At 32.2% G+C, this 122,127-nt stretch overlaps 15 protein-coding genes and 2 pseudogenes across 40 annotated transcripts; 5 read left to right on the top strand and 12 right to left on the bottom strand.

Annotated features, from left to right (window-relative positions):
* Nucleotides 1-1,854: 1,854 nt before the first annotated feature.
* On the bottom strand, nt 1,855-3,423 carry LOC146884903 (uncharacterized). Its single transcript, XM_085675437.1, has 3 exons — nt 3,103-3,423; nt 2,620-2,680; nt 1,855-2,441 (listed from the first exon to the last, which is right to left on the bottom strand). The coding sequence occupies exons 1-3, from the start codon at nt 3,184-3,186 to the stop codon at nt 2,203-2,205; spliced, it is 384 nt and encodes a 127-aa protein (XP_085531563.1). The 5' UTR covers nt 3,187-3,423; the 3' UTR covers nt 1,855-2,202.
* A 3,227-nt stretch (nt 3,424-6,650) lies between these two features.
* Nucleotides 6,651-10,280, bottom strand: LOC114191126 (ATP synthase subunit beta, mitochondrial). Its single transcript, XM_028080311.2, has 9 exons — nt 9,750-10,280; nt 9,144-9,219; nt 8,939-9,027; nt 8,711-8,828; nt 8,528-8,631; nt 8,270-8,428; nt 7,947-8,171; nt 7,544-7,855; nt 6,651-7,080 (listed from the first exon to the last, which is right to left on the bottom strand). The coding sequence occupies exons 1-9, from the start codon at nt 10,224-10,226 to the stop codon at nt 6,964-6,966; spliced, it is 1,677 nt and encodes a 558-aa protein (XP_027936112.1). The 5' UTR covers nt 10,227-10,280; the 3' UTR covers nt 6,651-6,963.
* A 7,546-nt stretch (nt 10,281-17,826) lies between these two features.
* Nucleotides 17,827-20,958, top strand: LOC114191049 (fruit protein pKIWI502-like). Its single transcript, XM_028080203.2, has 5 exons — nt 17,827-18,433; nt 19,148-19,247; nt 19,341-19,436; nt 19,522-19,602; nt 20,768-20,958. The coding sequence occupies exons 1-5, from the start codon at nt 17,898-17,900 to the stop codon at nt 20,828-20,830; spliced, it is 876 nt and encodes a 291-aa protein (XP_027936004.1). The 5' UTR covers nt 17,827-17,897; the 3' UTR covers nt 20,831-20,958.
* Nucleotides 20,959-23,559: 2,601 nt separating this feature from the next.
* Nucleotides 23,560-26,654, top strand: LOC114191048 (FAD/NAD(P)-binding oxidoreductase). Its single transcript, XM_028080201.2, has 5 exons — nt 23,560-24,155; nt 24,453-24,552; nt 24,645-24,740; nt 24,824-24,904; nt 26,301-26,654. Exons 1-5 carry the CDS (start codon nt 23,686-23,688, stop codon nt 26,361-26,363), a joined length of 810 nt encoding a protein of 269 aa, XP_027936002.1. The 5' UTR covers nt 23,560-23,685; the 3' UTR covers nt 26,364-26,654.
* Nucleotides 26,655-27,589: 935 nt separating this feature from the next.
* On the bottom strand, nt 27,590-30,608 carry LOC114191046 (FAM133-like protein). Of its 6 annotated transcripts, none has more exons than XM_028080195.2 (3): nt 30,458-30,608; nt 30,240-30,309; nt 27,590-28,766 (listed from the first exon to the last, which is right to left on the bottom strand). In XM_028080195.2, exon 3 carries the CDS (start codon nt 28,705-28,707, stop codon nt 27,793-27,795), a length of 915 nt encoding a protein of 304 aa, XP_027935996.1. In that variant the 5' UTR covers nt 28,708-28,766; nt 30,240-30,309; nt 30,458-30,608; the 3' UTR covers nt 27,590-27,792. The 6 variants fall into 6 exon arrangements, with proteins under 6 accessions (XP_027935996.1, XP_027935997.1, XP_027936000.1 ...); XM_028080196.2 differs by having other exon boundaries at nt 27,590-28,732; nt 30,458-30,603; XM_028080199.2 differs by having other exon boundaries at nt 27,590-28,732; nt 30,240-30,337; nt 30,458-30,597.
* A 5,102-nt stretch (nt 30,609-35,710) lies between these two features.
* On the top strand, nt 35,711-43,803 carry LOC114190577 (Endosomal targeting BRO1-like domain-containing protein). The gene is made up of 8 exons (XM_028079522.2): nt 35,711-36,611; nt 37,861-38,811; nt 38,902-38,991; nt 39,622-39,690; nt 40,896-41,036; nt 41,415-41,463; nt 41,723-41,826; nt 42,997-43,803. The coding sequence occupies exons 1-8, from the start codon at nt 35,940-35,942 to the stop codon at nt 43,528-43,530; spliced, it is 2,610 nt and encodes an 869-aa protein (XP_027935323.1). The 5' UTR covers nt 35,711-35,939; the 3' UTR covers nt 43,531-43,803.
* Nucleotides 43,804-44,409: 606 nt separating this feature from the next.
* Nucleotides 44,410-46,707, bottom strand: LOC114190281 (UPF0481 protein At3g47200-like). 8 transcript variants are annotated; one of them, XM_028079101.2, is made up of 4 exons: nt 46,555-46,707; nt 46,411-46,452; nt 46,021-46,114; nt 44,410-45,947 (listed from the first exon to the last, which is right to left on the bottom strand). In XM_028079101.2, the coding sequence occupies exon 4, from the start codon at nt 45,925-45,927 to the stop codon at nt 44,488-44,490; it is 1,440 nt and encodes a 479-aa protein (XP_027934902.1). In that variant the 5' UTR covers nt 45,928-45,947; nt 46,021-46,114; nt 46,411-46,452; nt 46,555-46,707; the 3' UTR covers nt 44,410-44,487. The 8 variants fall into 8 exon arrangements, with proteins under 8 accessions (XP_027934902.1, XP_027934903.1, XP_027934904.1 ...); XM_028079102.2 differs by having other exon boundaries at nt 46,549-46,692; XM_028079103.2 differs by having other exon boundaries at nt 46,568-46,687.
* A 1,051-nt stretch (nt 46,708-47,758) lies between these two features.
* LOC114190063 (uncharacterized) lies at nt 47,759-56,707 on the bottom strand. 2 transcript variants are annotated; one of them, XM_028078828.2, is made up of 13 exons: nt 56,374-56,696; nt 54,207-54,316; nt 54,011-54,121; nt 52,429-52,486; nt 51,142-51,231; nt 50,378-50,472; nt 50,118-50,171; nt 49,735-49,872; nt 49,423-49,480; nt 49,172-49,286; nt 48,685-48,754; nt 48,277-48,348; nt 47,759-48,188 (listed from the first exon to the last, which is right to left on the bottom strand). In XM_028078828.2, the coding sequence occupies exons 1-13, from the start codon at nt 56,537-56,539 to the stop codon at nt 48,072-48,074; spliced, it is 1,254 nt and encodes a 417-aa protein (XP_027934629.1). In that variant the 5' UTR covers nt 56,540-56,696; the 3' UTR covers nt 47,759-48,071. The 2 variants fall into 2 exon arrangements, with proteins under 2 accessions (XP_027934629.1, XP_085531528.1); XM_085675402.1 differs by lacking the exon at nt 47,759-48,188 and having other exon boundaries at nt 48,320-48,382; nt 56,374-56,707.
* A 5,561-nt stretch (nt 56,708-62,268) lies between these two features.
* LOC114189945 (uncharacterized) lies at nt 62,269-63,092 on the top strand. The gene has a single exon (XM_028078674.2). The coding sequence runs from the start codon at nt 62,395-62,397 to the stop codon at nt 62,914-62,916; it is 522 nt and encodes a 173-aa protein (XP_027934475.1). The 5' UTR covers nt 62,269-62,394; the 3' UTR covers nt 62,917-63,092.
* Nucleotides 63,093-71,589: 8,497 nt separating this feature from the next.
* LOC114191673 (transcription regulator) lies at nt 71,590-76,330 on the bottom strand. Of its 3 annotated transcripts, none has more exons than XM_028081009.2 (11): nt 76,135-76,330; nt 75,823-75,931; nt 75,662-75,732; nt 75,534-75,583; nt 75,021-75,094; nt 74,867-74,929; nt 74,451-74,538; nt 72,400-72,462; nt 72,250-72,329; nt 72,063-72,134; nt 71,590-71,975 (listed from the first exon to the last, which is right to left on the bottom strand). In XM_028081009.2, the coding sequence occupies exons 2-11, from the start codon at nt 75,852-75,854 to the stop codon at nt 71,894-71,896; spliced, it is 675 nt and encodes a 224-aa protein (XP_027936810.1). In that variant the 5' UTR covers nt 75,855-75,931; nt 76,135-76,330; the 3' UTR covers nt 71,590-71,893. The 3 variants fall into 3 exon arrangements, with proteins under 3 accessions (XP_027936810.1, XP_027936808.1, XP_085532406.1); XM_028081007.2 differs by having other exon boundaries at nt 75,823-75,965; nt 76,135-76,321; XM_085676280.1 differs by lacking the exon at nt 72,063-72,134 and having other exon boundaries at nt 71,590-72,062; nt 75,823-75,965; nt 76,135-76,326.
* Nucleotides 76,331-78,797: 2,467 nt separating this feature from the next.
* On the top strand, nt 78,798-85,560 carry QSOX2 (quiescin-sulfhydryl oxidase 2). 4 transcript variants are annotated; one of them, XR_003605821.2, is made up of 12 exons: nt 78,798-79,378; nt 80,424-80,448; nt 80,538-80,630; nt 80,744-80,925; nt 81,226-81,295; nt 81,384-81,452; nt 81,532-81,605; nt 81,693-81,834; nt 82,967-83,007; nt 84,305-84,451; nt 84,531-85,069; nt 85,164-85,560. XR_003605821.2 is itself a non-coding variant. In XM_028079468.2 (12 exons), the coding sequence occupies exons 1-12, from the start codon at nt 79,155-79,157 to the stop codon at nt 85,183-85,185; spliced, it is 1,524 nt and encodes a 507-aa protein (XP_027935269.1). In that variant the 5' UTR covers nt 78,798-79,154; the 3' UTR covers nt 85,186-85,560. The 4 variants fall into 4 exon arrangements, 3 of the variants coding, with proteins under 3 accessions (XP_027935269.1, XP_027935268.1, XP_027935267.1); XM_028079468.2 differs by having other exon boundaries at nt 84,531-84,965; XM_028079467.2 differs by having other exon boundaries at nt 84,531-85,013.
* Nucleotides 85,561-86,244: 684 nt separating this feature from the next.
* LOC114190540 (RING/FYVE/PHD zinc finger superfamily protein) lies at nt 86,245-89,488 on the bottom strand. Of its 4 annotated transcripts, none has more exons than XM_028079473.2 (8): nt 89,077-89,488; nt 88,092-88,439; nt 87,741-87,812; nt 87,451-87,518; nt 87,194-87,344; nt 87,021-87,101; nt 86,835-86,935; nt 86,245-86,746 (listed from the first exon to the last, which is right to left on the bottom strand). In XM_028079473.2, the coding sequence occupies exons 2-7, from the start codon at nt 88,344-88,346 to the stop codon at nt 86,861-86,863; spliced, it is 702 nt and encodes a 233-aa protein (XP_027935274.1). In that variant the 5' UTR covers nt 88,347-88,439; nt 89,077-89,488; the 3' UTR covers nt 86,245-86,746; nt 86,835-86,860. The 4 variants fall into 4 exon arrangements, with proteins under 4 accessions (XP_027935274.1, XP_027935273.1, XP_085532042.1 ...); XM_028079472.2 differs by having other exon boundaries at nt 86,835-86,927; nt 89,077-89,482; XM_085675916.1 differs by having other exon boundaries at nt 86,835-86,927; nt 88,952-89,087.
* A 10,118-nt stretch (nt 89,489-99,606) lies between these two features.
* LOC114192699 (putative fasciclin-like arabinogalactan protein 20) lies at nt 99,607-100,889 on the bottom strand. Its single transcript, XM_028082484.2, has one exon. It carries the CDS (start codon nt 100,729-100,731, stop codon nt 99,745-99,747), a length of 987 nt encoding a protein of 328 aa, XP_027938285.1. The 5' UTR covers nt 100,732-100,889; the 3' UTR covers nt 99,607-99,744.
* A 2,121-nt stretch (nt 100,890-103,010) lies between these two features.
* LOC114191034 (transmembrane 9 superfamily member 12 pseudogene) lies at nt 103,011-106,184 on the bottom strand (annotated as a pseudogene). 2 transcript variants are annotated; one of them, XR_014996841.1, is made up of 4 exons: nt 106,039-106,184; nt 105,673-105,784; nt 105,464-105,582; nt 103,011-105,354 (listed from the first exon to the last, which is right to left on the bottom strand). The product of XR_014996841.1 is annotated as a transmembrane 9 superfamily member 12 pseudogene, transcript variant X1 (transcript). The 2 variants fall into 2 exon arrangements; XR_014996842.1 differs by having other exon boundaries at nt 105,873-106,162.
* A 2,234-nt stretch (nt 106,185-108,418) lies between these two features.
* Nucleotides 108,419-109,626, bottom strand: LOC114191036 (putative fasciclin-like arabinogalactan protein 20). The gene has a single exon (XM_028080183.2). It carries the CDS (start codon nt 109,522-109,524, stop codon nt 108,538-108,540), a length of 987 nt encoding a protein of 328 aa, XP_027935984.1. The 5' UTR covers nt 109,525-109,626; the 3' UTR covers nt 108,419-108,537.
* A 389-nt stretch (nt 109,627-110,015) lies between these two features.
* Nucleotides 110,016-114,066, bottom strand: LOC114191035 (uncharacterized). Its single transcript, XM_028080181.2, has 9 exons — nt 113,650-114,066; nt 113,175-113,356; nt 112,186-112,364; nt 111,557-111,841; nt 111,423-111,481; nt 111,294-111,330; nt 111,114-111,185; nt 110,682-111,003; nt 110,016-110,564 (listed from the first exon to the last, which is right to left on the bottom strand). Exons 1-9 carry the CDS (start codon nt 113,759-113,761, stop codon nt 110,175-110,177), a joined length of 1,638 nt encoding a protein of 545 aa, XP_027935982.1. The 5' UTR covers nt 113,762-114,066; the 3' UTR covers nt 110,016-110,174.
* Nucleotides 114,067-117,001: 2,935 nt separating this feature from the next.
* On the bottom strand, nt 117,002-121,712 carry LOC114191472 (putative ribose-5-phosphate isomerase 2 pseudogene; annotated as a pseudogene). Of its 2 annotated transcripts, none has more exons than XR_014996726.1 (2): nt 120,656-121,712; nt 117,002-119,112 (listed from the first exon to the last, which is right to left on the bottom strand). The product of XR_014996726.1 is annotated as a putative ribose-5-phosphate isomerase 2 pseudogene, transcript variant X2 (transcript). The 2 variants fall into 2 exon arrangements; XR_014996725.1 differs by lacking the exon at nt 117,002-119,112 and adding an exon at nt 120,307-120,478 and having other exon boundaries at nt 120,656-121,711.
* Nucleotides 121,713-122,127: the final 415 nt, after the last annotated feature.

The following is a 122,127-nucleotide window of genomic DNA, read 5'->3' as shown; positions in this document are numbered from 1 at the left end:
TAAATAAAAAATACAATACAAATGTAAAAATGAAAAGAAGAAAACAAGTGAGAGTCTAAATAAATATATATATATATATATATATATATATATATATATATATATATATATATAGTTATAATTAATTGTAAAAAAAAAGTCAAAAGTTGCCTGTCTTATACTAGTAGGTTTAGTGAATTAATTAGCCTGACCTGCAAATATAATAACTCATTAAATGGAGTAATATTGATGCAAGTCTATTTTGTGAATGTAATTAAGATTTGGTTAGATTGTAGTTGGGAAAAAGAACGGATGTAAAATCCGAATGCATTCTACTTAAATAAAAATACGGAATAGATCAGATATGTCGGACAACAACCCAACACGTGCATTTTATGCAGCGTCACATGTAAAAGATATTTCTATGCGAGTTTTCGCAGAACCTATTCTGGGTCTTCTTCTTTTGTTTCTTATTTTAGAGTTAAGACGAAGCTGTTAAGACTCAAGAGGACATTAGATCCTTATAAGTGTGGTTAATTTTTTTCGCAATTAAGACCTAATCATAACTCATTCACGAGTTCACTTCAGTATTTATTTTTTAAATAACTTTTTTGTAAGCGTTTCAGTTCTGTGTTTTTATTTGTTATTTTTTTACGCCTAGAAATTATATATATATTTTTTATTTTAGTTGATTGTTAGAATAAATTAACATAATTATTTGGTAAAATTTAGTAAATTATAGATAAAGTTAGTTAGACTTAATGATATTTTCATCAAACTAAAAATATTAAAATCATTACGTTAGATAATAAATAATTACATAATAAAGTATATTGGAAAATTAGATAAAGCAAAAACTACTGACATTAAGGACAATTGTTCCTATGATGTCCTTCAATTAACCTGTATCAGATTCACAAGAACAATTTGAGGGGGAGAAATGACATACATTATTCGCTATATATCTCCATCTACACATTATTCTGACGATGAGGTTAGTTTTACTTCAATATTGTACATATGTTTATCATGCATACTTATTCATGACAATAACCCTATTATTTATGTTACAGTATGTCAGAAGAACTTCTCCAACCACCTTCACAACCCTACATTGGTTGTATCGGATCTTCTCCAGATTTTATACATCATCCGCACCAATCTTTTGGACAATCATCTATGGATCACGGTGAAATGTTTGGACATTCCAACTCTTGCATGACAACCCATCAAACACCTCATTCCAAAACGTGCCTTTGTCATATGCATTCTTTTTGTCTTAATCAAGTTATGGTGCAAGTCCATCACACATGTTTGGCACCTCATTTTTGACACCAATTGTATATCCATTATCCAGGATCTTCATCATCATTGTCATTCTATCATCCGGCAATGCCTTTTCAAACACTCCAAACAACAATTCATCATTCCCAATTTCATCAAACTCATCAAGATGAAGATGATGATGAATCACACCAACAACAACCACCCATAGGACCTTCATGTGGCAGTAGAGGCCACAAATAAATGTATTATTAATTTCCACAAACTTTATTGTTATTATTTAATTTTTAATGAATATTAATATATATTAATGTCTATCTTTATTCCAACAATATTTTAGTTTATTATTATTTATTGTACCAATCAACTCAAATTAAAAAAATAAAAAAGTATTTAATTATACTTAAAAAAATTATTAAAAAAATATTGAAATGAAATCATCATGAGTCGTAATAATTTCATTTTTTTTAACCGTCAGGGACCATGAAAAGAGAAATCAGCCTTCGATCTAAATGTAGTCATGAATCATCACGGCTTCATCCTATTTTAAAAAAAAAAAAAAAAAAAAAAAAGAAGCTATTTTGTGTTCACAATCCTGCAGAATCTGTCACTCGCAAATTTATACATACTTCCGAAAAACAAGAGGTAGGGCGTGACTTCCATATATCTTTCAGTCTTTCAAGCAATGAACAATACGTTCGGCCATTAAGAAACAACCAGATTAATGAGATGGAAAATAAACCAAATTTTTGCAGAATGCATGCATGCTCTCTAGTATAAGAAAAGACAACCTTGGTACAACAAGTAACCTGATTAACAACAACATGTTTATGACTCTTTTGCACACACAAAAGGATACGATTTCAAATATCGGAGGCGATGATGGGTCGGGACACTTTTTCTTAATCTTGAATGGCGGCAACTATCAGCAACTGACAACTACTCACTCTGCCTCCTTTGTGTTTCTGGAGAACGTGATCTTCCTCGCTGGTCACTTGAATATTGATACCTATCCTCCTCTTGTATAGGTGTCTGACTACGAGATCGGTCACTTGAATAACGATATCTATCCTCCTTTCGTACAGGGGACAGGCTACGAGATCGGTCCCATGAATAACGATCTTCATCCCACTGTTGCGTAGGTGAGTGACTAAGTGTTTGTCTCCTTCTCTGCTGTTCTGCGTATGTTTATCACAACAAGAAAATCACTAACACCACAAATGTCAACATTGTTCTGATTCAAAAATAAGTGCACAATTTAATGTAGAAATGAAAATCTGTCCAAAAAAGTTAAAAAATCGACAACAGATGATGGTAGAATTGCAAAAGTCGAGGGAAGATAACCCTCCAAGTTACCCTGCTCGTATCTTCTAACCCTGTACTTGCCACGAGGAGTCCTGGGACGCTTTCTCCTTGCCTGCAAAGATATGCAAATAAGATAATGACACATTTGGAACATACTGATACAAGATTACAACATACTCATATACTACTGTTTGAAGCATTTGGCAGTTCAATAAATCAACTTCACACAAATAAAGACATAACATAACCAACCACAGGAAGAAACAGTAGTAAGAGCAATTTACTATTTGTGTGGCTTAACGGATAAACAATAAGAAGCCATTACGTGATGTCATTTGCTGGTAGAAAGCAGAAGATCTCAACCCCATTAATTTAATCATAAACGAGTTTACTTTGATCTTTGTGTGTTTAATTAAACTAATGACAGGGTAAAACCAACAGAGAAGACCTGCTGCCAAAACTTATCAGGGAATGTTTATCGGAAAGTAGAAATTTTTGGTTAGACTCATTCTGAAACCAGTAGCTAAATATTACCACTTCCACAACTATCACTCGACCAAAATGAACAGAGTGATGGAAATACTGGATACAGCGCTCAGCATCAGCTTTAGTTGCCATAGTGACAAAAGCATATCCACAAGATTCATTGGTCGAATAATTTCTTATCAAGTGACAGTCAATAACCTGAAAAGCAAAAGCGATGATTTAATCAATATTAAGCATCGACTTTGCCACAAGTAACAAAGGATATATATATCTTAAAACACTATAGACACACATAATCTGATATGTTAAAACAAATATCAATGCAACACGCAACAAAATCATCACATAACCAGTCACAGAAAGTGTTCAACTTCATATATAGTTCTAGAAATCAGACTATTGTAATTAAGGTAGCATGGATCATATATAGCTCTTTATTCCGCAATTTACTTAATATTCTACCCATCTAAGGAAAAAATCAAGGCTTTATTATGCATAACAATACTATCATATCTATCATTAATTACAAATTAAACCATAAAATTTAAGTCAATATCAAAATAGGAAATGTAAGTTTACACATATGCATAGCCACTTTTTTTATTTGTTGCCAATTGAAAATGAGTTAAAATTACATTTCAGCATTCCTTGGTCCACAAGCATCGTTTAAACTCAATTAAACTTTAGAAATCAATATTTCTTTAGTTACACACTATGCAAAAAGAAAATACTTAAATTTAAGCCCACTCCATACCCACTTATGAAAAATGTAAAAATGAGAAGGAAAAATAAAGAAACTTCACTCCTAAATTGAGACATACCTCTCCCTGTGTTCTGAAAAGCTCCCGAAGATTCCTCTCAGTTGCCCAACCGGGAAGGCCTGTAACATACAAAGTATTTCCAGGATTCCTCCAGTCACCAGTCTCGTGACTCCTATAGAAGGAACAAAACTATCATCACTGTAAAGAACGTGTTTGGATCATATAACTCTTATCTTTCATGTGTGCATGTCTAATATACGATAACAGATTCATGAGAAAGGATGTGCGTTTCTGCAAAGCTACACCTGGAACGGCGCCGTCTCCATGACCTTGATCTTGATCGTCGCCTTCGGCTTCTAACATTCGAATCAGACCTCGGAAAGCTATAAAATGACGCTTCGTTTAAACAAGATTTGAAGATTTTAAGCAAGATTTTCTGAATTGAACCTCAGTGAATGAATGTTACTAACTTCCCACTTCCAGCAGAGTGCAGCATTGAATGCAAGAAAGCAACCAAAGGGGTTGGTGAGATATCGGTACCTCCAAAACTGAAGACCAGTGGTGAACTCTGCGTGACCGTTATAGAGGAATTTCTTCACCTTTTCTTTATGTGTTAATGAACTGAATATTAATTCGTAGTTAACTACCATTGTTGCAAAAAGCTTGTCTTAGATTTTAATTTTATAATTAATTATACTAATATCTTTTAAAGTTTTTTCTTATTATATTTAATTTTCAACCTCTTGAAACCCTACACATTTTGTCATGTGTTTTAAAAACATTAAAATGATAATTCTTTTACATAATATTTACTTCTCACAATTTAAATATATATATATATATATATATATATATATATATATATATATATGTGTGTGTGTTATATTTATACTTCTAACATACATGTTTTTACATAATTGATCGTATATATTGTATTTTCAAATACAATTACATTGTATATATCGTTTATGTAAGTAGAATAATGTCACAATAACCTTTGCTAATAGAAATTACTATTTACATCTTAGATGAATTGCTTTGTCTAAAGACGTAGTTGAACTTTACAATCTCAAGAATTAGTTCTTGTGTCTGAAGGAAGGTTTTTAATAGATAAAAATAAATGAGATGGAAACATAGAGAGGATAAGGGAGAAGAGAGTAAAAATGTATTGACATTATACTAATAAAATAAAATAAAATAACAAACTTGGTAAATTGACTAAAACATAAATTCGTGAATGCATAGGAACTCAAATATAAATAGGGTGTGAGGATGAGGATTAAAACATTTTGCACCATAAATTATATTAAATGATAAGACTAAAACAAAAAAGATTTTATTTGTATTAAAACTAAAATAATAGTTTGTATGTAAGAAGTAAAACATATAAAATATGCAAACATAATGATTAAATAAATAATTTAATATTTTTAAAATATTATAAATTTGATTATCTTAAATAATGATAATTTTATTATTAGATCAGGCTATAGAATTACTAATTTAAGCATAATTAAACTTGTAGAATAATTATTTAGTTTATAATTATTCTCAATCAATTACAAATTACTCTAGATTTAGTTAAAAAATTACAATTATCCTATGAATATGTGTGTGCTTTTTTAATACTTTTAAAAAAATTCTAAAAATATGTATGTTTATACAAGTTTTCATTTCAATGCTTTTAAAAATGTTATTATCTTATACTTTTTTTAATATAATAACCAAAATTAATAAAATAATAAAAAATAGTAATTATAACTAATAAAAATAAATGTAAATATTTTAAAAAAAATATTTTTTATTTATTTTGTAGATAATTATTTGTTATAAATAATTATTTTAGTTTCAAAAATAGTTAAATTTTAAAAAAATCAAATTCAAAAAATATTACTTACAAAAATTAGTACATGAATTATTTTAGTTTCAGAAAATAGTTATTTAATAGAAAGTAAAATTTGAAAGCAAAATTTGAAAGCAAAAATAGATAAAAAAAATGAATATAAATAACTAGTTAGTCCTATTTTAATAATATTAATAAATTAAAATATCTATATGTACTGATAAAAAGAATTGGTTTTAAAAAATCACTTCATAATAATTTTTTTGCATGGATTCAATTCAAACTAGTTGCATGGATTCAATTCAAACTAGTTAACCGTAACAAATGTTCTACCCTAATTTTAATAAAAATAAAGCTGAAAAAGAAAGCAAAAAACATAATAAATGATTTAAAATATATAGAAAATTATATAAAAAAATATACAAGTATAAGAAACAATAATTATAAGTAGATTATACAAATTGCTAAATGACACTCCGTTTCTTATAATTAAATAAATTGTTTCGGAACTAAATTAGTTTACTTTAAAAAAATAATTAAAGGAAAGCAAAGAACAAATGAAAATGTAAAAGTAGACAATTATTTTGGTATATTAGACAAGTGAGAACAAATACAAAAGATAAAATTCAATATTATATACTATTTTATCCTTCTCCCCTTAAAGAATTATGTCCTTTTATAATATTACAATAGTATTAGAAGCAACTATAGTTTAAAAAATTTTTATAAATAATCATCCAAATATATTCAAACATCAGGTTAATGCATAACTAATTCTTAACAGCATCTCAAACCCAGACACCTCACTTGATTATGAATTAATAATGACAGAAACAAGTACCCTAAAATGAATTTTGAAAGTATAACATTGTAGTAATTATATATTTAAAAACAATTGAGACTTAAACGAGGTAAAAAATCAAGGGAAACAATTATAAAATTGGTTTTGAAAAGATTGATATAAAAAACTCACATTTAGCTGCGCAAGCAAGTACCAGAATGGAACAGTTGCAAAGTTTTAACATTGATGCATCCATGTTCTGAACCAGAAAGTAAAAATATACATCCTCTTGCCCTTTCCCCTTATTAAATAACACAACTTCAAAAGAAGGGGGGCAGTTGGCCACAGACCCTGACCTTAGTTCATCTCACAGTGGCAGCATTAAAATGAAGGAAATAACCTGACACATTTTCATACCCAAAAAATGGAAAATTTTGTCGTTTGGCATTGCCAATAGTTCCTAAATTATTAAATTTAGCAATTACAAAAAAAGGACTAAAATGATAGCAGGGTTGTGTATGTGATTAAGACGCTGCAGACTCCTTAGCAATTTTCTCTGCCTTGGCAATGACCTCTTCAATGCCACCAACCATGTAAAACGATTGCTCTGGGAGGTCATCGTACTTGCCATCCAACACACCCTGTCATACAGAATAACAAAGGAATCAATAACCAACCACACAAGTGACAACTGCAACCTTAATCACTGCAACAAGAATACAAAAAAAAAAACAAGACAAGGGTATAACCGATTATGCTGTGCAAGCTAAAGTCAAACGGAACAGTACAGGTACGCAACAAAGCCCACAGCTATTAAAAAACAATAAACTAAACTAAATAACCGAAAAGTGGAATACGAACAGCTCAAGTCAAGAGGTGCGTGTAGATCATAGAGCTCAGTGCATGAACGAGCACGTACAATATTTTAGAAGACCAATGCAATTCAACATTCAGAAGAAACTGAATATTAGAATTCAAATGACCTTCAAGCATGCCGATATTCAAGAAACAAATAAAATAGATGATGAAATACACGCATATATACACAAGTAATATCAGAGAGAATATGACCAAAGCCTCAGATTAAATGGCAAAAAATAATACCTGGAAGCTGGTAATGTTCTCCTTCAACTCAACATATTTTCCTGGAGCACCAGTGAAGACTTCAGCAACATGGAAAGGCTGGCTTAGGAATCGCTGAATCTTGCGGGCACGGGCAACAGTCAATTTATCATCTTCACTAAGCTCGTCCATTCCCAAAATAGCAATGATATCTTGAAGATTCTTGTAGTTCTGAAGAACCTTCTGTACACCACGAGCAGTTTCATAGTGATCCGTACCCAAAATAAGGGGTGACAGCATACGAGATGTAGAATCCAAGGGGTCAACAGCAGGATAGATACCAAGCTCGGAGATCTATTCAGTATCATGAAAATCAAACTATTTAGTACACGATAACATAAACCTCAATGCAACAGCTACTTCAAAAAATGCAATGAAATCAAACCTGTCGTGACAACACTGTTGTTGCATCCAGATGAGCAAAGGTGGTTGCAGGAGCAGGATCTGTCAAGTCATCAGCAGGCACATAGATAGCTTGGACAGAGGTGATTGAACCCTTTTTGGTTGTTGTAATACGCTCTTGAAGACCTCCAAGATCTGTAGACAAGGTTGGTTGGTAACCGACAGCAGATGGGATACGACCAAGCAAAGCAGACACCTCTGAGTTAGCCTACATGATACATCATAATGTAAAAGAAACAGTTAGAATACAAGGTATATCCCCAAGAAAATAAAAGATACACTCAACAAGCAGGCCAAAAGACATACTTGGGTAAAACGGAAAATGTTGTCTACAAAAAGAAGCACATCTTGCCCTTCAGCATCACGGAAGTGTTCAGCCACAGTAAGCCCGGTAAGACCAACACGAGCACGAGCACCAGGGGGCTCATTCATTTGACCGTACACAAGAGCACATTTGCTTTCACTCTGATATAATGATGCAACCATAGTTGACAAGTTAGTAAGATAATCAAATAAAAGTATTACAGAGGCAGCTGAAAGTGTCATGAACAGCATTCAACTCACCTGCTTCTCACCAAGCTTGATGACACCACTCTCGATCATTTCTCTATACAAGTCATTACCCTCACGGGTTCGTTCTCCAACACCAGCAAACACAGAGAAACCACCTAATCAATGCAATCAGTCAGCATTCAGCATAAAAAAGATAAAAGAAAACGTTAAAAAGATTAAATTAAAAGCACATACCATGAGCTTTTGCAACATTGTTAATAAGTTCCATAATAAGCACAGTTTTTCCTACACCAGCACCACCAAACAGCCCAATCTTTCCTCCTCTTTGATACGGTGCAAGCAGATCAACAACCTGTAATTAAAATTCATGCAAAAATCAGTACATAGGCATACACACAAGGAGACAGGTAACCCAAACAACGAAAGGGAAGAGATAATATGAAAGAGAAAAAAGGATATTACCTTGATCCCAGTAACAAGAATCTGCTGCTCAGTTTCTTGCTCAACAAAAGAAGGAGCTTCTCTATGAATAGGCAAATAATGTTCGGTTGCTGAGGAAATTAACAATGTTTCCTATCAGTAAAAACATTTCACGGGAATAACAGGGAAAGCCCTTATCTACTGATCAGCTAATTCATATAAAAGAAAAGGATTTATGTGTTCTTACTTAGGTCACCCTTCTGGTCAATAGGCTCACCAATGACATTAATGATACGGCCAAGGGTAGCCCTACCCACAGGAACCTAAACACAAACCATAATGTATATTAGAAGACAAAGTAACATAACAACATATAATAAAATATCAAAATGAGCTTAATCAGCGTGCGTATTGTATGTCCACAGAGTTTCACCTCAAAAACAACTCAAATCTACAAAGAGATACCGTTCCAAATGAATTAAATCAAAAGTGCAAGGAATCAAAAGGGCAATGACCATAGATTGATGTATGTATAATAACAAAAGGAGTATATCTGATAACATGATTTCTATACATTATCGTGCTAAATAACCCAAAGTAAAACATCAAATCAATCCAAGAAATAATAAGCTACCCAAAAAAATCATTAATTTAAAATGTATGCATCTTTTCAGATCCAGGACGTAACCCTACGTCCTTAATGAAAAAACATATAATCAAATCCATATGCATAAATAAAATTCAAGATTTCGCAGAATCCCCAAATCGGGTACTAAATCAAAATTAAAAAGTTAGCAGAAAAAAATGAGAAACAAATTTGAAGAATTCAAGCGAAGAAAGATTCAGTGTTTACAGTGATAGGGGAGCCAGTGTTGAGGACGCGCCACCCTCTAACGACCCCTTCAGTGGCATCCATAGCAATGGTTCGAACAACACCCTCGCCCAAATGCTGAGCGACTTCCAACACCAGTCTGGAGGAGTGATCCAGAACCTCGAGCGCAGTCAGGATCGGAGGCAAACCCTCGTCAAATCTGACATCAACGACGGCACCAATAACCTGGCAAACCTGCCCGATCGCGCCCTTCCCAGTGAACTCATCGGTGATCTTCCCACCACCGCCAACTTCCTTCTTCTGCGGAGGCGCAGAAGGAGGAGCGGCAGCAGCAGCAGCCGCGGTGGCGTACTCCGCGACACGGTTGAGCAAGAATCCGTGCGGCGAAGCACGCTTGGTGGAAGAGAGTCTGGATGCAGATGCAGCAATTGAGGGCTTGGATTGAGATCTGCGGAGGGAAGATCGAAGCAGAGACGAAGCGAGTCTGCGTGAAGCCATCTTCGCAGAGGGAGAGAGAGGAACAGAAGAGGGTTAGGGTTTGTGGAGTGAGGGAGTGACACTATATGCACATCGCCCTGGGATCAATTTATTAGTGTTTCATTTTCGCCCCGATGCTTTTAGTTTTCTTATTTTTAGCCCAGTGTTTTCGTTTTTCAGAATTGGGTGTACACGTGGACGACGTCGTTCTAAATGTGTGGAAGTGATTTGTTGTCCTCTCGCTATTCTGTCGTTTAAAGCTTTTGACTATACAAAATTCTGTGACGTGGCACCATTCCTCATTCTATTTACTATCTTCCAATATATTTTCTTTTACTCATTGTCTCTGACTTTCTCAACTCCATTCAAATTGGCGAAAATTTCTCTTGGACTAAAATTCTATATTAAAAAATTAAAAATTATTTTTAAGTATAGACAATAAATATAACTTTTTAAAATTTAAGAAACTAAAATAATGCCTTTAATTTAAAAATTTTGATCATTTGATTTTATTTGTTTTTTACCCATTTTAATAAATAAAAAACACTTTTATACTTTTTAAATTAATTTAATATTTTGTAATTTATTATTTTTTAAAGTTTTTATGTTTTTTTCTTATTTAAAAGTTCATTCTTTTATTATAAAAAATATGATAAATTATCTGGGAGAGTCGTTAGCATAATTATCAGAGAAATATTATTATGTTAAAAATCATAACATAATTATGCCACCTGAAAATAAGCTGTTTGCTTTATAAATGATAGAAAGTATTATTTTTAATATTTTGTTATTAAAAACTGATTTTATAATATTTATATTACTTTGGAAATAAAAAAGAATAACATATTATTTTTACTTAAATATTTAGTTCTTTTATTAGTGCACAAATATATGCTAGCTTATTTTTATTAGTGCAAAATCAAATATTCAATGTCAAACATTCAATTTATAGAATTTCTTATTAGATTTCGATATTTGCTACTTAAATAAATCGTAAGAGATCATCTTTAATATATATTTTTTAATCTATGCATATTTAATGTGTTTGAAATACTTTTTAATTATTTTGACTTACAATTTGCCCAACCATGTAAACATGTGATATTGTTGATAATCTTTGACCATTTAATATTTCACTCATCTAGTTTATAAAATTTCTAAATTTATGAATTTTTTTTATTTACAAAATATAATCTACATATTTCTCTTTTTCAATTTTATTAAATAAAACGTAAAATATTAAACAAAATCAAAACATAAAAAACAATAAAATATAAAAATAAGTAAAATAAAAATATGATAATGTAAATTATTAAAAATATAATTTATATTATTTTCAATTTAAGTTAAATTATTTTTATGTACAAAAAGTAAAATAATAATCTTATTCTTTTATCAAATAAATAATATTTGTAATCTATCATTTTATCACATTATCCGGTCATTTTTATAAAAAAAATAAATTCATCTTCCTTTAAATTTATCTCCTTTAGTCTAAATATCCAAATTTTTGTTTTTTTTTTTTTCTATCTAAGATTAATACAGATGACAAACAATAACACAAGCTAAATAATGACCAAAATTAACTCATTTATGATATGTTAGTATCACATCCTCAAACAAAATATAATGACCAAAATTAACTCATTTATGATATGTTAGTATCACATCCTCAAACAAAATACTCTTACGTACAAAATTATAAATTATCGTACAAAATTTAACTACACACAATCTAAATATATAAAATTTCACCATACAATATTTGATAAATAAAAATTTTTACTTAATTCAAAGGTATAAAATTATAAAATTACAAAATTTAAATTTTAAAATTATAAAATTTAAAAAGTGTAAAAAACATTTGACTAAAAATTATGTGATATAATAAAATAAAAATACATCAAACATCTAATCGTCATACCATTGTGTTAACATGAAAATCTAATTAAAAAACTAAATTTTAAAATATAAATATATTGAGTAGTCAGAATACTGGGTAAAAAACTATTTTTTAAAATATAAATATATTGAGTAGTCAGAATATTGGATATACTATAACAATTTATCAAAGACTTAATTAAAACTTTTCAATTGTACAATAAATTTAACACGTAATTAAGTATGGTTAGGTATAGAATATGAAAAATAAATTTTTATTTCCAATAGGTGTATCTTATCTATGTATAAGTATTGATGTCAAATAATTTAAAATAATAATACGATTTTTTAAGTATTTTCTTAAAAAATAATGTTATATTTTCATACTGAGTTGGGAATTTTATTAAAACTACTATCTAAAGTATATTTTGTTGTTATAACGATATTTTTTAAAATAATACTGTATTTGTTCATATGTTTGTTTACTTGTGTTTATGGGTTACTTTAAAATAAAGTTGGATGATAAGAAACTCAAACAGAATATTTAATGTTTAATAATTGAACAATATAGCAAATTCATCTAATTAGTAAAACTATTATTAGAAAACAAATATTAATATTTTATATTTAAATTTTCTTATTGTTACAGTCTCATTAAATCTTATAATAATTATATGGTTGAATTTAGAAAAAAAAATTAAAGACTTTGTTCAAATGTTATTAAAAAAATAACTGAATTGAGATAAAAAAATACATGTATAATTAAATTTGTTTCTTTTAAGATAAAAAGAAAATAAATAATATATATATATATATATATATATATATATATATATTAATATTAGGTGTGGTATTATTGGGAAACTGGAAATTTATCTTCTAGGCATCTTCCTCAATCTATTTCTAAATTAAACTTTTAAACTAATATTTTATCAAATAGAATTAATAACAATATTAATTTCTAATTAAAACATGATTGCTTTACTACTTATATTATATCTCAATTTGTAATTTAAAAACTCGTCACCATTTAATGTGAAATGATTTTATAAAAATAAATAAATAAAAGCAGGGTCTGCTACCATCAAAGCATTTATATTATCATTAACAAGAAAAAATTATCATTAATATAATTATTCTCAAATATTAAAGTACTTATCATTAAACATTAATATAAACTTACATGGTATGGTAGAGTACATAATCTTTGTGATATTACGAAAGAAAATATCATTTACACTACTTTTAAGACAATTGTCACAAATGATTAAAAATATAGATGGCTAATTAATTACATTACTCAATTAATTTAATTTTTCTATTCAAAAAATATCTACCAAATCAAATCCAAATCTTTTATTTGATTCTTTCTCTTTTTTATTCTCTCTTACCTTAAACATAAACAGTAGTACTGTTTACTGATCTTATAAGACGCTAGTGATATATTTAAATTGTTATCCCTTTAATAATAAATGATGGCATTACAAGAAGAAAACACTATCATTTAAATAATATATCGTTAATAACATAAAAAAACAAGCATTAATAATTTAGTTAGAATTTTTTTTACTTGTTATCTGGTTTAATTTATTTCTGAAAACTGGAATATTACCATTCATGAATAACATAGATAAATATAATATTTTTTATATATGACTTATTTATTTAATTGTGCTATACGATAATGTTAAATAATCAATTTGAAGTTTTACATTATAAATATCATCCTAATTATTATTTTAGTTTATATAATTATTATTTTAACCAATTAATAACTGTAAAACATTTTACATAATAATAATATTTTTTTATAAATATCATTTATAAATAACGTTATCATTATTATTAAATATAGCATTAAAGTTATAAAAATATTGACCAAATTAACTAAACTGTTTACTATATGATATAAAATAAAATAAAATATAATTTAATTGTTTAACTGAATAATTTGGTCACAATATGATTTATTATAGTCACATTGGTTGTTACAGTTTTGAACTATAATTCAGATAATTAAAATCACAACAAAAAATTATGACATTTAAATGAAAGTAATATATATATATATATATATATATATATCATCACATACAATTATATATCATACTCTTATATTTCGTACTTTATGAATCAATATTTTATGAAAATTAATATAAAAAATAAATGATATGTTAATGTGTCTCATGTAATAAACGAAGTTTTATATTTATGTCTCATCTTGTATTGACTTTCATAAATAGAAGAATTACATAATTTATAACTTAATATAGACATATAATACAACCTTTTATAGTAGTTTAAAAACAAAAAATATATTTAACTTTTTATATTTTATACTATGATACATGATTGTATATTATATATTTGTTTGGTGGAGAAAAATTTCACAACATTTTGGAAAGTTTGCTATTACAAAAGTCATCTCTTATTTTGGAATAATGATTCTTGGAAATTATAAATTTTAGGTATAACTCAAGTTTTTGAGGTTGATAAAAAATATTGTTTAAAACATTGATATATCTTTTTAAATAAGAATGATGTATAGTTAATAAAATTTTTAGTTTGTTATTAATAAAAGTAGTATCATTTTTCAATATTTTGTTATCCTAATATAAGAAAAATATATTTCTGTGTAAATGTTTTTATGAGAAAACTAAAAATCGTGTTTAGAGAACATAGCGTCAAAGGAATGTACCTTTCAAAAGGTATATCAACTGTAAAAAGCACTTCTTCAATATTAAATTAATAGAAATCTAAAAAAGAAGATTAAACATTTCATTATAAAAAGAAAGAAAATAAAAAAAGGTTTTTTTTTTCACAAATTAGGCCAAATGCTTCACTTCACACTTCTTTGTTTTATATTTTTTCTTTGGAAAGGATGTCACTATCTCTCTATTTATTTTCCTCTCTTATTATATTTTTTAATTTTTAGCCTCAAATTTTCTTTCCAAAATTAGATCTTACACCAAGTAGTTCAATATATTGTGATATTTTGTTCACATTTATCTTTAACAATCGTTCGAAATGCAAGTAATTTTCAAGTAAACAAAACTATTGCATATTGAATTTAGTTTATATGACAATCAAATTCACATGTATGGTTAAATTTGGTAATATATTAGAAGATTCAAATTAAGTATTGTTAAATATCATAGATAGTGTGTCTTCTCCGATGTTATAGTTGAATTCCAAACTTCTGAATACGATCACATAGATTTAATTTGGTCTTTGGATTAATAGATTTAATTTAAATATGATTTGCATAACACATGGTTGATTGTAATGAGTAGGAAAGAAAAACATGAAAGAGAAAATATGTTAGTATTAAGAAAAGAAAGAGAGAAGCATAAATTTAGTGGGAATAGTTTGGGTGAAGAAATGAAAAGAGGGGTTCACAGAGCAAGGCCCATGATGTAGTGAACGAGAGCGTTGGTCCACCAACAATCAGAGGGTACCATTTGTATTTTCAAACCCATTATTTTCTCTTTCGGTAATTGCTTAGATCATAATCAGCGAAGTGGAATCTGAGGTTCGCTTCACACAAGAGGACGTGAAATTCAGGTCCCAGTTTCTCATAACCAAGTATAATTATGAAAAAAACCCAAGATAATTCCAAATTAAAAAGCTGATAATATGCAAGATTTATACTATTTCTCAATTATAAATCATAATAAAAATAAGAAATGCCAAAAAGTTAATAATATGAAAATCATATTATCTCTTAACCATACACGTGTGTCACTGAACCAGTGTGGGGTAGGAAGAGTGAGTAGTGTAAGTGAGAGTACATCGTGCTTGTTTGTGAATGTGAAATGCACCGGTTAAATGGTACGGTGATATGTGTTTAACATCGATTAAGTGACACCTAATTAGCGTTGTGGATGTGCATGATGATTTTTTTTAATTTTATAATTTTTTTCCCATTCATACAAAATTATTTTTATTTACTTTAACATTTTATTTAATTTTTATTTTTTTAATCTCGTATTATTTAATTTTAATTATTTTTATAATATCAAATAACAAAATCATTATTTTTCTTATCAAAGATATTTTAGTAACATTAAAATTTTATCTATTTTTATAATTTTCTTATTTATTAAATTAATCAAATTTTTCATTAATTTTCACAAAATTTATCTTAAAATTCACTTAGGCAGTATTCGCTTTAAGGAGACTATATTTATGAAGATGAAAATTAGAGCTGGTGTGTTGTTCGTTTAAGAGTATCTGAACAGATGGCATAGCGACGATGATAGGAATCCATGAAATTAGTAATCTCGGGCATTAAGCGATGATTTGGTATGATTGAGTTGCAATATTACAAATTTACCCCTCTCGTCTCTCTCACATGCCTTGCATGGTGTGGGATGGTAGGTGTAATGGCCAAGCGCACCCGAGTCCAACCCGATCTATGGGCCCAAGTGAATCGGCCCAATTAGGGATATCAAACGACCCATTTCCTGTACATTCCAGAAGTCAAAACCGTGGTAGCACGACCTCGGGGTACTCGGAGAGAGGCCATCACGATAGGTGATCCCCCATGTCGCGAAACCAACTCGAATTAGGGATATCAAACGACCAATTTCCTGTACATTCCAGAAGTCAAAACCGTGGTAGCACGACCCCGGGGTACTCGGGGAGAGGCCATCACGATAGGTGATCCCCCATGACGCGGAACCAACTCGAATTAGGGATATCAAACGACCCATTTCTTGTACATTCCAGAAGTCAAAATCGTGGTAGCGCGACCCCGGGATACTCGGGGAGAGGCCATCAGATAGGCGATCTCCCATGACGCGGAACCAACTCGGATAGTGGGCATGCTCTTTGGTACACGAAGGCAAGACAGTATAAGGGGGCGAGGAAAGAAGGAAAAAGGGATATACTTTTTTCTTGAGTGACTCTTGCTGTACTATTCTCGGTGCTAAATCGGAATTAGCGCGGCAAGAACAGTAGGTAACAGTCATTTTTTGAGCAGCGTTCAACAACCATGCACTGTGTGGAAGTTGAGTTTTTAACTGGTGTGCGTGTGTTACCGTTTGATTTGAGTTGTGAAATGGTGAGGAACCCATCTAGTGTATGCCCCATTTACCACCTCTCTGCTGCAACCACAGTGACGCTGCAACCATGAGAATCCCAGCTCAAAGCAACGACAGATCCGATCCCCATTTGCGAGGGATTCGATCCCATTTCTAGTGGATCGTATACGGTGTTGTTGGATTCGATCCTTTGTGGCTGGATCAGATACAGGGTGTGGTGAATCACATATGGTGTGGGCTGGATCGAAACGAGGTGTGGTGGATCGGATACATATTTTGAGATTCATTTGTTGTGTTTAAAATAATGAAGAAAATAAATATAGTCACACAAAGATTAATATACAATACTAATTAAACTAAGGGCAAAATGATAATTTCATTATTATTTCTACTAAAATATATTTTTTAATCTATCACATCATCACTCCTAAATGCATAAAAAAAAAAGCAACACAAATTTTACTCTTAAATCAACTCAAATTCATTCACTCACTCTCTCCTGATTACTCTCCCAAGTGACCACCGCATTATTTCGTCCCTCTGGAATCATCGAAAAAAACACACGTTTTTCATGCAAACAAAGAAAACTTGTCTTGGTTCCAACTCCATGGGACATGACACCACAAAAACATGACACGTGGAACTCTCATTATCCTTAATCCACCGGTGGCGCAATTTATAATACCCGCCCGATCCGCCACCTCTTTCAAGTCGGACCGAACTCTCCACGTAACCTCACCACAACAAAACTATAATCAAAAACACCATGTCACTAATTATTTCACCGTCCCCCTCGCTTACCCTCCATCCCCTTGCGCACGTTAGCCCCTCCCTGTCCATCCCACGCCGCCTCCATCTAAACCTTCGATCCAGCCGCCGCCGCCTTGCCACCGTTTCCGCCGCCGTTCGTCAGGACACTACCGTCTGGACCCCAGCCCCACTCTCCGAGGTCGAGCCCGCCGGCGAGTCGCTCTTTGAAGTCGCCATCGACGTGTCCGATGCGCCTGACCTCGCCGCGTCCCACACAATCGCCGGGCAGTACCTCCAGCTCCGCGTACCCGACTTGCCCAAGCCCTCGTTCCTCTCCATTGCATCGCCGCCGAAGCTGGCAGCGAAGCATGGCGTGTTCGAGTTCCTCGTGAAGAGCGTGCCGGGGTCCACCGCGGAAGCACTGTGCGCGTTGAAGAAAGGCGACGTGGTTGAACTAAGCCCAATCATGGGAAACGGATTCACCATCGATCTGATCGAGCCGCCCGAGAAATATGGAACCGTTGTCATCTTCGCCACTGGAACTGGAATTAGGTCAGTGCAAATTACTGTTTTACCCTCGATTTTTGTTATCTTTTTTAAATGTTTCCATTTCTTTCATTCCGTCTTAGAGCATTGAATTTATTTGGTTACAAACTCATGCTGCATGACATTGAAGTTTTAATTCTCGTAGTTTCCTCAAGATCCTTGATATCATGCAAAATTCTTCAGTAAATGCGATTAAGTCGATCCAAATTGCAGAGCATAGACCTCAAAAACCTTGATGTAAAAGTTGCAATTGTTGTTACCAGCTTTTATAATCTTGCATTGCATTTATTGACATTAATGCATTCTGTTCAGATAAAATTGTCTATGAACTATTGCAGAAGAAAATTATGCACCTCAATTTTTGGTGGAGCAAAATGAAAAAACTTCTAAAATGGTTATATGAATTAGGATTGTTCAGACAAGTTTCTTCACAGGGACTTTTAGTAGAAAAAATCAAGAAAAATGAAATAAAATGAGTTTTTCCTGATGTTAAAACTAGTTAATACATAAACTACTTTTTAGAAGATTTCTCTAATTTTATTTTTCTCTTAAAAAGTCTTTATAGAGAAGTTTGTTTGACACTTTTACTATATTTTTTGTGTGAAAGAAGCTCAATTTATACTATTTTTTTTTTCTCGAAATGCTTATAGGAAAGTTTAACATAATCTTAATCCTTGATTTTGCTTGTATTGCACTGACCGTTTACTTTGTTGTGTGCAGTCCAATTCGGTCTCTAATTGAGTCAGGGTTTGATGCGGGGAAAAGGTCTGATGTAAGACTATATTATGGGAACAGGAACCTACAGACAATGGGTTATCAGGTTATTTCAATTGTTTTTTTATCTTGATGAAAGGAAAGGTTGAGCTACTTTTAATCAGAACTGCTTTAATAGCAATTTTGTTTTATATTATAGGATAGATTTAAAGACTGGGAATCTTCTGGTGTGAAGATTATTCCTGTATTGTCTCAACCTGATGATAGTTGGACTGGGGAAACTGGCTATGTTCAGGTAAAGTGCTTGAGCTCTTAGGATGAAGTTTCACATTACTTCCTTTTAACAGACAATGATTGTTTGCACACGGTTGTATTCACAGGATGCGTATTCAAGGGCAAAGCAGATATCTGACCCACTGGCAACTGGTGCCATACTTGCTGGGTACAAAGACATGATCGAGGTGTGTTCTTAGAACCCAGCTTTACTTGTCAGTCGGCGTAGACGTGTTTGTTTAACTTTCCATTGGTGCAACCTTCGTGTCAATTACCACTGTCTTTCCTATTTAACTTATAGGGAGAGCCGGAGTTCTAATTTTTTTTTTAAATAAGTGAGACTATCAAAAAATTGTGATTTCCAATTAATTTTATCAGTCTAAGAAAGATTATTTGCATGTAGGGAAAGAGAGAAAGACACAATAACGGTTGCTTTGAGGAAACCAACCTCCACGGAATAGCACTCGATTAGGAAAAATTAGCATTTAGGTTGTTAAATGTTTCCTCCTTAGGTAGAACCAAATGGCTAAAGTTTAAATAATTACAGAAAATAAATTTAACACAATCAGGTAACTAAAAGCAAATGAATTACATTCTACTTGTTTTCATTCTCCTTGGATAAGAATGAAAACCTATGTGGAGAATAAGAGAAAGATCTCATTCTCCAAGATATATTGAAAAGACAAGGTAGTCTTCACTAGTCCTGCACCGTGTTGATTACGTTCTACTTGCTTTCATTCTCCTTACCCTACCCTATGATTTTTTATCTTCTAAAACTTAGTGAAAGGGTCGTGCAACTAATTAAAAATAAGGTTCGTTGGAGAAGTCGACAAACTGGCACTATTTAATAAGATGGCATTTGAGTACATTAGCATTTCACCAATCTATGTGCCTTTAAACTGGACTCCACAGGCCACAAGGTCATGTTTATATGGTGCAATTTTGGTCTTCTGTTGTATTTTGCCATCGGTCATTGACAACGCTGTATGTTATCAATGTTGCCGAGGATAGTAGCCCATGTTTTTACAGTAAGGTGTGTCTCTAGTATGGAGGGAAGACATAGGCGAGAAATAAGGTTAATAGAAATAAGAAACAAAAATATGAAGTCAGTGAAAATAAGTGAATTATTATAGATATAAAGATGTTTGGTAAGAGAAATAAATACTGAAAAAAAAAAATTCAGATGTTATTTTCCGAATCCATAAACTCTAAACCCACCTAGCTTGGGTCCATTAATTTGTTGGTCAATCCACACGGGATTTCAGAGTAACAGGGAGTGTCAAATATTTCGTTGCTCGTTTTCTCTGTCTTGGTTCCAATTCATAACACTTGAATACATTATCATTGTTACAGGCGGTGACGTCAATTCTTCTTGCTGATGGAATACCTGCAGATAAGATATTGAGGGACTACTGATAAAAGTGGAGTTTGGTTAGTGTTGTATCGTTTTTAAATCCTCGATAATTGTTCACTGCCTTTGCTGTGTATCAAGCATCTCAGCATGGCCTGTATAATAAAGAACAATTTTGGAATTGTCTTACATTTTTTTGGGGGTCCAATAGTCTCTAGTTTAGTTAGCCTAGCATAGTTTCCAGACATGAAGTCTTTTGTTGCGTAACTTCTTCATAAACTCAGATTTGGTTTAGCGACAGAATAGACCATTTTTACAATGGGACTGTTTTGTTGTTACATACAAACATAATAAATAGATAACATACTTAAATAACTAAACGTAAATATTAGACCAACTGTTAAACGAATGAATAGAACGTCTACGAGTTTGGTTCCTTTAACATGCAAATCAAATATCAGTACAGTGTGTTCAGGATTGGGAAAGGAAATTAGATGGCTAATATTATATTCAAACTAAACAAATTTAACTATTTTTCTATAATTAAAATGAACTCGTCATATTATCAAATAGAGACTATTTCAGATTATTAGAAACTAATGTGATAGAGATTATTAGAAAGACAATCATGTGCTGTGAATAAGAAAAGGGACCAAAACTGCCACCATCAATGCCAACGTCAATCACCATTCAAGCCACAAAAAGAGAGAAAGGTTTATGCCTATAAAGAGAAGAAAAGAAACCAAGCTTTTATCAAGAATAACAGGACTGGTCCAAACCTCATGGTTGCAATGTAAACATGTATCTTGGCTAAAGGATAATACCCATGGCATGGCTGCACCACTAACTAATTAAACTTGTGGTAAGAGAGAATAAAGTGACAAGAACTAGCCCTCAACCAACCATAAACGCACCAGCGAAAAGCTTAAAGAAGTAGCTCTTCACATTTGTAATTACTTAAAGAAGTAATATTGTGATACACCAGCAAATTAAAATTGAGATTTAATTAAATTTTTAATTATGAAAAAAAACAAGTATAATTCCAAATTAAAATAGTAAAATTAAAAAGCTGATAATATGCAAAATTTATATTATTTCTCAATTATAAATCATAATAAAATAAAGACTTAAATATACATTTTGTCCCTATTTTCGTTTTATGTTCAATTAGGTCCTCATTTTCGTTAAATTGTGGTCAATTTGGTCCTTTTCACTAACGGTGTTTAAATAGTTAACGTTTTTGAACAGTACATGCCACGTGTCAGCTCCTGGTTTTTTTAATTTTTTTTAATTTTTTTAAATTTTTTTAAAAAATTTTTAATTTCAAAAAAATGGTCCACGTGTCAAGTCACAATTGTGCCACGTGTCAATGCTAGTGTTACGTGTCAGCTTGTGGTAGTATTATTTTTTTTGTTCAATTTAGTCCATATATTCGTTATTTTTTTTCAATTTAGTCCCAATTTTTGTTCAAATAAATCAATTTTGTCCATTTGAAATTGACACTAAATTTAATATCTTTTACACAAATTATATTAATATCTTTTCTAAAATTGACATTTGAATTTATTATTTTTTAAATTTAATTATAAATTATTAAATTTAATTATAAATTACATAAATTCTTATATTTAACTGCTAAATAGAATATAATTATTTAAAATATTATAAGAATATAATTATTTTTTTTTCTAATATTTGTATTCTAAAATATTTTTAAAATTGATATATACAAATATTTTAAATATTCAAAATATTTTCGAAAAATAAACTAATATTTGTAAAAATAACATTTACATATAAAATATTTTAGATTTTAATATCTAAAATGCAATAAAAATATTAAATATTTTAAATTTAAATGTGAATTTTACAGATGTTAATATATATTTTTAAAATTTTAATAATTATATTTTAATAATATTTAAATAATTATATTCTATTTAACAATTGAATCTAAGAATTATATTCAATTAATAATTAAATATTATAATTTATAATTAAATTTAAAAAATAACTAATAATAATGTCAATTTTAAAAATTAAATGGTTTTATTTGAACAAATTTGAGGACTAAATTAAACAAAAATAACGAATATAGGGACTAAATTGAACAAAAATAACGAATATCGGGCCTAAATTGAACAAAAATAAATAATACAACTACAAACTGACACGTGGCATTAACATTGACACGTGGCACAATTATGACTTGACAGACACTTTTTTTGAAATTAAAAAAAAAACAAAAAAAAAACAGGAGCTGACACGTGGCATTACTGTTCAAAAATGTTAACTATTTAAACACCATTAGTGAAAATGACCAAATTGACTACAATTTGACGAAAATGAGGACCTAATTGAACATAAAACGAAAATAAGGACCAAATTGAATAAAATCAACAAAGGGACAAAATATATATTTAAGCCTAAAATAATACGAAAATCGCCAAAACGTTAATAATATGAAAATCATAATATCTCTTAATTCTAAATTATTATTTATGATAAATTTATTAATTTTTACAATAGTTATTTTAAAGTTATACTGAGAATATTTTTGTATTGATTTGATAATAACATGAAAGTTTATACTTGTTAAACTCAAATCAAAATCTGATTAATCATATTTTTACAAGATTAAAAGATGTTTTTATTTTGCAACAATTACTGTGTAACAACCATACTCATCTTCTTCCAACTCCATGGGACAGGACTCATAAACATGACACGTGGAACTCTCATAATCCTTAGGTGGCGCAATTTATCATTACCCGCCCGTTCCGCCGCCTCTTTCTACTCTGACCGAACCCTCCACGTAACCTCGCCACAATAAAACTATTATCAAAAACACAATGTTACTCTTTATCTCACCGTCCCCCTCGCTTAACCTGTCCATCCCCATGCGCACGTTAGCCCCTCCATGTCCATCCTACGCCACCTCCATCTAAATCTTCGATCCAGCCGCCGCCGCTTCGCCACCGTTTCCGCCGCCGTTCGTCAGGACACTACCGTCTGGACCCCAGCCCCACTCTCCGAGGTCCAGCCTGCCGCCGACTCGCTCTTTCACGTCGCCATCGACGTGTCCGACGCGCCTGACCTCGCCGCGTCCCACACAATCGCCGGGCAGTACCTCCAGCTCCGCGTGCCCTACTCGTCCAAGCCCTCGTTCCTCGCCATTGCATCGCCGCCGAAGCTGGCCGCGAAGCATGGCGTGTTCGAGTTCCTCGTGAAGAGCGTGCCGGGGTCCACCGCGGAAGCGCTGTGCGCGTTGAAGAGAGGCGACGTGGTTGAACTAAGCCCAATCATGGGAAACGGATTCAACATCGATATGATCGAGCCGCCCGAGAAATATGGAACCGTTATCGTCTTCGCCACTGGATCTGGAATTAGGTCAGTGCGCAAATTACCGTTTTACCCTCGATTTTTATTATGCAAATTACCGTTTTACCTTTTCCTGATGTTAAAACTAGTTAATACATAAACTACTTCTTAGAAGATTTCTCTAATTTCATATTTTTTTTTCTCTTAAAAAGTCTTTATGGAGAAGTTTGTCTATATTTTTTTTGTGAAAAAAGCTCAATTTATTCTAGATTTTTTTTTTCTCGAAATGCTTATAGGAAAGTTTAACATAATCTTAATCCTTGATTTTGCTTGTATTGGTCTGACCGTTTACTTTGTTGTGTACAGTCCAATTCGGTCTCTAATTGAGTCAGGGTTTGATGCGGGGAATAGGTCTGATGTAAGACTATATTATGGGGCCAGGAACCTACAGAGAATGGCTTATCAGGTTATTTCAATTGTTTTTTATCTTGATGAAAGGAAAGGTTGAACTACTTTTAATCAGAGCTGCTTTAATAGCAATTTTGTTTTATGTTATAGGATAGATTTAAAGACTGGGAATCTTCTGGTGTGAAGATTGTTCCTGTATTGTCTCGACCTGATGATAGTTGGACTGGGGAAACTGGCTATGTTCAGGTAAAGTGCTTGAGCTCTTAGGATGAATTTTCACATTACTTCCTTAACAGACAATGATTGTTTGCACATGGTTGTATTCACAGGCTGCATTTTCAAAGGCAAAGCAGATATCTAACCCACTAGCAACTGGTGCCGTACTTTGTGGGCACAAACAGATGACCGAGGTGTGTTCTTAGAACCCAGCTTTACTTGTCAGTCGGCATAGACATGTTTGTTATGTGTATTAACTTTCCATTGGTGCAACCTTCGTGTCAATTACCACTGTCTTTCCTATTTAACTTATAGGAAGAGCCGGAGTTCCAAATTTATTTTTAAATAAGAAGTGAGAGACTAACAAAATTTGTCATATTGGCATGTAGAGAAAGAGAAAGACACAATAACGGTTGCTTTGAGGAAGCCAACCTCCACGGAATAGCATTCGATTAGGAAAAATTAGCATTTAGGTTATTAAATGTTTCCTCCTTAGGTAGTACCAGATGACTAAAGTTTAAATAATTACAGAAAATAAATTTAAAACAATCAGGTAACTAAAAGCAAATGAATTACATTCTACTTGTTTTCATTCTCCTTGCATAAGAATGAAAACCTATGTGGAAAATAAGAGAAAGATCCTAATGTTTTCGTTCTCCAAGATATACTGAAAAGACAAGGTAATCTTTACTAGTCATGCACCATGTTGATTACATTCTACTTGCTTTCATTCTCCTTACCCTGCCGTATGATTTGTTTATCTTCTAAAACTTAGTGAAAGGGTCGTGCAACTAATAAAAAATAAGGTTCATTGGAGAAGTCGACAAACTGGCACTATTTAATAAGATGGCATTGAATACATTAGCATTTCACCAATCTATATGCCTTTAAATTTGACTCACTCAAATAGGATTTGGTTGCTATGCAAAGCAATGACTTCTATATATTGAACGGGCTATGGTGAGAGAGAGAGAGAGTCGATATGCAACATTGTTAATATTATTGTCTACAGTACAAATAACTATTAGATCTGTTATCCGTATTGTTAGATGTCAACTACAGTTGTAGAGTTGGTCGATTTTTTTGCCAGTCATTATAGGCAATTTGTGAGGGAGGCCTGCCATGGAAACACCGCAGGCCACAATGTCATGTTTATATGGTGCAATTTTGATCTTCTGTTGTATTCTGCCATCGGTCATTGACAACACTGTATGTTCTCAATGTTGCTAAAGAATAGTTCATGTCTTTACAGTAAGGTGTGTCTCTAGTATGGAGGGAAGACATAGGCGAGAAATAAGGTTAATAGAAAGGGGAAAGAAAAATATGAAGTCAGTGAAAATAAGTGAAAATTATTATAAGTATAAAAGATGTTTGGTAAGAGAAACAAATACTTAAAAAATCATTTTTAGATGTCCTTTCCCTGATCCCTAAACCCACCTATCTTGGGCCCATTAAATAATGCAGGTCCATTAATTTGTTGGTCAATCCACACGGGATTTCAGAGTAACGGGGAGTGTCAAATATTTCGTTGCTCGTTTTCTTTGTCTTGGTTCCAATCCATAACACTTGAATACATTATCATTGTTACAGGAGGTGACGTCAATTCTTGTTGCTGATGGAGTATCTGCAGATAAGATATTGAAGAACTTCTGATACAAGTGGAGTTTGGTTAGTGTTGTATCATTTTTGAATTGAATTATACTCGATATTTGTTCACTGCCTTTGCTGTGTATCAAGCATCTCAGCATGGAATGTATAATAAAGAACAATTTTGGAATAGTCTTACACTATTTTGGGGTCCAAATATATGACAGATATACCGGGCCTAGGAAAGTTGAGTAAAATTTCCTACGGTTTGATTTGTTGCACTATTACATTGTTGTATTAATGGCTGTATTATCACGTCGCAAGTAATTGATATAATGGCATTAAAGTTTGCCCTGAGCCAAGAGTCTCTAGTTAAGTTAGCCTAGTACAGCTTCCAAACATGAAGTTTTTTTGTTGTGTAACTTCTTCACAAACTCAGATTTGGTTTAGCGACAGAATAAAATTTTTACAATGCGACTGTTTTTTTTTTTTTTGTTACATACAAACTAAAATAAGTAGATAACATGCTTAAATAACTAAACGTAAATATTAGACCAACTGTTAAACTAATGAATAGAACGTCTAGTTTGGTTCCTTTAACATGCAAATCAAATGAGTAGTGTGTTCAGGATTGGGAAAGGAAATTAGATGGCTAATGTTATATTCAAACTAAACAAATTTAACTATTTTTCTATAATTAAATTGAACTCGTCATATTATAAGGATAGATTATTTCAAATGTCTTCTCTATCAACAACATTACCTGCCCGTTCAGCGAGTTCATGACTCTTTCTGAGATGACAATTTTTTGTAAGGTTAAGTATAAGTGTCTGCTGGGATTGAATTGAATTAAATTTAAACCTCCAAGATAAAAGATGCAACAATGTACACAGATTGAAATTTTTACTAGTACATTGTAACGATTTGGTGAAAAAATCAGGGTTCAACTTGGCGATAAGTTACTACTTAGTTTTATAAATGTAAGTCTCGTTTACTAGACCTTAGATTTAAACGTTCAAGATATGAAGTGAAACTTCATTACGCTTAAGAACTAATGAAGCCATCCAACAAAATCTGCCCACAACCGTTGGAGGTCCATCAATGGCACCTCCCAAAGCGTTATTCTGAAGGTCATTGACGACCCTGCAATGATTCACGAACAAGTATTCTTTCGCCCTTAAGATACTACTGTTGACAATTCGGTCACGACGCACAAATACTCAACTAAACAGCATACAACGTCTATATTGCGCAGTATTATAACCAACTACTAAAAAAAAACATAAACCCTCTTTGAAACCATCAAATATAGCTGTTAATAGCTGAAAATGGATCAAATTAATGTCATCAGCCAACAATGATCAAGTGCAAAGTTTCAACAATCAATAACTGTCAAATATTACAATCGACATTGGAATGAAATGTCATCTAACTTCAGTTTGAATGTCAATTCCAGTAATGAACGACGACACAGAACAGGATAGATTCCAAATAATCAAACAATTTGGTCATCATTATTCTCAGCCATAGCTCTGTTTTCATGATGATCACCATCCTTTTTCTCTGTTTCAGTTTTGTCAAATTGCTCGTCATGCTTGCTATTGGATTTCGGGAAGTGCTGCTGCCTGTGATTTCTCTCATCATCCAAGTGGTGCCTGTGTTTGTGGTGATGGTGGTGGTGATGGCGATGATGGCGACCAGGCTTCTTATGCATTGATCTTTTGTTTTGTTCTTCAGAATTTTCTTCTAATGACTTTGATCTGCTTCTTCGACCATTACTGTTATAATCGGAATCAGACGACCTCAGCTCCACATTATGTGATCGCTTATGATGTTTATGGTGCCTGCTGTGGCCTTTCTTTCGTAGAGCATCATCACTTTTATCACTTGACAAGTCAGATTCACTACATTCTGATCGTCGATGGCGTTTGCTATGCTTCCCATGATTTCTTTTCCGAACCGGACTTTCACCTTCGTCAGAGTCACTGGAATCTGATCTTGAACCTCGATCTCTCAGCCTCTTGCTCTGCTTCTTCTTTCTTCTCCTCTCCTCCTCAAAGCTACTCTCGGAGTCATCATCACTAAAATCACTAGACTCTGAAGACCATTTCTTTGTTTTCCTTTTCGAACCTTTTTCTTTCCTTTTCTCATGGTCACCAGAGTCATTGTGAGAATGCTTCCTGTGCTTCCTATAAGATCTTTTACTTGTCCTCCTACTCTCATCATCACTGTCATAATCACTTTCACTATCAGAAACTGACCTTTTTCTATGCTTTGCAACCTTCAGTTTTCTCTCTTTGGCTTCAGCAGCAGCTTCCAGCTTCTGCTCCCATTTCAAAGGGGCTTCCTTTCTCTCCATAATCTTCTTTTTCTTCTCCTCAACCATCTGGATGAATCGTTTGGTGTCCATTTATACTCCAAAACCAACTCAAAAACTGCATTTGGATCAAATGATGACCGGAAGTGCATCTCACAGAAGAGAAAAATCAAAGTTAGTTCGACAATCAAATCAAATAATTATATTGAATGCTTCAAGGGATTAGACAGACCACTAAAAAGATACTTTGCATTACTTATACGTTATCCATGCAAATACTTAGAGACTTGTTCTCAGCAATAAAAAAAGAAAAAGAACTTGCTATCAAAAGGACACTATGGTACCAAGATATCACATACAAAATACTCATGATGTTAAGACCTTGCCCTCTTTCAGAGAATTAATCAGAAGAACATGAAAGATGTTCCCCTTCATCCACCTAGCTAACCGGTTATAATGTCAGTTTAAATTTCAAAAAGCAAGTGAGAATATAAGGATTCAAGGCTTATTCCTACAAAAACAGACTCCAAAAATTTCTATTACCATAACTAGAAGCAGCACTAATAGACAAGCATTTCTCACTAACTACAGTGAAGACAGTGATGATGGGTGAAATTCAAGAATTCAAAAAAATGAGAGGAGACAGAATTCTCACTAAACAAGCATAACTACCATCAATGTTTTACAGAATTCTTAACTAGCAGAACCAACAAAGTCACGTGATCTGACTACTACATTTCTCCTCAACAAGGAAAGAGAATAACAGGTGGGTGTGGGTTAGAAAAGAGAGGCTGCGTTCAAACAAAAAAAGGTAAAAAGCCAAAAAACTAAAACCTGCTAATTAACAGCGAAAAGAATAAAACATTCAAAAAAAATTACAGAACAATGAAAAAACGGTGGGTAACAAAAAATATAGAACTTCGTCAAAGATTCTTGAGAAGCTGCCTTGCTCTTCGTTAAAGAGATTGAAGTCAACAAAGAAAAGCTTCAACCTCAATTTTAGAGCAATTACATTCTGACTAAAACTTCATGAGCAATAAGATCTGTTCAGAGGGATTAAAATTGTTAAATCACGCACTTCTACAATTGCAATCCCAATTCTAATAACCATGTTCACCGATTCTGCCATGGCCGGTGGAAGCACCGAAAAGGCAGTCACCGAATACCAACACAGTAAATCCACACTGTTCCACACCAACATCAAATAGTAATTGGAAATTCAATTACATGCATCTCCAGAAACTCAACGATTATAAAAAGAATAAAAGTCAAATAGCATCATCAAGATAACAACACCTCTCTCGCTCATATGCGAGAGAAAAGACAACTGTAACACATGGATCCTTCTGGCTAGACAAAGATTTACTAGGGGTTTTAGTTTTAAAACAAAAAATCATTTCTCTAAATCATTGGCGTAATATTGACAAACATTAAAAAAAACAACACAATTGAAGAAAAAAAGATAACAAATATTGATCGATAGTGTCATAGCAGTCAGTGGACGTTGCTTAAATGATAAACCACGGACAAAAAAAATCAATTTTTCAGTATCCCATTCACGATCAAATAATCAGTATTTCAAATACAAACAAATTTCCCTGGATATTCTCTCTTTCCTTTCTTACCTTATATGTGAAAGAAGAAACCCTGCAGCAGCAGCAGTCTACCCCGAATCGAGTACGGATAAATCTGCGTCTAATCAAAGAAAATCAACAGTTGATAACTGAAAAAATAAGAAACAAAAATCGCGACTAAGGAACCATAAAAACAAAAGGAAGATGGAAGAAACAAAAAAACATCGATGGAGCAGAGAGAACTGAAATTGAAAGAGAAGTGGCAGTACCTGAAGGAAGTAGCAGAGGAGGAGAATAAAGATGAAGATTGGGAGTTAGGGTTTGGGTTGGGGTAGGGCTTGCTGCGTGCTCCTTCCTTCCAGAAAGATCCAATACGGAGAAAAACAGCTATGTTTTGGACGATATATTATATATATAATAATTCGATTTATAAAAGGTTTTCTATCATCTTGAACCGGACCGGATTCTTTCACGCGCACAAACCCACTGGTCGGTGACCACGCGGACGCGGTTCAGGCCACAAGTAATGTAATTTTGTTTAGAATTGTAAAAAACAGATAACCGATCCGGCTCGATTTACCATAGGTTAATCATTTAGTGAGTTAATTTAACTCATCTCATTTATTAATAAATTAAATAATTTTGAACTCGTTCTGACCCACAACATCACGGGTTAGTGGATTAAACGAATTGGTTTACAAACTCATTTAATTAAAAAATACAATTTTTTTAATTTTTTTCACTTAAAACTAAATTATAATTTTAATTAAAATTTATATAAACTTTCATACAATTCAAATACAAACTAAAATCACAAAAAATACAAATTATATATGTGTTTGCTAAAAAAAAACAACATAATTTGATCTAAATACAAAACTTAACAAAAAACATTTATGTAACCTTTTATTATCGGGTTGGTGAGCCAATCCGGATCATCACGGATTCAACCCAGATTAGCCGGGTTCTACGTGAGCCGGGTCAAATATCAATTCGTATTGAAATTTATGAAAATTTTTCAATCCAACCTAATTCAAACCTATGGTGAACTTGATTGACTCACGGGTTCCTACCCATTTCTAATTTTATTTTGTTTTCCTGAAAAATAAACTTTAAATATATATATATATATATATATATATATATATATATATAAACCGATCCCATATCTATCTACAAGTTTTAAATAAAATAAAATCTTCATTTGAGGCGATGTAACCACGATCCGTGTACTTTAATTTAATTAGTATTAGTAATAAAGTTGAAGAACTTTTTCTTAAATATTTTAGTGTGTTTTTTAGATAAATAATGTATTTAAAATAATTAAATATCATTATTATGTTTGGACCGTAAAAAACGACTAAGGTGACGTTTGCTAATATTTTACTTTAAAAAAAATTACTCTAACAATTTTTACTTGGATAAGATGACAAAACGAGCCAACATGACATTTTTTAGTCCGACCCTATATTAACTCACAAATTGAAAACGTGTCGAAACTTAAAATCCAACATGCATGAATGTGGGCTGGCCCACCAGTTTTGATTTGTTGTTTTACTTCACAGTCCAATTTTAAGGAAGACTCAAATTCTCTTACTCTTCTCATTTTATTTTTTAAGGCTTAAATACTTTTTTGTCCTTATTTTTGTAGTGTTTATTGTGAAATGATGTTCATTTTGATAAAATGTTTAAAATAGTCATCATTTTTATCAAATGTTTAAAATGGTCCTCATTTTTACAATTTGTGTTTAATTTGGTCATTTTCTGTAACGCCGTTTAAATCATTAACGAAACATTGTATAAGTGGCACGGTTTGTATGTACAGTACACATAACACACCATAATAGAAATCATGCCACCTGTACAATGCTTCGTTAATGATTTAAATGACATTACAGAAAAAGACCAAATAAAACACGAATTGCGAAAATAATGATCATTTTAAACATTCGATAAAAATGATGACCATTTTAAACATTTTGTCAAAATGAAAATCATCTGCAACAAACACTACGAAAATGAGGACCAAAAATGTATTTAAGCCTATTTTTTATTTTCATTTCTCAGTGTCATCTCCTTTCCAAATCAACTCTTGTTTCTTCTCATCATCATCATCACCATCCTCTCCTTTACTTCTATCTTTTCCATCTTCAATCCATAAATCTATTTAGGGTTTCTTCTTTTTCATCCACGCGAGAGGGACTTATCCCTTATTCTTCATCAAGGTTTTTTCTTTTTCGGATGTCAAAATGTGAACCATAGCCTCATATTCGACGCAATAAACAAAAATATTATTTTTGACTGTGCAAATTATCAAAAAATGTACTTTTGAAAATTATAATCCTATTTCTATCCTTTTAATTGAAATCAATGACTCAATGTGATGTACGTGACACTTAATTTTATTCAATTAATTTTTGAATTCCAATCTGTACTAAGACACATTCCAAATTCTATTTACCACTCAATTATCATATATAAAATTTAGTTTTGTAATATTAAATTTGTAATACAATCTGGAATAAAAAATATTATCGTGATAATGGTTTATAGTAAAAGATAGATGTGATTTAATAAAAAAGCACTTTAAATAGAAAAGTTCTGACAACAGAATTTCATTATATGAAGGATATATAGAGAGAACGTTTTAAAAATCAAAAAATTAATAATGAAATAAAAACAATGAACGTCCCGTCTCTATTCATAGACTTTTGTTTTTTATTTTATTTAAATATACTATTTAAGATAATGTTATTATCTTACATGTAATATTGAGACAATTTAGAGTCTCTTTTAACATTATTATGTATATTTATATTTATTTATCTTGTATACTATTAGTAAAGGATATTATCTTTTTGTGGCGTAATTTTTTTTTTAACTTTAGGCTGTAAGTAACTATTTTTTTTAACTTAAAATAACTATTCATAAAAAAAATCACATCCATAATAAATTATAAAGATTGTTCAATCATTTAATGTTATTTTTTATTTTAATAATTATTACAATAATATTGTTTTAATGTAAGAAAAAACTAAAAACATATCATTAGTACTACTAATAAAAGAGATTAGTTGCATACACATAGATACATGTAAATAAGTCTAGTAATTACATTCTTGAACTTATATAATCACTCATAGATAAATAAAAATTAACTATACACTAAGCAAATATAAATTAAATTATAGTGTCACTGATTTTAGAATGGTTAAAGTCGGTAGCGGAACTTGGACTAAAATTGTAGGGGGGCCAAATTAGATTTGTTATATATAATTTTTTTTAGAAGAAAAACTATTCATTTTTTTCTCTTCATTTCCTCTTCTTATAACAAACACATATAATAGTAGAATTCAAAAAAATATTACTATCATTCGCTATTATATCATGATACCAATTCATGAATACCATTTTAGATAAGACATTCGTATATCATCAATTTGATTTGGTGGTATTGTCAAATTTGATGTCGTTTTTTCCATATCACGTTCTATTGAATTGTTAAATTTATTATATGTAACTCTGATAACTTTAGAGATTTGTTTTATATTGTCTTAAATTCTTGGTTCTTATTAAATTTCTCAAGCTTAGTTAACGTAAATGCATTTCTTTTTCATCTTCATCACAAACCTTTCTCTTTGAAAAAAAGGAATCAATTTTTTTACTTTTTATCATAATCTTTCTAATATAAATTTATCACCTCTTACCTATTTAGAAAAAATAAAATTTATATTCACAAATCACAATTATCACAATGCAAAATATAACAAAACTCATACTACTTTAATTAAATAAGCAATACTGTATAAATTCAAAACTTAAAAAAAAAATACCATAGGTAGCGAAAAACACAAAATCCCTAAATTTCATAATTAAGGATTATAATAATTTAGGAAGAATTATAATTAGGGTTCATACCAATTTCATAAAAGAATCCCTAAAATCATAATTAGGGGTTATATTAATTTAGGATAAACTTAATTTGGAATAAATATTCTAAAAAGAATCATAAACTAACATACATAAATCATAATAAGATACTAACCTTGATTTGTGATAGATCATGCAAGATGTATACATGAATCACAATCTATGTGTTTCCAACCTCTATTTCCCAACCTTTGTATTTATCTCTCTTCACAGACTTTCATGATAATTTACATGATGGAAAGATCTTACAGTCAACAAAAAATCCTAATCTCTTTTATAAATTAATGTCTCTATTAAAATTTTTTATTTTATCTTTTATTATAATTTTCCATAATATAATTTTAATATAAATAATATATAATATAATTTTAAAAAATATATAAATATATATAAAAAAAATTCAAAAAAAAAAAAATGGGGGAGCCGTGGCTCCCCTTGTCACGTCCTAGTTCCGCCAGTGGTTAAAGTGGATTGGAACTTGTAGGCCAATCTGATCCACTGCTTATTTGAATTGGGTTGGGTTGAATTTTTTTTTTTTACAAATTTTAATATTAGTTAACTTTTGACCCAACTCACCTCGGTTGGACTAGTGGAGAGCCGAGTTAGCTCACAAACCCATCCAGAAATAAAGGGTTGCACAATTTCTTTTTATTTGGGTTGAGTTGGGTTTTTTGTTTAGCCAACATATTGGTTGGAAAATACAAACATAATATTATTGTGATTTTAGTTTGTATTTAAATTGTATTGAAGTTTATTTAGATTGTAATCACAATTAAAATTTAGTTTATATTTTTTGGGATGAAAAAAATTGTATTTTTTGTAATTAAGTGAGTCAGTGAACCAATCTATTGAATTCACAAATTTATGGTGGGTCGAACCAGATTCATAATCTATTTTCATAGTTCTAACTGATTTTGTGTCTTCAATAACAATAGAATAACTGTTATTTAATTATGCGATGAACATTTGTTTTTTTTAGAAAGTTGTCTAAATGTACTAACAAAATCATTGCATAGTACATTATTTGTTGCAAATTCTGAAAATGATTTAATGAAGTTGAGAGTTTTCCAACATCTATTTGGTAATTCATATTCAGTGTCTAGTCTAGATATGTCATTTGGTTAAAATTGCATATAATAAAGAATATATAATAAAGATATATTTAAATTAGAAAAACAGTTACTAATGATAAAACTAATTTTTCTTATTTATGAATAATTATTTAAATTTAAAAATTAACACTTAACAGGATAACATTAAAAAAAAGTGTATTTCTTTATAAATAAATAAAAGAAGTGTATCCTCTCTTTCTCCCCTATACATATCATACCGTTTAAATGTATATTACTTTCTAGTAATTATTTATTTTTATAATTAATGGTTTGAAAAATGTATTTGCATGACATCATATTTAAAGTAGAGATATATTTATTATATATATATATATATTTACATTTAAAGTAGAAATATATGTTTGTTTCTAAAGTTGCCCTATAAATATTTTCGAAGAACAACGTGTCAAAGGTTGAAGTTGGAATGCCGGTCAGAGAAAGTCAAGGAAATAAACAAGAAATTCCATTTTTCTGCACAACCTTAATCGTTAAGAATTAATCCCGATTTTTAATATCTTTGAAAAAAGTACTTTCTGATTTCTCCGCGTTCCGAAATTCTAAACCCTCTCACGGGGCATGCAATTGATTGGTCATAGTATCACTCATCCACCTCCCAGAGAGGAAGAGGTAGTTGTTAGCTTATTAGCTTAAGCAAAGCAGAGCGGAGACTGTAATCAATCCAAACTTTCTCGAATCTTCTTCCCGACCCATGGCCGCGTCGCCGTCGTCCTCCGCTAACATCGTGCTCGCGATCTTCGAGAAGAAGACCAATACCGTTGATATGTATCGCCCCCTCCGCAATTACGTGGCGTATCACTACTCCGAGCGCGAAGCGCAGAACGTCGAAGACGATCTACAAACCCTAAAGCAACTTCGCTACGAAATCGAACGTCACCTCGATCCGTCCCTGCCGGCGCGCCGCGATGTCCTCCAAACCTACTTCAAATCTCTTTGCCTTGTCGAGACGCGCTTCCCAATCTCCTCCGACCCTGACCACGTCAACGCCCTCACCTTTGTATGGTTCGATGCCTTCAAGCCAAAGCAGAAGGCCTCGCAGCAGAACATCCACCTCGAGAAGGCCGCCGTGCTCTTCAATTTGGGCGCTGTTTACAGTCAGATTGGATGTTCCTACGATCGGAACACCGTTGACGGCCGCCGCCAGGCCTCGCATGCCTTCATTGCTGCTGCTGGTTCCTTTGCCTTCCTCCGTGACAACGCCTCTATGAAGGCATCCGTTGGGAATTCCACCACTGTTGATTTGTCCGTTGAGTGTGCTGGGATGCTGGAGAAGCTCATGCTCGCGCAGGCGCAAGAGTGCGTCTTCGAGAACACCATTGCTAAAGGGAGCACTCCCGGTGTCTGTGCCAAGATCTCCAGACAGGTCCGTTGCTAATCAGTTTTAGGTTTTCACTTATAATCATTCTTTCAATTGTGATGCTTGAAGGACTCTAGATCATCCAATAGGCCATGCTTGGCTACAATTTCGAGTCGGTGTTGTATGTTTGCTCTCGTGTTTGCTTATTAACGAATTGGTTTATCTTTATCCATGGGCAAGATGTACTATGTATTTATAGAAGCCATTATATCTGTGCTTTGCTTATCCTAATTGTTGGTTTAGTTTAAGTGTGGCGAACGGGTATTAGGACGGTCTTAAGTCTTAATTTGTAACTGTTTAGACAGTTAGAAGAAACTATCTGACATAATTAAGAGTTCCAATGAATTTACCTTGATCAAACAACCAAAAACTATGTTATTTCAACTAAATTCAATGATATTCCAAATTGGTCTAGTATGTTTGGTTTTCGGTCATTTCTCTAGTGGGCCTCTGATCCTTGGGTCCAATATAATGATTTCTGCGAGGGCTCTCGTAGAATAGGTGTGATCAATCCTTTCATACTGCCACGTCATGATTTTTTATTTATTTTTTAGTTCGTATCAAGCTTTGGGACTCTCCTGTTTTCTATTATGAACAATTTTAACTATGAATTGTCAATATGACATGTTTTATGCAAATGCTGCTAATTATTTGACAACTTTGAGTACGTATTTGTTGTGAACTGTCTGGTCGAGGATGGTTAGACATATAATCCCTTGGTTCCAGTATAATGAATTTTACAGGGCATGCTCATTGAACAGTCCTTTGCGTATTGTAGAAGCTCACTGGAGCTTCTTCAGTTCGTATCAAGTTTTAGGACTCTAGCAAGTGCACACTCTTTAGCATGAACAATTTTAATATGGATAAGTTGTGGGTACATTTTTTATGCTAATGCTGTTAATTGTTTAACATGTTTGATCACTGATTTTTGTGGATCATTTGGTTGAGAATTTGCTGGTGTTTATTATAGGCCAAATATTATGGTTTTAGAGGGCACACTCATTGAACTGGCATGATCACCTGTCATTTCAGGCCAGGTCATGAATGGTAGAAGCTCACTGTGGTTTTTTAAGTTTGTTTCACGCTTTAGGACTTTTTGGCAAGTATAATTTTAACTATGAATCATGAATATGATACTTTTTTTTTCCAAACGCTGATTGTTTGATTGCTCTGATCATTGATTTGCTGATATTGTGACAGTTGTTTTTGTTTTTTGAACGAGAGCTGACTTGTAGTTGATATGTTATACCTGTAGGTTGGGATATATTACGAGGAAGCTTTAGCTGCACTGAATGTTGCACCTTTGAGCCAGCATTTTGAAAAGTCCTGGATAGTTCATGTACAGTTAAAGGCTGCACTGTTCTATGCAGAAGCTTGTTATAGGTATGGATTGGAGCTGCATGATAAAGAGGAAATAGCAGAGGAGATTGCACGGCTACGGAGTGCTGTTAGTGTGTTGACTGAGGCGAAGAAGAGCTCTAAGGGTGCAGCGGTGCAAATTCTTGATGCAATTGGCAAGTTAGAGGCCAATATTAACCGGAACCTTGAAAGAGCTGTCAAGGAGAATGATAGGGTTTATCTCATGAGAATTCCTTCCCCTAGTTCGTTACCCCCCATTCCATCATTTTCTATGGTGAAGCCCATGGCAATGAATGAGGTTCTGGATGCAAGCAAAGAAAAGCTGTTTGCAAGTCTTGTTCCGGACAACAGTGCAAAGGCCCTCTCACGGTATACTGAAATGGTAGACGATGTTATAAGAACACAGGCTGAAAAGTTGCAGCAAGCTAGTGAGCTAACCCGAGTTAGGCTTAAGGAAATGGAGCTGCCGGATTCCATTCTTGCTTTGGAAGGAAATTTTACTCTTCCAACAAGTCTCAAAGAAGATGTGGAAGCTGTGCAGATCAGTGGGGGCCCTGCTGGTTTGGAAGCAGAGTTGCAGCAACTTAAGGACCTAAGGAGGGTGAATCAAGAGTTGCTGGTCCAGACTGAGGAATTGTTGCAGAAGGAAGCAAGAGAAGATTCTCAATTTAGAAGTCAATTTGGCACGAAATGGACCAGGCCCCAGTCAAGCACCTTGACTAAAAACTTGCAGGATAGGCTCAACAGGTTTGCAGGTAACTTGAAGCAGGCTGCTGAAAGTGATGGTAGGATAGAGCGATCAGTTAGAGAACATTCAGCACTCATGTCAATCCTTGATGCCCGTCCGGTAAATTGTTGTACTATTTGTAATTGGTTATCTGCTTGTCATGTCATCAGAAAACATTGTTAAGTTATTGAATCTCTGTTTTTTAAGCAGATTGAATCCGCACTTCCAAGCTTGGCAAGGCCTATTATGTCTTTTGATCAAAATGAAGATGCTATTGTGGGGTCTCTCAAGCAAAGTTTGGTACGCTGGTTTTGGTCTTGTTATTGTTCTATTACGATTTCTGACTTCTCAGAAATAAAATCTATGACATTTTCTTGCATCCAAATTGATGCAGCTGTTCTTTCATGTTATACCGTAGTTATCAATCTCAGTGGCCAACCCTACATTGCTATAATAGGATAGTTGATACTGGATAGCGGATGGGAAATTTTAGATACAAGTTAAATATCATGTATGTAACTTAGTGAGATCTTAGTGAAATTTTAAAATTTTAATCAGTACTTTATGATTAATTTCATATCATACAAGTGATCCTTTCATTTCACACCTTTTTTAGTTATAGCCTTTCATATTCCACTCCCTATATGTCGTGATTATAAAATTTACCAATGAACTGAGTGCTGGATGGTTTCTTTGTGGCTATACTCTTAGTGAGGAGTGCTTATTAAAGTTAAGAAATCCAATGTTTGAGAAGTGAATTTGAATGAGTATTGTTTAGTTAGAACTAGCAATAGAAGGCATTTTAATGTACATTCAGATTGTTGTGGTAAATATTTTAATTGTTTCGCAGGATGTAATGCTAAATGAAATTACAGTATTCCATTTGCTGTGTATGATTGATTCTTGTTGCAATTGTGTTAACTAATGCAGAGGCAACTAGAAACTCTTGGAGCTCAAAGGGCCGGTCTTGAAGATATGCTTAAAGATATGAAAAGAAAGGTATGCCTGATAAGCCAGATTCACTTAATTACGTTTTTGAGTTCTTCCTGTAGAGACTAAATTCCTGTCTTATTATCTAAAAGCGGGAGATATGCTTTTTGCTTTCCGTGAAATTTTATGCAGTGTTTATTCTTAACAAATTGGTTTTTTCATGACATTTAATGACATTGAAGTAGTATTACACCTGTTGCTTGCATATAATGTGTGCTTCTCCCTCCGCATTCTGAATTCAACAATAAATGTCCTTGGTCCAGTATGTTTTCTTGGATGTTAGGGGGATTATGCTTTTGTAACATACAAAAGTATATTAAACTAATCAGGTTTGGCTCTCTAAAGTGAATCTCAAATAAGGGAGAAAATTAATGAATCTCAACTTCATGAGATAACTCCGGGTTGATATTAAATACTCATGCATAACAAATCATATCCCTTGATTTTCTTATCAATGGTTGAGATATTTGTATCTTCGATGTGAATCACTCGGTCTAGATTAATTCAACTTATTCTATCTACTGCAATGTGAACTGCGCAAAATCAAGCAAGCACATCCCTGACTTGGGGAGACACTAGTCCAGTGTGTTTATATTTTGGTTCCATTTTTTATTGTAACTTCATGAGTTGCTTTAGGCTTTTATCCCAGGCTTTTATTCTTGGATACAGGATTCTTCATCCATAAATTATTTCTTTCTTCTCATACTAAGTAATTCAACTATGGATTTTTTTACATCTATGGTTAATGTGAGATTCCGCTCCATTTCACGATTCCCCATGTGTAACATGAAAAAAATGCTGACCCTTAATTAAGAATGATAAACATATAAGGTGGTGGTAAAAGTTGGAAGGGAGGGTGAGGTTATAGGTTCAACTCCTCCAAGAGTTATAAGGTTGGTTTGGTGGGTTTGGAAGGGAGGGTGAGAGAGGTTGTGAGTTCAATACCCCCATTAGCAAAATACTAACAACTAATATTTGTCGATAAAAAAGAAAAAAAAAAGAATGATAAAGAGAAGTATATAGGATTTTTCTGTTTTGAACTTGTGTTTTCTTAACTTATTGTGCTAGATGATTTAGTGGTTTGGATTTGTTTTCTTCACTTAGTTTCTAATGTTGTGGATGTGAAGAATTGTTAGGAATGTTTCCTCTTGTGTAGCTTACCATTCATGAATGCATTACACTATTTTGATTATATTTGTATAAATATCTTTCAGGATGATATATTACCAAAGTTGATGACTTCCACTGGTTCTTATGATGATCTCTTCAAGAAGGAGCTAGCAAAATATGACCATATTTGTGATGAAATAGCTCAAAATATTGAGGCTCAAGAGCAACTGTTGCTACAGATCCAGGTACTGTATGCCCGAAACTCATCTAAAGAGCATTTAAGAAAAGAAATGTTCCCCACTATTTGTTCAGTTTTTTGGACTTTCTTTTCCCATGCAGTGGCTATTCAGGGGGACTATACTTTATATTCTTGATTACCACTATAACTAGTTCCTGAGACTACTTTAGCAGCGAATAAAACTACCTTTTTAATTTTTCATGCTTCTTGAGAGGGCGGACCTTGCCGTGAAGGCAAAAGTGACAGATTTTATCTACCATTATACCTATTCACTGTAGAGTATTGGTTGTTGGATATTCTTTTCTTGGTGATTGTGTTTGTTCTAATAGACGAAGTGATAAACTTTAAGGATGTGATTCTGATGATTGCTTGCCCTTGTTCACAGGCTCAAAATGATGAGTTCTCTGTTATCTTCAATCTTGAAGATTACAAAGGTAGGCTCCGTTTGGTTGTTTTCTTGATTGAATCTGGTTTTTGTACCTTGGCATCATGTTGACAAGGCTGTCATGTCTGTTTTCAGTCTATGTTTATTACTGTACGTAAAATTTTATGACTAACCAGTGAACGGAAGTTTTCTCAACTGTTACTGTTCATTAAGCTCAGTTTTGTCTTTTTTGTACACAATGCTCCAATTTGAGTGCACCTTTACTGCATAAGAGATTATGTTCTGATGGTTTCTTAAATTTATTTCAGCTTCACGTGAAAAAGCCTACAAGCAGATTGAAGCCGCCATAGCAAAATTTCGAGAGATAAAGGACAACATCAATGAAGGGTTAAAATTCTATGTTACCCTGCAGGTAAGAACTTATCAACTATATATGGTTTTTATTCTGTTCCATAAATCTTTAATTTTGCTTTTGGATACGGAATTTTATAATTTTTAAGACAGTTAAATATGTTGCATTTGAATCGATTTCATTATTTTATTTTTCAAATATTTTGTTTGGATAAGATAATTTAATTTATTATGTTTTAATTTTATTTTTTTGATAAAATTTTTCAATTATCACCAAATGCAAAAAAATATTTAAGTGTTGAATAATTATTAATATTTCAAAAATATCAGTATTGTTGATGTTTTTTTGTCAATCTTGATTGATGTTAATTTTTGGTTAAAGTTCGTTAAGATATTCTTAACTGACATTTTATGATATTTTTTTCCTCACTTTAGCAAAGCTTTTTCTAGATTGATGTTGATCGAGATTGTTTAGTTGATGTCGACTACAATTATTTAAGATGACATTAGTCCAAGATTATTTTTATGATAATGGTGGTTGAGATTATTTTTTGTCTACTTTCTAGTCAATGTTGGTTGAAAAATTCTTTTTAACAGTAATTGGTAAAAAAAAAAATTATTTAATGTTACTGAAAGTTTCTTAACAAATTATTGATAAATAATAACATTATGTGTCATCAATAAAAAGAATGATAAAAAAATGAGCATTGATACTTTTGATACCAATATTTCCATTTGACACTAAAATAAATTAATATTTATAATATAATATTTTATTGAGAAAAACAGGTGTCAAATGGGTGTTATTTATGAACAACGGTGTCCAAATAGGTTTTTCATAAAAAACTATCACGACAAAATGTCAACAAAAAAAATCTTGCTCATATATGTAATAAAATGGCCTTTGGAGAAAACCTTAACTAATACTGAGTGACAAATAATAATGATCTACAACAATAAACATAATCAAGATAATCCTAACAATGTAAATAATAAAAAACACTCCTATTCAGATTAGTGAACAAATTCATGTTAACATCAATTGAAAAGTAATCCTCTCCAAACTGGTCAAGAAGATGTTGACTAATGCTGATATGAGAAATAACTTCGGCATGCGTCGTATAAAATCTAATGGATATCAGTTAAACTAAATTTGTACCATTAAAAATAATTTTAGTTGACATAAATTGAATATCGTCATGCAATAATACGCAATTTCTTTGTTTGATAGGATGCAATCACAAACGTAAAGCAGCAGAGCAACGACTTTGTAATGACAAGGAACATTCAGTGCAGGGAAATGATTGAAGATGTTCAGAGACAAGTGGCTGGACTGAGTTTCCAGGACAAAAACTCAGGTGCTTCTTTTAACAGCAACTACCCATCAGTTGGAAGCCAAAATCAAAGAGCCAGTCCACAAACAGATCCTCGTCCACAAGCACCTTATTATCAGCCAGTTGAGCAGCCACCAGTTGCTCCCTATGGCCATCATGCACCTTCCCCATATGGTGCTCCTGCACACCATCATCAGCCTCCACCTCCATACCACATTCCACCATCATCAACTGCTCCATACCCACCCCATCAGGTTCACCAGCAGCCACCACCGGGAAACCATGAGTATGGCCAGCCAGCATATCCAGGATGGCGTGGTCCGTACTATAATACACAAGCACAGCAACCTGGCTCTGTGCCACGACCTCCTTATACTATTCCCTCTCCATATCCTCCACCTCACCAAAGTGGCTACTATAAGCAGCAATAGTGTTTATCCGTACATCTTGTAGGATAAAGTTAATATTCTTTTTCTGATGTCATCCATTAAATAAATGAGATTCAGTCCTTTGTTTGAAGCCTTTGCATAGCGTGAATATTATGTTGTGTTTTTATGTCCTGTGTTGTTTTGCATCATCATTGGATTGTGCATAATTAAGCAGATACAACCTTGTGTATAGTTTGTTTACTTGTACTTTACTAGGGGGATTCTCCCACCTTTTTAAGTTCAATCTGAAGAGAAAATATAAAGCATTAGTACTCCTGTCGTGCCCACTTGACCCCTAATTTGTTCATTGTTCTTGGGACCTCTTGTATGTTCATTGCTTCTTTGACTTCAGCATCGATGCTGAGGAACAAAATTTTCTTGACTTCAGTTAATATTGATGGAATACTTTAGTGTTTCGAAGATGAATTCAGATTATATATAGTTATTGTAATCTAGTTCTAAGGACATTCTTTGAAAGTATGAATGAATTACTAATATAGTTTGTTGACTAAATATATACCATTTAATATTTAATATGATATAGTATTGTGATAAAATTTGGATAATTTTTTCATAAAGAATTTTAGGGAAAAATTAAAAAAAAAGCAAAATAAATTACACATAATTGAAAATTGAATATGTATAAACTAATTGTAAAAATTCTTTTATGTAATTAAGTTTTATAATTTTATAATTTTTAACTTGTATGTAAATTAATTAACTTATAAAATATATCTATATATCTATATTGATTATATATAATATTAAAATTGGTTTATTATATACTGTATTAGCAAAATTGAGTTGATTTAATGTTATTTATCTGTGCATAGAATGGTTAAAAAAGAAAGACTATTTTAAATTAAATATCAAATTTGCAAGTTAACACAAATACCTTAATGAAATAACAAACACCAACACATTCATAAAAGAATACTCCTTCTTTTGCATTGTCATCAATCATATAGGAATACTGAACCAGGTTTGGATGAAAGTGAGACTCAATGCTAGTAATGCAGCTAAAAAGGCAACCATAGTCCAAGGAGTATCAAAATGAGTATTGTAACCTTCAGCCAACCATGTCTTCCATTTATTTGCGCAGTGTTTTTCAATTTGCTGCTTAACGACTATATATTTCTTGCTGAAAGCCACAACATTAGTTGAGATGAAGACGTTCTCACAGAATACTTTAGTTGGTAAATCATAACCCAATTCATTGAAAAGATTGGCCAAGTCTTCGTCACTTCCAAGCAAATTTTGAAACACTCCACTTATTCTGAGCTCCTTCACATCTTCAGCAGTGTCAATAAGTGAATCCATAAAGGAAAAGAATGAGCAACATTCATATTTGTAACAAACATCAGGACACATCTCATATGCTACGAGGTTTCGAAACAGACATGGTGTGAAATTAGTGAACACAAACATTGGGAGTCTCAATTCCCCACTGAACCACTTAGAGGTGAAATGAATGTTATTCCATGCAAAAGGATTTTCACATGATAAATTTGGCAGCATTCGAATCCCTGCTATTTTTAGATCTCGTATGTTCTTACAAGTATGCCATCTAACCATATCAGCATCAATACTGTGTTCATCATCATAATCATCATAATCATCATCATCATCATTTTGTTGATTTGAGATTTCATTTATCTCTATTTGATTATTTTTGTCATGGTTGACAAACTTTTGGGGTGACAGAAAATATGAGCGACAAAAATCTAGTATATGAATTGGTTTAGGATTTTGAACTGAGAATCTTACAGAACCCTCCCTTTTGGATGTACACCAGCTAAGATGATTGTAATATAAATATTCCAAGTCTGTTCCTTCTGTTTTACTCAGCATCTCAAGCAATCTCCTTGGAAGTTGATTCTCCAACAAACATGAATCTCTCCACATATGTGTTAGTTGGTCAAGCTTAATGTTTAATGCTTCTGGATGATTTATGTCAACATATTCCATGAAATAGAGCAAAGAACATCCATCCACAAACAGCATCCAAGCAAGGTATTTGTCATCATACATTTCTCCCAATAATAAATCCTCAGAAAATTGGTTCTTCAGTTCTTCAATATTATCTTCTATCCGTTCTAGCAAAGCTTTAGCAATTGCTTGATCTGTAACCTGTTTTTCACTGTGTTCCGCAACAAATTTTGATGTCCATAGAAGCTTATAATCCTCTGCTTGCTTTAGATCTTCTTTGTTGTGATGGATGGGACCAAATGATATCATCTTTGGTGAACAGTACATAGCAAACCTTTCGTTTTGTCGCAACAAAACAGGTATCTTTTGGATCTTAGGAACTGAAACTTTATTCATTTTATCAAACTTTTGTTTTGCATTGTCCAGTTGAGCAAGCCTTTGATCCATAATATCATCTAATTTAATGGTCATTGTTGTGTAATAGTCCAGAACTACAGTACAAATAAATAAGTTATGAATTAAGCAGAATCAAATATAAAAGGTCAAATCAAAGAAAAATATTACCTTTTCTGTGCCCTGTATGTTGATCATGCTTATGTTAAATCCTTCCTACATGTTTTTCCTTTCTTTCATCCCAATTTGTCATGATAAACTTTAGCTGAAGAGTGTAATATCATTTTAAAAAGTTAGATTTCAATTTTTAAAATCAGTCGTACAGATTACAAAATGAAGTTTATATCTACTTATATACTAAAAAAATTTTCATTTTTAGTTTGTGAGAACTCTAACATTTTATGATAGATAAAGGGAGATACACATTTACACAAACTTATATATTCTATAAATTGGTTTTATTTTTATTCCATGTCTTAACTCTAACAATTTATGGATAGATAGAGCGAGGTACGCATGCCAGCTGGTAAATTAGCCTCAAACGTATGTATTGTAACCTACCTCAGATGGAATGGGATAACAATATTTGCGAGACTAAATCTTCTGCATAGCAATGAATATAATTCAGGCAAATAAATCCAGAACAATTTCACAAGAAAAGCTTCGCACAAAACCAATTCATTAATTGTAGAAACCAACCAGAACCTTGGTACGTAACTCAGAGAAAGCTTGGAGGGAGGAAGCAGCACCGGAGCTTCAAGAGGGTAAAGGGAAGAAACAAATTATAAAAAAAATTTCGATGCTGACAAAGAAAATGTCGAACTTCCATTTTCTAACACAGATCTGGCCACATAATATATTAAAAGAAATATTAAATTTAAGTATTTTGTGGAAGTTTTTATATATATATATATATATATATATATATATATATATATATATATGATTATGTAATAAGGATTATCCAGAAATTTATCCAAAGATTGGCCAAAAAAAAAAAAATCCTCTTTCACAGTTATTTATATATCTTACTTCTAAGAAATAATTATTCACATAAAATCAAAATTAATTTCTATTTCAAAACATAAAAAAAGAAAATTTAATGAAAACTTTTTCACTGAAAACAATTTTGTTTCAAATGATAAATAGAATAATCAGAAAAAGTCATCAAATTAAATAGCAATAATATTCAAGTTTAAATAGATAAATAGATATAGATAGATTTTCTTAACATCAATTTTAAGATAATCCTTTTTTTAGAATAAGATAATAATTAGTTATAACATGTAAAGTAATAGAAAACATACTAACTTATACTTTTGTTGTAACATTAGTGATTACGAGACTTTTTCAGCTGTAAGTATATGTTTATTCCACTCATTTTTGAATTTTGTTCACTTTGTAGCATGAAATGAAAATAGGTTGCAACTCGTAATTATAGCTTTGTTATGGTTCCTTCAGAGTGATTAAATTTTGTTGTTTTCCAATAACCTGATGAAGCTTAATAAATTCATTCAACTAATGCTGTAACATCTTAGTCAAATTGTTAATGAAAATGGTGGCAGAGGAGAATGTTTTAGAACTGCGAAATTGCCATTTCTAACATGAACATACTCAAACTCCTATATATATTCATTCAACTAATGTCTTTATTCTTTCATTTCACGTATTCTTCCTTAATGAAAGAGTACAAGAGTACCAAAAAAGAATGTTTTACACTTAAAATGTTTTTTCAGAAAAAAACAGTACAAATAAGTTATAAACTCTTGCTAAAGAATGTGAAACTATTACTCGTTCAGTATGCTAATTATCGCAAGCAAGATTGTTCTGATAAGAAGTTGTGAGTTTCTAAATCCCCTTCATTTTTCTTGCAAAGATAAAGAAATTAAAAAAAAAAAAAGATGAAGCATTTGCAAGATGGACTTTGATACAACAACAAACAAGATTTGTACATAAAGTTTCTGTTAAAAGCATCGAAAACAAACAGAAGAATCTTCAAGCTATCATATTCAGCAGATGTAAAAAGCTTGATGGACAAAATAGAAAGCCAAATATAACACTTTCCTCTCAAGTTTCTTCTTTTCCTATTATCAGATTGTGAGGCACCAGAATTCACATGTATAAATGTACCAACCAACCAATCTATTTACTCAATGAATATAGCATCCAACACCAACAACCAGAAGACAAGTAGAACTCAAATAATTTCTGTAGTGGCCTTTTCAGGGTTTATGTTGAGCATATATTGACGTACGAACAGCTTGTTGAGGAGTCAAAGCTTTTCCATTTACAAGTACTTGTTCGTAGAAATCCAGGCGTATAGACTTGAACTGGTAACGCTATTGTAAAATATACATAAAAACAAGGTAAATCCTTAATCAGAATGCATTGTTCTATATTACAAAGACATCTTTGAAGAAAACGTACCTTCTCATTCCACGACAAATCAACATCACGAAAATAAGGATCAAGCATTGTTAGTTGATCTCCTTCTTTAATCTGGATGATAAGGGATCAATTAACTCTAACATAACTAATCAATTGATGAAGCATGGCATTAGGAAAGAAAAAAAATCAACTAGACCAAACTATTATTCAGTAAATAAGCACTCACTTAAATAGAGAAGAGAGGAAGAATAAAACAATAATCAATAATTGGATGAAATCTATATCAGAACTAGTAAAGGTGCAGACTTCATTGCAAATGATCATGAGAAAGAAGGAAGCATGCAACTGGTTGCCACCCTTGAAATATATGGTAGAAAAATTAATTTCTACTTCATCAGAAAAAGAAAATAGGAGAAATCGAAATAAAAGTTCAGCAATAGTTCTTACCACATCAGTACGTACACCATAAATCGAGACAACAAAGCAGGAATGATTTGAATCACAAAGCAAATAGTATCTGTGCAATGACAAGAAGGAAAATTGTTAGCAGGAATGCGAATATGGGAATGTAACAGTCTTATGTTTGGTGCAAATTATAAGAAATTATTCTCCAGCTGACTCATTCCCAGGAATCTATATTACACATACTTTACTTTTTCGTAGTCCCATGTATAAATAAGGGTGGGAATCTTATATTTCCCTGTGAATGGAAGTTATCTTATAAAACAGAGTGACTCAAATAATCAACCCGTTTTCCAAGTAGGGTCTAGTGAAAGTTTCCCTCTTTGCCCCCATGGTATCATAAAATGATTTGTAAACCTTCATCTTATTTTACCTTTTCTAATATTTTTATTTGTAGCAAAATAAATTTTAAAACATTACAGTGAATGACAAATATTCACAGTTATATTAACCTCAGGAGTAGAAGACTTACAGGGGAGCAACACCTTCAGTCCTAATAAAGAAAAAAACTTTCCCCTCTACTGCAAGAGCTCTATTTGGACCCTCTGATAAAAGGTCAATGGTAACTCTTCGGTATGGCGATTTCACTTGCACCAAGAAGTAGGCATGAATCAAGTCAGTAGTTAGTATAGTGAAGAGAACTAAAGGTTTATTACAAGCACAGGCTCAGTAGAATCAAAGATGGACCACAAACTAAAGCCCAGATCACAGAAAAGTGCTTACAATCAACAGCAACCAATGAGGAAGCCAAAGATGTCATTCGCTTAGCTCTTACATGTCCCTGTGCATAATAAAACTATTTATAAACCAGAGCAGCTTCTAAGATGTTGACTACAACCCGTTAGAAAAATTGCTGGTATGTGGGGAGAGGAGTAGAATGGACTTTAATGTTTCTTGAAGTTACCAGCTTTTATCATGAAAAGAATCCTCCATGCATGAATATCAAGCCACAGAAAAAACCTATGAATAATGCTTCAACAAATTACTAGCTTAAATTACCACTACATAGCCAAAGGAAAATTTCCATTTCATTACCTTCAAAAGATTGTCCACCTTGTCAAGTAAACTGACTATCTTCTGAACCTCCTCTGCAGCATTCAGACCTGGATCCTTTAAAGCAGCAGCCTCAAATCCACTAAGGGCCCTCTGGTAGTTCTCAAGATATTTGTTAACCTGTAAGAAATTAAGACAAACAGGAAAAAGCACTACTCAATGCACTATTTATGCCCAGTAAATGTATCAGCCACTGTCGCTATTATATAACTGGGATCTAAATATTACTTTTTTGTATTAAGGTGGAACTGATAGACAGTAAAAATACAGGAGAAAAGTAAGCTGGCGTATTCAACGTCAAACTCCTCTTTAATGAGTACTTGAATACAATGAAACACAGAATAAGGATCAAAGATTCAACGTACTGTAGCACTATTAAAATATAAATCTGGATTGGACTTCATTCTTTCATCTTTCTCCTGGTACATATTAACCAAACATTAGGTCTTCGATTCCAACTTGTAAATGATAATACTACTCACCAATAAATATTAAATACAATAATGATCTCCAAGTAGAAATGAGTATAGCAAAAGTGACCAAAAAAGTAAGATATATTTCTACCGTATGCACATTATAAATTTCTATCATATGCACATTATAAATCTTCCCTCTTCATACTCACAGCATTTTGATATGCTTTTAAAGAATGTAAAAGTTTGGTATGATCCCAAGCTCCGGTGACAAAAAAACTTGTAAGGCAAGCATTTCCAAGATTATCTGCCAAGCAGAATAGATGATATTAAAAGATCAGAGATTGCATCTTAAGTCAGAACAAACAAGATTTGGACCAAAAAAAGAGAGATAGTGAAAATTTAAAGTTGCTCGATTTCCCACATGTATTCTATTAAGTTATAAACACTTCTTAACGACACCACTGATAGTATCTTAGGAACCCAAAGCCTAAACACTTAATAATATCTACATTTAAAAAAAAATATAGCTCACCAGATTAGGCGGGGTGGGTTAAGCCACCTAGCCTATTGGATCCAACCCTTTTTGCAATCTATAATAAATACAAATTGTATTTTTAAAATCTGCCATATAATAGAATCTGAGCATATCTCAACTCTAATATTCAATTTCAATTATCTCTTTTCATTTAAAGAAACAGTGTTAGAGAGAAACCGTGGGTATCTAATTTGCACACTGCTCCACTGTTTACAGTGTAGTTTATTTTCATCAATTAAAAATGAAGGGTTTACTCCGTAAATAACTTACAGCCTAATCACTAGCAACTTTACAGCAATCACCAATTCATCATAACTAGAGCTGACTGTATGTTTACAGATAAATCTACTGAGGAGTAGACCAAATAGTTTTCAGTAATCAGAGTTTTTTTTTTTTTTTTTTAAATAAGTCATGGTAATAGCTTATTTGAAAGCTTACACCAAGAGTTCCCATCCTTGACATCTAAAGTGATTGCTTCCTTGGCATGTTGAATGCTTTCCTCAACCAATTCTGCTTGATTCTCCACACCTGAGTTCATAGAAAGCACAATAATAAATCTCAGTGTTAGACAGTTTTCTATTAATAAATCTAGAACCATACTACAGAAACTAGTCATTCGTAGTTGGAAAGGCCGAAGCCATATAAGGCAAACAATATAATCATATGTTCCAATGTGGGACACAAGTCCTATAAATCTTGCAATGATTCTAAACATCCACCACATTTTGTAGCCTCAGGACCAATGCAGGCTGTTTGTGCACTAGCCCTGGACCCCAGCAAACATTGCAATGTGTTAGTGTCACCTCCCACGTTGCTCATTTGCAGCTGAGAGGCAAGGTGGAGTTTAAGTTTCGACACCAGTTTATCAGAAGCATTGGACAATCACACAATAAACGCCAACTGTAGTAGCTGCAGAATCCAAAGCCCCATAAACCACACGAAATAATCTCATACTTCAAATTCAAGAGATCGATTGGATCCCAACATTTACCATTCTTGTTTTTATCCACAAAAATACAGGAAGGCCCCTATGATATTCATTGACAAGAAATAAAAGAAATGAAAAGGTTAAACACATGACTATATAACTATTATACATAGCTCCTTTACAAATTACAATCCCCTTTCTCTCTGCACATTCCCCTATTTCCTTCATTCGTACCTGCCGCACTTTTCCTCTACCATTGCATTGTCATCCCCAAATTTTCATGTATATGTATCCAAGCATGTATACCAAACTTTTAGAGCTTCATAATACACAATAGGTTTGTTTCTGACTATTGTTTTTTGTTGAAATACGCAACATAGAACAACTCCAATGAAGTTGCTTATGTTCTTAAATTCAAGCAACTTGGGAATACCATTGGGGCAAATGAATTCTTACAGAAGTTGCTTATAAACAAAACTTATAGCTACTGTTTCTTAACCATAAAAAAAATTCCCAAGTTAAAATGGGGGTTCTTCTGCAAGTAGATTAAATAAAATGACAACCACTACAAATAAGTAGAGAAGTCAATGTTCTACCACTGGTGTAAATTTAGCGAGCATTCTTAAATCCCAGGTGGGGATAAGGTACTGACTAAAAGAGTTAAAAGTCCAAATTGAGCTCTTTCATTTTATATACACAAGTGCGAAAAATCAAGTTACAATGACTAAACAAATTAGGAGTTTGTAAAAAGGAAAAATGATCTTCAAAAAGAATAGAAATGTAAACGGATCCCTTACCTTGAGACATTTTTCTTTTAAGCATCGATAGTTGACAAAGAATATTTTTGTTAGGACCCTGCAGAGACAACAGATACCAATTGTCATTCATGATGTCTCTAGATGGAATCTGAACTACAGCAAATTAAAAATGAGAATTGGGCAAAAACGGTTATGGCCTATTGGCCTCCAGTAAATTTCCCTTATTTGTATTAAAAAATAATAGTCTTTCCCGATAAGCACATCAACTACAGATGCATATCTAATACCAGGAAAACAAGAACCAAACTATCACGTTAAGAAATTACCATAATTTCAAAGAGATGCATTGCTTTAACTCTTAAGGAACAGGCTAGCCACAGTGCAAGTGTGAAATGATTTTAAAGCATTTAAAAAAAGGGGCACAGAAAACAATTCAGCATGTTGCTAAACCATTATCCAAGTCATTCTAACAAAAAAAGTATTCATAGTTTAGTGTCACTGAAGCTCCAGTTATATCGAAAATTTAAAATCGGGTAACATGGTTAAAAACTTACAAATTGATATAGGTTCACTTAATTGAAACCCTCTTTGAAACATGTGCGTTCCATTCCTTAATTTATTAACAGGCATTAGTAAAATGTCCTAGTAATACATGGATGAACTTACGTTGGAAATTGACACACTCTATGTTAAGAATACTACACAGCCTCAAAGTATATTGAATTGGATTTACAGGAAAAAGAAAAATCTTCCATCATGTTTTTTAATTCACTCAAGTTTCAAACTTTGAACTTCTTCATTAGTACACGATCCAAATTTTTCATCAGTAACACTGTTAGCACTTTATTCTTCAGTTTTTCTATATAATTCTGAACATGTACTTTAATATTTCTGTTTAAAATATATTTATAAATTGTATACAATTGCTACCTGGGCAAATGAATACATGCTTGCTATCCCCACAAAAATTTACAGGATATATTGTTCATTAAATGAAATAAGCAGACTATAATTTGCACACTGGAATAGAGTGGAGATAAAATATATTCCTTGAAATAGATCAATATTCAGATTCAAGAATATTTCTTTTGCCACGTATTTGGAAATGGAAAATGCCTCACTATTTAGTTCCAACATTTCATAAAGGAGAAGGGAATATTGACTTTCATTATTTTCATTTCTTATAAGAAAAAAATTATTTCAAATTAGCGGAAAGAATACATAGGAGGAATAGGTAATATATAACATCCTCGGGAACAAGGAGACAAAGACAAAAAAACAGAGGAAATACACAAAAGCTTGTTAGTAAAACAATGCTATCTGCAATGCCAGTCAGAAAGACAACTTAAAGGAGAAGCCACAAAACAATCCTACGTACAACAAATTTAAATGGCAAAGTTTTAATTTTGAAAATCCAACCAAGCTAAGTTCGTATAAGAATTCCTTTCTTTTATAAACATAACGATTTGAAGGAAACTTATTCAATAATAATGAACAAGTTCCAAACCCGTGACTTATTATTAGGGTGTATGCAATGTCTAGCTCTGCAACTAATTGTAAATATTATAAAAAGGCTACAGTAGTACCAATCGTGGAAGTCAACAAAATATACTCTTGATACCTTGACTAATGCAAGACTGAGGCAGTTCTTTGCAGCAGTTAAATCTCCTTTTTTCCAAATGCAATTTCCTAAACATAGCCAAGCATCTGCAAGAGATGGATTTAACTTGACCTGGCCCATGTAAAAGTAGATTACAATCATTTAAACATCAACAAAAGACACTAAATCAAAGAAGATAAAATTCAATCTTGCTTACAGCTTTTGATAGATGATCCTCAGCTTCTTTCCTGTAGTCAGGAAATACATCCAACATCTTCCCCCTAAGATATTCAAATGTTGCACGTTGTGTAGGTGATTTTCTTTGTTCTGGGACATGCAACAAATTTTATTAACAAACTTTATCAGAAATAAGCAGAAGCATTGTTCTAAAGCAAAAAAGTGGAAGATGTCATCCTATCTTCTAAGTGAGTGAGTCTGGGCAGAAAGAAAAATGAAAAATAATATGAAAAATATTCAATATGAACACTCTAACAGTTTCTCTGCAAGCATATTTTTTCATATACTATAGAGCATCACAGCATTACCAACATTTAAGGAGAAATATGCGAGGAACAAAAAAGACCTACAAATGTTTTTTATTTATTTGGAGAAAAATGCGTAGAGAGATTCTATGGACAATATAACAAAAGAAAGGCATCAAGTCAAGATTGCTCAATTTAAGCCACTCAAAGCTATGTGAAGTTTCAACTAGTTGAAAAAGGTGAACATACAGAAGAGTTTCCTATAACCATAGTGTGCACCAACAACCTACTGAGTCCTTATCCTTTCATCTTTGCTTGGGGCGTGCTCACGGTACATATTCAAGAGTTAGTGACACGGTGCATGCTTTTGAAGTCTACCATGATAAAACTCAGTGGGAGAGTTGGGACAAGAAATAAATGGAAAGTTAGAGATATGCAAATTGGAGACAGGCTTGGCTGGAAACAAATGGATTTTCCAAAGTACAAGTATGACAAAGTGTAAGGAATTTATCAAGGGATACAACACAGTAACTCTAGTAATTGCTGAAAACATAGAGTACCACAAGTAGCATGGTTTAAGTACCTTCAGCCCATCCTACAAAATCAGACGGACAGAGAGTGACCTCTACCATGAGATCCAAGCAGGGTGGATGAAATGGAGGACTGTTTCATGGGTGATATGTGGTAAAAAGTAGCACTCTAAGCTTAAAGGAAAAAATTACCGCATAGAAGACCTGTAATGCTACATGGGATAGAATGTTGGGCTTTAAAGAGCCAACAAGAAAGTAAGATTACATTGCAAAAATAAGAATGTCACAATGGATACGTGGATAAACAAAAATAAGATAGCATTAGGAAATGGTGGGTAGCCCCTATTGCAAAAAAATTGGCATAGTGATATACCTTAGATGGTTTGGGCATGTGAGGAGAAGACCCACAAAAGAACCACTATGGAGGACTAACTAAATAGAAGATAATTCAATAGCCAAAGGAAGACAGAGACCAAAGAAAACTATAGTTCAAAATTTTTAAGAGGGATTCAGTGGTAAATAATTTTTATATACTCAACAATAAAAGACAGAAATTTATGGCATCATATGATCCTCCTAGCAAACCAACTTAAAGGGAAATGACTTAAATTGTTGTTATAAAGCATCAGACTACAGATATTTAGAAACACCTCCTGCCAGTAGAGGCTGATCAGTCTCAACTAGTTGAATATATGTTAGACACTGGGGCTTTCTTCACCTAAGACTATGTCATCCCCATGATGGTATCCTTTCTTTCGGTAGTGATAGCCTTTCATATAGAAGATCACTAAGGCTAATGGCATTACCATACCTTATAAAAATGAAAAACAATAAACAACACTAAATTATAATACAAGTCCTTTACATTAAAAAATAAAAGAAAAATGTTCTTGATTCCCAACCTCCGTTTAATATTACCCTTCTATTACAAGGTACCAGAAGTTTGTACACAAACTTATTTTCGAAAAATGTTTGGTTTAACACAACGTACAGGTAATTTGTGCATCTGATGACCCATAGAAAAAAAAAAAAAGTGTTAAACAATTGTCTACTAAGTAGACTTTGTCTACTTAATGCTTCTATTCACCATGTCTACCTAAAAGACTGGTTGCAATCATCCCCAAACGGGGAGAGAGGGAAGACTAATTTCATTTCACATATTATTAGCAAAGCAAAATAGAAGTCATGAAAAACCAGAATTTCAAATCTTCAACCAGAACCCCAGAAAAGAAAAAACAAAGCTCCCGCGTTATAACGGTTGAGCATGAAGTATAAACCAAACGGGTTGTTGAAGGAGCATGGGAGAAGAATACCCTTTGTTGAAAAGCGGTAAAAGAGAGCGTTTTTATGTGGGAATTTGAAAGAAACTGACCTGGGGGAATGGAATCGAGGAGATTAAGAGCGAGATCGGATTCGTGTTGCAACTTTGAGATTCTGTCATCGGGGTTGGGTGGAAAATAAGTGTCTCGAAGATGGTAAAGATCTTCTGCTGCTCTTGCAGCTCTAGAAAATGATTCTTCTTCCTTGGGATTGCTCATATTCACACACTCGTTCACTAACTCACTCGCTGTGGAAGAATAAGAAGAAGAAAGAAGAAGGTGACAAAGATGTCTGCAATTGCAAAATGCACCTCTGACTACTATTTTATTATTTATTACCTTTCATATCCCAAAAACTAACACAACAAATTCTGTTATCTTATCAAAATCGAACCAAAAATGTAATTTGCCAAAACCAAATATATCACTCATTTCCCCCTTTCCCTGCCCTAATGCCATTTTCCTATTTAATCATTTGAGTGACCGTTACATTTTGATTCTAACTAAATCCAGCGCACATGGCCAATTGTTTTAAATAGAACAGTGTGAATGAATTTTTGTAAAACGATTTCGACTGCTATGTTAAGTTTTATTAAAAAAATTATAAAACGTTAGTTTATTTAATAAAAAATTATTTAGTATTAGATTTATTTAAAATAGGATTAAATATGTTTTTAAACTTCGAACTTTAATTCAAAATTGAAATTCATTTTTGTATGAAATTTTGATACATTTTGATTTTTGAACTTTAAAAATAAATGAATATAATCATTTGAATCCAATTATGTTAATTTTGTTTTGTACGTAACGAACATTTCTCATGATAGTATTGAATTTTTTACTTGACACATTCATGATTCTGCTGAGAAATATGTTTGACATCTAAAAAAAATTAACCCAAATTAACGTAATTAAGTTTAAAAGAATATATTTATTTATTTTTAAAATTTAAAAATTAAAATATATTGAAATTTCAAACAATGAATTTTAATTTTAAATCAAATTCAGAGACTAAAAACATATTTAATCCCTTTTCTTTAAATATAAAGACATAAGTATTTTCATAATTTTTATCTTTTAGAACATTTTTTTTATAATATGTGTTTTAGTGTTGATTTGAAATATTATCTTGTTTGAGAATAAATAACATTAAAAAGGATGGTAGGATAATAAACGGAACCAGGCATTTCACTTCGTCTTAATTTAACACGTTAAGTTAGTATTTTTGATTTATCACTCTGTTTTAATTTAACACGTTAAGTACTAACACTTATCGTATTAAATTATATGTATTGCAATATATAGATGAGATCTCTTCAATTTTAAAAGAAAAAAACGTCTTTTTTTCATTTTTTGTTTTACAATAAAGGAGTAACCATTTATATAATTTCATCAAATAAAATTCGTTAAACAAATCGTTAAATTTAAAGATGATATCCTATTTTAAATTGTCAAGTTAAATTGTATTCGTTTAGATAGATGTTAGTATTTGTTAATGAAATAGTTGAATTCATAATGTTTCATCTCATTTTTTTCAAACTCATCAAATCAACTTTATATTTTTTTTAATTTCTATTTTATCGGCCAAATTCGCATTTTCACAATCAATGTGCTACACCATATTGTAAGTCTTATATTATGTTTGAATGCCGCAATTTAATAATGTAATTCATTTATTTAATAATGTAGTTCATTCATTTGAAAGATTTGTAATTCTTTGAACTAAAATGACTTGGATAACGAAATTAAAATTGTGAAATTTAAAAAATGTATTTTAAATAACTAAAATAGTAAAATTTGAAATTTATTTATAAAGAAAGGGAAATGAAATTTTATTCATTTTCACTCAATTATCAAGCTAAGTCAGTTTAGGTCGAAGTCGAGTTGAGTTTCGTCGAGACTAAAGTCGAGTCCGCTAAGACTGAAGTCGAGCCGAGTCGATCCAGAGCGAATATCAAATAGAGTTGACCAAATCCAAAGATCCAGCCAAGTTGGTCTGGGCCAAAGGTCGAGCCGAGTCAGTCTAGACCAAATATCAAGTCGAGTTGACCCGGACCGAAAGTCATGTTGAGTCAACCCAGGCCAAAAGTCGAATCGACTCATGCCAAAGGTTGGGCCTAATTGGTCCAGATTAAATTTACGTGAGTTGACCCGAACCGAAGGTCGAGACGAGTCATATCAAATAAAAGGTCGAGCAAACTCAATTCAAATTCAAGAATAGAATTGAGTTTGCCTTAAAATAGATATTAAATTGCTTTATCCAAAAAAAAAATTAAAATTTAAGATATTTAAGTTATTCTATCCAAACAAACTATTCCATAAATAAAGAAAATTTAATTATAAATAATTCAAATATAGTTTATTTATTATTTTTTTGAATTTTTAAAATTTCTCGTCTAAACACATGATTAAGTTTTCTCCCTTTTTTGAACGAAATTTAGTTTGCCCAACGAATTACACTGATCTGAAGACTTATTTTGCTTAGTAATTTGGTAGGTGGATTAAGATTTACTCAACGATTTTGTGGTTCAAGTGGCTGGGAGTTAACGATGGCAAACATGATTTATCTTTATTGTTGGCTTTAGCAAATATGTTTGGTGAGTGATTGTTCAGTGTGGGACTTATCAAAGTGAGACAAATACAGCTGACACACACTGGAACCACAAACCTTATCTTCCATTTACACCATGCACCTCAAAACTCTTGTTTCCATCTTTTCAAAAATTAAATAACCAGGAACACAGAAGTGTATAAAAGCACTCATTTATGCAGAAAAAGAAAAAAAAAACAGTGGATAAAAGCATCATGGAAACAATACAGATCATGGATTCTCTTTGATTATGACTATGCAAGTTACTATGACAGGACAACACAAACTATGGTAACCATGTGACAACACTAACCAACTTACTCATGCATCTTATTCTTTCTTTTCTATACATCATTAAATCAAAGATTTGTAAACCAAACCGAGTAAAAAAATAAAACTCACACTCATTATTTATAAATTTTATTTTATAAATTGATTTTGTGAGATTAAATTAAATTTAAATTTCATTAATATGTATATTTGAAGGCTGTATTTTTTATTTTTTATTTTTTTACACTTTAAGGCATTTTTATTCTGCATTCATTTATGGACCAATCTAGTGTAATTTGTAATAGGTTACGGTCACTACCTCTGAACCATACATAACGATAGTCCCATATTAAAAGTATGTAGCTAGTAGGTTATTTAAGTTAATTTTAACTTTATCAAACTACTCACCATTTAATTTTTTTCTTTTATTTATTTTATATTTTATTTTCCTCTAATTCTCGCATCAAAACTAAAAGTTTGTATGGATCACTTTTAAGGGTCATTTATTTATTTGTATAGAAAATTTAAAAGGGGTTATGATAAGATATATTATTTGAATATATAGTTTTAAAATACATTAAAATATAAAAATTTCATGAGAGTAACCTAATTATTTAAAACTATAGAATTTTAAATTTTAAATAAAAAGAAATTTAAAATTTTCCAGTTCCCCTTTTAAATCTAATTTTTCTTCAATTGAACCTGAACATGATTAGGGATGATATTGAAAATTTTACTTTGATTTGGACGTGGCTCAATTGTCATTGCTAACACAAGGTGGTTGTTAAAATGAACAATTTCAAGTTAAAGTTGGATTTTGTTATTCTTTTTATCATCATCATTGAGGTCATATTCGTATTGATTCATGTTAATGTTTTTATTAGATAGTGATAGTAAGTCTTTCCATAAGTCAAATAGTATCGTGTTGTTTTTAAGAGTCAGAATAAAAAATAATTAATTTCTTTTTTTATGTAAAATGCTTTTAAGTACAAAGATGCAAATGCAATTATTTTTAATTAAGATAATTTTTTCAAGTAAGTCATAGAAATGAAATATCAAAAAAATTAGTTCGTAAGATAGACTCTATCCTAACTTTGATATCATATTAAAAGTGAACATATCACTTATATATTATATATTATAAAATTATCTTATCTTTATTTTAAATCTTTATTTTGAATCGACGTGAAACTTTAAATATTTATTAACATTAATAAAGATTTTATTAATTAACATTAATAAGATTATTTTTTTATTAATGTCATTTAGAATCTTTTATCCGTACAAACGAGTGTTTTCTTTTCAAAATATAACTCAAGATTTTTACTTCAAAATTATTTTTTTATTGACAACATTATTGTTTTATTGTTAACACAAAACCGTTTCTCAATATAAAAGTTTTATTTATTAATGTTGGTAAAGTTATTCTTAGATGGATGAGAATTAAACTTCTTTATATTAAAGATTATAATAATTATTTTTTATTGATGTTTAGAGATATCTCTTGTCTTTTCAGTGGTATTTTTGTATATAGTAATAATTAAAGTTGAAATTAAAAAGATTGTTAAATCTAACCAGAATATTTAAAAAATAAATAGTTTAAAATATAAAATTAAGTTTAATATACATAATTTTTATGAAAATTAGAAAATTTCCATTTTAAACAAAAGTTTAAGTTATTTGAAGGTGATGTGATGTGTTGTTTGTTTTTGAAGGGAATGAGTTGATGACAAACTAACAATAACGAAACCTAGTTTGTTGATTGACGTCTTTTAACTAACTCCTTCATTACAAAAACAAATGTTTTATGTAACTTCAAATCTCTTTTGTTCCATCCAACCCTCATAAAAAAACAAGATTTAAATCAAATCTAACGAGTAAAAATTTCAACTAAAAGAAAAAATCAATTCTCACGTTAAATTTGAAAAACAAAATAAAATTATTAGATAAAATCTACACTCTTAATATTAAAATATTAGTTATGACGCGTACAATATTAAAGACTAAGTGAAGAAAAAACAAAGGAGTGTGAATTCCGCACTTTATGAAATTGTTTCACACTTGTTTACCTCATTTACTCATGTCGTCACATCTTTATAGAAAAATGTCGGCATATTCCTACCATTTTCAGTATCTCTATTTATATATATATATATATATATATATATATATATATAATCAATTATTGTAAATATCATTTTAATTAATTATACACATAGATGAAATTCATTTATATTTAAAAATAAATAGATATAATTTTTTAATAAAATTAAATCAAAATTTTTTAACCAGTTTAAATGTTAACAAAAAATATTATTTAATATGTAAAAATAATCAACACCATCAAACTAAAAGAATATATTCATTTATTTTTTAAATATATTTTTAAAGTTTAAAGACTGATATATATAAAATTTCGAAAAGAATTCTAATAGAATAATATTTAAATACATAATAGGTTTAATTAGTTAGATAGTACTTATTATTGTTCAGATGTGTCAGTTTGGTACCACTCTTAAAAATGTGTCAATCTAGTCTCAACTTTTGAAAAAGTGTCTAAATCATGTCACTTTCAGACAAAAATTACTAAAGTCGATAACTTAATTCATGATTTTTACCATTAAATTTTAATATAAATATAAATATTTAATTTTATAAGTTATTTTAAATATAAATACCGTTAACAATATTAATATTTTTTTTTTGTTAAAAAAAACCTAATTGAAACATATTTTTAAAAGTTTATAAACAAATATTAAACTAATATATGTAAATAAAAGAAGATATCATCCTATTATTAAAACGTACGTGATACTAAAAAAAATTGATAGTTTTGGAAAAGAAGACAAAGGTGGATCCCCCAGGCGTTTGTGAAAATCTCAGCCATTGAATTAAAGTATTATATCTCCCAATTTGGTGAACACCAAACAAACACTGCAAAATGTTCCTTCTCACTGCTTTCTTTGAAACCAACGCGCATTCTGAAGTCTCATCCAGCCAACGCCACACTCGTCAACACACCATATAATTCACAGCAACAACCACGTGAATATGTCATACTACTACTTTTATTCCTTCTTTGACTTTTCTCCCTCTCTATATATACCACAACACACTTCAAACCCACCCACAAAACAAAACCTCCATATCAAACATCATTCTTCGATTCTCTCCAACGTTAAACAAAAAACCTTCTCTTCTTCAACTCCACGTCATGGGCAACCACGTTTCATGCACCTTGGCGCCTCCTTTGATGAAGAACTCCAGAGCCACCAGAGTCATCATTCCCACCGGCGAAGTCAAACAATTCAGGGAGATTATCAAGGCGGCGGAACTCATGCTTGAACACCCCACTTACTTTCTCGTCAATTCTCGCTCTCTTCATATCGGTCGAAGGTTTTCTGCGCTCGCCGCTGACGAAGAATTGGAGTTTGGGAACATCTACATCTTCTTCCCCATGAGGAGACTCAACTCGGTTGTCACCGCCGCTGACATGGCGGTGCTTTTCTTGGCGGCTAACTCCGCCGCCAAAAAACTTTCCGGCGGAAAGAGGCGCGTTCTTCCGCACAACGCCGGTGGTGAAGTGGAAAAAAACTCAGATGCAGAAAGAGATGTTGAGATTCCAAGATTGAGTTTGGAAGGAGTGGATTCAGGGTTTCAGTATAGGTTAAATTATTGCAGATCAAGAAAACCTGTTTTGGAAACTATAACCGAGGAACCAGCTAGGTTAAGGTGATTGGTGAAACGTGGTTATGTTATGCATCAGAATTTTTAGATTATTCAACACTCGAAAAGAAAAACTAGCTGAGGTGGAGCAGCCATAGGATCAAGTTTGTACAAACGAATTTACATGTGATGAATTGACTATTCATTTATTTTTTTGTTACAATGAATAAATTCAGATTAATTTAATGGGGACTGATATTTAGTGACTTTGTATCTGATTTCAGTATTTTTTTTTTATTATAAAATATTCAAGCGAGTGAAAAATAGTGTTTGAACTGTGAAAAGTTCCACCATTTGTCGATTTGTGAGAAACGCGTGGACTAGCTGGTATAGGTCTGTGAATGTAATGAATTGGGCAAAGCAATACAAAGGCCAAATTCAAAACGTCTACGGTTTCTACCTTCTGGAAATACCTTTGTCCCTTTCCGAATAATTTTCTTGGCCTATGATTCTTCGATACACTTTCTTTTAATAACTTTTAATAAAGTTTATCGAAGTTTTTTCTTAAACAGACACCAAACATTTGTTTTTCTTTTCAAATCATATCAATTTTTTATTGTTAGAAGTCTCACGTCGACTAAAAATAAGATCAATTCTTAATATATAAGTGAGGTACAAAATTCACTTTAAAAATTGATTTTGTACGATTAAGTTAGGTTTAAAGTCTACTTCTAACATGTACTAGAGCTTATCCTAACCAACTCTTAAACATTCTGTTAAATCGATTTTGTGAGTTTAAGTTAAGTTTAAAATTCATTTCTAACATTGTCACGTATACTTGATCAAAAATTTATTAATAGATTTTTTAACACATATGTTTATGGCAACAGCTTAAGCATTTGATAAAATAAAACTACTTGTTTGGGTTTGATCCTCCATGCAGACCACTGAAGTATGCTCGAGGATTGCTCTCGAATGTTCCTCTGGAGATGTAACTTCCACCACCACCTGCTGATAAAAAAAAAAAAAAAAAAACTTCCACTTTATCAATTCAGTTTTATGCTAACAAGTGACATTGCTTCAACTTGTTTGATTTAAAACAAAATTCAAAACCTAATAGAATTATAAATATACCCACAATATTATTTTTTTTAACATAAATTTAAGATTATATAAAATCGAGAGACTGTAGTACTTGAAATACAAATTTCTTCTCTTTCCCTTTTTTTTTTTTTTACATTCCATTAACATACTATAGTTTCAACAGTTTAATGAAATAATATGTTAAAAATCTTACGATCAGAAATAATTTCTTTTAACGAAAATACATCACACAATCAAATTTAACATAGTTGTGCTTGTCAAGTCAATATCGACAAAAATACTTAACAAAATATATTTTATTACTCACATAAAACTTTTACAAGAAAAAAAAATTGTGAACCTTCCCAAAATATTGTTTATAAAATAAAATTAAAATTACAAAAACTTTCTACAACTTTTAAGTAAATAATAAAATCGCAAAGCATATCATAAGATAAAACTACAAACATTCTTAGGCCACACAATTACTTCTCTATACATCTAAAAGACTTATTAAATTACAATAATAATTCTTAAATTCAAATTCTTAAGAGACTTGGATAAATACTCATTTAAGAACAATCTAATTACATTAATTTGACAAATATTAGAATTGAAACGAACATTTTAAGACAATTTGTTTTTGTAAACTTTAGTTTTATGACAAATTAAAGAAAAAAAAATAAGAGCAAACTAACTAAAGCAGAAAGAAGCGAGAGAAAAGATTAAAAAAAAAGATAGAAAAGAACATGAACCTACTTGGAAGAAGATAAGACAGCAATATACAAAGAAGATGAAGAGAAGCTTAGTAACGATGAATGCTTCGAAAGAAAAAGAAAAAGCTTATATCATCTTTGAAAAGAAAATGAAGAAAATATAACACAAGGAATCAATATGAACATGAATTAGGATGGTACACAATTATACATATAACTGTTACTAATTATACTAACAACCATTGCCATAAGTTTTAGTGACAAGTTGTCAAATAACCACCGCCAAAAGGTCTCCATCTTTATTAATGGAAATGTCGATATCCTTATTTTGTATGACAATTTAGATTTGAAATCTAATAAATTAATATTCTATTAAAATTAAAAACACATATTATATTCATTAATTTCTTCATGGAAATCTAAAAAAAAAAGTCTGAGAAGGAAAACATAATAAACTAATATATATTTAATCATGATAGTATTTGAATTGTTTACACCGTTTGATACATTTTTACTTTAATGTTAACTGAAATATTATCATAAAATGCGTTTAAAATGTCAAATAAACTTAACAAAATTTGGTAAGAATGACTAAATTCACGCATTTCTAAAGATGAATGACTAAATTGATATAGAATTTCGAAGAGTGACTAATTCCAAAACTCACTGAAACTTGAGTAACTAAAATCATATTTAATCCAAAAAATTGTAATTGTCATTTTACCAATAATATTTAGTTTCAGTGTGCTCTGTTTACATATCCTTGTGCTGAAAAAAAAAACTTTATTTGCACTGAAAAATGCATTATTACATTGACGAAGTCAATTTTTTAAATGATGCTGTAATTATTTTGATTTTATTATTATATAAAAATATTAACATTTGTGAATGGCTTGTCTATTATGCAGATATATTTAGATGCATTCATTTTTTTTTTAATATTTTTTTCAGTTGACTCCTAAGAATTTGAAAATTCCAGTTGTTAGGATAAGTTTTGTTTAGTGGAGAAGATGACATGACATGTGGCATTTGAGTCACTTTTCCTTACATGGCTGCCTCATCGATCAACTTACAAATAATCGCAATTATTGAAGGAAGCAAAATCAAAGACTAATCATGATTTTATCTTAGTATTAGCACACAATAGTTTTAAATTTATTTTTTAGGTATAATTAAATATAAATAAGGTGATTAAGATGTAATTAAGTGAAAAATGAAGGAATCATTTTTCGCAAAGTGTCGAAAACTCATAAGCCAAAAATGACATGTACCCACCTTTGCTGGCAGATATGCCACACCCAATCCCATCATGCCAAATACATACCATACCATAATTTTATATATACAAAAGTTAAATTACTCACTTCAACAAGCTTTAATTAGTTCTAATAAATAAAATACACTTAAAACTTATCTCTATTCATCTTTATATACAGTACTTTAAATTCCAAAAACTTTACCTGATAAATTAACAATAATATTTAGAAATTGGCATATTGAATAATTGCAAATTGTTAAAGAAGTTAAATAAGATGTGTAAGTAAGTTCATGTATTTTTATTTTATTTTTAAAAATTTAACATGCACACTTCAGAAACCAAATCACAGTTTGGTAAGAATTCATGAACTAAAATTTCGCACTTTCTAATCCTGTCATGATTATGCAGACTGCTACTTTCACAGACAGCACCTATTTAGCACCTCATTGGTTTTTATTTATTTCACCTTTTTTTTTTTTAAAAAAGGAGAGGAATATTTGGTATATAGTTATTCGAAACAAATATGGAAAAATTGAGAAAATTTAATAGTTTGTTTCATAATTTGTGTTAACTGTGTATTATTTTACAATTGGTTCATTAGATATTCAACCAATTTTTATTTTTATTTAAGTTCAAGAGTTTTAGATTTTTTTATATGATAATTAAGTTCAACTTCTTTATAGACTTAACAGCTTAAAAGTGTATGAATAACTCACCTAATCAGTTTTAAATAAATAAGTACTTCTTTTAATATGAATTTTAAATTAATATATTTTATATTATCAGCATAACGTTATAGTTAAAAAAACCACAATTTTGAATTTAGTACTTTAGAAGTACTCATTATACTTTCTTAAGAATCTAAATTTAAATTCCAAATGTGTAGCTTTTATTTTTAACTCCGTTTATACTCTTCTCAAATCTCAAATCCTTTTCTCATTCGCACCCAAAAAAATCTTATACCTTCAACAAGTTATTAGGTAATATATATATATATATATATATATATATATATATATATATATATATATATGAAAAAAATTTAGCTAAAAATAATTGATCAAAGTCTCAAACAAAAGTCATCTACTATTCAAAAGAAAATCTCAATCTTGCTATCTCCATAAATAGAAAAAGGTTTCTTAGACCTAACCAATAACAAACACAATTTATATATAGAATACTTCAAACTATTTTACAAATCCATCAGCAGAAAACCTAAACCACATATATATAGTGCATCAAATACAGGTTTAATATGAACACATTATTATATGTGATTTTACCCCTAAATCCAAAGAAGTAGCTATAATCTATTCATAATGGTTTCTTAATGAGAGATATCATATGCACATATAAAGAAGGAGGGAGAGAAGGAAGATGGTAAGAGAACCAAGGAGAAAGACAAGAGCAATTGCACCACATGCCAAACCTATAACCTCTGCAGATTGTGTTATCATACAATCTTTCTTGTAGTTTTGGTCATAACCATGCTTGTAATTCCACCCAACTGTGTTTATCACTCTCTCTCTCTTTTGCACTTGTTCAATTCTTTCCCTTAGGATTCTCAGGTTTGCATCAACAATGTTTGCTCGATTCTCTGCCAACAAAAACAACAATATATACCACAAAATTAATCAAAACAACTGCAGTATATACATGATCTTGGACACTGAATAATGTTGTTAATCTGTATTACCATTGTCACTAAACCTTTGACATCTTATTTTGGGGTGTTTGATGGGTTTATGGCAGGTAAAAACATGGTTTAAGGTGCAGAAAGATGACAGAGAGTGAGTCATGAGGTTGAGCTGAGTTTTTGTTTTCATTCTTGTGATTTATAACAAATTATTTGAATATGTATGATTCTCTTTCAGCTACCAGCATGAGTTGCCTTTGATTAAATATTAAAATAAGAAATTAAGAAAGAAAAGATGAAAGTAGCAGGACATGTGTGTTGCTTAGAGGACTTACACTTGGCAACATGTTCATCAATGTTTTGCATTATATAGGCTAAGATCCTGCACAGAAACAGATCACTCAGATGAGATCTCATATATATTATATATGTTTATATATATATATATATATATATATATATGCAGCATCACATGATTACTCGTGTGTTTGATGCGTGCTACATGTCAATGTCGCTTTAGTTTAGGTAATAATAAATTAAGAACATGTGTCTGGGGCTCAAATATTTTATTTCATTGTTTGTTTGAAACTTTGATTCATTAGTAATTTAGTATCTAATTAATTGTCGCAGGTTTCCCTTTCTCTTGAAAATATATATGAATCACAAATGTCAGCATAACAAAAGGATGTGTTAAGATTTTTCTTACAAGTGTTTAATTTTGTCCTTTGTTGGAAGTCTCACGTTGACTAGAGATAATGTCAATTCACAATATATAAGTGGGTGCAATCTTCATCTTACAAACTGATTTTGTGGGGGTTGAGTTAGGTTTAAAACACACTTCTGATATAGTATCAGAGTCAAGTTCGAGCTTATCCTAGCGAACTTTCTTGTTATTAGAGATATGATGCAAGAGAAACGTGTTGTATGGCCGAAGGATAATGATATTTTGACTCACTTTTTTGACTGATTTTTAATCCACCACTTCAATCACCCTTAGATTATCACATCACACTATCAGGAAAAAAATCAAAATAATCTACAGCTTAAACAGGTTCGAACCGGTTGAAAGTGGGTTGACTTAACCCACTAATATTTTTTTACAATTTTTTTAATAATTATTTACTACTCCTAATTATATAAGTTCAAACTATATAATTATAATATAACCAGTTGACTTCACTACTATAATCAAATATTAGTATTACTACTTATGTATTAATTGTTCGTCAATAATAATAATAATAATAATAATAATATTGTTTGTTTATCTCCATAATAATAATAATATTGTCCGTTAATAATAATAATAATAATAATATTACTTACTATTTTTTTCTTTGGTGTAACTACTTTTGCTTATCTCAATAGATTAACACTGCGACCTCGTAACAAGTTTCAACCAGAAAATAATTTATTTGTGTGGAATCTTTTAAATATATTTTTAGTCTTTAAACTTGATTATGAATTATAAATTCATCTCTATTCTAAACTTTCGTACATTTCGATCTCTTAAGTTTAAAAATAATGGATATAGTCCTTAACTCGACGATATTAATATTTTTAAGCTTGTTAAATGACATCTCAAACGTGTTTGAAATGTCAAAAAAAATTAATGAAATTGAATTAAAATGACTATATTCATTCAATTCAAAAAAATTGAAAACTAAAATATATCAAAATTTGAAACAATAACGAATTCTATTTTACAATTCAAATTTAGAAAATAAACACATAATTAACCCAAATTTTAAAATATATATATATATATATATATATATATATATATATATATATATATATATATATTATAATTTATATGCACAATGTTAAACAATCCACCAAATTTCACAACAAAAATTACTAGTCCTTTCCCCTTTCTTTTTTTTCCTCTTTGGCATATAGATTACCTTGTGGCCATAGATTTGTGGGCCAACATGGCATGAGTGAAAGTTTCATTGCAACCAAAAAGAACATGATGGCGTGTAATAGTAAAAGTGAATATTTTATCGAAAGAATGTGGTTATTTTTAGTCCTAGTGTTCCACTTTTGCCATCTATTTTCAAAAAGAAAGATGTAATAATATTAAATATAACCCTAGTTTCACTCATACAATGAAGAAGATACACGTAGACACAAACCAATAACCATTTTTTTATATGTTCTTTATTTAATCATTACTTGTATTTAACAATGCATTAGTAGTATCAATTACATATCCTTGAATATTTTATTACAAGCTTCAATCTCGTTTCCATGTTTAGAAGAAAAAAGTATATATCACTCATTCTCTCTTATCCTTAATATAAAGTATAAAATAAATTATCTATCTTTTTTATGAGATATTATACAATTTTAGATTTCTCTTTCTTATTTATTCTCTTTTTCTATGTTTTTTTATTTTACTAAAATAGTCTCCCTCTCTCGATAATATTTGTGGTGGTTATCAAATTAACAGATACATTATACTAAAAATTTACTAAGACCGAGGTAATTAATTTATGTAAGGAAAAAAATAGAAAAAAATTATAACATATTGTAAATTAAAAATATCAGTTATTTTAAGATAAGTTACAAATGAACTAAAATAATTATGTACAGGAAAGAATTAAGTACATTCCAAGTTCACATACTTACTCGAGTTTAATAAATATAATAGTAACAATCATGTTTATAATCTCTTAACACTCTATTATCTATTAAATGGCTCGATGATTATGTTATTGTTTAGAGTTCAAAATCCACAAAAGAGCTTATCACAGGTTTGTTATCAAAGAAACTTTTAATTTCCATCAAAATGATGGCTAACTGGAAGCCATTTAAAAAGCGTAGGTGGGTCCCATGTAATCGGTGCCAGCAATGGTGGCAATTAATTGAGAAAATTTTCCAATAAAATTGGGAAAAAATTGCAACAGTCACACTAACCACTAACCATGCGAATTCCATTTAGAGGAAGGCACAATCCTCCAATAAGATTCGGTTTATGTCTGATTAGTTGGCACAAGAACACTCAACAACGTCCCTCTCCATCAGATTCCTTTACAAATTCACAATCCTCTCTTATTCTTTAAGTATCAAAGTGGTGGGGACTTCAAAAGAATGGGAGCAAAAGGAGAATGATCTTAAAAGCTCCCTTCTTATTTTCAAATGATTATGTAAAAGGTGACAGAAAAAATGTATCTTTTTTAAATATTCTTTGCTTTTTCCCCCTCCACTTAAGCTAATTAGTCTGATGGACACGTATACCTCCATTAATGGACCTTTTTGTCTCTCTCATAAACTAATGTAACTAAGCAAGTAAATCAATATTAAAATACACAGAATATAGAACTTTATGATTATTTTGTGGGATAATAGTTTCATAAACTGAGTTATTAATACAAGATTTCTAGTGCTGGTTATTTTATTTCTCACTTGACTATATCGAAGTGGTGTTTCGCTAGTTAGCATTATATGCATCTAAATTCGCATAAAAGAATACTGTTCTTCTTAAAGCAACAATTTATCCTTCCTCATGATGGAATTTCTTATTATTGATCAAAATTCAGAAATAGATTAAACCCTGAACCCTTATATGGGACAACAAATCTGTACATATTCCAATGTTAAAAACATCACTAGAAAATATATAATTCACAGATCATGTCATCATTTCTTTTTCATCCCTCACATCATGTCACTATTTTATAATGCTACAACTTCTCAAAATATACCCGGGTTTTAAATGCATTACGCAACTAACCCATAAATAAACTAAATGGAAAAACAAGGAAAAATTCACTTCAACAATTCTTTCCTCCCCACTTTGTACCTTTCACGGGTCAAGATACTAGTAGTTGATAATCTAAGAATGAGTCCCTGACCATTTAGTTGGTAAAGATTCTATTAATACAAAAATTTTCATCATATCAATGCAAAAATAGATGAAAATAGTTAATATAACCACACGGAACTATTGACCAACAAATTAATCTGCATCGCTCAAGCACCCGTGTGCCTTAACCCACCGAAAACAAATTGGGGAAGAGAAGAAGCATCATTTAGAGGAAAAACTAATGTCAAAGACAGTTTGATCCAATTTCAAATAAGTGTGTTTTTGCTAATATTACACCAGGGGTGTGTCCTAACAGTGGAGGATGATACAGATCTGAACCTACAATGTGCACTGGAGGAAGATACAGATGCTAAATCTACTATATGCATACGACAAGATACATATGTTATATCTACGACTCAAGCCCCACAGATACAATTTTCGATTTACAGAACTACACATCTGAAACCATCATATATTACAGAACTAAACATGGGAGGATCATAGGTCTTCATATACTAACTGATACAAGGTAGAAGTGACTCATATATCCATGTCAGTAAATATTTCTTCATCGTACTCGTTGTGTATTTCATCAACAAGAAATCCGTCAGCAATCAGGTTACTGCCAAAAAAAGGATTGCGTTGGGAATGAATGTAGATGCAACCAAAAGTAGATTAAGAAACAGGGATTGTGAAATTTCCAACTCACCTAAAACAATTGAATCGAAATGTTACTATCCGCTTAAGTTTTCTATTGTAAAACAAGAAATTGAAGGACCATCTGTGGAAAATGGAAAATGATAATTATTGGAATAACTTATAATAAAAAAAAATTATGGTAATAACAATTTTAATTTGTTATGCAATGTGGCAATATGTGGCAAACTTAAATTTACATTGCTCGACTCTCTTGTAATGGGTCTGCCTCAGAATCAGGGACGTAGCCATAAATTTCACAATCCGCTAACATCACCACCTGCATCACAAGGTATCACATAAGTGCATATATGGATACCACTTCGATTCACTTTTTAAGGAAACCATACCTCATCAAGGGCCTTGAACAAGGTGTCCAGCAAAGGAGTACCACCAACAGTTTCAGCCCATTCCTTCATGGACAAGTCAACCAAAACATTAGTTAAGAAAACCGCTGCAGGAAAACTAATCATTATTATAAAGTAACATATAATAAATCTTGCAAAGAGTCTTAGTCAGAATGAGATATGTAGAATATCACTTTGCGTTATTGTCAATCTCAAATATCTCAAATGCTCTCAATCCAGGTAAAGATGTGTTTTCATTATGAAGGATTAGGTTATGCCTTGTTTTCAATCTGAGAATCTTAAGTGCCTAATGATGGAGAAGTTCTAATTATAGTATAGACAGTCAAGTCTGACTCAGGTAAGAACAAAACACGCGTAAAAACATAACCCATATAATATATATAATTTAAAAACTGTCCAGTGTATTACTTTGAGAGTATGTTTGAAAATCTCCTAAGAATGGTCTCTTGAAACTGGTTTCATATTCACCATTTGTTTCCAGTTATTGATTAGCATTAGGAATGTAGAAATAGTGTCTGTGTTTAACAAATTATGCCCTACTAAGAATTATACTATGAAAAACTTTATTCTCTATTTTCACCATCCCTACCTAAACTTTATGTTTGCCATTTTCTCTACTTCCACAATTTCTATCCCTGACCTACACTCGGGTGTTCAATATATTGTCATCGAACTAACCGTTGTATTTTTGTCCTCTGAACTCAAGCTAGTTCCCATTGTCTCACAACAGGTGAAGCAAGGAAGCAACACATGCTAGATTCTACACATTCTCACCTTAAACCCATCGTGGTATTTTCTATTCATTTTCTGGCATCCACTACTACCACATCCAATCATCTTCCCCAGTCTTCTCCAGTCAAGTCCAACCCGTCTTGCTGCTATGTGCCGCATTCCAGTAACTGATTGACTGGCATGGGCAGAGTTCTGCTATGTTGAAAACTTTAGTACTTCCTACTTTAATAAGGTATAAGTTACTTCCAGTTGTATTTGCCAGTTGTCATTCTTTGTGGTGGCGACCTATAGTTTAGTTTGTGCCATGTGACTTTTTCCAAGCGTTTATGCTCTTCCACTGGCACTTTGGTGTGAATTCTTCCCACTACACCTCAATTGTGCATCATTTTGGTACCCATAGTGTGGATTGAATCAATGTTCTGAAACTCAGTTCAGAACAGGAACCGGTCATGCAGCCGGTCTGAGTTGATCTCAGAGTTGATAACTAAGGTCGGACATGTTTGTCACCCAATAATGGCATCATCAAACCAGTCGAAACTACAGAATGCTCAGTGGGTGGAAACAGTCAGTCACGTGAGAAGACTCTGTGTGGGAGCAGTCTGTCATGTCTGTGTTCCCTGTGTAGTCTCTCACATCTTGCCTTTCACACTCTAAAGCTGCAGAGTCAACAATTCCACAAAAGCAAACACTTTAAAAACACCAAGACTCAAAACCAGCACCTCCAAGTAGACATAAAGCAAGCTTCTCCACTATGCCAACTTGTCTGATTGTTATATAATAGACAAATAGAATATATACCATATGGTGATATTAGACATATTGTTAACCCCTTCATACTGATCAACTAATGACTCACTGGTCTGGACAGCGACCCTTGCCTTACGGGTCATTCATTAATCTTAGATTTAAAAATTGGTATAAATGGTCTCTTCTCTGGATTTTGACATTGTTTCATAATAGGGTGAGTTAGTTCTCGATATTCTGTTTCACCTTAATATCATATTATTCAGATTCTCTCCCCTTCTTCTTTCCTACCTAAACCCTAGAAGTAATTTTAGAATTTGTAAGCGCATAAGGCTACTAGGTCCAACTAAACAAGGCCAATCATGCCTGGGAATCATACCAAACATAGGAATCCAATCCAAAGTAGTTATAAATACCGACAAATTATATACCCTATAATCTTATGTCAAAACATCAGAGATGCATATAAGATTTTCTGTATATCAAACATCAAAGGGGCAATACAAATAATAAAAGACATCTCAAAACAAGATATAGACAACTATTAATAGGAGCACCTTTGAAGCTTCACACATGTAGGTATCAAAAATCTGCTTAAAACTGTCCCATGATTCCTCTGCGAAAAACTGGTGAGCTTTGACTGCACTAAAAACCATTATACGTGTATGGTATTATAGGAAAAACAAAAGCATGATCCAACATAATCGCAAAGTTAAACCAAAAGTTTTCAAACACTTAAATTATCAAAAGACTTGGGAAATGGAGAGAATTGAACTCTCAGCTTCTAGAGCAACAGTTTTCTGAACTGTCTGTCAAGCCTTTTGACAACACTCCCATTTAAAAAAAAAAAAAAGGATTATATAGTGGGTTGCCATGTCGCCAACAAAGCTGACAATAGCATTACCCATAATCCTCCTTTTTATCCTATAGATAAATAACAGAAATATCTATGCATCATAAGATACTGAGGTACCTGAAATCATAATCGGGATATATGTGGTACAGAGTAAGAACCAGGTAAACCAATGTCTTTCGGCTGGAATAAAAGAACAAAAAATGAAAACATTTAAAAGAGACTTCAGAGCTGATTTTCACTTTCCTGAACCTATCTAGATAATAAAGGCCACCTGGTTCTGGTTAATAAGGTTTGATCCGGTGAGGATGAATCAGTGTCAGATGATTTCCCAAGATAATCAAGTATCTGAAATTGAAAAGGTTCAAATGATAATAGTCCATTGAGGGCCCATTCCATGTCTCAACATCCAAGACATTTTAACTTCAAAAGTTCTATTCTTCCCAACGCAAGAAAAAAAACTGATTTATATTCTATTACATTACTTCTATATCTATAATATAATAAGTTAATATATGTATATATACAACAAAAAAAACATTAAGTCGGGTTTTATGCATATTATTTTTTTATATTTTACTTTTCGCATAATGCAAGTGATATTTTCTAGCAATTATTCAATGTGAGCACAATTCGCTCAGATAGGAAAACATGCTATTAGCACAAAATAAAGTTTAGAGCACTGAATTAATTACATCATACATCTACTTTTAACATACTCAAAACACCTTATAGAAAAAAAAGATCCAGTGAAGTGAGAGATGCAATATTTATGGCGTCGATCTACCTCGGTCTCCAAACTGATGGAGAGTTTTTTATCCGTTCCGGCATGTTTGCCTACGAAGAAAAAAAGGTGTTAACTATTACCCCAACCAAATCCAAACAACGAGTAAGAATTCACTTGTTACTCCTTACAACTATAAGCTTCAAGGCATCCTTTGATAGTACGTTCTCCCATGTTCAAATTATCCAAAAAATCATTAAGCCTGAAAATGTTTTTACGATAACTATTACACACCAAAAGTATGCAACAAGATCCCTCAATTTTATTCAAATTCGTTTCAAGTTATAATTACCTATCTAAAGCGGCGCACTCCAAGAACTTCATGACGAATTGATAGATAATTCCAAATTCACCTATTATAATTGAAGCGAAAAAACTTGTTTCCGAAAACTTGACGCTCCCTGCAATGTTGTAGAAATAAGAAATTGCGAACATCTAGAAACAATTCATGCCGTTGAAGCATTAGAAATGTGTGAAACAGAATGGTACCAAAAACATGAAATTCGTACAACAGGTCAAAGTCAATAATTATAAATTCAAAGCATCTTAGGATGAAATATATCTGAACGAAGATTGAAAACAATAAAGACAAAAACTGAGGTACCGGAGACGAGGAAGACGATAATTGTTTGGTTTGACGACGCTTTGGATGTATCACCTGCCAAATTCGTATGTTAGGGTTTGAAAATTTTGGCATAGGGAAAGTATTTGGAAGCGGTGAAATTGGAATATTCGGATTTTGATTTTGAGATTTGAGATGTGGATGAGAACGAGCCTTCTCGGTGTTGGGAAATAAAATCTTGTGGTAGGTACGGTAGGTGAGAGAACTAACAAACTAACAATAATGGGCCATCATAAGACAAATGCCCGGCCCACTATATATTTTCTTCATGCACCCCATCCAAATAATTTTTTCATTTTATTCTTGTTAGATTGAACACTTTGAAAATCAAAAGTAATTTTTTAAATTATTTAATTTTTAGATTGTATAATTTGTAAGTAGTTTTTTTTTTTCACAGCATAATCTAAAAATATTTTTAACTCACAATTCAAAAAAGGTAAAACAGAAATATTTTTATACGGAAATGCAAGAAATAAATATATGAGAAGGTAAGAAGAAGCTATGCTATCTGGACCATAGGTGGAACAGATGAGCCTTTGGGCTGGACCATTTTATATGGTAACTATCCACGATTTTGTTTTAATTTAATTAAAATATTTTATATTGAGATTATTTATCTCTGTAACTCTAGTTAGCTAACAGTGTAGAAGTACTCACAGAAATTGAAATTTTGTATTTCATACTGTGTTTTTTTATTACATAATTTTTTAAGAATTATTCTAAAAAAATTTCTTTGCCCAACTTCATATTTTAGAAAAATTAATCTCACGATAGTCTTTAACATGTTCAAGAAAAACAAAATTCTCAAAAAGATTAAAAAAAATAATAAATAAAACTATGATAAAATATTTTATTTTTAAGTTTCTTTTTGGACCACTATGCCATTACATTTCATATATTACATATTAGTTATTTGATAGAACAAATATATAAATGTTTCATTGAAACATGGATTTCACCAAATTCATATGACTTTTATATATATATATATATATATATATATCGTAAAACCATAGCAGAAAAAATCAACAGAAGGCCGCAATTGGAAGAAAATCATCACATTGTCATTAAAATTGTGATAAAGTCAATCAAATCAAATTACTAGCAGTTACTGAAGAACAATAAATTTAAACTTTAAAATAGCATTGATATTGTGATGACAAAGAAGGTTTACTCCAAAATTACAATTGAGAAATACCAATAATTGAAATTATAAGAAAAATACGTGTCATGCTTTTGTCGTTGAGATTATTATAATCCATCCGAAACTATTATCCTTTCAACTAATTTTTTAACTGAATTAATTATAGCTAACATTTTATATCTAATAAAATTTGATAGAATTATCTTATTTGATTGTTTATCTATGGATATTTTAGAAGTGGATTAATATTGACATTACAATTAGGTTAAAAATAACGTCTTAGAGTCAAAGGATATTTAAAAATGTGAAAGCACATTGTGCTTTCATCAGATTGAGATACTTAAGAAATAATATGGTATTTTTCAATTCAAATAAGGGATTTAAGACTGAAAAATAATTATGATATTACAATAATTTTACTATTCCAAGATTAAGAAAAATGAAAATTATTGATGGAAACAATTTTTTATTCAAATTGAATTTATATTAATGATTAATCTAATTTTGGTCCATGTAACCATTTTAATACCTATTAAATTTTATTTAATATTAATTGGTGATCTACTTTCTTAAAAAACTACAAGTTATAATAATATCAATTCATCATTATATATATATATATATGTGTGTGTTAATAATAGATTTGATAATTAGTTTTAATGTATATTAGTATGATTAATATTTTTAATTAATAGCGGAATAATTAAATAATATGTTAATGATGAATTAATTTGTGGGTTTAGTACCTTAGTCTTTTAACTTTTAGTGAGTTTTGAAATTAGTTCATTTCAAAATTTTAGACTAATTTAGTCATTCATATTCTGAAATACGTAGATTTAGTCATTTTAATCAAATATTGTTAAGTTTATTTGACATTTCAAGCGCGTTTCACAATATTATTTTATACTTTTTGACACATTTTTGTTTTAATGTTAAGTCAAATACTATTGCGAAACTCGCTTGAAACATCAAATAAACTTAACCAAAAATTTGATTAAAATGACTAAATTCACGTATTTGTAAAGATGAATGACTAAATTGGTCTAAAGTTTCAAAAATGACTAATTCCAAAATTCACCGAAAGCTGAAAGACAAAAAACATATTTAACTTTTAATTTAATTTAAAAATGGGTTAAATATGTTTTTGGTCCTTCAAATTTTAATAAAATTTAGAATTAGTCTTTTTTCGAAACTTTTGACCAAATTAGTCATCAATTTTAGAGATATTTGTTAAGTTTATTTGACATTTCAAGAACGGTTATGATAATATTTGAGTTAACATTGAAAATAAAATATTTGAATTAATACAAATAACTAAATTAGTTAAAAATTTAAAAAAGTATTAATCTTAAATTTTACTAAAACGTGAATAACAAAAACATATTTAACTTTTCAAAAATTAAAATATAAAATATTTTATAAAAGATGAATTTAAGTCTTAAATATTAATAATTAAGATCATAAGTACGGATTTTCTTACAAAATATTTAATGTTTGGTAACAAACAAACTTGATAACAGAGGTAACAGAGGAAACAGAGTGATTCAAGGTTTGGTGTCTGAGAGAAGTGCTTCCGCCATCTCTGATCCGAAGCAAAGAAAAGGTTATGGAAACGTAATTCTCACCCTTTTCTGGTTCATCTTTCCCTTCCCAACAACACCCATCAAATTCAATCTAACATACACAACCACTCACAGCTAAACCCTTCTCTCTCACACAATAAACAGTAACAAGAAAGAAAGCTGTTCCAGTAATAACAGATCCATTTCGCTCTCCTCCCCACCTTCTACAAGCTCGCCTTTTCTTCAATTCTCTCAAAACCCTAATCCTCTTTGCCCTCTGATCCACACCGTTTCCCATGTCTGGGATGTATTTACATTTGGGTCTGTTTCTGTGCGTGCTTTTCGTGTGCTGTTCAGCGACTTCGTCTTCTTCCTTCGCGTCGCACCGTTCAATCCTTCGAGAGGTCAAGAACGCTGTTAATCATCCCGATTATGCCATTGAACTGAACGGCACGAATTTCGATGCCGTTCTCAAGAATACCCCTGCTACTTTTGCCATTGTAGAATTCTTTGCCCATTGGTTAGTCTTTACAGTTTGTATTAAGTCGTTGTGTTTTATGTGTTTCTAGTCGTGGAATTGTGTGAAATCTCTTTTGGGTGTTAAAAAGTTTGGGCTTTTATGGATATTACTTCGAGGGTGGGAGTTTCTTTATTTTTATTTTTTAGTTTTTGTTTTGGATGATAGACTCTATGGTTTGATCTGAAAAGTGGATCTGTAGTAACAGTTACGAGGTGAGGGGATGGATTCATGACAAATTAATGGAAGGGTTTTTGAAATTTTAATTGATTGGTCTGTTGAGTTTGCTTTTTACAGTAAATTTTAATTGATTGGTCTAGTTAAGGTAGTTGATGCCATGGGTAGTAAAGGGTTAAAAGAAGCACAATACAGTGTGCTATATTATCAGGGCTTCACTTGAAAATTGTCGTTATCTTTTGTTCACTTCACTCTGTTCCGTCCTGGCAGACCTCCTTGAGTAATTTCCTCAACAAAAACTTATAGGAGAAGAAAATAAGATGAATCACATGGTCTAAAAAATTATAATTAATCTGGTTCAAGTCTGGTCAAACATTATTTCTGGGAAATATACCATATTTTTCAAAATCTCTCCTTGAAATCTGTGAAAAATATGCACCTCAACTTTTTCAGCATCTTTTTGGTTTAACTTCTCTATGGGAAAATATTAATGGTAGGGTTGTCGTGCAGCAAGCGCAGCTAGTTATGATGAAGTAGATGCCAAGTGTAACATATGACATATAGATGCTCTACAAAACGAGCTCAATATTCTTTTTAAGTGATCAATTCTTGTTTACTTATATTTGCTTAATTACTTATATTATTGCAGCAAACTTCTGAAGTGATATTGGCGTTCACATTCAAGAAATGTTTGAGAATAAAGTCAATTTTAGTTATAGTTTTAATATCTATTCTTATTGTCAGATAATTGGATTATTTTAAATATTCGGATCAGTTTTTACCATTTTATATATTCCCTCTCTTGCATCTTTAAGAATGAAATATGAGTACAAGAAATTCTCATTTTCTGTTCTGTCCCTTTCTTTGTCAGGTGCCCTGCATGTAGAAATTATAAGGTATTGTTTGCTAAAAAGTATAATTAGCTTTTTGTTAGTTTTCTATTATAATTTAACGCATCATGCTATCAACTGAAATTTGAATGCAGCCACACTACGAAAAGGTCGCCAGATTATTTAATGGACCTGACGCAGTGCATCCAGGAATCATATTAATGACAAGGGTAGATTGTGCATCAAAGGTGCGTGCACCTTATCTCGCATTCTTAATAAGGGAAAGGTGATAATGCTTATACCTTATACTGAACATGCCCATGCAATTGGTACCTCTATTTTCAATTTTTTGGCAGCACAGATAAATACTAAGCTATGCGATAAGTTTTCTGTTGGTCATTATCCTATGCTTTTTTGGAGCTCTCCTTCTAAATTTGTTGGCGGTGGTTGGGATCCTAAACAAGATAAAAGTGATATACGTGTGATTGATGATGCACGCACTGCTGATCGGTTACTTAGTTGGATCAACAAGCAATTAGGCAGGTATGAGGCATAAATTAACTCATTGTTGATAATTATATTATGGTAGGTCAATATTTTATCTAGCTAGATAATGATAGGGGAATATTTTATTAAAGCCAGATGCTGTAATTGAATTTGGAATATCAACTCTGTAGACATATAATGATTACAAACTAGGCATTAGGCAGTATGGAAAAATCGGAGTTCTAACTGCTGCAGTCTAAATTTATGAGGTTAAATCTTATGGATGCTGAAATTTTTCATAATATAATTTGCTTTAATCTGATGGAAGTTGTATGTGCAATGTTCATAATGTTGCAGTTCGTTTGGTCTGGATGATCAGAAATTCCAAAATGAGCTTCTTTCATCCAATGTCTCAGATCCTGGACAGGTCCATTTCTTCACACACCCACATGTTTGATTTCCTTCCGTTTTATATTTGAAGATATTGATGTTTATGGTATTCATGACTTGGAAAGATTGCCAGAGCTATCTATGATGTAGAAGAGGCAACTTCTACAGCTTTTGACATCATCTTAGAGCACAAGGTAGATTATCTATTTTCCTTTATTGGTCTTTTTGTGCTTATTGATTTGGGTGATACTACAATTGCTTTATGTTTGGCAGATGATAAAACCAGAAACTCGCGCTTCACTCATTAAGTTCCTTCAGCTTTTGGCAGCTCATCATCCTTCTAGGAGGTAAGACAAAGCTTTTACTGATATGCATGATCCTTTCTTTGCCCAGTATTTAGTGTCAAAATTTTCATGTTCTGGATTTCTTTTCAGATGCCGGAAGGGTACTGCTGAATTTCTTGTGAGCTTCGATGACTTGTACCCAACAGATTTTTGGTCAACTAAGCAGGAAGATGATAATAGTTCAATTAGGAACCTCAAGATTTGTGGGAAAGATGTGCCTCGCGGATACTGGGTAGGATCTCAATACTTGTATTACACCTTTTACACATTTCTGCAATTGATGAATATTTTAATCCTTTTTATAAAAGTTACCATATTATGTTAATTGTAATTGAATTAATACTGGTTGTTGGATCTCATTATTTGAGAAAAGAATGTCTTTTAATCTCAATGAGCGGTTCTGTTTGGTATACTTGTCTGTCTGTCACATGCTTTGTCCTCAGGGCTTTCCTATACAAAGATTTGGCTTGATAAGCATTGCTTTCACTATTTCTTAACCAATCCTACATGGGTAAAGGGTCAAAGTGGAATTTTTGTTGGCAAGTGTGGAAGAAGATTGGGGTGGGTGGGAGGGGTGCGACGGGGGATGAGAGTTAGGCAATCCTTCTCTGATTAGCTATATGCTTTTCATATTACCCTGTAATCAGCAGAGCACTGTTCTCAATATTTCCTCCGTTAATATACAGAAAATTCTGTTCCTATCATCATCCAGTCCTGGTCACCACACAGAGAGGAAGAGAGAAGGTATGTCTAGGGAGAGACTTCTAAAAAGAAAAGGAAACCAGTGAGCCAAAATAGGTAAAAAAATTACATCCAAAGTGTCCAATGTCTTTGCATATCAATAGTAAAGTTTACTTTGAGAAACAATGCTAAGGCCAAAACATTTTGATATGCAACAGATGTAAGGGACCAATATGGAGAAAGGTGTACCTGTCCCCTATTACACTATTAGATATAGAGGATGCTTATTTTGGTTGTGTGGAACACTTTCACCTTTTTTTTGTATAACAAATGTAAGGGGAAACCCTGGAAAATGTAGGCAGTCATCTATGTTACACTAAGTAACTGTACAATGGATGCATCCGCATCTGTGTCAAACTTCCCATATGGAAGTTCCTATGGCTAGTTATAATGTCAACCCTACAAAAATCATATATCTGTATAATGATTTTACTTATTTGGTGAAGTTGTATTTTCTCTCAAATTGTATGTTCCGTGGGATTTGAAGATGAGGATACATGCATAGTATGTTTTTTATCTGTATTTTATTATAATTCATAATATTGCCTTCGTTCATTAAATTTTGAATTCTCAGTTTGAAACATTCTTGAGTATTTTCTTTTATTTTGACTTTTCTTTTACAGATGTTCTGCCGTGGCAGTAAGAATGAAACCAGAGGCTTCAGGTAATACTTTACCACCATATTTTGTCTTGTTCTTTGTATTCAATTAAATATATTAAACTTTTTCTTATCGACTACCCTATTTTCATTCAAAAATAAGTTAGTTACCCTTATTTTTAGTCTATAACTATTTTTGTATGACAAGAAATGTGTATACCAAAGATTGAGACCCATGTAAGAAACTTTACATCATGCGTTGACTGCAAACCATTGATTACAAAGCAGAGTGCACCAAGGGCTGTCAGCTAATCCGCCTTGACTCATCATGGGTTGAGCTAAAAATGAGTAAGCTCAACCCAACTTACTTTTTGGTGAGCCAAAATTTTATAACCCAGTTCCATCAACCATGGATTGGTGTGTTAGATGGGTTGACTTACTTCAGGATACTTTGTTTTTTCCAATTTACTTTATATATTTATTATAGTACAATCAAAGTGGATTGACTTGATTAATTCTCTTTATAGTTGTACAATCAAAGTACTCACTTATTTTATTATAAAGATAATAGTTGAAAATTAAAGTGTCAACCTACATAATTTGACAAAACAAATAAGTTGAACATCCAAACTATTCAGATATTATTGAACAACATTCTAGGCTTTAAAAATCAAATTGTTAACCTACATAATTAGAAGTAGTAAATAATTATGATAAAAAACTTACGAAAAAATGGTAAAATATTATAAAGGATTGTTGTTGGGTTAACATTCAACTTTGTTATAATCTGTTTAACTTGTGGATTAAGTGAATAGGGTTTAATTTAATCCACATTTGAAAAAACCTAATCTTTTCCAATCTAATCTCGCTCAGACCCGTAATGAGGCAAGTTGACTCAAGGGTTTTAACCCATTTTGACATCTTTAACTGCACCAGTTGGTTTGACAGAAAACCTATTCAATGTGTCAGATGTTTTGTTCATTTAATCTAAACTTGTTAATTTGACTGGTCAAAAACTTGTTTGAACTGTATTTTTTATTCAACCAAAACTATCTTAGTCAAATAAAATTCCACATTACAAAGTTATGTAGATAATATTTACTTATGGGTTGGTATCCTTTATCCATTTTGTTACCTTATTGGATAAAAACTTTGTTGAACTGTATATGAGGTTCACTTATGGTTATTTTATGCTAATTTAAAATTTTGCCTAAGTTTATTTCTTATGGTTTCGTTTTTGTTTGTTACGATGAATATTTAAAATATTTGTTTATTGATTCAATGACTGATCCCATTTATAAGATGTCTTCTGCAAACCTTATATACAACTAATCGTTACCCCCTCTTATCTCTGTTGTTCCAGCTGTGGTTTATGGGTTCTTCTGCATTCACTATCTGTGAGGATAGAGGATGGAGAGAGTCAGTTTACATTCAACGCAATATGTGATTTTGTTCACAACTTCTTCATCTGTGAGGAATGCCGACAACATTTTTACAAGATGTGTTCAAGGTAAGGGAATTGAGTTTCACTGAAGTTGTTGATCAAATTCAGTTTCTTTCTACTCCTGTAATTCGAAATAAATTTTCAGTGTTACTAGTCCATTCAACACGGCCCGTGAGTTTGCACTCTGGTTGTGGAGTTCCCACAACAAAGTGAACGAAAGATTGATGAAAGAAGAAGCATCATTAGGCACCGCTGACCCCAATTTTCCAAAGACTATTTGGCCATCAAATCAACTTTGCGCTTCCTGTTACTCAGTCCTGGATCAGAAGAGCAACAAAATTGAATGGAACCAAGACGAGGTCTTTAAGTTTTTGACTGATTATTACGGTAAAACACTAGCGTCTCTGTACAAGAACAGGAATATGGACGGAAATGAAGGAGCTGAAGGAGCTGGTGAAGATTTAATAGTCGCAACTAATGCAATTGTGGTGCCTGTGGGAGCTGCATTGGCTATTGCTGTTGCTAGCTGTGCTTTTGGAGCACTTGCTTGCTACTGGCGTTCGCAGCAAAAGAGTCGGAAGTATTTTCACCACCTACACTCTTTAAAGAACATTTGATAATTAGGAGGGTAATGAACTCTTTCAAAAATTAACCAATGACTGGGTCCTGAAGAATTAAAAGGGGGTGGGTATATGGAGAGAGATAGAGTGAGAGATTGTGTTGTTGGAGTTATTGAGATTCTTATATGTTACTTCTTTTTGTTTGCATAATGTTTCAGGCCTAGGAGAACGTGGAAGTAGGATTTGTAGACAAGTACACTTCAAGGCATGTGAGGTGCGTAGCAGCCTTCATGGTCTTACTCCAAAGAGTCTTGCCAACTTCCTTTTTGAATGCTTCATTAATAGAATGTACAGAATACAATTCTTGCTCTGGACACCATTACTGATATGTGTTATTTTCTTTCACTTTTTTTTTTTACCTCGAGTCACATCTACAATACAACCTAGGATTTTGGGGGGAAAGGAGCACGTGACATGTAACAACATTTTTGCTTTGTAATTTGGTGTTATTTTTTCAATATCAAAGTAACTGTATAAGCTAAAAGACCTGGCTTACGTAGTTTGGTTTCACGTTTGAATGAAATCATCAAAGTCTAAAATAGATTATCATTTAAAGGTCTTCATGGTTCGGTTGAGTTTTTATTTTTAACAGTTTCCTGCAGTTAAATTATTTTTAACTAAATCCATGCTAGTTATAGAAATCTCCAAACAGGTAACTAATTGTCTGTGAATGATTGTCATTATTAAGATTTTAAGTTTCGTTCTCTAGGCTTTTAGTTCATTCAATAATTCGTGTAATAAAATTTACGTTACATGGTTTTTATCTTACTTCCCCCATTGCAAATATCCATTCAATTCAAAATGCTATCGAATAAAAAATTTTAAAAAATAATTAGAAATTTTAGTAAAGCCCGTTTTGTAAGTATAATCCTACTGGGAGAAAAATAATAGAAATACAAGAACTGACTGACAATAAACACCGTTTTGAACTTGGTAAGTATTGTTTGGTTACGAAGGACTGAAGGAAAAATGAAAGCAGACCAAGGTTACAATGACCGATTAGGACTTGAATGTGACAATACTAAGAAATCAATAGAACAAGGGTCTATCGACTATTCGAGAATTGAAAAGGAGTGCGACGCACATATCAAGACCCTGGATCATGAGTTTCAACTAGTGACTAACAAGGATGCCATGGGAATATTACTACATATACAATGTCATTTTCTATGGCTTTTCCTGAATTAATAATCTACAAGTAACATGAAAATCATGATAGACAAAACTAGCACCCTATAATGAAATTAATGCCCCAAAAGTACATACCAATCATTGATTGCAATATATACATGCCATGCGTTTGTTAAATCTAAACATATATTTTCTGTATAATTATAAATTTCTATCTGTACATCTGAACAATTCCAATCAGTAAAAAAGCAGTAATGTAAATGTATAACTTGTTGTTCCCAAGACTTTCCGAAGAGTAACTATAGCAGAGGGAGTAGGTAACACGAGTGGCATGCCATGCCTCCTTCTACGAACATCTGAATTTCAGTGTCCCCATCCTAAGCAAACTCCAGGTTCTCAAGAAACTTGTCTCCGTCTAATTTACATGAAAAAAAATTAGAAGACAAAGTGCAGCATCTTAAACCAAGAGCTTTTCATCCTCCAATTACTTCAAGTGGTTACCAGCTACAGTATTTTACAGTACATGTATGATATGAGGCTGAGGCTGAGGCTGCAAATCTGCTTGCTCGCTTTCATCGTCAGATGAAATGGCCAAGGCATTAAGATGCTCCTTATTACAACAAGTAAAAATATCAGATTCATGTGATATAGTAAAACATGGGAAAGAGACAAGAGGTTGATCCATGGCAGAGACTTACTCGATGCTGTCTCCGATGGCGCTGAATTAATGCCACTGCTCTAACCATGAAGTATATTGGAAGAACAACTCCCACAGTCCGAAACAACAACAGCTATTAAACTCCAGTAAAATGAACAAAACCTGGTAAGTACGAGCACTATCTATGCGCTTGTTAAAGTTACAAGTGGAGTTATGCAAAACGTACCAAAAAGAGTGGGAAAGAATACTCCTTATTTCCACTAATTACAAGGGGAAGTGTGTGTCTTAAAATCAGAAGAACCATGAACTGCACGAGAAACAGAGATTGGAAATGTCACAATCAGTAGGAGTAAGGGCATAGTGGCATGAAACATGCATAAAAGAGACAAGAGATGTTACAATGACAGCAATTGAACGACAGCAAATCAAACTTCCTGCAGCAGAGGCTGAATACTGATCATAGTTAGAAGTAGTAATGTTTTGATCAGTGGGGACCATGCTAACCAAATGTGTACTATTCAAGTCTCTTCTTGAAATCTCCCAATTCCCCCTGACATAAACATCGTGGGAGCACATTGGAAAATGCAAATACAAAAACAAGGTTCGCAGATTAACTTGTGGAGAGAAGAGTAAGAATTTTTTTACATGAACGCTACCTGAAACTCATTGGAATACGTCCAAACTGAAATAGTGGTGGAGGAGCAGTATAACCAGGCCTGAATTGCTGAATTCACAATATAGTGAAATCCCCAATTAAAAAAAAAAACATGTTAATCATTTGTCAGGCTTGAATTGCTGAAATTTACAACATAGTCAAAATAACCAATCAACCAAAATTAGGTGAAAGATATCACATCTAACAACACGTGAAACCCAAATAATTGAGACGATGCCAAGTATGCAGAAAGAGTATGAGAATTAGGGATGAGAACATATTTAAGTTTACCTGGTGGCATATCTCACAGGTGGTGTCACCCTTCTCATTACACCATCGTTGTATACATCTACGGTGAGCGTACTGCAAAAAAAATCAATGGAAGCATAAATGTTCGTATGAGCTAAATGAAAATTTCATCACTAAATCCAGAAATTACTCCTTATTTTCATACCAAATAATGCCTCTATAAAAGCAACCCGTGTGACTGAATTACAAGCACACAAATAACTTTTAGCATTTATAAATAACAAACCAGTTAAAATCACTAAATTTAGTGTTCATCACAACAGATTATGAATATACTCAATCACTTCAACTATCAAAGCAAATGATTATGAATATACTAGGAAATTAACTAACCTTCAAACTACCACAACAAGAGCATGGTGTCTCCATATTTGTATCTTCATCGTCATCATGACATATCCTGCATTCGACCAGCTTCCCGGGAAATTTTATATCATCCATACCCACCTTCATCAAATTGAGATCAATTTTCGCGTCATTCACTGCTGAGGATGCAGCCAACATAGACTTATTCCTGCTTTCAATTGCAGCTTCTAATGTGGATTCAGTAAGCAATCGATCGACCAGTAACTCAAAGTGATCCCCCATCTTTAATACCACAACTAACTGCTACACTCCAAGGAAATTCTAGATTGGTTGTCCAAACCAAACTCCAGACCATGTAACTTTCCTTCAGAAATTCTGGAAATGAAACCCACATGCAAGTAAAGAAACAAAAAAAATGCATATCAGCAACATCGAGAAGCATATCTAGAAAAGGTCAAATTTTCCGTTTGGGTGCTCATAAAATTGGGGAATTTTATCTTCATGCCCATATTCCCAGTTAGCTGGACCCCACATAATGCTTGTTGAAACAGGGGGTCAATATCATAAACACAAAGGTCCAAAAGCGAAACATACACACCCCCTCCACAACAACAAATATATTTCTTTTTTGAAAAGAAAAAAAAAAAACAAAGCTAATCGAATCTAACAAACTGTTACAAACATCAACAAAAGTGATAAATTAAACGGAATCATTAATTTCAAATTCTGTGTCAGAAATCAAGGAATTTGCATTTACAGTGAGAAACACAGCAACTTAGAAAAAGGGTGCACCCCCTGAACCCATTAAGTCCAAGTGAGAGCAAAAACATTAGATAGAAAAGAAAAGTACCTTCAAAAAAAAGTTAAGGGGGGAAGAGGAGACATACCCAGATGAAAAAAACGAAACAAGAGAACAAAAAGCGAGCACCTTTACGCAGAGAATGACTTAAAAAGGGGAAAGAAGCATCGGCGGAATTGAAAAAGAAGGGTGGAAAGGAAGTGGGAATCTTACAAGAAGGGGATCGCATTTTGTTGAAGCTAAGAAAGCTTTTTGAAACCTTTTTGCATTCTTTGCAGAGAGAAGTGGCGATAAAAAAAGAGGGGGAAAAGTTCTCCTTCTACGAAGTTGAGGGAAAGAAGAGGTTTGGGAATGAAGCAAGAGATTGAGTGTGGCTGATGTGTAAGGCAAATACAATGACAGATGCGAATTTTGGTAGTTTCCTTTGTTATGTTGTGTGAAGGTTGCTCTTATATTTATAAGAATGAATGTTGATTGCGAGAGAAGAGGTTGTGACCGCCATGAATATGATTATACTCTTGCTTCCTTATTTCACCACCGTTGTTGTGAATGTGATTTTTTGTTGTGCTTCTTCCTCTCCTTTTTTATCCCAAATTTTCTCTCTCCTTACTCCTTTCTCTAACTAACTACCTCACCCATGGGCTTAGTGTGCCACCAACGTGTCCCAACTGAATTATAATAACAAAAATTATTGTGTTTTTTCAGATAAAAAAAGTAAAAAAAAAATAAAAAATTTTACTTAGATATTTTGTGCTAAATATCGTGTCCCAACTGAATTATAATAACAATATAGTTAAATAATTTGTTAAAATTTTAATCTAAATTAGTATTTTTAGTTAAATAATTCAAAATTAAATTATACAATTCGCTTTAAGTTGTACACAAAAAACTTTTTTTATTATATTAATTAAGTAAACATAGGCGTTTTATTATAAGTTAGTAATACATTTAATTAATTAAATTAATATATTAGAGAAAAATAATGAAGTGATAAAAAATAGCCGAAAGTTTGAATAGAAATTATAAATATAATAATAATAATAAAACATGTAACAATCTTATACAAGATATTTTTGAGAGAGTAATTACTTCTGAAAATCAATTAACATTATATATTTTTTTAAATGTTAATAATTATCTTATAAAATATCATATGAGAATAAAATTTGGATACACAAAAAATATATATTCTCCGATATATAAGTATAAATAAAGAACATGTTTACAGTTACCTTTGTTATGTCAAAACTGTAATCGCGACTATTGTTTTATAAAAGTAAAATAAAATTGTTTAGTTTTTTGCGATAGGTTTTTTTTTTCACAGTTATATTTTGTATCCAGTGTGACATCTCATTTTAAATAGAGTAGTCTACTAAAAATTAAACATCACATAATTATAATGTAAAAGAGCACATATCATGAAGCATACATGTATTGATTATTACAGTTATCCATAATAAAAGTTTAGGCACATCACAATTGTCATAAAAAGGACACAAGGGTACTATTGTTTTACAAAAGATTGCTCATAGAGCAAGGAATCTAAATAAACAAGAGTTCTTCAAAAAGTGGGTCAACAGGGAGCCATAACCCAAACTAAGGGGACCACTCTACACAGCAGCATCTTTACCATCCTGAGTTCTACTAAGGGTTTCCACATATGCTCACACCAATAAATTGGTGATCATTGCAAAAGAGAAAGCAAAGCAAGGAACAGACAAAAGTGAAAGGGTAAGCTAGAGTAAAATATTTTAACATGTTATCAAGCAACCAAATGATAAAACAGGTTATAATCAAACAAAACAGTAGGCACCCAAATCATGTGAAAGCAAACAATTGCAAGACTCTACAACTCAGTATCCGGATCATACTCTTGATGTAGAATTCTAAAGGAAGTATGCACCTGTGTTGGTTTCTAAACTCTGCAGAGTTTAGACGCAAGGGGTTATCACCCAACCACACACAGGGTTAATCCTCTAATGTCTTAGGCCCAATATGTCCCAAGACTAGGACCTCCTGCCACTCTCACCACATAGATCAATGTGAGCGTGAACGATAATTAGAGTTCAAGATACCTTCCTTTATCTAGACATCTCCTATATCAAGGTATACACTAACTACCATTACCAAGAGTTTCCCTTGAAACTCTTTTACCAACAAATTTTCACATGCCATCTCAAGAATTCAATTTTCATGCCATTCCACCACCAACCACAAAACAAGTCATGCTTTCCATATCAACATTTTCATTATCAATCTCATTAAAGCATACAAACAGGCATGATCATCTATATTGAGTAAGGGAAAATTAAAGAAAACCATCATGAAACAAACAACAGTCAACACAGCGTCTCCTACCTGAGTTTCATAAGAATGACTTAAAAAAAACATGTATTATCATTGAAAATCTGACATTTGTTTTAAACTTACAAATATATAAATAGTTTTAATAATATTTGACAGTAGCATATAAAATTAAAACCCATTATTAAACTTGCATGTGAAAGACTTTGAACAAATTATGTTAAATTGGTAATTGGTAATTAATGCATTTAAAAATAAACATTTTTCTTTTATAATAATGAGAATAAAAATTATTGTCATTTATTCTTATACAAGGATCAAAGATATTGGTATTCTAAAATGTAACAAAATGATTAAAATTTTATCAGAAAACTAAAAGAATATTTATTATATATATATATATATATATATATATATATATATATATATATATATATATATTGACCTTTACTAGAAGAGGAAAGACATTACTAATTATGAGATGAAGAAAAAAGTAACAGGTCTGAAAATCAATACATGTATGGATTCATGATAACACTTGCAACAAAATAATGTCTTTTACAACAATGTATTCTGTTCTCATCAAACTAGTTTACTCTGATGAAAATAGTTACATATATAATAATTTAAAATTTTTTTAACCAAAATATAATTTACCCAGAAGGGAATACTCCTCACATTTATACTTTTATCTAGATTTTTAATTTTTACAAAACATAAAATGTACTCGATGCAATATGAAAATTGTCAAGGGACATGCCATTTTTAATGTAAGCATTAACACCTTAAATTATTTTCTACAAATCCTGCACATGGGAAATTTTCAATAAAAGAATAATTTAAACAAGATATCAATCCACAAATGTTTTAAAAAAAAAACAATTTTACTTAGTTCATACTTCAACATAAACCCAAGTCTTTAGAGATTGAGACCAAAGGCAAACTATTTTCATGAATAAAATCTCAACAAATAAATAAAAGTATCTAATGTCAATGATTCAATGCGGGCAACAATCAACATCTAAAATTTCAACCAAGGAAACTATGTACAGAAAACAACATACCCTTAAAAGGATAAATATTAAATACAGTCAGATACTATACCAATAAAAGTACAGAAATGATACACCTTGTCCAGCAACAGTTAAATTACAAGGTGCTTTCTGTCACATAAATCTGATGCCTATATAGAAAGCATAATAACTTTAAAAAAACATAAACTCTAGCTTCTCTTACCTCGAGTGGAGCTAAACGTTCTTAAAGGACTCTTGGTGGAAGAGAACCAGGACCAAGAACAGCTTAATGAGCTGAAAACAAACGCACGAGCACGAAAATAACTTAGATTTGATAGAGATTAAGGTAGGACCAGAACTTAGGAGCTGAAAACAAAAAGAAGCAAGGGAAGGAATCAACTTATGTGGTAGAAAGATGTTTTAGTTATGGAAATCAAGGAACTTGTTTAAGTCCTAGCAGAGCTTTCTGCTTCAGCACCATAGACACAAAGAAGACTATTTTCTGTAAAAGTGGCAAAATGAAGGGTAAGTGACTGTGAGGGGGTCTTGGGGGTCTAAAGTGGGCTGAACTTGGACCCTTAAATGGCTAGGCCCAACCCCTCTTTAGGACAGAGTTTAAAATAGAGAAAGGGGTCTCACATCCAGAAATTGTGGCTCATCTCGATAATTGAACTACACCTTTCAATCCAATAACTCACACAACCCGCACATGATTATTTATAAAAAAAAATATTTAATCAGTTTTTAAATGGTTATATTTAGTATATTTAGTTATTATTTAAATGGTTATATTTGTATATGTATTTAGTATTAGTATTAATATTTATTATAATATAATTTCCTTCACATATGTCTCAATTAAGAATTAGCTCTCACCTGCTAAAATATATTTCTCACTTTTGAAAATAATTCGATGGAAAATAAAATGAGTCAATGATGTCGGAAGAAAAATGGTTCCTCGTATAATACAGAATAGGAATGTGCTTTCTGTTAATATAGATCGGTTTTAATTTAACATAAATTAAAAAGTCGAAAAACAATAGAGTAATATAATAAATAAATTTTCTATTGTTGATGTAACGAATTTTTTTAATTTTTTTAATTTTAGTAATCATAATTTCCTTTGAACTTATAATTGATTAATATAATTAAGTATGTTTGATTTTTAATAATTATTACATATATTTATTAAAAAATTAAGGCTTAAATACCTTTTTGGTCCTCATTTTCGTAGTGTTTGTTACGGATGATCCTCATTTTCACAGAATGTTTAAAATGGTCCTCATTTTTACTGAATGTTTAAAATGGTCCTCATTTTCGCAATTCGTGTTTTATTTGGTTCTTTTCTGTAACGCCGTTTAGATCATTAACGGAACATTGTACAGGTGTCACGGTTTGTATTAGGGTGTGTTACGTGTACTGTACAAGTGGCTAATTAACATTAATTCTGTAATTTAGGGGAAATTTTGTAATTAGGGAAATTTCTTTATCTTCGTCTTTCTTTGCAGAGGAAACGGCTAATACTTGCCATTTCATCATTGGATTGCAGTTGCACTCTTCATTTCAATTTTCTAGTTAATCATCATCAACGAGGTAAGTGGGTTCAGGGTTTTCTGGTCGTGGGTTAGGATTTTCGTAATTCTATTTTTGGGTTTGTTTATCTTTCAATTGTTGTGATGTTCTGCATGGTTTCTAAATTACTTCCATGATTTTGTGTAGTTATGTCTGTAGGTGGGGTTCAGTGGGATATTATTTTAGTTGGTTTGTTTGTCGATTTCCGATGTTGGGACCGTAACATACCTATATAATGAGATTGCAGGAAGAAGAAGATTGCGGCAATACCAATTGGGAATTGAGCAACAAGATTGTCAAAACTCACCAATTGCCCAAACATTCTCTACCAAAATCCTAGCTCACTTATTTATCCCCAAATATCTGATTAAGCCACTACGTAATACACCCTAATACAAATCGTGCCACATGTATAATGCTCCGTTAATGATTTATACGGCGTTACAGAAAAGGATCAAATAAAACACAAATTGCAAAAGTGAGGACCATTCTAAACATTCGTAAAGATAAGGACCATTTTAAACATTATGTGAAAATGAGGACCATTCGCAACAAACACTACGAAAATGAGTACCAAAAAGGTATTTAAGTCAAAAATTAACATATTAATATATAATTAAATTACAATTTAAAAAAATAAATATAAGATGGAATATCAACTTTGATTTTTTTGAATATTTATATTGATTGATTTGTGAAAAAATATTAAAAAACTTAATTTTAAATTATACTCAAATTTTTAAATTAGTGGAATTATATTTACTTTATAAGTCTAATTATTTTAGATGGCATGCAATTAAAAAGAAAAAATTTTGTGGACGACGTTTAATGCATGTTTGGAGCCTTCGCTTTCACTCTCTGGGTTTCGTAGGAACGAGTTCTTTCTTTCACTTTCAGCATAAACAAACAACCAATTAACCATTTTTTCTTCATCATCTATTACAATCTTTTAGATTATGGTGAAGTAAAAGCTTTGTTCATGCAATTATATACTTTTTTTCTTGTAATTTTATCCCTCCTTTAACATTTTTATACTGATAAAATATTATTTATTACTTTCTTTATATAAATCGATGTATATATATTTTTCAAATTGTTTTAAAACAGAAAAGTTTTTATTATTTTATTATTATGATTTAATTTTGTTTTAAAATTTGACTTGAATAATCACTGTGATAACAAAATTACGATTTTACAGTTTAATAACAAAATTTATATATGAATATAATATTTAATATGGGTTGCAATAACATAAGGTGATCTCTCTTCGTTAACAAATTAAATCATCCAAGTCGAACCAATTCATTTCAAACTTCAACATAATTAAAAATTATTATATCTATTTTTGTCCTTTAATTAAATTAAGTAAAATTTAAATTAGTTTTTTTTTTAATTTTATATTAATTTAGTTATTTCAAAATAGTCTTGTATATTAGTCGTCCTAATTTATATTTAAATTTATTTGATATTTCAAACGTATTTCGTGATTTTTGGATTATATTTGAGTTCTTTATATCATTTGACATCTTCATATTTCAATGTTAATTAATACACACATTTAAAATTTAAAATAAATAACAAAATTTATTTAAAATAACTAAATTTATACATTTCTAAATATTTTTTAAAGTAAAAAAAATATTAAATTAGAGTTTGAGTTGTTTATCTTATTTATAACTTATTTAGCTTTCCTTTGAACAGATATTTGAATTATTTTTCAACTTATGATCAAAAATTCTTTTTTAATGCAACTGTTTCTTTACTGCTTCACATAAATACATCTTAATATTAGGTAAAAGAAGTTAACAAATAACATTTAACAGAAATTGCATAAACTTTCATTATACATTTATATTACGTGTGAACCACATTTTTTTTACAGACATGACGATGCTATGAGCAAATTTTACCTAACAATTATTTTATCGTTTGTATTATCCCATTGCAACTTTTAACAGCCACGTACAATTATTAAATATTGTAAAATACACGATCTTTCGTTGATATAAAATTGTAAAAGTTTTAAAAAGTGTTTCTTATCATTATATTAAAAAAATCATCGTCAAATAATTCAAATTAAAAAGACAACTGTGACCAAAACAGTTGTCATGTTTTAAAATACAAAATAAAATTAATATACATCTTCAACGATGCACTCTAATAAAGTTGTTAAACTCATTTTTGTTGAGTCAGTTAAACAGTATTTAATGACATCAACAAAAATTTCCCAATAGTATAATATATTTAAAAACATAAAACGAGTCCTATAATTGTCCCTTATTTATTTTTAGAAACTATTAAGAATCATTGCTCATGCAATAATAAATTTGAAACTCAATTATATACAAATATTCGACACAGAGACAAAAACTGAATAGATTTGTTGCAAAACGATCGAAAAGAAACCAGACACTTGTTGATACCTACGACGCAGGAAATTAATTTCCTTTTTGACTTCCGACATTTTCCATTTGCATATCATTTTCCTCTGTAACCAACCCCATTGAGTAAAAATATGAATAATTTTTTCTTATGTTCTCATTTCTAGTTTTCAACACGGTAAACTAAAGTAAAATATATCAGTAATCAAGTTTAAAAAATAAATGGATCATGATTAAGAAAATCTTAATTAGGAACTCATATTAAATACTATAAATAAGAATTCAAGGTAAGTTAATAAGAACTTTTTTATTTTGCATTTATTATAGTATTAATTGCATTCACCCAAACGGATAGGTATCTCCAATCGTCTGGATAGTCGAACGGAAAAGAAAAAAAGAGATCACGCGAAAAAAACTACAGCAAAAAAAGAGAAATAAGACAAGTTGAATGTTTTAGATAGGTATTAAGTCCCTGTACCTGAAACACTTTATTTTAATTTTTTATTTATCCATTTTTTATTTATTAAAAATATTATTTTATTGATGTTTTGGTTCCTTTCCCTTAAAAGAAAACGAACCCTCTTGAGAAAAGACCACTATTATGAAGTCCTAATTCGAAGTTCGAGCATTGCATGCAAACCAATAAATACAATTAATCTGGTAGTTGAAACAAAGTGACAGTTAACGACATTGAGTCTAAAATTGAAGAACGTGAGAATTATAATGATGATTAGAACATAATTAAGCATTAGGTTAACCCACGGCAATTATGATGTTTGACTGATTAGGTTGAGCAAAGTCTAAGGTATGGACTTTATAGATGAATAATGTCAATGTATCCCATTTAATACATGAAGTGACCCTCTCTTTATATTTTTATTATTCAACGTGCTTCTTCTTCTTCCTGCTCCATTATAATCAGATTCCAATTATTATTGTGTAGGTGAACGACCAAAACTAATTTAGGAGTTTATAAGTGCACGGAAGAATATCAAACATGGTGCTTCATGCAACTCATTTTCACCTATTTAGAAACTTTTTAGTCAAAACACCAAAAGCCAACATGGCCATAAACTATACGTGTTTGTTTAATCAATTATTGTGGAGTCATAAGTTAGTAGATTTGTTAATTAGGTTTGTAGATTCAAACTTTTGTGTCGCCATCATTCAAGGAAAAAGGAAACTAAAAATGCCTGGTTAATTTAGACCTATTCTATAAACTTTAACTCGTTCATCAACAAGAGATGTCGATATTTGGATATAATTATGAATATCATGCTTCTTATTTCTTGTTACTCGGACACTGACCTTTTACCTTATTATGATACCTGGTAAATGAAACTTTATGTACAAGTACAACAAAATAATCACTAACGTTTTTTCGTGTATGGTGAAGGCACTATTTTATGTAACCCATAAATGTTTTTAGAATAAACAAGCTTCCCACCAAACTTATGTTTTACTTTTCTCTTATTCTTCTCCCGCTCAAGAGTGCAACGAAAAATGGAGAATGGAGGTGTTGTTCACGACAAAAGATAATATTTTAATCTTTTTCTTCTTGTGAAGTGGAGTTAGTAAACATAGGGGTGTACGAAGAAATCCTATCTTATTCACGTAAATTGGACCGAAGCTACCAATTCATGTAAGCCGAAATTGGTAAGCCCAAAGAGTAAATTCATATAAGCCCAAATTTTTGTAAATTATCCACATGCTTTGTACAGTAATAAAATTCTCAACCGATTGTATAACAAATACTCCATCATCAGTCAATTATAACAAAGAGTTTGGTGGACTAGTGTAAGTAAATTTAATTATATTATCTTTAATTTTTATTTTAATTAGTTAAGATTTTGGTAACTAATGATATTATTTATACGAAAAATTAACGAAAGATATATGCTTGTATTTTAACATGAAAGAAACGAAGGAAATAAATGATACTTGTCATTCAGTTTTCATCAAATATATATATATATATATATATATATATATATATATATATATATATATATATATATTCACGAAAAGAAGGTATCTGTGCATGAGTGTTCTCGAAATAAAAGGCCAGAATAAATCTTGTTTGTACGACCCTAAACACAATTGAGTAGCGTGAGTTTCGAAATAAAAGATCATAAGTAAACAACATGGAATGACTTGTTAAGAATGAGATGTTACAAACCCTAAGGAATTAAATAACGTGAATGTTCTTAACAAAAGGTAGAACAATAACCTTTTTTATATGCTTTAATTTCAAATATTATCAACTTCAAATACATTTATCTTCTAATATGCTTTCGTCTTAATTTAGTGTTGAGTAACACTTTGAATTCACAATCCAAATATATTTTTAGTATTACCACAATTATTATTATGACATACAAAAGAAAGCACAAAATAATAGTAAATATATTTACCAAAGGTGTTTCTATTGGATCGGTATCGTTTGGTGCGATGTACTTTTACAAAGTTGATTTGTGTTAATAATGATGCTCATAATCACACAAAGGTTGTTTCATTGTTCCATTGGATTAGTTTGATTTTCTTATATCTGAATTGATCCAACCAATATATATTGATCCTATCACACTCATACTATACAAAAGCTAATACATCAATATATAAATTCGTTACAACAACAATTATAGTCTCATAACAATCATACTAACAACAAATAATATAACACACCTTGAATTAATAGTCTCTATTCAAATCAAACAACTACATATTTACATCTCCTTCATTTACTATAATTCTATTTTTCAAAGTAAATTCAACATTATTCATAAATTACTCAAGTTTTTAACATGTTTCAATATCTGCTAAAACTAATACTCTTCTTTACTCATACAAATTAACTTTATCTTAACTAGCAACATTAATATTAATTCAATATTCATATATTTAATTTAACTTACGTGAAAAAACTAAAATTTTAAATATCTAACTCACAAAAGTATTGTTATTAATAAATACCACTAATAATTATTATTACTCACATAAATTAGTTATTTTTTATAATTTAAATCACTTCAATTAATTTTTCCAAGAAAGTTATAAATTTATGTATAAAAAAGTTTTTGTTAGTTATTCTTACTAACAAAATAAAAAAGTCCTCTACTCATTCTTCTAAAACTAATTAAAGTTTATTAAAAAAATTGTTAATGTGAGATATTCAACGAAGAAGTCAAATAAAAAAAAGAAAATAATATTTTAACGAACAAAATTTAAGATTTTAACAATCATTTGACATTTTCAAGTAGCGAGAAACTAAAAAAAAATTAAAAAATTAAAATTAAAATTGTATTATCTTATAATAAAAATTAAACTTTATCAAATTTGTCAAAAATAATTTTCTCAAACTATATATGCAGTTTTAATTTTAATTTTTAATTTGTTTTTAAGTTTTTCGCTTTAATTGAAAAAAATCAAATAAATTTCAAAGTTTGTTAAAATTTTGTTAAAATATTATTCCCCTAACAGAAATGAAAACACGACGTTGACGGCATATCTAAGCGTGAATTTCAAAATCGCACATGCAAAACAAAAAAGAAGGAGTCTCTGCGATAGCAACCACTAAGCAAGAGGTAGCAGTGGTTAAAATTTACACATCTTCAAAATTCAAAAGGGTCAAACAGGGTTTTCGCGTTTTCTTGAAACGTTTCGCCTTGTGCCGCCAAAACATTGCTAACACCGTGAACCGCAATCCTTTCGTTGAAGAACAGGTCGGGAAAGAACACTGGAACGCCGTTAAAAACCAAAACGCCGTCAAATCTGGTGGCGTTGATGCTGAATCCATCCAAGAACGTCGGCAACAGCGATCCGTCGCCCAAATTAACGAGATCATTCCACAGAAGTCGGCACGGTACAACGTGCCGGCGAAAGAACGAAGGATATTGATCGAAATCGCCGATGCTGCTCATCACCGAGTCATCCGCCGGAGCAAACACAGTGATTCCGCTAGGCTCCACGACACCAGAGAGCTGCATTCCGAGAAACGAAGCCACGGCGGAGTATCCACTAGTTTGTAGGGTTTGGATGGCTGGGTTGAAGGTATCGGAAGCAACGGCGGTGCGGTTCTTGGCGGAACAGGAGGAGTTGGAATCAGAACTAGGTCTTTGACTGTTAAACTGAAAGTTAAGGTCGAAGAACCTGTCAATGCCATATACTAAGAGAAAACCATCGTCGTAGATTGGGGATGGCGTGAGTTTAATGTTGTTGATGGAGGTTGCGCGATCGGATGAAGAGGTTGTGACGGTAAGAGACTGGCCAGGGAGCATTGTCGGGATCCTTGCGCCGGCGCTGAGGAGGCGGAGACTGGACGGAGTGAGCGGGAGCGGAGCGAGGTGGAAGCGGAGGAGGTCAAGGGACGGCTGGCCAGATTTCTTGAACGCGGAATCGGACGGAGCAAAGACGGTGGCGGAAGGAGACTGCTCTAGAAGCGTCTCGGCAACGACTTCTAGTGTTAGAGCCATAGACACGAACCCTGAGTCCAAGAGGACGTCGGCGGCGTCAAATACGGCTTCGCGCGGTAGTGCGTGGCAGAGAGAGGATAAGACGAAGGAAGGGATGAAGAAGAGGAGCGCGAGCGAGGACGCCATTGATGAATCTCGAGATTTGGCGGGATTTTGGAACTTTCTACTATTCAACCCTACGAACAAGTAGTTACAGAGATCCTTATACAGAAACACACCTACCAGTATTAACTTATGAAAATAAAAAGCCTTTTATATTATTCTTTTCTATTTACTTTTTGTTCATTTACTTTTAATAATGGTTAGTCAAAATTTTATCCTATTTTCCTTTTTTTTTTTCAATATTTCCAATATATAAAAAGGAGTACATCATGAAAGTGAGATGATACCAAATTATACGAAAAAGGGAAATAGTACTAAAATTATTATAGAGAAATTTGGAAGAAGTTTTTCGCAGCTAATTAGAATTAATATATATATTTGAAATTTTATAAAAATCCTCATCTACAATCTTTCGAGAGCTGTAATTGTACAACTACAGATTGATTCTTTCTTTAGAAAAAGTTTGATCGATAATACTTTAGGGTGTAATGTTCTAACGCATAGCTTTCATTCACTGCAGACACGATCTGCAAGTAAATCTCTGGGGTAACCCTGCCAACTGCAGTGCAAATGCCAGATTCAGATACCTCACATTCAAAGTTCTTCCAAACCTGAAAAATTTTAATCAACGAACTAATTGAGATTCCATGTATATCATCACCAGAAATCGATAATAGAAGACGATACAACTTTTCATGCAAAAGCCACCAAGTGATGAAGAATATTACCATTGAGGCATTGGCGGAAGAAACTTCCTGATCTGTACACTGACGCTCTTGACATTGTAGGCCCAGACTGATTGTAGTAGCCAGGACTTCCTTGTGTTATATTCAGGTTTGCAGAATTATAGATGAACTCATTCACAACATTTGCAACATACATTCAGGACTTCCTTATGTTATATCAGGTTTGGTTGTTAATGTTAGCTTTTTGAACATACAGAAATTCCCATAACATAAAGATAATTTGTTGTTAATAAATCAAACTGAGATGTTAGATATAATGACTTACTCATTAAGGATCATGAATACTCCACAAAGAATGAATGTGGTAGCAACAAGTAACCATCCGGTGATAACAAATCTGCAAAATATTTTAAGAGTTCAGACAGAAGAACATAACAGGGACTAAAGTGTATGAGGCATGATAAACAAACGTAATACCGATAGACATAGACAAACTTAACACCAATAGACATAGATAAACATACACATCATTGAATACTCTTCGAATTTTTACTGAATTTTCATTTTTTTCCCTGAAAGTGTTTGTTTTATTTATTTTTATTTGCACCAATTTATTTAATTTTATTTGTTTTATATTCCTAACCCTTAAGTATATGTTTTATAAAAATTGATTTTAGTTTAAATAAATTGTGTTTGTTGGAAGACAACTTTTGATAGTTTTGTCCTGACTGGTATTCTTAGCTACTCACAACAATATTGAAGTTGCATTAGAAAATTAGTGTTAATTCAATAATGTCAACAACTATGCTATCGGTGTTAAAGGTCATTTATAAGTTGTCATTTTAATGACACGGGACAAATAACCCATTAGAAACCAGGAGATTTGATAGTCAATTATATAAAGATCCTTAAGGTTTTTTAAAGTTAAAAACACTAACATATGTATATTTATAAAATTTAAAGTGTATGTATTATAAAAAAAAATGGACAATATAATGTTTATAAAACAAAAAAGTTGTTGGTGCAAAACTCAATAAGAAATTTGTCAGTATTTCCAGAAAACTTCATGCAATGTTTATGTAAATTGAATCAACATTTTACATCTAAAGCATTTAGTCCGTTGCTAAGGAAAATAAACCAGAAAGCTGAAACTCAATTAACGGACAACAAGCTACGCGTTACAGCAATACTACGTTGCCTATTGCTTCATAGCCCCCATCAAATTTCTCACCCACCCGATCAAGAAGCTTTTATAGAAGGGAAAGATTGCTTTCCGGAAAAGAAAAAAAAAATCCAGAATTGACAATTGTTTATTAGGCTTAGGAAAATAATTTCCGAATGATAGGGTGCTGGAAGAAATCTGATGGGGGTGCAGGAAGTAATAGCCTACTACGTTTACCCAATATTTTCCATATCCAAAAATTATTAATTCATGTGTACAAGCTAAAATAAATTTGACATAATAATATTGTTAAAGAAAAAATGTAAACAATGAAGTTTAAATAAAATCATTTTGATAGTATATAATAAGTCACTTTCCTTATACTATACTAGGTCACTTTCCATCCTTCAATCCACAAAGAAGCTAGAAAATTAGAACCCCAGAAGCACTGTGAGTATCATAACATGTTCTGAAACCATATATTGAAATGAGATGAGACAGTTTGAATTACAACATTCTAAAGAAACTCGAACCAAAATACTTGTATGAGTACACCACTTTGGGAAACAGGCAGAAGCAGAACAAACTGCAGACTCCATCAACATAAAACCGTTTGACAACAATTTAGACAAAGAATGAAGCACCATCAGTTGCCCTACTCTGCGATATGATCAAGATACAAAAAGGACTAGGTAGAAGTTATATCAATTAACCTTTTGCATCGTTAATGAACAATGATAGCAAGAACCTCAATCTATCTTTACTGATGAGAACAAGTAGTGCACAAAGTAGAATGACATAAGGAAGCCGATGGTGCCGGTTGACAACATGATTGCAATGGCCATGAGCAGTGAATAGCCAAGGTAAAGCGTGGCTGAGACTGGTCCACTCAAACTCTGCAGGTCGAAGACCAAGTAGTTGATGGAGTATAGGAAGACGTAAAGAGCCACAGAACCTGAAGCAAAGAATGCCTTCCACCACCATTGCCAATCTTCCACACATAGATGCATATAAGTGAGGACAACAGACACTTCAGCACACACAATAATTAGCAATAGAAGAACAACCAACAGGAAACCAAAAACATAATAGAACCTCCCAAGCCAAATACTTGAAAGGATGAAGAAAAGCTCAATGAAGAGGGTTCCAAATGGAAGAGTTCCAGCACCAAGAACAAGAAGCCACGATGGGTATTTACGAGCAGGAATTTCCCTTGGAATCTGGTTAGTGCGCACTGGATATTCAATCGGCTGAGCTTTTGTCCCCATAAATCCTCCAATGAGGGTAAGAGGTACTGAAATGCAGAACCAGAGGATGAACATCTCAAAATACAAGGAAATGGGTATGGCACCAGTACTGTTACTGCTCCATAGAATGAAATTTAGTACTGTAAGAATAATGAAAGCAATTCCAGGAAAAAAACATGCAGCCGACCAGGAAACTGATCTCCACCCTTCCGTTGTTCCTTTTACTGTCCTCCATACACGTACACTGACATAGCCTGCAGCAATGCCTAGGATAAGATACAAAAGGATCATCCCAGTTAGCAGCATTCCTCGGGATGCTGGTGACATAAAGCCAAGCGCCGCAAAAACAATAGTAACACCACCCATTCCAAGAATTTGAACCCCATCTCCGACCATCACACAGAGAAGCTTCGAGCAATAAGGCTCCCTAAACACATCACCCACAACAAGCTTCCATCCAGAGAGCTCCTCGTTCATCTGAGCTTGAGTCTCTTTGTCCAGTTCCTCGTACCTAGTCAAGTCCCTTCTCACAGTTCTTAGGAAAATGACAAAAACAATACCAGCAAGGAAAGAAATAACCATGACAGAATTTAAGATTGAGAACCAATGAACACGGGAACCCTCCATCTTCAAATAAGCATCCCAACGTGATGGCCACCTTATATTACTTTTCACGAATTCAACCTCGTATGTGAACGATATCCTTTCCTGCTCTCTTATCACTTGATACTTGTCAAGCTCAGCCGGGCAGTGTATAGGAGAAAGAGTATCATACATTTTGTGCTTTACCATGACCTCCGGATCATATTTAATACTACAGGGGGCAACCTGAAAACCAACTATTTCATACCCGGAAGCCTTTGTCTTGTCAGACTCGGAAATAACACCCAAACCCTCCTCTCCAGTCCCCACAATTTGGACCCCACTTCCTTCGTATTCATGAACGAAGACCGTGAATTTAAGGTGGTTAATGATGTAATCTGCACCACCATCAGGTGGAGTGTATCCAACAGGGAACCCTGTCCACTGGATTTTAACACCATTTTGCACGGTAAACCTCATAACAGGCAAGTTGTCAAGGATCATATTCACTTGATACAGATCCCGTGTCCTTTGTTTAAGTAGCTTCACCTCGTGCTCATTCAACGGGGACGCAGTACAGAGGTAAACCGTCTCGTTAACATTCATTCGGAATCGGTACGGCGAGTTATCGATCTGATCTCCCATCAGAAGCTCTCCAAGATTCTCAGCACTTTTCTTTATACCACCCACCGGTGGGCAGTAAGGAAGGCTGTAGTAGCTGAAGGGAAGCTCAGTTTCAATCGAAGTCAACGAATTAACTTTGGCAAATATCGCATCTTTATTTGAGTAAGTGTGCATATAGCTTCCAGGGAGGTAAAACCCATTAGTAACTTGAGCAAAGACGACGACTAAAAGGAAAGCCCAGGAGCAGAAGAAGGGTTTTCGCAACTCCATTTCCTCCAAACTTAAATGCAATACAACAACAAGCTAACACTAACACCACCACCACCGCAACGTTGCAATACCAAATCTAGACACAAGAGTAAAACAAAAATTCAACATCACATGCCAAAGATAATAGAAACACAAAAGAAACAACAAAACTCAAAGCATATACATCAAAAGGTGTTAACTATTACCCCAAACAAATCCAAGAAATGAGTAAGAATTCACTTGTTACTCCTTACAACTATGAGCTCCAAGGCATCCTTTGATAGTACGTTCTCCCATGTTCAAATTATCCAAAAAATCATTAAGCCTGAAAATAGTTTTACAGTAACTATTACACACCAAACGTATGCAACAAGATCCCCCAAATTTATTCAAATTCCTTTCAAGTTATAATTACCCATCTAAAGCGCACTCCAAGAACTTCACGACGAATTGATCGATAATTTCGATTTCAATTTCACCGATTACAATTGAAGCGAAAACCCTTGTTCCCGTGAACTTGACACTCCCTGCAATGTTGTAGAAATAAGAAATTGCGAACATCTAGAAACAATTCATGCAGTTGAAACATTAGAAATGTGTGAAACAGAGAGGTACCAAGAACATGAAATCCCTACAACAGGTCAAAGTGAAAAACTAGAAATTCAAAGCATCTTATGATGAAATAAATCTGAACGAAGATTGGAAAAAAAAAAGAGATAAAAACTGAGGTAGTAACGGGGAAGACGATAATTGTTGTTTGACGAAGCTTTGGATATATCACCTGCCAAATTCGTATGTTAGGGTTTGAAAATTTTGGCATAGAGAAAGTATTTGGAAGCTCTGAAATTGGAATACTCGAATTTTGATTCTGAGATTTGAGATCGGGATGAAATCGAGCCTTCTCGATGTTTGGGAAATAAAATCTTGTCCGTAGGTAGGTTAGGTGAGAGAACTAACAAACTAACAATAATGGGCCTTGATAAGACAAATGCCCGGCCCACTAGAGATTTTCTTCCTGCACCCCATATAAATAAATTTTTCATTTTATTCTTGTTAGATTGTGCACTTTAAAAATCAAAAGTAAATTTTTAAATTGTATAATTTGGAAGTCATTCTTAATTTTCACATTGCACAATCTAAAATATTTTTACCTCACGATTCAAAAAAGGTAAAACAGAAATATTTTTACACGGAAATGCAAAAAATAAATATATGAAAAGGTAAGAAAAAGCTATCTGACCGTGGAAATCCAAGTTTTTTTTAAAATTAATTAAAATCTTATATTGAGAGTGTAAAAGTACTTACAGAACTTGAAATTTTGTATTTCATACTATTTTTTTATTACATCACTTTTTTTAAGTATTATTTTAAAAAATTGTCTTTGCCCAACTTCATATTTTAGCAAATTTAATCCCATGATAGTCTTTAACATGTTCTAAAATTAAAATTTAGGAAATATGTTTTAAATTGTTTTTCAGCTACCTGTCAATGTTATGGACCCTTTTTATACGCTATTATTGAATGCAAAATTTACTACTAAATCAATAATAAGACCTAATAATCAAAATGTAATATTAAAAAGGTTAATGTTGGAACATGTGCACTAATTCATTCTTCTTACTAAATAAAAACAAAATAATCAAATAAATAAAAAATGAAGTTTTTGGTTGTATCAAAACGTTTGTTGTGATAGTATAAATAATTAGTTGTATCTTAAATAGGAAGACAACATATGTGTTTATTCGTGAGAATTTTGCAAACTAATAAAACTGATAAAGAAACAAGTTAATGTAGAACACATTCCAACAACATATACACATTTATGTATAAATGGGTGTGTAGTGTAAAAATTGAATATGACTAATAATTGAAAGCAAGAAGAAACCAAAAGAGATATTTTGAACAACCATTTATTTTTATGTGATTATCATTGCACCACCAATTTAATTATTTTCTTAAATCGTCATTTAGGTTTTGATAATAATATAAGAATTTTACATTCTCTGTTTAAAGTAAAGCTGAAGCGAGAGAAAATGCTGTGAATCAACCAAATAAAGGATAAAAAAATAGATAGACGTGTTGGAGAGAATCGTAAGAAATATATAATTATCTTGAGCATTTTTCATTTAAAAACTATTATTTAATATATCAATTTTCACACATTCTTACATCTATCTTTGCATACATATATATATATATATATATATATATATATATATATATATATATATATATATATATATATAACACTTAGTTTACATCAGAATCTTTAATCGTAAAACCATAGCAGAAAAATCAACGAACGCAATTGGAAGAAAATCATCACATTGTCATTGATTCCTCGGAATTTTGAAACCGTGTAAATTTAGTCAATACTACCTTTCACTTCCGTGATGGATAATTTAAAAACCCAAATGCCTTTTTTTTTTCTTTGTTGTTCTTCTTTTTCTTTATTCTTTTTATAAAAATTTTCACGAGTTCTATTTTAAGTATCATTTCTTTAAAGATTTTTGTTCTATTTAATTTACATTTTCAAAGTTCAAGATAACACCAATTACTTACGGTTACCTAATATTTAATTAATTTATATGCATGCATGACATTTTTTCTAATGTAGAAATAAAAAAAAATGTAATATATTCCTTTCTATATTACAGTTTTTAAAATTTCCAAAAAAAAAAAAAAACTCTTCAACAAACTATTAGAATAGTAAGTAAATGTCAAATACATAGAAAAACACAATAGTTATTTCGAGTAGAATTTTGGTTATTCTTGTATTCAAAAGACTGACTAACATGTTTTAATTTGAAGATGACGATGGAATTTTATTTTATGGAAGTTGTGCTTTCTTTTCTAAATATTTTTGAAATGGAAAATTATGTTGACAGGTAATTTACCTTAAAAACTTATTTTGTTGTGACGTTGTTCCTTTCAAGTCTTTCGCACCGTGAAAAATTATTTATTTGTTATAATTTTAAATTATTTCAATTAATTTCTCCAAGAAAGTTATAAATTTGTATAAAAAAGTTCTTGTTGTTCTACTTGCTAACAAAATAAAAAAGTCCTCTACTATTCTTCTAAAACAAATTACAAGTTTATTAAAAAAAAATTGTTAATGTGAGATATTCAGTGGAGAAGTCAAATAAAAGAAATGAAAGCATGACGTTGACCACGTATCTAAGCGTGAATTTCAACGTCACACATGCAAAACAAAAGAGCATGAGTCTCTGCAATAGCAACCACTAAGCCAAAGGTGGCGGTGGTTAAATTTCACACATCCTCAAAATTCAAAAGGGTCGAACAAGTTTTTCGCGTTTTCTGGAAACGTTTCGCCTTGTGCCGCCAGAACATCGTTAACACCGTGAACCGCAACCCTTTCGTTGAAGAACAAGTCGGGAAAGAACACCGGAACGCCGTTAAAAACCAAAACGCCGTCAAATCTGGTGACGTTGATGCTGAATCCATCCAAGAACGTCGGCAACAGCGATCCGTCGCCCAAATTAACGAGATCATTCCACAGAAGTCGGCACGGTACAACGTGCCGGCGAAAGAACGAAGGATACTGATCGAAATCGCCGATGCTGCTCATCACCGAGTCGTCCGCCGGAGCGAACACAGTGATTCCACTCGGCTCCACGACTCCGGAGAGCTGCATTCCGAGAAACGAAGCCACGGCGGAGTGTCCACTAGTTTGCAGGGTTTGGATGGCTGAGTTGAAGGTATCGGAAGCAGCGGTGGTGCTATTCTTGGCGGAACAGGAGGAATTGGAATCAGAACTAGGTCTTTGACTGTTAATCTGAAAGTTAAGGTCGAAGAACCTGTCAATGCCATAGACTAAGAGAAAACCATCGTCGTAGATTGGGGATGGCGTGAGTTTTATGTTGTTGATGGACGTTGCGCGATCGGATGAAGAGGTTGTGACGGTAAGAGACTGGCCAGGGAGCATTGTCGGGATCCCTGTGCCGGCGCTGAGGAGGCGGAGACTGGACGGAGTGAGCGGGAGCGGAGCGAGGTGGAAGCGGAGGAGGTCCAGGGACGGCTGGCCAGATTTCTTGAAAGCGGAATCGGAGGGAGCGAAGACGGTGGCGGAAGGAGACTGCTCTAGAAGCGTTTCGGCAACGACTTCTAGTGTTAGAGCCATAGACACGAACCCCGAATCCAAGAGGACGTCGGCGGCGTCAAATACGGCTTCGCGCGGTAGTGCGTGGCAGAGGGAGGATAAGACGAAGGAAGGGATGAAGAAGAGGAGCGCGAGCGAGGACGCCATTGATGAACCTCGAGATTTGGCGGGATTTTGGAACTTTCTACTATTCAACCCCACGAACAAGTAGTTACAGAGATCCTTATACAGAAACACACCTACCAGTACTTTATATGTAAGTTAATTATTAACTTAAGAAAATAAAATGCTTTTTATATTATTCTTTTCTATTTACTTTTTGTTCATTTACTTCTAATAATGGTTAGTCAAAATTTTATCCTTTTTCTTTTTCAATATTTCCAATATATACAAAGGAGTACACCATGAAAGTGAGATGATACCAAAATATAGGAAAAAATGAAATAGTACTAAAATTATTATAGAGAAATTTGGAAGAATTTTTTCAACAGCTAATTAGAATTAATATATATCTATATATTTTTGAAATATTATAAAAATCCCCATCTAGAATCTTTCGAGAGCTTCAATTGTACAACAACAAATTGATTCTTTCTTTAGAAAAAAGTTTGATCGATAATACTTTAAGAATCTAAAGCTAAAAACAAAATAAAATTGCTTTCTTTATATAGACAAAATGTTGCTCTTCAAGCTCAGATGCAGCTTCGCAGCACCTTCATTTCATCCCGATGGATATACATAGTAGGGAACTGTAAAACAATAAACTCTACTTTATCAACTGACTTTTATTTTACAATCTATACTTCACTATTTGCATTTGTCAAGGGTAAATTTGTGGCGGTTTCCGCCAAGGATGACTTCTCAAACACTTCCCCTCTTCGGGGGCGGTTTGCATAGAGTATCCAAAGAACAAGGCAGAGCAGAACACCAACTGAAACCAGGCCAAGTCCTACATTGATAATCTTCAGGTAGTGGTTTAATGGAGGACAGTAGCTTGAAGTAATTTTTGTGAATGTCTCTCTCACAAAATTGCAATTCTGAAGGCTAAGTAAAGGTGGGGTGTAATGTTCTAACGCATAGCTTTCATTCACTGCAGCCACTATCTGCAAGTAAATCTCTGGGGTAACCCTGCCAACTGTAGTGCAAATGCCAGATTCAGATACCTCACATTCAAAGTTCTTCCAAACCTGAAAAATTTTAATCAACGAACTAATTGAGATTCCATGTATATCATCACCAGAAATCGATAATAGAAGACGATACAACTTTTCATGCAAAAGCCACTAAGTGTTGAAAAAAATTACCATTGAGGCATTGGCGGAAGAAACTTCCTGATCTGTACATTGACGCTCTTGAAGCTGAGAGTCAAAAGGGTAGCATAAAGTTGGCATTGTAGGCCCAGACTGATTGTAGTAGCCAGGACTTCCTTGTGTTATATTCAGGTTTGCAGAATTATAGATGAATTCATTCACAACATTTGCAATGTTGGTGACAACTTGCTTACTCTGGAAGAGTGTTTGGTTTGTGGTACTCTGATCAACACACGGAAGGACATTACTAAGAGCAGATTCGGTGTGTGGATTTGCCACCCATTCTCCCATAGCCATGCAGGTATCAGAAATTGCACTGTAAAAGAAAAGCTTACTCATATCAGGTTTGGTTGTTAATGTTAGCTTTTGAACATACAGATAATTGTTAATAAATTAAACTGAGATCTATTGGATATAATGACTTACTTATTAAGGATCATGAATACTCCACAAAGAATGAATGTGGTAGCAACAAGTAACCATCCAGTGATAACAAATCTGCAAAATATTAAGAATTCAGACAGAAGAACATAACAAGGACTAAGGTATATGAGGCAGCATGATAAACAAACGTAACACCAATAGACATAGACAAACATAACTTACATGAGGATTGCGTGCTGATATCCAAGGACAGAAAGGACTGCAAAAAAAAAACAAGAGTCAGCTATAACCAAGAGCTCGGGAACATAAATATAAAGTTAGCTAAATTTATTCATGATTTTATGCCAATACCTAGCCCAACAAGAGCCAACAGGAGCATCACAGCTGCTACAACATACAAAGCTAGACGCCTGCAAAACGTACGTGGTTTAGCATCATACATGGATGAGGTATAACTCTCTAGAATCAGTTTTATGAATACATACACATCATTGAAAACTCTTCGAATTTTTACTGAATTTTCATTTGTCTTCTCTGAAAGTGTGTCTGCGGCAGTATTTAGATCCACATTCAACTTGTCAATAGCATCCATGACATCAGATGGAAGAACAATCCTAGTGACATTGATAGTTTTTGCAAGGGAGAGATACTCTGTGACATTTCTCAGAGTCTGCACTGTATAATCTGACTGATTGACAAAATAATGAAGGGTGTCCAAGGCTTGACCATGAAATTTATCCTGCCCAACAGAGAGGAGGATACATCCAGTCCTGTGTAATTAAAAGAACAGGGTATGTATGTTAGTATCCACATTTGAATTTGTGATGAATAAAACCTAGAGCTGGCAGTATATAGAAATTTCACATGTATTGAGCAAAATGACAGTATCACTCAATAATCATCACCATTTGGTATTTGTTCATTGAAAAGTGAAAACCAAAATAAAACATCCATAGCATGTAATTTTGAATTATTGATTATCAATTATGCAAATAGCTTACTAAAGAATCTTTTTCCATATCTATTGATAAAGGGGGAAAGAACAAGTTGAATTTGAGGAAATACAGCATCCCATGAAGAAATTAACAAAGGGAGCATGGAAATAGAGACTTACGCAGCAGCAAAAGTGAATGATATGAGCAGTATAAGACAAATCCTTTGTGAATGATTTGATCCTTTGCCCTTTATGGTAATTGGCCATCCACAACATAGATGAATCATAAGCGCCAGGCCAAACAAGATAAGCCATAGGGCAGCAAGAATAAAACCAGCTGCACCAGTGAATCCAACAGACTGCAGTGAAGTGAGGAGAATAGAATCTATTAAAAGGTAGAACAAACCGTGTAACTGAACAATAGGCTCCAGACATCAAATTTGACAAAAAACAAAACAAAAGAAACAAAGTCAAAATTAAAGCTCTAGATATAAACTAGTTAAGGAATAGATGCACATCTTCAGCTGTTAATTATACAGTGGTATGTAGGGGTGTAGTTGTAGTAGATAATTCAGTTAGTTCAATCAGTCAGTGGTTATATGTTAGTTAGACAGTGAGCTGTTAACTAACTATTTTAATTGTATACTATACATTGCAACGCTGTACACGTGATATACAGAAGTGAGAAATAAAATTTTCTGTTCAGAATCTCTTGTTCTTTCTCTTTTCTCTTTTTCCTACTGTTTTTGAGCGTGTTCTAAAAACAGTAAGAGTGTATTTGAACAAACAACCTATTAAGTGAGATTGCCATAAATTTCACAAGTTTAACCACAAAACTTGTTTGGATTAAGCTAAAAAAGTTTATAGGAGTCATAAATCCAAATAAGCTTCATAAAAACTCTACAAAATGCTCTCTAGGACTTTTGTTAAAGAAAAATTAAGTTTTGCATCTCCTCATTTTCTAATGACAATGACATTCAACATAGAAAGACATGTAAACAACCAAACAGATGGAAAGTGGAGAACAATAGCATTCTAGGATGTTCGATGAGAACTGTTAGGCAACATGCAAGAACTCCACTTCTCAACACGGAATTGGCACTGATCATAGAACAAATCATCCATCCATTTTAAAACACAATGATCAAGGAAGAAAAAACGGCACTTACAGCCCAATAATGCTGATCTGCAATATCCCAACCACCTCGATAGCGTTGGAATCCTCGCAGAATGTCAGGTCTATTGGTCCTGTTTGCCGCCAGAATAAGAACATCCACACCTTTAGGCCCCGGTGCTGGAGCTACCTGAGTGAATTCACTCTTCCATTCACCCAAATTCTCTTCTCCCTCCCCTGAAAAATTGAAACAGACAAAAAAAATATAAAAATTAGCCAAATCACACGTGCAAGCAAAGCAAAAACAGATGAAATTAAACCAAAACCCCCAATAATCCAAAATGAAAACATTCCAAGGCATCCCAAATTTCCATTTCCCCAATCCTCACAGACAAAAATTAGGAAACCCAGCACGAAGCAAAAGCTGACACCAATTTTTATCTTTCATTCCAAGTCCCGATCTTTCCACGATCCACACCCAACCCATTACCGTATTCAAAAGCGAAAACGAAAGAGAAAAAAAACCGAACCTATGATAAACTTGACGCGATGCCGAATCGACCCAGTTGGAGAAAAAGCTGAAACCGAGCTGAGAAACAGTGCCACGAGGAACAGGAACCCAATGAAGGGAAAGACCTTCATTTCGTTTTCTAAAATAACTTCAGAATTCACACTTCACAACTCACGCCGCCATTTTTGATTCCGACAGGAACCAAGCAGAAAAGTTTCGGCGTGGAATCGAAACAAGTAGTGAACACAAACCACAACCTTCATGGGGAAGGTCAGAATCTGTTAACCCTGGCGCTGAGGTTACATCGAATCAAAGAACGGTGCTTGGATTGGAGAGAAAAGGAAGTGAAGAGAAGAGAAGGGAAAGTGTGATGATGAGAGAAGGGGCAGAGAGTCACATGGGAATGGTGTGAATGAATTCTACTACTGACGTGAGTAAGAAAAACAAAAAACGCGGGTTCGCTTTTTATCATTTTATTTACCGTAAATTATGCTTACTTCCATGTAATCCGCGTAAAAGCACTTTATCCTAATTTTTTTTAATTTTCCCAAAATAATCTAAATTTTAAAAACTATTGTTGCCAGTATAATTCAATCGCAAATTTTTAATAATAATATTTATTCGTGGATCCAGTCCCTTTTTTTTTCACTGGCATATAAAAAAAGCAATTAATCCAGTTTTCCTAAAATAAAAAGGAGTGAATCTCCTTAACCGACACTAACTAAAGTCACTTGTTTCGGTGCTGGTGGCGCGCACTAGACACTGATTGGTCTGTTTGACGCGGACACACTTTTCTTTTTAATTTCTGTCCCTTTCGTAATCTCATTAAATAAAAAGTTGTTAGTTTTTCTTAGAGGTAATAAACATAGTTAGTTGATTTAGGTTTGGTTTAATTTAGGTATTGAAGTGGAAATAACAAAAGAGTGACATGTGCCACAATGTTGCTGTCAATCTGGCACCAAATGATCCAACCAGTGGTTGCAGATCAAACCAATTGTTTCTCATTCACCATTATGAAATCATTGTTATTTTTAGCTATATTATTTGTATTAATTGTTATTATTATTATTATTTAATCAAACTTAATAAAAGGTTATAATAATTTTTACGATGACCAACTAAATAAAACACTGCCTAATTCCATGATTGAGATTGTAGCACGCTAAAGGGTGAGAATTAATTATTAATTAAATAGGAAAATGTTAATATGATTAGTTCACATTATGTATAGATTAGCATGATTATGTGAAATTAGGGTTAGATTTGGTGAGAGATTAGTTGAAGGGTGGGTCCCAGTTGCTTTCGGCTTGGGTTTGCGTGCGAGTGAGTGAGTGGAAGCACGTGACCAAAGGCAAAGGGCATGTGGGACCGCTATGCTTTGTCACATGGGATTCGGTGGGCCCATACCCTGCCACACTAATTGGGCTTTAATTTAAGACTTTTGCAACAAGAAGAAAGGGATCATAACCATATCCAATATAAATAATCTTTCTTCTCACAATGCATGCTTCATGAATGGTACAACTTCGATATTAGTTTCTTTTACCAGACTGATGTATATTTTTTTAAAATATTAATAAGATAATATAATTTAAATAAGGATTAAATAAATTTTCATCCCTCAATTGTTTTATATATATATATATATATATATATATATATATATATATATTTCTTGTTAGAAATCGATAGTTTTAATCTCTTATTAATTTTTAGTGTCTATTTTCGGCCTCTAAAAATAGATTGGACTTATTAAAGACACAAAAGAGTCGTCTCAACATGTGACAAGTAATTAGATTTTTAATTGTTAAAAGCGTAATCGTTTTCTAAAAGAAACAATCCTAGCTTTTCAGAGATTTAAGATTTGGAGAGATTAAACATTGAATTTTTTGTTATTACATATACTTTTTGAAAAAAATATCTCGCTTGAAATCATGACTTCTACTTTTTCAAAAACAATTTACAATGAAAGTATTGATTGAAATGAAGAATTTTACTTTAAAAGACTACAATAGTCTTGATTGAAATCATAACTTCTAATAATTTTTGTCTCGGACTGTACTTTAAAAAAATTATATTCAGATTTTTTTATCATGAAATTTTTAAATCACGGTATTAATTTTAAAATAAAATAAATTGAAATTACTTTTAAATATATTTCAAAAAAATGTTTTGAAAATTAAATTTTATGAACAAAGGATAAACCAATGAAAATCGAAACATACTATACATAATACCATCACCATTATCACAATCCAGTTCTTATCAATAATGAAATATATATATAACACAACATAACTATTTCAGTTCACTCCTCATGACTCACTCACATCATATAAGTATTTGACTCTATTTCTGAAAAACAAACTTGTTTACTAAGTACACTTATAAACTATACATCTATATCTATCATGATTCAGTGTCACCTTTTGAAAACTATAACTATAGATTTATATCAGGATTAAAGTCCACCTCCAGCATCTTTAAGGTAAATACCTTGCATTTACAAGAGTTGATATTTTTTCATACCAAAACTACAGATTTAGAAACCTCCATAACTCTTACTACTAAATATATTTTTATATGTTTGTTTAATATTAGCAAAGTCAAAATATATGTGCTTTTGCCTGCATATGACGAATCACTAGAGTCGTCTTCATAAATTAATAATCTTTATAAGTCTTATTTTTTATTAAGGTATATTTGTTGTTTCAGAGAAATAAAATCTATTAAAGTAAGTGGCTTCTACCATGTTAATACAAGAACTGATGTAATATTCAAGTACATTTGATGTTTTGTCAGATAGTTAATGACAACACTTGATGAACGATACGAGTTAAAAAAGGTTCGCAAATCATAGAAACTCATACATTATATTAAGATCTTATTGTTAAATTTACTGATAAAAACAAAAGATGAGATTGATGAGAAATTTGTATGAAATCACTGCAGAAATTTTTTATTAACAGAAGATATACATATATACCACAACGTAACCACTCTTAATTATACAAGAAGGTAAAATAAGTGCAGTATTCACTTTAGACTGGTCCACATGCATTTGTCTTTTTCTTCGTTTTTTCTGCTACAACATAATCTTATTGAGTAGTCACTCGCAAGAGATTCTGTACTCATATTGTATTCTTCACACTCAGAACAAAAATCACAGTAACCACACTTTCGCTGTTCATCCTCAGCCACATAACTGGCTTATCTCTGTCCCAGCCAAAACCCAGTCACATGCTGCTTTTAGATCTTTACTTAGAATACCATAAAATAATCGTACAACACTGTTTGCATGGGAAATCATGATGACCATGTGCGACTAAATTGTCCCACAAACACTTGTAACACATTAACTGAATCCTGTCGTGTTTTTTTTTTTTTTTTTATGTGCTTCTGAAGGAACTGTGTCTTGGACACGAGCTTGTCTCAACCGGGAGATTATGATTTCTACCAGCCTTCATCATGACTTCATTGTCCTTCCTTCCTCCCCCAAAATTCATTGCCTTGTTTTTCGGTTCTTCACAGAAATGAGAAAACTTCATTTTCCTTTCACACCATTCAGTCATCGGTGAGTGTTGTTATAAACTTCTTCTTCCTCAGAAAATTGCCATTGTCCTCAGAAAACTTCTCTGGGCTTTAACTGAAATTGAGTCAATTGGCTTGGCATTTGTGTTCAACTTTAGAGGCTGAAGGAGTGATATGTTTAACTCAAGTAGCATATTTTGTCCAAAGAAAACAAATTCTTCTAAACATTTACCTGCCTTTTTTAAGAACAAATAAATCTTTGAACTCAATTCTTGCAAAATTAGCTTTTCCTAAATTTAAAATATGTTATTTTTTTACCATCACCTAAAATATTTCCCACACAACACTTTTTACAGTAAATTTTATAAAAAATAATTATTCACTCAAAAATTAACTATCAATAAAAATTTATAGGGAAAACAGTAAAAGAAAAGCTTTTCTGCAAAATTTTGTTACAAATTTACAAAAAAAAATCTATAAAATATGAAAATTTATTTTAGGGGCGAAGTAGAAGAAACACGTGGTTTAATCTATTATTTAGGGAAAAAACTGAATTATTTTACCATAGATACTAACAATGGAACCAAGTTCTCAGAGATACCCTATTCTTCCATAGAAAAAAGTCATGAACTAGCTTAAATAACTCCCAAAAACACTCTTCAATCAATAAAAGTTATCTTCTACCTAATAAGGTATAACTTGTCTGTTTCTCTTCTAGAAATTTTGATCTCAGGCAGATGTTATTCAAGAACTCGTTGAAATCATTTTATTTATCTTTTAACAAGGATGATCTTCCTTAAAAATATTAAATATTTTACAACAACCGCATTCGTTAATTCATAGTTTTTACATTAACAAAAACAAGTATAAAACAATTCAATTTTTATGATATAAATATAATGAGATTAAGGATCAAAGTATACTAGATCACCATATACATGACTATGTAATTATTAAGGGTCCATATAACAAGGTTCACATAGGGAATCAGGAAGCTGATAAATTTCCACATAACCCAGAATACTGCCAAATCAATTTAGTATTCAACTTTAACATCAGCTTTAAAGCAAAAACTCATTGCCTTGCTCCTCAGTGGGGAAGGAACCTTGAAAGGAATTGAGAACAATCTTGAACCACAATGAAACATATGAAGATATATAATTCAACTAACCTTAAAAACATACTATTATATTATAAATTTATAATTTTCATAGAACATAAGTTTAGATGTAATTAAATAGACAGGAACACACAAATATCTGATTATGGGGGTATTTTAACTAGTTTCTCAATGTACCAATTAAAAGCAGAGCTGAAACAAAGATATAATTACCTCTAACATCCAAATAAGAATATTTAGGATATAAAACTGAACATAATTACCGGCAGCAGCATATGAAAAACAACATTAGAGGGTTAATCATTCTTGTATTAACAACATAATAACATTCTTCTGTATAGTTCTTTTCCCTGCCAAAAATAGGATACCCTGAGGAACATGTAACATGATAACCAATATTTGTAATGTTAACTCTCAAGGGCAAGCATACAACACTTTCAAGCGTCAATTGCAATGTGCAAGGAAAATCGTCACAACATTAACTGTGGCAACTGCCAGTATCTTGTCTAACACCATTAGGTCAAAATTAAATTCAATCAGTCTAGTAATTGAATAAACATGAATCAATAAGATGCAGTATAAGCACAAAAATAACTTCTCTTCGGGTGCAGAATGTGTATAAATTCAAGAAATCACAGAACGAAGGACCACACGGCAGCTTAGATAGAAGTATTTGCAGCTTGCTTGGATCTTTCAATGCTTCCAAACAATACCTGGTTTATCTCAGTATGTCAGCAACCAAAAGCCAAAGCACTAACTAAATTCCATTTTCGTTGGACATCATTGCATTACTTTATGGCTGGCGTACCAGCCTCTTCCAATAATGTGTTTCTGAAAAATAACATAAGTTTTACTTCATCTACCTAAGGCAAAAGAAGGAAAAAGCAATTAAGCGACATTGATTCCAATTAGGAAAATATCACTCTATGAAAAAAACAACTAGCTTCCATCTAATGATGTTTCTCTGATGATTAAAATCAATCATTGAAGAATTAGGTTCTGTAAGTAGAAGTATTGCTAGTTATTTACACAAAAGAAGTTACGAATACAGTTCAACTCTTTGTTCATGTGGGGAGGGTGAAATCATCACAAGTAGTGAACCAAAATATAGAAAGAACAACTAATCCTTTTGAACGTAGACGAATAGATAACTACATTTCTCTTCAACACTTTAACCCCTACAATTGATTGCTACACAAGTAAAAAGCTACAAATATAACATGAATCCCTGTTAATAAGAGTACCTCCAGTCAGATTGCAGATACAGACGTCAATTACAAATCAGGTTATTCAAGTCCAATGAGTTATTAAATGAATGGATGCAACTAGCTAAAAACAATTTCTAAAATGAGAATTTGAGATACACAATAACAATAGAAGAGAAAGTAATTGTGCAACAATACAATAATTAAGTGTGTTTGTACTTTTGTCAAGTTTCCGAGCCGCCCAACATAACACTAATCCAACACATATCCTCTTTCTAAGCGTAAAAGGTCTATTGCTGGGTTCCAACACATATCCACTTCTCCTTTTACATGACAGTCTCAGGTGTAAAAATTCCCTTGAACAGAGTATAATGGCCTTCAAAACTCCCCTCGGCTTTCAGCTAGCAATTACTTTCAATAAAAATCTGCAGTTAATATTAATTTGCACACACATCCAAGGTAGATTAGTTGAAAGTTAATTCTACGCAATTATAACCCTGTGTTTGGTTCAGTGTGCGACACAATTCCCCAAAATACACACTGAAGCAACCAATATTTGATTACAGGTTGACACAAATCCAAATGACTGGTGTGCTTGAATTGAAAATCCATTAAGAATTGAATTATGTTCAAAATGTGGAGGCCCGAACTATAAGCCTCTGAAAATTTCATCTGAATCATGAAACCAAACACACATCGACCGAAGCATGCCATAAAACAAATAGGCACTGCATACTAATGAACACAAACATGGTACATCACAAATAGGCACCACACTATAATTGTACAATTCAATAATATCTAGGCAAAGGGAAAAAAATAGAAAAATTAAATTAGATAGATTCAATTTGTTAAACATGTCAATTCAATAACAAATTGTGTGGACAATTGATTCAATACCACACAACAGCCATTGCATGAGATTAATATCCTAATGATCAGCTGTCCAACAAGTCTCCATGGTCTCTCTGCTTGTTCAAACTAATCCCACCCTAAAAAAAAAAAACAAACAAAACTACCGAGTATTAAGAAACTTTCTCTAACATTTGTATTCAATAACAAAAGGATTTCATTAAACCCCCCATTACCCTGAATAGAAAACTCCACTACTACACCATACAATTAGTTAGAACCCCATGTCAAAGCTCAACCTTGACCAATTAACCTACCTTCATTCTCCTAACCACCTCTTTTCCAAAGCCTCAAAAACTATTTATTCTTCACCGTCAAGCCCAGCTCCCCTGCCACAATAACCGTGGTAGCCATATCTAGAAACATGCCATGCTCCACCACCCCAGCAAGCTGCAGAATTGCCTCACTGGCAGCCTTCAAATCCCCAATACTCCTCTCGAAATACAAATCCACAATGAAGTTCCCATTGTCGGTGACATAGGGCTCCTCGTTCTCCCCAAAAGTCCTAAGCTTGGCAACACACCCAGCCTCCTCAAACAGCTTGCGCAACCTCTCCGCAGTGAACTTCCAACAAAACCGAATAACCTCAACGGGCATGGCCAATCCACTCCCCCCAACATAGTTCACAAGCTTGGACTCATCAACAATGACAATAAACTTCTTGCACGCGCTCTCCACCATCTTCTCCCTCAGGAGGGAGCCACCGCGACCCTTAACGAGGTTGAGAAATGGGTCAACCTCGTCGGCGCCGTCGATGGCCAGATCGACAACAGGGTGGGAATCGAGATCGGACAGGGGGATCCCGAGGGAGAGTGCCTGTTCGTGGGTTATCTTGGAGGTGGGTATTCCAACGATGTCTTTGAGCTTGCCCTGGCGGAGAAGCTCGCCGATTCGGTCGACGGCGTGCTTGGCGGTGGAGCCAGTGCCAAGGCCGAGAACCATGCCGGATTCGACGTACTCGACGGCCTTGTAGGCGGCGATCTTCTTGAGGTCATCTTGGGTGAATATGACGGAGGGGGAGCGGGAGGAGGAGGAGGAGGAGGGGAGGAGAAGGCCGGCGTCCATGGCGGCCTTCTCGGTGGCGATGAAATGGGGGTAGGGAATGGCCATCTGAATGGGTGAAAAGGCCTAAACTTTGCCAAGCCCAGAGGTTTAAACGTGTGGTGGGAAGAGAAATGAGATATATATAGAGAGAAAGAGATAGGGTTAGAGGGTTAGAGAGGGTTGAGATTGTTTGGGTATATATAGAGAAAGCAGTTTTGTTCAAACACTGCGTTTTTGTGGTTTGAAGAGAAATTGACGTGTTTCGCGCGGTTAGGGGAAAGAGACACAGAAAGAAAGAGATTCGACCAAGGAACGCAGGCATGCAGCTTCCGAGGTTTTTTCATCAGACAAACCTAAAACCTAAATTTTAACTATTACATCTCTCTATTTACAACTTACCTTCCCAACCAAACAACTAATTCAATTTCCTTCTCAACACCAACCTAATCAAAACTTTTTTTTCTTTTATCTATTTTCTATATTCTTTTCTATTACTTTAAATTCAAATTCTATATTTATTTATATTTATATGTATAAATATACAAATTAAAAATATTTGTGAGTCTTTCGGACACACTCAAGAGTTGTTTCTTATAATTTTTAATTAGACGTGTAACTGTTTGAATGTATGTATTTTAATTAGACGTGTAACTGTTTCAATTATTCATAAATCATAAGTATATAT

The sequence above is a fragment of the Vigna unguiculata genome, chromosome 7, assembly GCF_037176805.1.
Source record: "Vigna unguiculata cultivar grain cowpea cultivar isolate G323 ecotype 2 chromosome 7, ASM3717680v1, whole genome shotgun sequence".
NCBI lineage: Eukaryota > Viridiplantae > Streptophyta > Magnoliopsida > Fabales > Fabaceae > Vigna > Vigna unguiculata.
Note: the sequence above shows the minus strand (reverse complement) of the source record. Positions and strands in the feature narration are given on the sequence as shown.

Bases quoted from the DNA above. Each gene is read 5' to 3' on its own strand.
- LOC146884903 (XM_085675437.1), bottom strand. From the start codon at position 3,186: ATGGCAACTAAAGCTGATGCTGAGCGCTGTATCCAGTATTTCCATCAC. The intron at 2,681-3,102 runs GTAATATTTAGC...ATATCTTTGCAG, and splicing joins GAGTGATAGTTGTGGAAGTG to GCAAGGAGAAAGCGTCCCAG. The intron at 2,442-2,619 runs GTAACTTGGAGG...AAACATACGCAG, and splicing joins GGTTAGAAGATACGAGCAGG to AACAGCAGAGAAGGAGACAA.
- LOC114191126 (XM_028080311.2), bottom strand. From the start codon at position 10,226: ATGGCTTCACGCAGACTCGCTTCGTCTCTGCTTCGATCTTCCCTCCGC. The intron at 8,829-8,938 runs GTAATATCCTTT...TTTTAATTACAG, and splicing joins TTCTTGTTACTGGGATCAAG to GTTGTTGATCTGCTTGCACC. The intron at 8,172-8,269 runs GTATGTCTTTTG...TGTATCATGTAG, and splicing joins ACATTTTCCGTTTTACCCAA to GCTAACTCAGAGGTGTCTGC.
- LOC114191049 (XM_028080203.2), top strand. From the start codon at position 17,898: ATGTCACTAATTATTTCACCGTCCCCCTCGCTTACCCTCCATCCCCTT. The intron at 18,434-19,147 runs GTCAGTGCAAAT...TGTTGTGTGCAG, and splicing joins GCCACTGGAACTGGAATTAG to TCCAATTCGGTCTCTAATTG. The intron at 19,437-19,521 runs GTAAAGTGCTTG...TTGTATTCACAG, and splicing joins GGGAAACTGGCTATGTTCAG to GATGCGTATTCAAGGGCAAA.
- LOC114191048 (XM_028080201.2), top strand. From the start codon at position 23,686: ATGTCCATCCTACGCCACCTCCATCTAAATCTTCGATCCAGCCGCCGC. The intron at 24,741-24,823 runs GTAAAGTGCTTG...TTGTATTCACAG, and splicing joins GGGAAACTGGCTATGTTCAG to GCTGCATTTTCAAAGGCAAA. The intron at 24,905-26,300 runs GTGTGTTCTTAG...TCATTGTTACAG, and splicing joins GGCACAAACAGATGACCGAG to GAGGTGACGTCAATTCTTGT.
- LOC114191046 (XM_028080195.2), bottom strand. From the start codon at position 28,707: ATGGACACCAAACGATTCATCCAGATGGTTGAGGAGAAGAAAAAGAAG.
- LOC114190577 (XM_028079522.2), top strand. From the start codon at position 35,940: ATGGCCGCGTCGCCGTCGTCCTCCGCTAACATCGTGCTCGCGATCTTC. The intron at 38,992-39,621 runs GTACGCTGGTTT...TAACTAATGCAG, and splicing joins GGTCTCTCAAGCAAAGTTTG to AGGCAACTAGAAACTCTTGG. The intron at 41,827-42,996 runs GTAAGAACTTAT...TTTGTTTGATAG, and splicing joins AATTCTATGTTACCCTGCAG to GATGCAATCACAAACGTAAA.
- LOC114190281 (XM_028079101.2), bottom strand. From the start codon at position 45,927: ATGACCATTAAATTAGATGATATTATGGATCAAAGGCTTGCTCAACTG.
- LOC114190063 (XM_028078828.2), bottom strand. From the start codon at position 56,539: ATGAGCAATCCCAAGGAAGAAGAATCATTTTCTAGAGCTGCAAGAGCA. The intron at 49,287-49,422 runs GTAAGCACTTTT...TCTTGGTGCAAG, and splicing joins CTCATTGGTTGCTGTTGATT to TGAAATCGCCATACCGAAGA. The intron at 48,189-48,276 runs GTACGTTTTCTT...ATTTTACAATAG, and splicing joins ATTTGTCGTGGAATGAGAAG to CGTTACCAGTTCAAGTCTAT.
- LOC114189945 (XM_028078674.2), top strand. From the start codon at position 62,395: ATGGGCAACCACGTTTCATGCACCTTGGCGCCTCCTTTGATGAAGAAC.
- LOC114191673 (XM_028081007.2), bottom strand. From the start codon at position 76,227: ATGCCAAAATTTTCAAACCCTAACATACGAATTTGGCAGGTGATACAT. The intron at 75,966-76,134 runs GTACCTCAGTTT...AATTGTTTCTAG, and splicing joins TATCGTCTTCCTCGTCTCCG to ATGTTCGCAATTTCTTATTT. The intron at 74,539-74,866 runs GTACCTCAGTAT...AATGGTTTTTAG, and splicing joins TATCCCGATTATGATTTCAG to TGCAGTCAAAGCTCACCAGT.
- QSOX2 (XM_028079467.2), top strand. From the start codon at position 79,155: ATGTCTGGGATGTATTTACATTTGGGTCTGTTTCTGTGCGTGCTTTTC. The intron at 80,631-80,743 runs GTGCGTGCACCT...TTGGCAGCACAG, and splicing joins GGGTAGATTGTGCATCAAAG to ATAAATACTAAGCTATGCGA. The intron at 84,452-84,530 runs GTAAGGGAATTG...ATAAATTTTCAG, and splicing joins TTTTACAAGATGTGTTCAAG to TGTTACTAGTCCATTCAACA.
- LOC114190540 (XM_028079472.2), bottom strand. From the start codon at position 88,346: ATGGGGGATCACTTTGAGTTACTGGTCGATCGATTGCTTACTGAATCC. The intron at 86,928-87,020 runs GTACGTTTTGCA...GGAGTTTAATAG, and splicing joins ATTCTTTCCCACTCTTTTTG to CTGTTGTTGTTTCGGACTGT. The intron at 86,747-86,834 runs GTAAGTCTCTGC...TGTTGTAATAAG, and splicing joins GCCATCGGAGACAGCATCGA to GAGCATCTTAATGCCTTGGC.
- LOC114192699 (XM_028082484.2), bottom strand. From the start codon at position 100,731: ATGGCGTCCTCGCTCGCGCTCCTCTTCTTCATCCCTTCCTTCGTCTTA.
- LOC114191036 (XM_028080183.2), bottom strand. From the start codon at position 109,524: ATGGCGTCCTCGCTCGCGCTCCTCTTCTTCATCCCTTCCTTCGTCTTA.
- LOC114191035 (XM_028080181.2), bottom strand. From the start codon at position 113,761: ATGAAGGTCTTTCCCTTCATTGGGTTCCTGTTCCTCGTGGCACTGTTT. The intron at 111,004-111,113 runs GTAAGTCATTAT...TTTCTTTTACAG, and splicing joins GTATTCATGATCCTTAATAA to TGCAATTTCTGATACCTGCA. The intron at 110,565-110,681 runs GTAATTTTTTTC...AAAATTTTTCAG, and splicing joins CTTCCGCCAATGCCTCAATG to GTTTGGAAGAACTTTGAATG.